This window comes from Pseudopodoces humilis, chromosome 1 (assembly GCF_049639895.1).
Source record: "Pseudopodoces humilis isolate 2021_Gansu_Grassland_sample_001 chromosome 1, ASM4963989v1, whole genome shotgun sequence".
Classification (NCBI taxonomy): Eukaryota; Metazoa; Chordata; class Aves; order Passeriformes; family Paridae; genus Pseudopodoces; species Pseudopodoces humilis.
Genome location: NC_142200.1, coordinates 116,517,244 through 116,651,727, shown reverse-complemented (window position 1 = coordinate 116,651,727; position 134,484 = coordinate 116,517,244). Strand labels below are relative to the sequence as shown.

Below are 134,484 nucleotides of genomic sequence, written 5' to 3'. Positions count from 1 at the left end.
GAAAAAAGAACTTTGTCATACAGGCAGCATTTTAGTCTTTAGGACATTGAAAGTACTTTAACTTGATGTCTCTTGCTGCTTCATTAGTCTTGCCTTGATTGTAAGATAAAGGCTTATGCAAGTGGCTGTAGAACCTAAAAGGCTGTTAATTGTTTGAAATATCAACTGAAGCAGCTTTCTTTTAGAGTGTGGTCTATTTTAGCATTATAAATTCATTTTGGATGGGAGCTCCTCTATTAGAGAAGTGGTTTGGGTTTTTTTCAATCTCTGCCTTTCTATGAAGAAAAAACCCAAGCATTTAAATGACTTCTGGGCAGTAGCTATTTATCTCACAAGACAGTATTTCAGGACATCTTTATTTTCTTTGAGAAACTCTGCAAAAATACAGTATAATGTCATTTATTGCTGGATGTGCATGCAGAGCAATATTGTTCTGTTGCCTGGTAACCAGCAAGAGGGAGGCACTTTGGAAACACTGATTGAAAAAGAGAAAGAGAAAGCTCAACTGCACACACTCGAGTAGAAGACTTATAAAACTGGTATTTGTTCCAGGTAGATTTGAAGAAGAGTTTGGGTCAAGGTTCTCATGGGGTTTTGTAAATTTTTTTCACATCAAAAAGCCCAGAAGGATATTTTCTTGTTTTGGAATTTAATGACCAGGCTTGTTTTTTCAAGCCTTGTTTACGATTTGCATGTTTACAGTACTTCAGAAAGAGAAATGTTCCTTTTTCCTTCACATGCATTCTTGAATACTTTCTGAAGGTGTGTTCTCCTTAGAATAGCTCACTGATAGCGTTGTAACAAAACAAATATGCAGAAGTGTTTTGAACTGATATTCTTATGAACTGTGAACGATCATGAACATATTTTCAAAACCAAAATGCTCTGACAGTTTCTGAATTAGCAAACTCCTAGGTGTCACAATATAAACAACTAACAAACAGTAGGTTTGCTGAGTCAAACAAGAAATCACAAAACAAACCCAGAAAATATCTTCATCTGGCCATTGCTTCCTGTTTTACAAGCAATAGCAAGTCAGCATAAAATCAAGGCAGAAGAGATGAGCTTACAGGAGCCAGTTTAACCTTTGGCCAAGCTCAGACAAAGTGCTGGTGAGGGTTTCAAGAGTCTGGGTTATTGTGTTGTTCTCTGGTGGCTCCCTGGCTTCCTGCTTCTGACCAGTGTCAGGGGCAGGCGATCTTTGCGCGGCCTTTCCTCTCTGCAGAGCGAGCAGGAAGTGCTGAGCGCCTCCGAGGCCTTTTATTGATGCAAGATTTACAACAGAGTTTTGAGAAGTGAAAAGGGTTGTGTAGCCCAAGTGCGACGAGATAGTTTTCAAATGTCAAGGTGTTCATTTGAATAGAGCTGAATGTAACTTTTATTTTTTTTCTGGCAGGTAATTAAACTGAGAAGCTTTGTAAACCTTGTCGGCTTTACCTGTGGAGTAGTGTTTTACTTCATGTGAACATCAGAATTCTAAGATGTAGGAGCTGCACACATCTGGATGTTCATCACCTCGCTGATTACTGGAAAAATTAAAGTCAGAGATTTATTTCTCTATTATAACCTTCTGTGGCATTTAGCTGGTGGCAGAGAGCTCATGGACAGTATGAAGAAAGCATAAAGAAGAAGATACCCTTTGTATTGGTGTGAATGTTTTTCACATTTCCTCTTCTAGAACAATTTGAAGATCATAAAAATACAAGTAGACAATTATTAATTAGAATATTATTAATTAGGATCTAACCAATTAATATTTCCTGTTTATTTTTATAGGTATTTTATACACATACGTACCAAGAAGAAATTTAGCTCTAACAGAAAGCCTTGGAATTTTTTCTTAAATCATTAATCTGAGTTATTTGACAGAAGTCTAGAGGAAGCTAGAAGATAAACCCTGTTTTTCTGACTCTGTGATCATGACCCTTTAAAAAGAATATTTCCTCCTAGTAGAGTGGTCCACTGAGATCTCAAAGCCTTGCTTTCAGTATGTCACAGCAGAAACCATTTAGATTCCTCCCTATTTTGGAGAGGTCTGTAAGTGCCACACAGAGCTGAACTTCCCCGTGAAACATCATGAAAGGTACATTCTCTTTCTTTTCCATGCTTGGTACCTCCAAGAAAGAACCTGTAAGTCATGACAAAAACTCATATTTTGTGAATTTCTGTTAATGATGCTACTTAGGAAATATACATCAGTAATGAGGGCAGACAGCCATTCAGTCTCTACAGAATAAAAATGAAGCCTGAGTTATGTCTCATGTCATTAAAAAATGGATTTGGTGGATTATAGGGCAAAAAGCAACATTCAGCTTCCATGCTGAAATGCTAGTTTATGACTAGAGAGGCAACATAATGCCAAGGTATCTTGATGATATTTTCCCTTCAAAAATACTGGCAACTTTGGGGTCTGGTTATTTGTCCTGTTTTACAAAACCCACTCCTTCACAGAGATGCAGGAACCACCCTTGCTGCAAGTGTTTGCCAGAGAGCAAATGAGGGGTGACAGAGACTTAGCCATGCTCTGTGGGGCAGGTTTGGAGTCACACTCAGATCCTAGTGTGACCTATCCTTGCAATCACAACACACGAACACACTGCAGAAAAACACAACATCAATTAGAAACACCTTATATTTACTGGAAATAATTGTGTACCTTTTACATGGGGTTGGATTGAAATTTGATACATTAATTATTCACTGAATATAAACTTGCATATTTCAAATAATCTAGAAGACAATTACTATCACATAAAATATTTGTGTAATAACACTAATTGCATATGATCTCGCAAAGGATTCAATCATTCAAAGTGTTGAATAGTCTGTATCCATCGAACAAAATATTTCAGGACAGGTTTAGCTTTAAACAAGTAAGTAGTCCAATTGACCTCACTAAGGCCACTCATCTACTTAAATGTCAATATGTATCTAAGTGCTTTCCTGGATTAGGGCCAGAACATTTTGTCTTTTGTAAGACGAAGTCCTGAGAAGACCTGTTGCAAATGGCTGTAATCTACAGAGTCCCAGAAACGCAAAGCAAAATAAAAAAGGACAGTATCACATTATAATTTAGCTGTTCATTTATTTAAGGAATGTAGTTTATCATTAATGATTCGCTTTATTGCAGGTGAGATTATTGCTATTTAAAGGCAGTAATAGTAGGAAATGGGATCAGGTATCTGAAACTCAGAATAGGTCTGAAGAGCAAAGGGACTGTGACAGAGATAGTGATTATCTTATCAGTGACTCAGAGTTATGACGTTCTCTGGAAATCATTTTGCACTAGGGGACTATTTTGTGCATTACTGATTCTGGAGTCCCAGCAATGGAGCATCAAAACCAGCTTGGACAGAGGATGGAGTACACTCCCTCTGGATCCTTTTCTCAGGAGAGTCCAAAATCTGTGAACTGCTGTCCACAAAGATCCATTGCAGAGGATTGCTTTAATCCCATTAAAAAATGAAAAAATTTAAATATCAATGATTGTCCCTTCCTTGGTGAAAGTTAATATAAGGTAAGCCCAAGCATGTCACTGTGAATGAAGTAGAATTCCTTTCAGGGTAGCTCATGTAGCTGTGGTTGTGCAGGTCACACTCCCAGTTGGTATGGCCAACCTAAATTCATGCTCACATTAATAACTGAGAGTGTGACAAGTTTCCAAACTGCTGCCTTTGTACATGAAAAAAAATTAAAATGTCCTGTATATAATTCTTATTTTCAAAGCAAAATACAGATGTTCAGATAATCTTGGTAGTTTTAATTAAGTCACAGGTCACAAGATACAAAATATGTAATGTCAAGCTGCTGCCCAGCACTTTTTGCTTCTCTGGGAGTAACTGTCCTGTTTGTATTATAACAGCTTTTTGATAGTGTGAGAACCCAAAAATGAGTATATTGGCTATACCTAACTATACTCACTTCCACACACAGCTATCATGACTCTTTATGCTCAGGTAGAACAGAGAGGAAGCTTTAGCTAATTATAGTCTACATTTGAAAGGAAAGCAGCTCTGTATGTAGAATGGTATGTTTTAATAATTGGTGGATTTGTAATGGTCAAACTGTTGTTCTGAAGTGTGCAACCAAGATGGAAGCTTTGCTTTCCCTGCCATGTATTTCAAGGAAATTTGTGCTAGTGAACTGAAAGGTCAGTCTTTAGCTACAAGGAAAAGGAATAATTACTATGAAGTATATCTCTATATCTTACACTAGCCCTATCTAAATTAAAAAATATACCAGACAATTTCAGGAAAACTAGTTCACAAATAATGAAACAATTGTAATGCCTTAGGGCAAAGATTTGTCTTCCACTGAATTAATTTTGGACTCCCACTGGGTTTATCAGACATTCACATATCAAAATCTTAAGCTGATTTCAAAACCCAGAAATTCAAATAAAGTACCTATTTAAAGTGCTCACTGTTTTTCTGTCCAATTTTTCTCTTTTCCTTGGACAACTCATGTTTACATTTACAGCTAGTATTCGTGAGGAGTTTTCCATACTTGGTACTGGGGAACAGTGCAGTACATTGTTCTTTAGCTTCATTTGCTCCCTTCAAATAGTTTGTCTTCCAGGAAACATCTACCACATCTGCTTCATGAAACTTCACCTATTTTTTTTTTTTCCCAGAGAACAACTTCATATTTTATTGGGAAAACCAAGGTTACTCAGAATGTGAAAACAAAGAAAATAATTGTGAACGTGTGTGTGTGTGTGTGTGTGTGTGTGCATAGTCATAGTCCAGAAATCATGCTGATAAACAATGTGAAACAAAGCATTATTGATAATTCCAGGAGCTAGGCAGGAGGAAAAAAAAGTCAAAGAAACTGTTTTTTTTCTCCCAGATGGACAATATTTAAGGAACTTAAGTGGCGCCTCTTCTCAGTCTTCTCAGTCAGAAGACATTACTGATATCAGCAGAATTGAGAGTTCTGAAATAATTGGTCAGAAAAATAGCAGAAATTTGTTTTGAGGAGTTGGGTTAAACACATCTGCACTTCTAAATGCCCAGGGAACCCTTGTGAGGCTTTAAAAGATAGGAAATTAAGTAAATCAGTCTCTGAATTTCATTGCCTATCTTATGTTAAAAGATTAATCAAGATAATTTTCCTTTTGCTGACACTATCACCCTTTGCACCCTTATCATAGTGCCTTTTATTTGAGACTTCAAATAAGATTTAAGTGTATGAGGTATCTTAAAATAATTGAAACAATAAAAAAAAATAAAAATGCAGACTGGTAGAAATCAGTGGACCCAGTGACTATACACTGGCAAATCTTTTTGGCATACACAGTGCCTCAGACCTTCATGGCTCTTTATCCTAAATTCCGTCTAGCTACCCATATATGACCCAGAAAACATTTTCCTAGAAAAAGATGACCAAGTGCTCAGGAAGACGGTCAGAAATTTTAGAGGTCCTAAATTTCTAAAATGACTGGATTTCTGAATTACCCAGAGAATGTCTGTGTGGCCTTTTGGGAGCAGATGCAAGACGACACTGTTTGGGTTCCAAACTGGATGGCTAGGTGCCAATTCTGAACTGGATCCATATGTTTATATGGTGTCAACAGCAGTAAGCAGCAAGCCAATGTTGACTGGGGCTTTTAAGCTTCTCTGTAACACAGATACAAATAAAATCCATTTAAAAAAATATTAAAATCAGTAATTTGATCTTATTCTTTATTGACAGGCAAATTCATTTCTTGATCCTTGCTTAGGAAGAACTTAGGAACTTAAGGGAAAAAAAGAAAGAATTTTAAATAGAACAAAAACGCAGCATCTCTTTCCACAGGAAATTACTTTATTAAGTACTGAAATGAGCAATGTCAAATAGTCAAGTAAATGCATTTAGGCCTCAGCTGCTTCTGCTGGACAAAACACATATGGAACATATCAGTGCTGGCAATGTATTCTGCAAGAGAAGAACCCTTATTCCGCTTGTGTCTGTTACTTCCTCATTACATCTGAATGTGAGGAGCTCTTGCATTCATAATCATTCCATGTGATCAGTCTAGTTTCCTTCTTCCCCTGTACAGTCATAACCCTTGGCAGCTAAGTTATTTGAATTTTATTTAAATATTATATTTTAAGACTTTCTTTGCAACAATATATTTTTCTTCCATTTTATCAATCTTATTTAATTTCCTTCTGTCTTCTTCTGTCTTCATATTTGCTTTTTAATTCTAATGACTAACAGTTTTTATTATTTTTCTGCTACCATGGTTCCTTGGCTTTATCTCCCTCTTTAATTTTGACTTGCTTTTTCACTCAGTGTTCACTCTTTTCTTTTTTCCTGTCTCTATGTTAGTGCTATGGAATATGACAACAGTAATCCTGAAACTCATTATAAGTAAAGGTTAATGTTTTTACCATTACATCCTATTGTCTTTCTCTGTTGTCCCTTTTCATAAATTTTCTTCATTCATGCTCTTCCCCTACTATTTTTCTAACTTTTTCGGAGTTTCTTCTGTCCTTGAGCAGTGACTTAGGAAAGCTCAGAGGATCAAACTTCATTGCAGCTTCTTACCTTAGATGGAGGAGGAAAAAGCAATTTGTACACTGAATTCAAGAAAAATTTAGAGATCCCTAAAGAAAGGGGAAGCCAGATAAGAAAAGGAAGGATGGAAGGGCTTTTTCTGTGCAAAAAAGATTTAGAGGAGTGCCAGCTGCAATAACTTTATTTTCACAGCCTCCTGATACATGAAGTCAAAATGTGAAAAAACTAGATAATCTTCAAATATTGCTTAGTTTTACTGTTATCCCAATAGAGATTCTCCCTCCTGGTGACTCTTCTTCCTAGACTAGGTTGCCATAGCAAAGAACAGAACAGAAGCTGGGAATTTCCTTCTGGTTTTTGGCAGAAGAAAAGTGGTACTTTCCCTTTACTTCAGCTGCTGTTTACTCAGAAAGTGAGTATAATAACTGTATTTAGGCTGTATATTAACAGAGAGATTTTGTACATAAATATATTTTTCTGAAAATCCAGAGAGCACAGGAAGAGTTATATTAGTGGTCAGGACCCTTTATATCTTGTCTGGTTTATACAAAATATAAATGTTTCAGAGAAATTAAGAAGACTGTTACCTGTCTACTGACTTCTGTCAGTTTGTGATAGTTGTACAACAGATGTTTTGTTAAGGTCTTCTGACCTGAAATTTCAACCATAAACCTATTTCTAGTAAAGGAGTTTTGAATATGCATGTGAAACCATCTATAAATATGGTAAATTTTTTTAGCATTTTTAGAACTAAAAATAAAGAAAACAAACATGACTGTTGACTTCTGCTCCCGAAGTTGGAATACTGTGTCACGGTTGCAGCTAGCCTGTAGCCACCAGATAAATTTGGCTACATCAGACCCCCAAAGTCAACCAGCCTAGAAGTAAAACAAGTCCCTGGATTGGGCAGGGATGGGTTGGATTCAATCCCAAGCAGGGATCTCAGCCAATCATGTTCAATCCAGAAAGCAGACATATCACTTGTCAAAGAGCTGGCGGTGCTAAAACCTCGACCAATCAGTTGTCTACACCTGAGTTTTGAACGCGCTGTATAAGAAGGTCCTGAACAACAAAACATGAAGTTTGCTGAGGACCCTCCGTGAGTTTCTGCCATTTCCAACCAACGACTCATAATGCAATAATACTGGATAAAAAATTAAATGGTGGAATTAATTTCTGTTAAGAACTGTGCTGGTTAGTGCAACATACCCAAATCTACCATCCCTAAGGGACAGTAACTGATGTTAATTGCTAATGTGAGCAATACAAAAATTAATGGGATTAAGGAACTCCATTACAAGCTTTAGGACAGGATGCAATCTCACTCGCTGTCTACCAGTCTTGCAGTCTACCAGTATCCATGTCAAGCATCAAGAAAAACTATGTTCCCCATGTGTTACCAAACAGTTTTAAACCTGCTTCAAATAATTTGTGCTGTGTGATTTTTTTTCTCATGTGACTGAAATGTGTTTATGTCTTGGAGTATTACAAGTTTAATCAACTCCTCTCAATCCCTGTTGTGGGCATATACTAAGATGTGATTTCTTGTAATTCAGAAAAGTTGCTAGGCTAAAGTAAATTATGTGGATTTTGACTGCCATTCAATAAAAGAACTTCATTCCTCTTTTATGCATATGTATTCCTCTTTCTGTGGTAATGTGTTGCAAGATTTCTAACAAGACAAGCTGACACCAGCATACAGTTAATTGTTTATCAGCAGAAGTGTGCATGTGTTAACTCTCCCATTAAACCCTCAAAGGCAAAGACATAACACACTGCAACTCCCACTTAGCACATGTAGACCCAGTGTTTACCCTCATGGACATGATAAAATGAAGACAATTATAGAAGGAACTCAGGCTGTCAAAAAAATTCAACTGATTTTATTTATTTACTCACCTATAATAGAAAAGATGCAGTTTTCCTCAAAGGAGTGGAAGTGTTTAATATTCTGCTATGATGAGAATTCACAAAGCATGAAATGCTGAAATGACAAATTAAAAGTTTTATGTCATTTTGTTTGTGCAAATTTAATGAAAGCTTTTGATTATTATTAACATGTTTGTTAGTTTAAAAAAGTTTGGGTTTGAAGAAGTTATAAAAGCTCATTGTGGGCTATTTTATTGACATGCTCCTGTAATAATAGAGTCAGATGCTTCAAATGACAAAAAGAGATGGCTTATGAAATGTCTTACACCTCACAAGTCAAACACTTCTGTATATACCCAGTACTTGCTAACAAATGTAAGGAGGGAAAAATTGAAATCCAATCCTTTGCAAAATCCTGGCTTTGGTCTGGTTTTTGTAACTCTGTAACTTCTCCGTAGAGGGCAGAGTACAGCGCAGAAGATGAGAAACACTGTATGTTCTTTTTAACGATGCTCAGAAACGCTTCAAGAACAGGTTTGTTGTCCTGGTCTCTCTAATAAAACATATGTGCCTCTGCTGAAATGGGCATGATGCAAGTCTTTTCCAGGGTGCCTGCCTTTCCTATAGTAGAAGAAAATGGAAATTTTACTCCACTGAAACTTTATCCAAAAATACCTCAAATAGTATTGCTACAAAATAAGTTTTCCAAATGGTGATATTAAAGACAAACAAAGATTTGATTTTCAGCTTTTTCAAGAATGGCAAACTAACAACATGCTACTGGAATACGATAAACTGTAATTTCCTGTTAAGATAACTCCAGAGTTACTCAGATTTAGTGCCTAGGTCAAGACTTTTTAAAAAGACTTAATTTCTAATTTGCAAACTGAGGCCTTAAGGGAGGCCTCTGTTATCCAGAAAGTCCTTCCTGTCTGCTCTTTTTCCCTTAAAGTCTTCTCTTTTAATGGGCAGGAAGGGAGTACTCTCAGTTTTTAAAAACCTTGACCTTTTTAAAGACATATATACAAAGAGTCTCATTTTCATAGCAGTGTGATTTAAAGCTGTGTTGCAACCAACCAACCACCACAGCATGATAGTCTTAAGAACAGACAGTTCAGAGAAGAGCTGTTGAATGATGTTGATTTAGAAAAGCACTCCTTCTGGATTCAAGAGTCTGTAGGGGATGAGTAGATTTACTGTTAAGCTCTTGTTAATTCGCAACCATCACATTGAGTAGGCTGGTAGCCAAACTAAAAGGCATTATAGGTAGGATAGAGAGCAAACATTCCTTAAGCTGTATTTAATAGGCTAAAATGGTTGAGCTGCTTGATTAAAAAAAAAGAATCCTCATACTTAGTGTTATAGAATCTATGGTGTAGAATAACATACCCTAAGTTGGAAAAGGGCAATAATGATGATCAGAGTCCAAACTCCTGGTTTACTCCTATAGTCACTGCTAGTATAATCAACTCTCCAAAATTTTTAAAAAAATAAATTTTCATGTACACAAGGTTAATAAATGCTCTGCAGTAGACAAATCTGTCAATTTATATTTTTCTACCTCTTTTTGCCATCTATAGAGTACATTGTACCTTCTGCACCTTTTATGTGCATAAAAACACCTGCACTTTACAGATGTTGTATACAATAATGCATTATTTATAGATAAACTTTGCTTTGGATTAATTATGAATCAGATTCCAACTGTAATGGGACTGCTCAAACATGTATACTTAATTATAAACAAGTATAACAAACAAATATGTGCTAGACTGTGACCTGAACAATCAAGTAAAGCAATTTAAATTATCACCAGAACTGTAGAGATACTTACAATAATGAAAAAACATATTGCAGAGGTGTCAGAAAAGCAACATTTAAACAAGATAATTGCTAACTAAAGTTTTTCATGTTTGGAATAAAAAAGTATTTTGTGTGTTAACAATAATCTGGTATTTGGCTTCTTTAAACACTGGTCATTTAGTCACTGGTTAGGGGTTTTGTTTCTTGGCATGTTTTACTGCCACACTATTTGAGTTAGAAAAGTTCAATGGGTAATGTTAGCTTAGCTGTAGAACTCTTGATATTTAATAGGATTTTATGAAAATAGCTAATATGTGCACATGACAGCAAGTTCTCACAGTTAAATATTGTCATAGAAGGCTCTTTTGATTCCATTATAATCCTTATTTCATTTAACAATTAAACAAATAGAGCCTGCTGAGGCCACTATTGAATAATGATAATGAAAAAAGTTTCTTCACCCCTTGATCTTCCAAAAGTTCTGGCAAAGAAAGTATACAGTTCACATTAGTATCACATGCTACTTTGGAAACCTGAGCTCACAGGGATAAACAAGATCTCTGTGGAGTTGCTCAGTCTTGGTGACCATTTCTGGGATTTGGTTTATCAGAAATGCCTCTTTTTGTATATGGAAATATTTTTCAACTTTAAGCATTCAAAATGCATCTGAATAAACACCCTGCTAATTTAAAGAAGTCCTGTAAAACAGAGTGGGACAAAAAGAAAAATCAGTGATGGTCATCAGAAGAAATCTTAGATTTGGAGAATTAATTATTTGCTACCCCCATCTTGCTAGCACAACCTTTCTAGTTTAGTGTCTGATACAATGTTTTTATCAGTAATTAAATTTTAATATTAGAATAAGCGTAATACAGATACTATTACATTGATTTGTGTGCACGTATCCTTAAGACTAGATTCAGAAGTTTTACTATTTCCTTTTTATTGAATCATCACCTTCACAGCCAAAAGTCTGGCAATGTCTGCAGGTCTTGATATCATTCATTACAGAACTGCCAAGGCTAAAGTTAAATGATTTCTTTTTTAGCACTGTTATCTTGTTTCTATACAAGTTGGACAGATAAGCGGAGTTGAAAAGGGTTTTTTTAATCCTTACTTTCTTGAAGACAGGACTGATCAAATTTTGCTAAAGCCTCAAAACTGGTATTCTACTGTGTGCATCTTAAGCAGTAAGATGACAGAAAGCACACATCTTCCTCACCAGTTTACTGGCGACGCTCTGTGACAAATGATTCTAATAACATTTTGTACCTGTTGCATATAAATTTCATCCTTCAGAAGAAACAGTGATGCTGCTAATGACAAAGAGTCTCCTGCAGGGATGGTTTGTGTTGTCCACATCTGTAGATACAATACTGGATAATATTTAATATTCAAGGCTGACTTTTTCTAGTTAAATGGCAAGGCAAGATGTTCAGGCAAGAGATGTTCACATAAGGGCAAATGGCAAAATCACTGTATTACCAGCTAATGAAAAACACAAACTTTGGCAGTTTCAGGTCTTAAGTTTAATATTAGTGTACCTAGAGTTTACATTCTAAATCCTGCAAATGTGCAGGTTTTCATTTAACCTTAAGCTTTGTTAACAGTTTGATTAAATTGGGACCATATATGAGTCATACAGCAGTGTCAGGATCTGAACTTCCTTGACCCACTAGAAATGATACTGAATAAGTAATATTCTCCAAAGAGCTTCATGCTTTCCTCCAATCTGCATCACACCTTATGGTTCCTTTTCTGTTGCAGTGACAAGCACCATTGTCCAGATTGCAGACAGAATATTGAAGATAACGCTCTCACCAGCACCAGTCTGTAAGTGTTGGTGGCTGTTTAATGACCGTGGGGACACAGATGTGAATCTCTCCAGGAAGAGGAGATTGAAATGAGGGCTTTCATGCTCCAAGTGATCTAAACAGTGGCTCTGTTTTTCAGAGGGATGAGCTGTCCCTTGGTGCTCTGAAGGAGAAAATGGAGGTGCCTTCCTTTTGGAGGCAGCTTAGGACAGTGGGCCACAAAGGTATGGTGGCACTGCTCTGCAGTCCACAATAAAGCCTTGGAGCTGGGGGACAGGACTGAAAATGCACTCTTCAATCCATGCTGCCTTATTCAATCTATCTAGGTATCTGATCCCTGTGCCAGCGGCTCCAGGCACAGTCAATGATCTCCTGAGGGCAACTGGGGGAACCTAAATTAAAAGTGTAATGCTTTCACTTGACTATAATCTGAGTCAAGCTCCTGCATTATGCACTTCAGCCAAATGCTGAGGGTCAGATGGTATAGGGCTGTCTTAGGTGTCTCTTTGCTCAGTGTGACTTTGCACTCTTATTTCTGTGATTTCCAAATTTGCTCGTTCTCAATTTATTGTCTCCTCAACTGACTCAATTTCTGAATTTCAAGCAAAGGGCCAAGTGCCTCAACTATGGCATTTCATTTCCCTTTATTCAACTCAGTCGTGAAATATCAAGCTCTTGCAACGTGCAGCTGTGTTAAGAAGTAAAAATAAATACGTGGCTCTCTGAGATACTGCTCTTCCACCAAGTCCCTCCTGTCTGTCTCACAGCAAACCTAAGCGAGTGTGTACGGGGTATGTGAGGGCACTCCAGACGAGCATGCTGTGTTGTGGACACGCTTGAGGGCAACCATCAAGTTGCAGTTTCCGTTAAGCTTTTAATATTCCAGCACTCCATCACATTCGTTCCTTTGTTAATTAAAGGCTCTAATTGGACTAATTGGGCTCTCATTGGGCTGTCAGCGCCCGGTAGGGCTCGGGAACAGCCGCTCCACGGCCGCCCCCGACCCTTCCTGCTCGCCCAGGCGGCCGCAGCCCCTCGGATGGGCAGGGCGGGTGAAGGGCCCGGGGCCCCGACGGGAGGAGCGGAGGGGAGCGGGTAGGGGAGAGGAGGATGCGGCCGGGCTCGGGGCCCGGGGAGCGGGCTCTTTTGTGTCAGCGCGGAGCCCGGCCGAGAGGCGCGGGGCGGGAGCGTGCGGAGGAATCCCCCGGTGAGCGCGGGCCGCGGGAAGGGGCGGGCGCGGTCCTGCCCTCCGGCGGAGCGCCCCCGAGCTGCCGGAGCGGGCTGCTGGCGGCGGGGCCGCCAATCCGCGCGGGGCCGGCCCTGTGACTGGCGGCGGGAGGGGGGGGCGAGCCCGGATCGCTCGCTCAGCCTTCCCCGGAGAGTTTCCTCGCGGGGGCGGCCGGGGCTGCCTCTCCCCTCGGCGCTGCCGGCGCTTTCCCCCGCCGGACTGGTGCCGAGCATTGGGCCGGGGAAGGCGGCGGCGACAGCAGCAGCAGCAGAGAGCGAGGGAAGCAGCCACATGAATCAGTTTCTCTCTGTATCCGGCTCCGGGCAGAGGCGGCGACCATAGCGGGGAGGAGAGGAGAGGGGAAAAAGCGGCTCCTGCAGCAGCGGCAGCCGGGGGCTCCCCTCGCCGCCGAGGTGGGTAGCGGGGCCGCAGCGTGCGGGCGGGGGGCGGCTGCGGGCGGGGGGGCCGGGGTGCCGCTGCCCCGGCCGGGCTGTCTCCGCTCTGGGGCGGCTGGATGTCGGCAGGCAGCGGGAAGGGAGAAAAGTTGCCGAGGGCGCCCGGGGGCTGCCCTGCGGGGCGGCGGCAGCGGCGACCCCGCTCGCGTTTCGCCGCTTCTCTCCGCCGCCCGTGGCCGGAGAGGGGCTGCGGCGGATCGTCCCCGCCGTGCGTGGGACGGGCTTTCCCCCGGGCCGGAGGCTTTGGGGCGCGTTGTTCTTCAAGTTCTCTTTTCGCTCCCGCTTCGTTGCTTCAGCGATTGTGGGTGTCGCTGTGTCAGGGTGAAATACCGCCATCAACGCCTCTCGTTTTTCCCGGCTGAGCAGCCCCAAAAGCGCAGTTCCTCCGGTCCCCTCCAGCCTCCCCCGCCCCGCGGCGGCCGGGGCGGGCCGGTCCCCGTCCCCGCGGCGGGGCTGCGCTCTGCCCGCTCGGTGCCCCCGGCGGGTCGCGGGGAGCCCGGGCAGTCCCTCTCCTCCCACGCGTGTCCGATTGTGCGCGCAGGGCAGCGCGCCGCGATGCGACGCTCCCCCGCCTCGTGTGAGGACCGGTTGTCACGTTTCGTCTCCTTTTCCCTCCCCAGGTGCTGCGGGACTGGTGCTCGCCGAGCCGCCACCGACACGTTTCGTCCGTCCCCCCTCCCCTCTTGGAGCTACGCGGCCTCGGCTGCCAAATGCGCGGAGGGGAGAGACTTTGGCTCAAAATCCCCCGATCGTAAATAGAGAGAAAGCGGAAGGAGAGCCACCGCCGAGCGGCCGCGGGAGGAGGGGAGGGGGGCAGCGGTGCTGCTTCTGCCGTAGCCAGGGAGGCTGATGGCGGAGTTTGGCAGCGGCGGCGGCACCGGCGGCGGGGGGCTGCCCTCCTCCCCTGGGCCGGTCCAAGGGAAGGTGGCGTTCAAGGCAGGAGATGGGGAAGGAGGAGGAGGCGGCGGCGGGAGATCCCGCTTTGACAGTGTGGGCAGCCGGGTCTCCAACGGGGACTGTGCCCAGCCGGGAGCCGGTGAGGAGCTGGGATCAGCTCCTCCTGCAAGCCCGGAGAGCAGCAGCAAAGAAAAAGGATTTTCCACCAGTCAACAACGAGAAGGCAAACCCGGCATCCCCCGGAGGAGCAGCATAATTAAGGTAAGAGCTCTTGCTCCTCCCCATCGGGGTCTTTTTCTCTGTGACAGAGGCAGGGAGATGCGGGTGATACATTGGGTTCACAGAACCTTGGCTCTAGATGAAAGGACAGGCAGCTCTTTCCTTTCTCTTTTTTTCCACCCCCCTGTGGTGAGGGGACTTGATTTTTTCCTTTGTCAGAAGTGGACAACAGTGAGAGGATGGCTTTGTGTACATCCATGCTTGGGGGTAACAGGGTGTCGCGTTTTGAGGTTTATTAAAGTAGAAGGCTCTAACTCCTGTTAGGGAAGGTGAGAGAAACTAGCTGGCTTGTGACAAGACAATATGGGCACCAGACTGGCAAGGAAAGACATGAATTGCACAGTATGCTTGTTATTTGGGATGCACCTGTGCAGAGCAGTTTTGTGGCTCCATTGGCTTGTGTGTGTGACAGGCACACAGCAGGTGATGAGAGATTCAGGATCTCATTGGGCTGGGGGTGGCAGAAGGTATAATAGGGAACATTCTTCTTGTTAAAAATGACAGCTCGTTTAGCAGTAGGCTGAGTTGTACTTCACCTATAGAAACATCTTTATACTTAGCTCTGCATATTCTGGGCACTTATGTTTTAGTTTGAAAAGTGGGGGGAGCATCAGTGGTAGAATGTAGCTTGGACAAAAAGGAATGGGATTTTATGATTTTTTTTTTTTTAATACAATTATTTCCATAAATACACTTGGTCTGGTTTCTTAAATCCATGGTTGCTTCCCCAGCTCCTCTGAAAAGGTTGAGAACATAGAGAAATTGCTCGAATGGTATAAGAGCTGTGAAATTAGGCATAACTTCAAATATTTAAGATCTGAGTTTAATCAAGATCAGCTAAATCTAAATTAAGCTAGATGTGTTGTCTTCTTAGATATTTATGTGCTTCCAAAATCAACTCTGGTGGGCTGACCTTGGCTGGATTCCAGACACCCACCAAAGCCACTCTGTCACTCCCTCATCAGCTGGACAGGGAAGAGAAGATAGAATCAAAGGCTGAAAGGCTCATGGGTTGAGATAAGAACAGGGAGATATCTCTTAGAAATTACTGTCATGGACAAAACAGGACAGTAATTTGTTAATTACACTTAATTTGGGGAAATTAATTTATTACTAATCAAATCAGTATAGAATAATAAGAAATAAAACCAAATCTTAAAAACACCTTCCCTCCATTCTGCCGCTCTCTTCTGGTGCAGGGTGATGTGGAATGGGGGTTGTGGTCAGTTCATCATATATTTCTGCTGTTCCTTCCTCCTCAGGAGGAGTACTCCTCACACTTTTACCCTGCTTCATCATTGGGTCTCCTCCTGTGGGAGGAACCATGAAATTCCATGAACTTTTCCAGCCTGAGTCTTACCCACAGGGTGCAGTTCTTCATGAACTGCTCCAGTGTGGTTCCCACATGGGGTCCCAAATCCTTCCAGGAGCCTTCTCCAGTGTGGGTTTCCCACAGAGTTGCAGCCTTTTTCAGGCATCCACCTCCTCTGCCGTGGTGCTAGGGAACAGCCTGTCTCACCATGGTCATCTCTGTGGGCTGCAGGGAAATCTCAGCTCTGGCACCTGGATCACCTCCTCCCCTTCACTGACCTTGGTGTCTGCAGTGTTGTGTCACTTGCCTATTGTCCCCCTCCTTTCTTTGTCTGCAATTGCTTCTGATCAGTTTTTTCCCTACCCTGTTAAGTCTGTTATCCCAGGGGCAGTACCGCAGTCACTGGTGGGGATGGCTTGGCCACCTTGAAGCCGGCTGGCATTGGCTATGTTGGTCATAGGTGAAAGTACTGGCAGCTTCTCACAGAAGCCATCCTTGTAGCCCCCTCTGCTACCAAAGTCTTGTGCAAACCCAAGAGGCATTCCACCCCTTATCATTAAAATCCGCATCCATCCTACAATCTTCACTCATTTTAGTCACTTCAACAAAAGAGACTTCCCCATGCCGAATTAAAAAACAACACCATCACAACACCAAACAAAACACACAGAGTTCACCACAGTTAGAACATAAATTTCACACAATCAGTCCGTGTTTTGCCCATTACCTTTGTTGTTCTGTTGATTGGATGATAGAAGAACATGTACAATATCAAGACTAGTAGTGTATTGAAAGTTGTGTTACTGTCTCCCGGGCCTTGCTGTAAAAACCAAGGGGAGAGCAAGGGCAGTGAGCGGTGGAACACATTTGGCAGGCTGTACCCACCCTTCCTGTTTGAGCAGTGATGCTGGGTGTGTACGTGTGTGTGTGTGTGTGTGTGTGTGCTAAAGAAATCACAACAACGGACAGGGGGCAGCTGAGCTTGGTAGTGGAATACATATTTGCTGGATTTGCTAGTGATTTTGTTTTTTTATAGGTCTGATACTTCTTAACAGTTTCTTGTTTCTCCTGTGGTAGCCCAAGAAAGACAGTAGTGTTGTTTGCACTGTATACCATGCTGCTATACTACTTTGTAGTGTGTGATTTAATAATACAGCAACCTTCTGCCTCTCTGGGGACCAAGCAAGGTCACAGTACCTAGGGATTTGTGATATATTAAGATCGAGAAGCATGAGATAAGGAAATAGGTTTTGAATTACATTTCATGGATACTTGAGTCAAGGTTCTTAGTTTCTACAGCAATGCTAGCACTTTGGAATACAAAATCATTCAACTTTCTGCTATTATTGCTGCTGAATACCATTTTGCAGATGTGACCAGTAATCTGCAGCAACCAAGAACTGATTACTAAAGCTTTGTTATTATTTGAATAATTATCTCGAGTGGAAAAATGTGACAGCACTGCATTTAAAGTTATGTGGTCCATATTTATTTTAGATATGACTGTTTTAATGCTGCTGGGAAAAATCACCTGTCTAAATATATTCTGAATATGATTCTGCCTGCTTAGTTCAGCAGTTCAGGTGGTTTGAGTCCAGGTGTGTTGATGCCTGGTTTTTCCCTATGAAACCTTCTGGAACATCTGGCATGGGTAGTAAACCTTAAGATGCTTCTTGTTTGCTCTTGCAGAGCAAAAGTCTGTAAAGAGTGGAAAAAAGTAAGATGTAATATGCTTTTGGAAAGTCTTCTTGGAGTTTTAATAGCTAATTTCACTAAAACTGCTCTTAAGGAAGATACAAAGTAACCTCAAGGAACAGGTCTCTTCCATGCAGATGTAGATTTCATACATTCATGGAAAACATGACTTTGTAGTTGATCTGTAAAATGCACCTTTAAGGAATAGCTAATACTTAAATGTTGTGTCTGCCAATTACTGCGTAGGTGTTTGGGTCACAAATGGAAAATTGACATTTGAGTAATAGTTCTAGTTCAGATTAAATCCTTTAGAACCACGTATTTGTGCATGAAAATCAGGAGCACAGATCCGTGTTTTATTTTGGTTTCAGTCTGTGCTTCCATTGGCTGTCTATTTTCATAACTCTGAGAAGAGCAGTTGCTGCCTTTTTCCCTTTCCTTTCTTGCAGTCTCTATTCCCTTTCCCCAGTAGCTCCATATTTTTTCTGTCTTATTTATTTTGTGCACCTGCTAATTTAGACTTTTTCTTTCTTGTTTGGTGTAAGATGATGTCCTCTTCGAGGCTGAGGTGTCACCTAGGATGATGACAGGTGGTACAGCCGCTATTACTGGAAAAAGTAACACAGTCTTTATACATAGTAGTTTACTTGGCCTTTCAGTCTCGTGTGTCAGCTGTGTTTAGGCTAAAAGGATTAAAGATTGTACTCTTCGTTTGTAGCAATTTCTATGGAATAGCCTATGTTATTGCTTGCTTTTGTTGAACCACATTTGAGGGCCTGGGAGACTACATACATGTATTTATAGAGACTTTTTCACTTTCTTATTCTCTGTATTTATGAGATTCTGATTTTTCAAGAGGCAATAGTGATGATATGTTGTGCATCCATGGGATTAAGGTTCTTGGATACCTGATTTGTGAACTAATTTATATTCCACTCATTTGTATTTAGTGGGTTTTGGGGTGACTGTTTTGCTTTTCCATAATATTTTCCTTGGTGCAGCTAGCTGTGGTTTCCTATTATGTAATTTCCTACAGCATTTCCTATAATATTCTGTGAAACAAATTTACATCTTGCAGTTCAAAGTGGGTTTAAGCATCCTGTGAACTTTTCTTAGCTGCTCTGACAGTTGGCAGTGAGGTTGCTTTATTTTTGTGTGAGGTTCCTCCACGCCTTTCTTGCAGAGACTTTGAGGTGGTAGGCGTTTGAGAATCTTTAAGGCAGCAAGTGACTTGTGGTGTATGGGTACGTTTCCTCAGAGCTGCTTGCTTCCAGGGGTGTCCAAGAAACGCTTACAGAACCTCATGGTTTTCCAAAGCTATAGACCTAGACAGAAAGAGATCCATGGGGATAAATACGTCTTTATTAGGAGACAGGTTGCAGTAATAAAATGAGAAGGGATACACTTAGGAGAGACTGCTGTTATTTAGGGAAGGCAGCAGTGAGAAACACATGGTGGCTTTAGCATTCTGTGAGCAGGAGTGTTTTTATCAACATGTTTGTGGAAGCAAAGTCCAGGGTGTATTTTTTTGCATGTACCAATACTGATCTCAGTGCCAATAAATTTATTAGCTGATAACTTAAACAAATTTGTATCTTTTTTTCTTACGGGTCTAAACTTAAGCTTTCTTTCTGTAAAATCGTGTACTTGCTGAGCATTGCAAACTCCTAACTTTCAAAGCCTGTAAGAAGAGAGGAACCAAATTTAGCAGGTAGATACTCTAGGGTATAATTTTCAGCAGAGCTTTGCTTTTGAAACTAAACATATCTGTGTCTTTCTGTGACAGGGGATTTAGACAGCATATACATCAAGATCTTCTTTCTTGTTAGAATGCCAGTATATGTTGCAAACTTGTTCAGTCTTCTGTGATCTCTAGTTCATACTGTAAACCCGTTTGTATCAGGTATAAAAAATATGAAGTACTGGAAATGTTGGACAGTGTTTTCTGCAACTATTATTGTTTTAAAGGCTTTAATATAAACCCTTTTGCGTTCATAGTGAGCTCTAATGTAGCATTTTTAGTGGACTTAGGTTCTCTGCAGTCTTAAATTATCTTGGCCACAATGTTTGCAAGCCTTCATGGAGGCCCAGGAATAGATCATACATACTTGGCTTCCATCTGAAATAATATCAAGGAATTAGGTTGCTGGACTCAGTTTAAAGTATATGAAATTACTGATTTTCAATCATTTTTCATATTGCAAAGAAACCCGTGTAGCGATGCAAGTAAAATTCATCAAGCAGTCTTTGGCCCAAAGATGCTAAGGTTCCTTAAGATCAAGGAAAACAGCTATGGAGAGGAAAGAAGGAGAAAATTAACATGTTTGGTTTACTCGTGCCCTTCCCCTTGGAAACAAAATGCGACAGTATCAGCTGTATTCCTTCTGGTTACAGAAGATCTTTGGAAGAAGGACGTGCATCTCCCATCAGTAAAAGATATTTTGCCTAGAGCACATGTGCTAATTGACACCAAAACTGACAGCACAAGAAAGGATATATTTAGGAAAGAAGGCTGTGATAGTTGAGCTCCCCCTGCATCTTACCCTGGACAGCCATTCAACTATGCAGCCAAAGTGTAGTTTTTTCTGAGAGGCTGTTTCTGGGTTTGTGTTTGTTTTTCTTTGTTTCTAAGTTTTTTCTTTTTGTTTTATTGCAGATCTGTCTTATCTCTCTGGCTTGTCAGTATGAGAGACCTGAATAGCTAATTGCAGCTCCATGAATCCTGGAGCTTTCTTTTAGAGGATGCTGTCCCTGTGATGTGTTGGACTCTCAGCTAGATTATAGAAGGTTGCCAGCACCTATCCATATTTGTATTCCTTCTCCGTCCTCTACCACTGACTGTGTACTGGCTTCCTAATTTTTAAAAAATAGAATATTTTTAAAGGAATATTTAAGACCATAAAGATCATATCCTCTGTGATACAAAGGCTGTATACCTTGAGTATTTGCATAGAGTATCATATATATATATATACATTAGACCTGTCTATCAGGCAGTTTACTACTTGTTAACTGTGACACTGTATGTCACAGCCCGACTGAGTGGGTATGTTGTGCCTTGCATTTGGTGTGTATTTCATGTGCCTGAGTAATTTCTGTAGACCATAGTAATCAAAATTTTCTTTGAAGGTATGCAACACACCAAGAAAAGTTGTTTGTAGAAATGTATACATGAGGATACTGCCTTTATGTGATTCAGTTAGCCTATGTACTATAGCCCACGAAGAGATGTACTTCTTCAAAAAGCTGGCTTGGAGCTGGAGCTTAATTTGGAGGAATTTAGCTTCTCCGACTTCTCTTCTGGAAGAGCTTATCTGTTTATTTCTCTTGACTCAGTAAATAGCTTGGCTAGTGTGAATAATAACAACTCCTTCACCCCCTCTGCCCATAAAACTTTAGACTATCCACAAAACATATTCAGTCTGTTCAGTGTTGAAAAATTAATGACATTAAAAATAATTATGAATACCTGATGAGGTTTTTAACTTCTGCCTATTATCAGGCTTGATCAGTGACATGACTAGTTTAGCCTATTTTTAAACTAGGAATTAGAGGAGTGGTGTCCTGCCCGTGGCTCACAAATACACTGTGCTCCCACAATTTGATTGCATTTGAGGAAGATTAAAAGAATTTAAGCAGAGGCTGACAGTACAAGTTAATTGTGTAGTTTCCCAGCCTTCGCTGGTCCATGGGTGATATTACCATCAATCCTTGTATTATTTGTGCTGACTCTATAAGGAAAAACCCTTTTATGAAATTCACCAATTGTCAATCTCTGAGGGCCAGATTAAGTTGGAACACATATTATGATATTGGTACATGGATTCTAAATTATTTGTCTTTTCACACAAATATAGGATTGTCTTCAAAATTTACAAGTCTAAATATAAACAGACTAGCAGGTAGATTTTGGGGGAAGAAAGGTATATAATAATTTATATGTAATATACCTGGAGAAGAGGAAGTTATAAAAATGTGATAAAAATCAGCAATGTATGTGTATTGAAGAATGTTTAAAAATAGGGCTGGAAGAGACCTCAAGAGGTCAGTCTACTCTGCTCCACTGCTCTGCTACAGGATCAACTGTTAATAAATTTCAGTATGACGCTTTTGTCTTTTAATCACCTTTTGTTTGTGATCCTTCTATGCAGGCTGCTGCCAGATTGTTCCTCTTTGTAATGGGCAAAAGCAATCATCTGCAAAAAGCTTGTACTTGTCCTAGTAACTGCATTCTAATTATTTCAGATGATACCCTCAATTTGTCAGGTTCTTTCTGATTTTAACATACCTTCTAACATGCATGCAGTTCTTCCACCTTCAAGTAAGCATCCTGTTTTAACTGTGCTCTCCTTTTATCATACGGGGTATGTGACTTGTATTCTTTGCCACCTGTAAATGAGCAATATGGTGTTGCAGAATCTAGTTCAAAAATACTGTTCATGAGAAAATATTTTTCCTTCTAAATATATTAAAATAATAGTTGATAAGTACAAGCTGATATTATTATTATTACTGGATTGCAGCACTGGCACAAAAAGGGCCCTTTGGAAGGCGCTGGTTTGTTTGTCTTTAAGGAGAGTAAGTACCAAGTGGCCTCTTTCGTGTTTTGCAGCTGTGTTTAGGAAGACTATTGTTACTGTTTTACAGTCAATCTTCACATCTGGCATGCCTTTTAAACATGGGGCAGTGCCATTACTGCACTTACTTTTCCCTGTTGAAGGCTGTGCATGAAGCAGTCCTTTGAAAGGACTGTTGCCCAACCTCTCAATTGCAGTACATCTCTTAATATCTGCTTAAATCACTTCTTTTCCAGAGCTGTGCATAGACTCATCTGTCCCTTGTTTCTGAGGAGGAACATCCCTGAGTTCACTCACCTGTTCCTTCCTAGACTGTGACCTCACAAAACATGAATGTTCAAAACAGTGAAGTGTGCACTATAGTGAGTGGCTGGAAATTGGCAGCACCGAGGCTCACAGTGGGAAAGCAATATAGCTGTGATTCATTTCCTGCCTCTCTTGGGATTCCTTTTAATGTCATTTGGCCTTTTGGAGTAAGTAATAAAATATCCCTGAATACTTCAGATTGTATACCGTGTTCAGGGATCTCTTCAGATACCAAATATTCACATTCTGGAAATAAGCGCAGGCAGACAGGAAGTATCCTTGAACAAACCAACCAACTCCTATTCAGAATAGCAACTGACAGTTTTATAAAATGAACAGTAAAAATTAGAAAGATATTAATCTGGATTTCAAAATTACCTGTAAAAATCTTTAACAAAAGAAACTTGCTTAGGTGATTTATTTTGGTATAAGAAATGGGCACCTTACAAGTATATAGCAGATAATTGATATTATACCTATAAGTGTAATGACTGTTCTAATGCCTTTGCTAGAATTGATTAAAATGGTTTGATATTTCCTTTAAATTATGAGATAACCAGTACTGCAGAAGAAAAAGAACTACTGCTTTTTTTGGTAAAAAAAAATCCACAGAATTTTCAAGATCTCTTTATGGTTCAGTTTCTGTGATTATAACTTTCCCCCCCATTTTCTTATATTTAGTTTTTTATTCTTACCAGCATTATTATTTGGCTTACACTAAAAAAGGCAGAGCATTATACAGTTCTCTGTGTGCTTTGATGTTTCAGAATCTGTGAACATATCCCCATCCTTTACTGCACTTTTTAGTGTAGGATAGGAGAGGAGGAATGATTGTGAAATTCTGCAGCAGGATAATGGTATGCATGGGTTTTGTTTAGTCAAGTACCTCTTATGATGGAAAATCCAGGATGCTTTATATATTTCATTACTTAGTTCCATGTGATAAGTGTTTGACATTATCAAGTGTTTTCTTTAGCTGTTTTCCTTAAAAGAAAATGTAAATGTGTTTATTTAAAATGTGCTTATTTAAAAAAATATAATTTCAGTGCTTTGTATTACCGAAGTGTAATTTGGACTAAAAGGACAGGAATTCATCTTTTGTTGAATCTTTTGTTAAGAATGCTTTCTTTCCTGTTCTTGGGGGTTTTAGGATAGGCAGTTATTTATTAAGTAATTCCTGTGAACAGTACAGGAACACACACACAAAAAAAAGGTAAGACAGTGACTTTGTATACTCTACCATGCTTTTTTGTTTAGTAAATTTAAAGCAGAATGAATCTCTTTCATGAATGTATTGCAGCAAATATTAGTTTTTGAGTTGCTGAAATAATATTTACATTGTTACAATATTCACATGTTTATAATGTAAATACATTTATTTTTGCTACATAAGGCAGAAAAAACTCAGTAATAGCTGCAAATAAATCACTGCAGGAAATGGTTTGAATCAACTGAAATGTATTTTGTTGTTTACAGAGAATGGTCCCTAATTTTTTTTTTTCTTTTGAGATGTGTTGATAGCAGTTTGTTACAAAAAGCCAGTGTAAATTCTAGAGTTCAAGACTAATATTTATGTGAAATGAGAATGTATTTAGTCATGGCACATTACTACCACATAGTGGAGAAAGCTAGATCAGACATGAGTAATTTGAGTCTCTGTAGTATTAGGGATTTTGGATTGGGATTTTGGAATTTTTGTGATTTTGGATTAGGGTTTTGAAGAATCCCCTAAGAACTTCAAATGGCTTATTGGATGTATTTCATTTGTTAAACCCAAGTGTCCTCTAATTTCTCGTTCTTCCCAGCTGTAGTAGTTTCAGAGTTGTGTTTCACAAGAATTGTTTGAGGTTCACACTTTTCAGCTAAAATAACGTGTTCCTTGTGCCTCATGCTCAGTCCTTCAGTGGGTGGCCAGCCTGGTCTGGAATCTGCTCTGAGAGAGATGGTGTAGTGTGAAGGCACCGAATGCTTTCATTGTGAGTTGTGAGAATTTTGTGGTATTTTGTAGATGTAGAAAGATGCTGTGGACTTGCTAGTGTTGGTCTTTCACTAGCCTGCTCGGCCTGGTTGAGGTTTGTGTCTGTCACCTCATCTGTTGTGTCACCCTGCCTGCCTGTCCCTCCCTTTCTTGGGTCTCTGTGTTCCTCACACAGCTTGGCCTTCCTGCTTCAGCTGCAACAGCCTGGCCCCACTCTGCTTTTTGTCTGGAACAGCTGGTGGAGAACCTTTTATTCCCAGCAAAGGGCTGGAGCAGAGCAGAACTCTGTGTGCTCTGTGCAGCACTTTGTGTCTGCTTGTGGATCCCCAGAAAAGGAGTCATGAAAAGCTGGTGCAGATTCCAGTGCAAGGCGCTCAACCTTCACAGTGGGTTGAAGTCCTGCAGGCTTTTAGGGCTGTGATGAAGGCTGACTGCACAGCTTGGGGTAGATGCATCTCTTTCCTCCAGTCTTCAAAAGCTCCCAGCTCTTAAGAATTTGAAGGATGGCTGCAGGGGCCAGGCTGAAAAGTCCATTTGGCTCATGGTGCTGCCTCCAACAGGAAGAATAGAAAAAGCCTCCGTTCCTGACATCTGCTTCCAGCCTTAAATGATCTGGAGCTAAGATGCATGTAATCCTTATGTGGGGGTGGAACCCCCCCCCCCCATTTATTTAAAAGGCCAGTTTGACTTCTGGAAGCTTTTAACATCCTGTGACAGTTTCTTAACTAAGTGCTGTGTGAAGAAGTCCTTTTTTTTTTAATTTCTTTCTCTGTCTCTTTTTTTTTTTCTTTGCATGGTTTTACCAGACAGTTATTTACTTGTTTACCTGGTATTCCTCCAGTTCTTATGTTAGAACAGCACTTTCTCTCTTCTACAAATGAGCTGAAAGGTGTTCCTCACATTTGCTTTATGTAATTTTTTTTTTTTTTTCTGGGCTAAAAAATCTTGATGTTTTTAGTTGTTCCACCTATTGAAGCTTTTCTATACTTTTTTTAATTCTGGTGCTTTTTTATATATTTTTTTTCCTTTCCTTTTATTAATTTTTTGCAGTGCAGGACTAAAATGGTACTCCAAATGTGTGCCAGTCAAATTTGTAAATCCACTATAATGTAATGAAGGTTTAGCAATATTCTGATGCTAAATTGGACTGTAATTTATTTATTTTTAGTGTTGTCATGATCAAATATTTAAATGGTATCACTGCTGCTAATTGGCAGTGGGAGAGTGCTGTTAAAACCTTTTGCTAAATATTTAAAACCTTTTTAAAGAACTGTGCAAGGAGGGCAATGCTGATGATACTTGCTGATGTTGGAAGTGGCTGCTATTAACATCTTTGCAGGAGATAGTTGTTCTGTTAGAATACTTCTGTTAGAAATCTTTTACAAAGTCTTTTCATGATGCAGATGACACCATTGCTGATTAGCACATTGAGCTTCTAGCTGTGGTTGACTTTTAAGGTTCTTGTCCAGCACTCATGTTAATGGATTATTTTATTCAATCTTTTATTTCTTTTGCTTTATAGTGTCTGAAGCTCTTCAGAATGCCTGTGTCATAATCCAGAAGAGTCAAGAAGACATTTTTATTCTTTAGAAAACTCACACTAAGTTTAACAATGGGATCAGATAGCTTCCTGAAAATAGAACATCTAAAGTTTCACTTCAGAGAATTATTCAACTAAGGATTAAAAAGATTATTAAATACAGTAAGCAATGAAGGTCAAAGATAACTAGAAGTTTCTGTGTCCTACAAGATTGATACAACATTATCTTGGAAAGAAATCCCAACAGTGTTGCTTGTCTGTCTTTCTCTGTTGAAGAGGAAAACCAGTTTTTCCTTCTTCAGTATTTTCTCATTACTGCGAAAGAAAGTAATCCTTATTAGCCTATTCCTGCTCAGTTGGGCTGCTCTGTTGAGACATACCTTGGTTATTACTGAATTCCTGAGGATTTTTGAATCCTTATGCTTTTGTGTGCCCATTTTGTGATGAGAGGCCAGTGGCTGACTCATAATTTCTGAGCATCACTGTCAGCAACATTATCTATATGCAGTTAAGTCTCAAAGCTTCAGGTAATTCTCATGCTTGTTCTAAAATGTCTGATTAGGTTTCATTTTTCTTCTGTGTTTAAGTGACGTACACTCAGTTGGAGTAGCAAGAATAGAACATGACATGGGTTTTCATTGTTTTACATGTGGAAATTAATATTTCTGTCTGTAAGTATTGAACTTAACCTCCAAAAATAGTAGTTTAGGAGTTCTTGCCTTGCTGGGAGAAAATTCACCATTGTTTGTCCTGATAATTGCTGATGAATTTTTATGTTAGTTAGAAATCATAGCTCAAGTATATGCTTTCTGTGGGTCCAACTGCGGAAAATACTCTTTTTTTTTTGTCTTCTACATCTAATCCCAAATTCAACTCAGTCCTTAGTGGATAAATAAAATTTACTGTAATCATTTGAGTGCCTTGTGATTAAAGCTTTGGCCACTAATAATGATTTACAAGATTAACCACTTCCCAAATATCTAATAATCATGAATTAATTTTATTTTAAAAAGAAAGAGATTCTAATGTTTAAATTTATAATGCAGTCTGCAAACCATTCCTACATGTATTGGAAGTATTCTGAAGTTATTGTCATAATATAAGTAATTTCAGGTCTTTCCCACTTTTTTGGGTGAATTTAAGAAAGTTACATGATGGGGTACCATCAGCTAAATGTATCTTTTGCTGAGAAAAACCGGTCACCTGGTGATTTAACCTAGGGCCTGATTATCCACCATCACCTAGGCTTTATGTAAATCTCCTCAGTGTACTTTATCCAACGGTACTTTTGGCTGAGGTGATGGAGAAATAAGATTTTTCTGATGTGTTTTGCTAAAATACAGCATAGCTGTTAAATATTTAAGAAGTTTTGTGTAAAATAAATCCAAATAAAATCTTTTAGTATAAAAGACAAATGCAGAGCAGGTTTTTTCTGTTTGGTTGAGAACCTTACCCCTAGCTGCCATGTCACTGAATTTTGCAAGAGTCAAAATGAATCATGGTGAAAGCTACTCCCTCCTTTTTTTTCCTTACTATTTAAAATGTTTAGAATACAGTTCTGTATTCTAGAAATACACACCTTATAACCCTTTCTTGTTTTAAACATCTCATCTGCACTGCTTACAATGGTTGATGGAAATAAGTCATGAGCTTCTGCTGAAAACTTCTGTTGGCTGCTTTCCTTGCAGAACAATGCAAACTATTGGTCTTGCACTGATCAGGTGATTATGCAGTTAAAGATTCGTAAAATGCTGTTGTTGACAGACAAAACTTTAGAAGAGCAAGGCCTCAATTCAAAGCTCTCAATTTGTTATACTAGAAAGAATGAAAAAAAGTTCTGTATTATTTCAGGCCAACAACTTGGCAGGAATTTAAATCTGAGTCCAAGGTTCCTGAAACCAGAGGCATGAGAATGCAAGCAGGTTGCAGGGGAAATAAAATTTCACAGACAGCTGAGATATAAATCATAGTCACAATGTTTAAAGGAGTTATTTGGAAAACGTAGTATTCCATATGATTACAAACAGAAAAAGGTATGTTAGGTGTGGAATATGTTCCTTGTTGCTAAGTAGTAGGGCAGTTTTTGAAAGCTGGTGAAAAAAAGAATGGATTTTTGGTCATAGGTCAGGATGAGTTTTATGCAAAGAATAACATGACTGAAGGAGGCAAAATATTTTTGAATCCTTTTCCTACAACTTTGATAGCTCATAGTTTTCACAGATTTCAGCACAGTACAGCATTGTGGAAAACTTACATTTACTAGTATTTTGCAATTTTTAAATATTTTTTCCCCTGTGTGGAATATCAGTTAATTTCATGCTGGAAAGTGTCTTGGAAGATCTTGCTGTGAAAGGTATTGTTGAGCAGGAGCAAAATCCCTCTGTGGCTTGTCAAATCATCTTGCAACACTACAGTGTATGAAATGGATGTGACATTTCTTAACCCTCTTTCTGGAAATATGGTTCTTTTAATGATGGCTCTTAGTTTATAAGATTTCTTTTTTTAATATAGACAGAATAAAATTTGTGTCTAATATTTTTGTTTTGTTACTACCCTGATTTTAGTAAAAGTTACGGTCATCTCAGGGAGCAAGCTTCTTCCAGTGGGAAAACAAAACAGGAATGCCATTCTTGCACGTGCTGTGTTGAGGAAAGGGAGAGAGGCAACAGATTAGAGAAAATAAAAAATGTTTTAACTTGTGTCTTGCATTATACTACTGCTAAGAAATGCTCTCATCCAGCTGTGTTCAGATGATACAGGAGAACTCTCTTCACTATGCCTGTGGTCATTCTGTGCCTTACATTAGCTGCAGTTCTGTGAGGCAGAAATTGTGCTGCTTGAAACTTCATTTCCATCTCTGTTGTCTTTGTAGCTTGCCAAACTCATTACTTGTTTTAAATAAGCAATGAAAAGCCATTTCTTCTTGCCTCCAGGAAATCTTTGTTTTAATGTAATTTGTTACTCTAAAACACAATAAGAAATGTACTAAAACTCTAGGAGACTTTGAACCAAACTGTCACTGAAAAATATACTTATTTCACATTATACTTCTTTCAATATTCACAATAGATGACTGGGAGAAGATGACGCCTGGTAGAATTTTATAACACTGTTTTGCTTACATGTAAAAGTCTAGAGCCACTCCCTTCCTCCTCCCCACCAAATAAAACCAAACCCTACGTTTTAAACTGTAACTTGAAAGATTTCAGTTTACAGGCACCTTTTCTCCAATTCCTTGCCCAAAATTATTTTGGGATTCTTTACTGAAGATACTTATTATAGTTACCTGTCATAACCTGTTTTCTTACAGTTATTGCAAACCAAATACAAGGAACAAAGGTCTGAGACACTTGTATTTGACTTGTATATGATAGAGAAACAAAATCTCAGAAATCTACGTAAGGGGCAGAATTGTCTTTAAGAAAACCTTTCATAACAAATGCTTTGGAAAGAAATGTGGCAGTTTTCCAAACAGGAAATAAGCAAATGATGCAGAAAGCTGACTTTTAAATATATACTAGTGTATGTGACTGGGAGGTCTCTTGTCTGGCCTGAGTGTTATGTGAGTTCTAGTAGTTGAGCTGTGTTGGTACCTAAGAACAACAAAAAGAATAGAGTAATTATATTTTTCTCTACTACAGCATTATTGTATTGTATGTGGTTCTTGATTTGTAGCATATATATTTACTGTATATCACTCCATGTTTTTGGAACATTTTCTTTTTTCTTTAAAGGTAGCATAAGGTGGTGTTATTTTCTTGGGTCAAACTTGTAAACTTATTCTACTTAGTTTGATGTGCAGGATTAATTAAATAGACTAGTTTTAGTTTGGTGCATATATATTTATATATAAAAGGGAAGATTGATTTACCAGGAAGGGAAAATACTCAATTTAATGTGAGTGAATCAGAATTATAGTTTTCATTATATTTGTTTTTGATTCATAGGAATGTTCCTAATTCATAGGGTTAATTGGAAGAGCCAGATGTGGGAATAAAACAGAATTCCATTTGCATTTAAAATTGTCAATTTAAAGTTAAAAGCAGAGATATTTAAACTATTCCTTATTTAATTTGAGACTCATTAAAAATAGTTACTTTTGGGGTTTACTTCATGGCTTGGAGACTATTAAATACATGGGAAGACCATAGTTTGTTGCTGTGGTGTTCCTAATGGGCCAAGCAGCATCTGGTCCATTGTGATACCAATTTGCTCTTCCAATAAGTTTGTATTGTTAAAAAACCATGCAACAAAGCAGGTCACTGCCTTAAAGGGAGAGTGCTTATTTAAAAGAAAGAGAGAATGTTACAGAGTACTGGGATTACACATCTTTTGTGCTCAGGTTCTTTAACATTTCATTTTCCTTTACACTTTCAAATAGCCAAGGATAAACAAAATGGAAAATATATCTGCCCTTGAGCTACAAGGGGAGGGGAATTGTTTTAAACTAAAAGAGAAGCAATATATGTTAGATGCTAGGAAGAAATTCTTTATTCTGAGGGTCGTGAGGCACTGGAATGGGTTACCCAGAGAAGTTGTGGATGCCCCATCCCCAGAAGTGTTCAGGGCCAGTCTGGATGGGTGTTTGAGCAACCGGGTCTATGGCATCCCTGCCCATAATGGGGGGAGGGAGGATTGGAACTAGATGATCTTTAAAGTCCCTTCCATTGTAAGCCGTTCACTGATTATGTGTTCCTCTTGGGGCCATCCACAAAGGTAGTAGTAGGATTGTTACCATGACTTGCTGCAAAAGCTTTCTATGCAAGTTTCTCAGTAAAACTCTTCCATCTTGCCTGCAAGGCAGGCAGAGCTGAAGGTTGTCTAGGCAAAGGATGAGCAAGAAGACAGAATGAACTGATGTGTGTGTCCACTGAACAGATACTAGATGGGGAAACTGTTCAGAAGAGTACTGGGAATGCAGTTGCATGGTTTGGTAAAGGCTGAAATCCTAATAACTGAGGACGATATTATGTATTGAATATCCAGGCTTCACTGCCCCCGATCCACAGGCACTGGCTGGATTCTAGCGCTGGGAAGGACAAAACAAAGTATCACACTGGAGCCCCTCTGGCAACCCAGGTGCTTCCCAATGGGGTCACCTGGAGGATATGGTCACTCTGGGACCAGTGCAGCCATCACTGCTGCCTTTGCCTCCTGGGCTGCTTGGTCCTGGAGCTGTTGACTGCAGCCAAGCTGCCAGGATAGGGTTGCTGGGTGAGAGCTGCACCAGGCAGCCAAGCATCCAGCTGTGCAGCCTCATCACCTGTGCAGAGGATGAGAGGCCTCAGGGAGGTGCCCAGGTGCTGCAACAGCCTCTCAGGCTCAGCCGTGCATGGAAGAAAGGACAGCAGCCCCTGCAGGCTCAGAAGCCTCAGTGTGCACAAAGGAGGAGACAGGCAGTGAAGTGCTTTGAGTTTTCATTGCTAAAGTTCATTGCTTCCCCCTGCCCTGTTTTTTGCAGGGGGAAGGGAAATGATGAACTAACCTGTATCATTATCCCTCCATATTGATCTGGTAGTTTAGAGTAACCTATTGCTCAAGGGTTCTCGGAGTCAGCGGTGATATTCTCATATTTAGTATCTACATTTAAAGGATAGGTTTTGCTCCCATTATTTTTTCCCAAGTTTCTTTTTGAACCCTGTACAGTTTGACATCTGTAGCACAACTTGTGGTGCAGAGTTTTGTATCTTGGATGTGCTGGTGAGGAAAAGCTGTCCATTCTTCTTTATTTTGAATCTGACACCTGCTAATTTAATTTGATGTGTCTTTATTCTGTTTATAGAGCGAGATGGTGAGAAATCATTCCTTATTGTTCTTCGTTTTACTTTGCATTCTGATGTCATGTTTGCTCTCCTATAAAGTAGTCAGGTATGATGTATTAGATTAAAAGATTTAAGACTTTGGCATCTTATTTTAACCATAACAGTTGTCCCATCTACTTGGAAAGAATTGAAGTATTTTATGAATAATGTGCTGTGTTCCTCAGCCTCTTTTTCCTCAATGTTTGAAAGTAGACTGGTTACACTTGAAATCTCAATGCGTAGGGATCTTGTGATATGTTTTGACAGAGTTAGTTTATCTGATTTAACTGTAAGATACCTTTCATGGATAACAGAACCCTCTACACTAACAACTTATTTTGACTTGATGAACTTTTGTGCTGGCAATAATTTCCTAGTGATAGTCTTCATTACCTGGAGTTTCTGAAACATCTGTTCCATCAACACCCTCATTTAAGGTTTGGCATTCCTGTTTCTCCATCTTGTTTGTCTGCATTATTTAAATGTCTCTGTTCTGTTTTATCCTCTGTCTCTATTGAAGTGTAGTCACTTTCTATCCTCTCTCTTATTCAAGTGTATAGTGTTAGTGTGGTTATTCCACAAAGGTTCATAAACTGTGAGCTGTTGAATCCTTCACAGCTTTTCTCAGGTACTAAAATTCAAAAGGTCACAGGAAAGTATTGAATTAAGTCAAATCACTGACACTTTTTTTTTTTATGGTTTAGAGAAAGCCTTCTTCTAGAATGTGCTCATTCTGGTTTTTCAAATTTCAGCAAATCTACTTGGAATTTTACTTCCCAGAATTAGCCCCTCTCAGGAGATAGTACATTACTTATTCTCCTCCCCTTCCATTCACCTCTTTCACCCATGTAAGAAAAAAGCCCTTCTTAGCTCTGAAAATGATTGGAACAGTTTGATGACTTCTGCGTGTGGGAGAAAGGAATGTTATTTTCTTCATTCTTGATGCCTTTCTCTTTTTGAGGAGTTCAAGTTGGCCTTTTGTTCACAAAAATTGCTTGCTGCTTGAATCCATTAACAAAGTTCTTGCATTGAGCTTAAGATACCTGTGGCAATCTCATGGTGGGTACTGAAATTATTCCTTCACATTCAGCAGAAGCAGGCAATGCGGTGTGGTGTGTACAAGAGAGGAAAATGAGCAGAAAATGCTTTGGTGGTTGTCCATAGTGTTTTTTATATATTGATGGGAATTGATAAAGTCCAGTTGATCTGAAGGGTCCTTAGCAGGTAAATCTGAATTATTTGGAACTGAAGAATATTCTGCAGAAGTGACAGTTCTCAGTGTTCATCCCTAAAAACCAAGGCTGCAAGAGAAGTTTTCTTCCACAGCTCCCGATAAGGATTCAGACTTTATTGCTGCCATGTATTTATTATTGGTTGAACAATAGAAGAGATAAAAACTATTTGTAGTGTTTTTGTGCTTTTCTAAAACCAGTATTTTTAATTCTTAATTGTAAATCTAAGTTAAAAATATAGAATTAAACACAAACCCCAGAATTGTAAGGAAGATGACCTTGTAAATCTGGTTGCTTATAATGACAGTGTCTGCCTGGAGGATTCTTAAAAGTTATAGTTTCATTTTCAAGTGAGAATTTTTTGTTACTTTTGATACTGGTTGGGTGCTTTGAACTACAGTCTGTGTCAAGATCCCTCCTTTTCTCCCAAGGGAAATACAGAGAATGGATAGTACCTCAGAAGATTTTTGGGCATGTTTTCTGTCTAGAGTACTAGAAACCAGAGATAATTTGGAAGTAGGATCTAGAAAAAGCAATCTGGACTGTGGCTGGTTAGATTAAACAAATGGTAGTTTCTGTGATACTGAGAAAAAAAATGGAAATGCTTTGGCAACACAGCTGTTGAATGATGTGGTAAAATGACTCCTCCTAACTTTAGGATCTAAAATTATTTCCCTGACTTCTAGAAGTGTATAAAGGTTTAGTTTCAAAGTAATGAGAAGAAATTGAAGAAATTGAGTAGGTAAGTTTTCTTAGACACTGACCCATTTTGTTATTTCTCTGTAGAATTTTTCTTGGCTTTTTTTTCTCCATGTTTTTTTTTCCTCTATATGTTGGTATTTTAAATACAAGGGGAGAGTGTTAATAATCCCAAGAAGATGTCAGTTATGATCCTTTTAAAAGAAGACAGGGTTGGAAAAGATCTTAAGTAAACACCTGTAGTGGGTTGGATGACCTTGGAGGGCAGCCAAGCACCCACGCAGTTACTCACTTTTCTGTCCCTCCCATGGCTACAGGAGAGAGTAAGAGCGACAGAAGCAAAAGAAACCCGTGCTGGTTTAAGATAAAGACAATGTAATAAGTGAAGAAAAGAGGAAAGAAAAACAAGTGATGTAAAGGAAATGACTTTCTACCTCCCATAGGCATATTGGTGGCTCCCAGCAGTCAGACCCTTCCGTTCTGCTGCCTGAGTTTTGTGGCTGAGCATGAGGTTGTACAATGTGTAATATCGCTTTGACCAGCTCAGGTCGTTTCTTCTGGCTCTTTTCCCTCCCAACTTCTTGTCTGCCCCTAGCCTATTTGCTGGAATGGGGCCAGAGTGAGGGGGTGAAAAAGGAGCCCTAACACTGTGTAAGCACTATCCAGCAGCAGCCAAAACACTGGTCTTATCCACACCCTTTTAAACACAAGTTCAAAACACAGCTCCATGCAGGCTGCAGAAGAAAATTAACTCTGTCAGCCAGACCGTGGGTTTTCCATGTGCCAGGGAGGAATCATTAGAGTAAAACAAGTCTCTGAAATAAATACATGATTGTATGGTCTGGAGTTTCTCTGCGTATTTCAATTTGGTACGCTGATGTCTTCTAAATAAATCTCTTCTGGTGGTTTGATATTGATGGATGTATGATAGGAGTATGATAGATTTGTGATCAGAAACCTTTGTATGGCTACTGTGGCTTTGAAAAGTGATTGCATTTAGATGTTCCACAGCTCCTCTGGGTGCTTAATTTTTTAAGTATTATGTACATTAAATTAAAAATTTTGACTCAATCTGTCATAGAGATTGAATCATTGCAAAGCTGGCGCTGTCTGCAGGTCATCAAGCCTGGCTTTATAACTGCTCTGTCTTCAAACTTCCCTGGCTGCTGCTAATACCATTTTCTGTCTCTTCTACAATCATAGATGCATCTTCCTGTCATTTTGCCAGTTGAGGAGAGTGGCATTCATAAAAAAAATCTCGAGTCTGTCATGTCTTTTCAGCCTTAACAAGAAAAAAAAAAAGACAAATGTTGGTCATTTGGAAAGGGGTACAGTTTCACTCCTTTCAGTGCCAGAGAGCTAAAGTCTTCATAGATTTTCAAAGTCCTAATTTTAATAATAGTAACAAGGGAAGACTTTGATCAATTCTACATTTCATTTCACAGTCTACCCAGTGCATCAAACTTCCTTATAACTTCAGAAGTCATATGTCAGTTTTTAGGAATGTAGGTCAAAAAGTCTGTTAAGATAATCTTTTAATAACATTGTAAAACAATTGCTTCTGAACGATAAAAATTTGTCTTGAATTCAAAGAGGAAGTGCTATGGCTTGTAATCTAAAGTACTTACATTTGGGAAAAGTAAGCTTATCTTTTACATAAAAACTATTACACAGAAGCTGTAGAGAAATGATCATAGTTTTTGTTCCATTGTTCAGGCTGATTTATATCCTCTATTATTATTATGCAGCTTAGAAGGAGTTAGAGAAATAGATCCTGGATTTTGTATCTCCTATTCTTCTTTTTCTGTGTGTAGATATATACAACAGAACCTTAAATTGACTGGTACTGAATGCCCTTGTGAATTTTAGTTTGCATAAAAGTTTGGTTTAGATGGCTGACTTAATATAACCTATAGTTAAAACTGAAACTTACTATCTTTGTGTAAAAACAACTAATGATTTCTGCTTTTCTTAGTTATTCTTCAGCCTGTATAGGTTTTTATAGAAGTATTATATGCTTAGAGAAAATGCAAAGCTTGACTTGAAGTCTTTTTCTGTAACTTAACTGGCACAAATAGGTGCAATTTTATACACGAATGGTTTTGAATTAAATGAGAGATACACCAATGCTAAATTAGCATTAATTGAATTGGCATACATCTATTACTACTTTCTGTAGCCATCAGAATATTTCCAGCTAAAGTGCTCTTTAGGTTGACATGTGTGAATGCATATTGTACACTCTCTGCTTAATTTCTTTGAATATTTTATAAAACAAGGCAGTGCTAATTTTGCCCCTATTTTATTACAGAGCTCAGTATGTGACTGCCCTTAGCATCTCAGGCTCTTCTTGTGGTTTTGTGCAGCACAGATGGAGGAATGGGAAAGCCCTTTTGCCTGAACTTGCCCTTTGGTTTGCTGTGCAGTGCTCTGGCTTTGCTGAATGGGTGAGAAAACAGGTCATCAGAAGGCATGAGAAACAGACAGCCGGGAAGGCAGCCACACACCGAACTGCTACCGATGGAAAAGTACATTCCTGAGCTTGGTGTCTGAGCCTGTCACAGCCCAAAATATCTCTGAATGGTCCGTCTGAAGCATTAGGGAGGAAAGGTCAAAAAGAAGCACAGTAATAGTACTAGAAGCAGGAGAAAGCAGTGCCAAGACAGTGTTGGATTTATCCTCAGGCCAGTTTTCTTTCTCACTGCAGTAGTGGTAGAAGGACAGAGTGTAAGATGCAGACTGTGCTTCATTCACAGCATACAGAAGCTGCAGAGATAGGAGTGCTGAGCCATCAAACAAGTTTTGATCAACTGTTGCTAAAATGACAGGTAGTTGGTTTTCTCGTTTGTGCATTGTTAGGAAAAGTTCATTAGTCCTAAGGCATGTTGGTTCTATTAGGCTTGGTATCTTCAAACTGGAATGAGAAACTGCTCTTGTTTTAAGATTTGGGAACAGAACAGTATTGTTAGTGCTGGAACCAAGGATGTTATACTGTTAAAAACAATAGTTTGAAGTTGGTATTTTTATCGTGTATTTCCTTGGTGTTTTTACACTCACTCCTTAGTTGTTGTAATTTAACATATAAAACTTGCCAAAGTTAATGAGAATGTGGGAAAAGTGTGGTTCTTAATTAGCATCCATTTAGAAGTTAGGGAACAGTGGTGGTGGTGGGGAATCTAGTATTTCTTCTGGATTCTAATACTTACGTGTGTTACTATGCTCTTAGTTTTTGAAACACAAAATAGTGTTGGGGTTTTTTTAAATGCTTGGAAGCTTAAAGATAGAAAAAGATAACATTTAATAGATGAAGGTAGAAAGGATTTGTGAGATGATGTTGCATATTACACAGCCAGCTGCATTTTTTTTGGTGGAGCACTAAAATGAAGACAAACCTTGCTTATATTGCACTTTGCACTCACTAAAGCAAAAGTAAGCAGCTGTTATATGGCTCAGTGTTAAACACATTAGTGCAAGGGTCATACCAGTAAAAGCAAAAAATTAACTTCTGGTGTTATGTATGAGAATTTTTGCTCCTACTGTTCTCAAAATAATATTTGACCTGAAAGGTAGTGTTCACTAATTTTAAACGATGAGATAATCATCACACTTTTCTGCATTGTCTCCAAAGGTATTACTGTGAGTAGCTGGCTCCCCTCCCCACTAAATTAAGCTTGCCTGTGGAAGGAAACTTCTCTGGATTGAGGTCAGCTGAATAGCACTGCTTTTTTGACTTGTAGAAAGAAACAATAAGAAAATTGCAGATAAGCTTTAGTACTTCGTTTTAAAAAAAATTGCAGGAGCAAAACCATTTCTCTAAATTGCAAGAGTATATGGTCTGAAGACACCTGAAATTAAAAATACAACTTTTCCTTTTCTTTTCAAATTTTATCAGACTGCTTGTAGTATTTAGACAAAAAGCAGTATGTTGAAACACAGTAAAATAATAGCAAAATCATGCAAGCTTGAAAATAGATAGGTAATTCTTAGGTTGCTTGGATATAATTAGTAAAAACAAGACTGCAGAAATACACAAATGGAATGACCACTTTCAGAATATTTTTGTATAAAGATCTGTACTCCTGCTGAGACAGGAGCAGGCCACAGCAGTCTAATTTGGTCTGCCTATTATCTGCTCTTGGTCACAGTATAAATATACCTTTTGAAAGGAGTAAGAAAGGAATCTTTAGTTGGAGACTTACTCAGTTGAGATGCAGATATTTAAAACTACTGATTATTAATGATAATGTTTTCTAATGCTATTAATAATAATTAATACCCTTATTCCAAGGAGTAAGAATGAAGATAGTTCTGTATTGTCATGTGTAAATGTGCCTGCACAGCGCTGTTCTAAGGCTAGTGCCTTTACCTTGCAAGGGACTTGTGTGCTGGGGAAGGAGTGTTATCTCTGTTCTGTGGACATAGTTTCTTGGGACTGAGTTTCATCCCACTGCTGCAATGTTTTTCAGTGAAAAGTGGCCCAAAGGTGATAGGTTACCATGTGGAATGTTGCTCACAAGTCACCACTTCCTTTCTTCCTTACTCTCTTTTCCTTGTGAGGCTTCTCCAGGCTGCCTTTGCCTTTTCCTTGAGTTTCCATGATCTTGCAAGTCAAGCAGAACATTCCAGTCTTCATCAAGTGGTACAAAATCCAGTCTTAATTTCTTAACATCAAACAAACAAAAACCATACAGAGGTGATGTGGCTTTTGCCTTCTTCTTCACCAGTGCTGATTGTTTTCCTCCCGTTGCCCTCATTATGCTACTTTCTGTAGTGATACAATACCTTGTTGTTTTCCTCGCTTCTCTATGCATCATTTTCCTTTTATTTGTGCTTTCCTTAGGTTCTACCTGGTTTTATCCTAGTTCCCTAGGTTCTATCCCAGTGGGATGCCCTCAAGGACTCTTACCTTGCTGATTGTAAACGCTGTCTTATTCTCTCTGTCCTGTTCATTCTGCATGCTCTGTCAGCAGTGAAAGGCAATATACCTGTGCATGATTTAATACTGAAGGATCTGGTAGCTGAGTGTATGAAGGAGTTCTTGATCTTTTAATGACACATTCAGTCTTGTTGTTTATCAGTTTATAGATTGTGGAGCAAAACCTATGGACTCTTGACTTACTTCTGTAAACTCTGAACTGGCAGTGTCTAATAACTATATTCAGGTGCCCCTGTGGCTCTGGGCACTATCACAACATACTGTAATAATTGTTTAACTGGCATAGTTTGCATCCACTTCTGTTCAAACTTTGGAGGTCATTGTAGAGGTTATGTCTCTTTCTACTGTTGGCCTTCAGGAATTAGCAAAATGTGTGCAAACATTTGTAATCTCTCACCTAAGAGCAGAATAAATTTCCTGGTGTAATTCTGTGGTTAGTATGCTTGCAGTAGCTGTTAGTGTTTGCTTAGAATTTATAGCACGGCAGCTAAAAATGTGAGTATGTAACTAACAGAAATTAGTTAATTACAAAGCAGCAGCTTTTACCAGTTGTAAATAATGATAGGTGTAAAGTGCAACACTGACATTAGCAGCCTGTTTTTGTGACATGTACACATAAGTACACTATACAGATTTCATAATTTAGTAAAGCTTAAAAATACTTATGTTGGCCCTACTGACATCAGTTTATTTCAGTGTATATGTGGCTTAATCAGAAGTTCAAGTGAGATAATGGATAAGGCAGTGTTTTGAAAGCTACTCCTGCTATTCATATAGAATGTCCTCTTTTGCTGAGGACTTTGTGTGTAGAGAATGCTAGTGTTATAGATCACAAAGTAATAGTTAATAAGAGCTTGAGTTTGGCAAGGTTATATACAGTGTGATGACAGCAAAATAGGTAAGATATTGACTTTCAAGTTTCCAGGTATAATGAACAAATGTAAATCAGTGTTGCCCATTGTTATTAAGGCCTGTGATAGTAAAATAAATCAATCAAATCAATACAGGTGTTTAAATAGCTTCATTAGAAATCACAGCTTGGAAATTATTTTGTGACCGTTGTTGATATTTTACAGTGTACTGGGGTACATCTAACCATTTATATCATGTTGTGACATATACTTAGTAAATGCAGAGTTGACATTCCTCACTGCTTTATTGAGAAGCAGGAGGGTTTTTTTTTTGGTGTTTGATTGTCAGTGATCACAGTAAGTGATTCCTTCCCTTCCCAGCCAAAGCAATTCCATGTTTGGTGTTGAAAGTTGCCTGAATTGCCCCAATATCTTGGGGCAAAGACAAGTCAAAAGACTTGTATAACCTTTGATACAGAACAATTTTTTGTTAATCAGATCATTATGATCTATGTCATTAGAAAAACCATGTAGTTGTTTTCATGCATTGCTTGTATCTGCAACCCTTGTGCCAGAATAAATAGGAGATGTAATACTGAAAGTGAAGTGTGTGAAGTACTGATTGCTTAATAAACATTATTACTTCAATTGCTTATATTTATTTGGGTACTTGGCTGTGCTGCTGATGCAATCAGAACTTTCATAATGGCTAAATCTGTTGACATTCTGCATAGACAAATATGTGTTGGGAGAAGAGATCTCTGAGAAACATGATATAAATTAATTGCTAATGCAGATGTTATTAAAATTACTATAAAAATGTGTGGAAGTTAAAGGTTTCATATTAGTGTTCACTTGGTTCTTAAGTCTTTCAGAGATATTCTGAAGTATTTCACATGATGGTCCTGGTAGGGATTACATTCTGCTGCAACATTCAAATATTTTTGGACTGGATTGTCTGAGGAATTTTTTGTTGTGCAAGTATAAACATCTACCAAAAGATAAGTCTGCATTTTTTTTTTTTTTTTCATTTCAAGTAATAAGGTTCCTGGGCAACAAGAAATCTTGATGCTGATGTGGTTCTTAATTGGTAAACTTTTATAACCTCTTGTAAGAGTACATAAAGTTTCATTTTGACCATACAGTCAAGGAAAACCCAGAACATGCAACTTGTTGCCAGAAGAGGTAACAACAACTGTTGACTTTGTCACATTCAGGAAGTAATCAAAAATAACTACTTTGCTACGTTTTCAGAAATGATGTTCTCATTGGCTAATAATTTTTAAAGGGAAGAAATAAATATTACTTTCTGATTTTTGGAAAGTAAAGTTGAAAGAGCATTTCAAAGTGGTGTGATGAAAGTTTTGGTTCAGGTTCTATTTTTTAGAAGCACTGGATATGTATAACATTTCTTTACATTTATATGTGCGTGGGAGGAGATAGAAATTAATAGAAAACATGTAAAAGTTGTAGTCAGTGTAATGACTGTTGTTATGTTTGGAGTCAGCTTATACCCACCCTCTACTCCCTATTTCCCTGACTGAGATTAAGGTCTGGATTCTTTAAGGGACTCATGCTGAATTGTTCTTAAAGATGTCTTGTTTTTAATGTATCTCATTACCTGTCAACAGTGATCAAACCTCAGATGTACCATTTTCTGCTTTGAATAAGTGGCACTAGCTTTTAAAAGCACAGAGCTAATTTATTCTGAAACCAAATCAGGTCATCAGTTTTCATTACTTTTATTCTTAGCTGACTGCAATTCTGTAAAACTCAAAATATGGCCATAATGGCAGTAGTAAGACAAAAGATGCTTTAAAAACTGCATTTGTAAATCGAGAAATTCTAGTGTAAAATTGCAACAGCATAAGCTGCAAATGAATCAGACATTTTTCTAAACTGCATTAATTTTGTCATAAAAATACTTCACTCCAAAAATATGAGATGTAAGCCTTGGCAGCATGGTATCTTTCTGAGCATTCTATAATCTAGAGAAACTTCCGATGTTCCATAATCAGTTCTACAGCCTGGGGGAAAGGGGTATGCTTTATTTATAGGACCATGAGGGTATTCTGGGGCTGATGAGAGATTTCTGATTACCATCTGCTGCAGCTACTCAAGTTTCAGAGTGGATTAACTGTGTGTACCAAGACCTTAAGATCTTAAATCCAGCTGTAGGCTGTTTATCAGTAGTGGTAGACTACGTAAGATCTCCTTGAGTAGAGTCTGAGCCTTTGTCTACACCAAAAGAAACTTGGCTATTGGAAGTCAGTGTTAATGAAACAGTTTTTCAGTCAAAACACAGGTTTTTATTTCTTGAAGGCCACTTTTCCATTTTGGAGAAGATTAAACTGGAAATGTAACCACTTGGGTCTAAAGGTGAGACTCTGGCCAAAATGACATTGTAGGAGTTTGCCAAATCAGCGGCTACAGTTTTGCTGTCTAAAGAAGCTGAAGATTAGTGCAGGATGTGCTTTTGTTTGAAATTCTGAGTCCAAGACATCTGGTTCAGTGCAGATCTTGAGATTCTTGAGCACTTGTGCATCTTTCTGTTTAGGAACACAAGATGTTTACGGTTAGTTGAAGAAACAAAGCTTTACAAAAATAATTGTAAAGTTCAATAGATGTCTTCAGGAAACCAAGAACTTTACAAACATAATGTCAAAGTTCTCATGTTAAGCCCCGTTCTTGAAGAGGCAGCTGTACAGGTTAGCCATAGGTTGGCCAGTTGGGTTTTCATGAGCATCTTAATTTTGCCCACTGTTTTTTCTCTCTCTTTCCCACACCAACTTTTAGGAAAACCACTGCAATAAAATAATGTTAAGATATTGATTTCCTTTTTCATATTTCTTTAGAAGCTAATACATTTAAAAGCTCTAAGCGGGGGGACTAGAAGAGGAGAAAACTGACAGCTAGGTGAACATTTAAAGTATTTACTGATCTTCTGTATGTTCCTAGAGAAAGTTAGTTTAAAATATAGACTTACCTGTGAAGGAAGAAACTCAATTTTATCTATAAGGATAAAAACCCCCTTTCTTTGGAAGAGTGCCAAGACCTTATGTGACTTCTCTTGTGCTTCAGTTGTCAGTCTGTCATAAATTTCCTGCCTGGCAATCTCTGTAGGAATTGGCTTTCTGTTTTGGGGAGTTTTTTGCTATTGATATGTGATTGTGATGTAATTCTGGTACTACTCATGCTATATAATTTTTTCACGTATGGTAGTTTGTAACTGTAGCCTGACTGAAGAAGCTTCCTAGTTGAATACATTTTGCATTCCTTCAATCTGCTACATTCCCTCTAACTCCTGATGCCAGCTTACTCTGTCATTTGAATTCCCCATCTTGAGAGGGTGGCAGGGAAGCTATTTAATTATTATTAAAACAGCTGCAACAGGAAAGAGAATAAACTGTACTTAAACTCTTTTTGGCCTGGTGCTTTACTGAGCTAATTTTAGAAAACATGTTTTGTAAAGCCTATAAAATTAAAACACATCTTCCAAGAGGGATTTTTTTTTGTTTGTTTGTTTGTTTTGTTGTGTTTTTTTTGGTTTTTTTTTTTTTGGGGGGGGGGTTTCCCCTCTGTGTGTGTGTTGATTTTTTCTTTTTATTGCAGTGGTTGATTAATTAATGTTTGTGGTACAGTCATTGGCCTTATGAGTGGTAGTTAGAGGATCTTGTGGTTGAGGACTTGGCAAATAATTCTAAATGAAAAACACTTGCTAGTTTTTGTAAAATGGGTGTTAAACTTTCTGGCAATCTGAAGTAGCATTATCAGATGAAAAAAAACCACACTTTTGCTGTTAACTAAAGAATTTGCTTTCTAACTTTGTTATCACTGTATTAAAACAAAATTGGTTTCACTCTTTCTTGTCTTTCTAGCTGCCTAGGAGCAATTGGTTTACAATACTGAAAAGTACAGAATTGTAGAATTGTAGAATTTCACAAAACACAGTACCCTTTTTAGGAAATGATGAGTAATTTTGACTTTCTCTATTGTGATTATTGTTGTTGGAATCCATGCTGTGAACATTTTTGTAGTGTCTGCAAGGGAAAAAAACCCACACATGAACTAAAAGTTGAACATACCAGCATAAATTTCCTACAAAGTTATATAAGGAAGACCATGGAGACTATGAACAATAGGATCACCAGTTATGTTCTAAAAATGTCAGAACAAGCTAGTTCTAGTGTAATTTTGAGGCTGTTCAGTCAAATTCCTAGTGCTTAGTTGCACTGCACTGCAAAACCAGAATACTTGATTTTAACATTTGGTTTAAAAGCAGGTTAATAAGGGAAGATCTGATTGCTATTCTGCAGGGAATAGTTACAGAGTACCTGACCTGAGAAAGTTTCTCTTGGGGAAATTAGAGACAGGGTCATCAATTTTGGAACTGAAAATTCTTATTAAAATAGCATTACAATTTTTTTTTTCTCTTGTTTTTTAATTTCTATTTAATTTTTTCAGTCTTTGTCTGGAATTTTTTTATAACGTTGTTTCCTGTGTTTTCAGTATCTCCTAGAAGACCTCAGGCACAGTTTCCTTTTGCAAATTGCTAGCACTTAAGAAATTCAGTTGAAGTCAAATAATACATGTAGTAAGAAGTGGGGAAGAGACCGTTGTATGATTCATATTAAAAAATGTGGTAGTATATTTGATTAGAAGTGCAACCTTTATTTTTTGCCTTGTAAGAGGTAATTTTTTTCACTTAGTCATTCTTACAAAAGGAGATATTTCTTACTCCACTGTAGTTTCTGCTTATTTGTGGTTGTAGACTTTATGGGTTTAGAATCAGTTGCAAGGATGGGTTGCAGAGAAGATATGGTCTTTATTCATTGGCACAGTCTGCTTTGTCTGAACTTACTTTTAAACTTATTTTTAGTAATCTCTAAGTTTTCAGTTTTGCCTGTTTTTACACACAGAGTTCTTTCAGGTTAAACCTATGGAGTCATGTGTTACCTGAGCAGACATAAAGCATTCAAAAATTACCTGTATCACAGAAGTTCCAGGTCAGTCCTTTATGTATGTGTTTGTGTATATCCTATGGCTTTCTAAATGCTGGTATTTCTAGAGGAGATTAGAAAACAACTGTGATTCAGAAGTATGTGGATCAAAATACTCTTCCTTCTTTCCAGTCAGAATATGTAGCTAATACCCTTCAAAATGTTTGTTTGGAAAGTACAGGACATTCCTTTGGGAGTAATTTGCTACTCACTTGATAGTAATTGAATATGTCTTAAAATATTTGCATTGAAATGCAATGGGCTAGCACTCTTGGGGGATTTTCAAGAATGTTCAATTTTAGAATTTAGAAAAATGGGAATTTTAGAGAATGTTGAGAATGTCACTTTATGCAACAACAAAGGAGCTTCTGCTTCCAATCTATAGGTATGATCACTTGACTGTGTATTTAGAAGTAAGGAAATGCCTGAAAAAGTTTTCTGATTCCTATTCTTGAGAACAATATTACATATTGTTATTGTTCTAAAATGTAGAGAATATACTGTACAGATGTAAAGATGTAGAGAGTATGTTTGGGTAATAGTTTGAGACCAATCTAAATAAACATTTATAATTCTGTTTTCATTTACATTCCTTTTTGGTAGATTTCACTGAGCTTTCAGAATGAATACCAGCTATTGTTTTCTCTTTCCCACTCATATAGTGCATGCAATATTTTATGCATCGTTTGTGCCTCAGATGTTGTGGGTGAACCTTGTAATTCAAATAACATTTTTCATTGGAAGGAAAACATATTGTTTCTAGAAACTCTTGTAAACAGTTTCTTCCAGTGCTTATCTGTATAATTTATTGAATGAACTCCCCCATAATTTATGGATCTGGATAATTCTTGGTAATTGTAAAGCACTGAAAAATCAGGTTGAAATATGTTGTTTGATTAATTTTTGAAGGCCTGTTGCTCTGAAGTTGGGGCACTTGTGCATATGACATGGTATAGAAACATTCTGATTCAATCAAAGCACATAAGACAGAAGATGTGTAATGCAGGTAGCAAAATTTTGTGGGATGCAGGGCCTTGTGCTTCTTTTCAAAGCAGTAACTGTATGAGATTGAAAGATGGCAATTTCCCCACCCTGTTTGACTTTTTGTGTTTACATGAATTTGTGTACACACCCAGTATCCCCTAAATTTCTCTCTCCTCCCAGACAGAGTCACTGCTGTTTCATTACACTTGTTCATTCATTTATTAGAGCACCTGATGTGCAATGCTTAGGAGTCATGGCTTGGTTCCACCAAAAAAACAGGTTGTTTATCAGAAATTTGAACCTTTACTGTGAAGTGTTTTTAACTCAAGAAAATAAGGTGTATATAAGACATTATTATAATATTGAAAATAAAATGTATAAGAAAGCCGAAGTATAAATAAATAAAAATTAAATATAAATAAAATATATATATGTCCTTTTTTTGACTTTTAAATAGAACATTGCTTTTTCTTTTTGGAATGAATGGAAAAGTTCTGAGAATCTTCAAAACTTTTATATCAGTTTTTAATTATTAGTATATTGTGGAGTTTGTGGTTTATTTTGGGTTTTTTTCCCCTTAATATCAGTTTTGGAGAGTGTGATAATCAGTTCTTCCTCTGTTACCACTGTGCTGAAGAGGAATAGGGCCAACTATTTTGCAAGTGGTTCAGAGGTGTGCTTTATTCTGTCTGGAGTCCTGAGCTTGGAGGATGATGCCAAAACTCTTCCTGATCATCTGAATGTGTTTTGTTGAAAGAATCTATAGATAAAAGAAGTCCACTGACTTTTTTACTGACTGACAGAATCTTCTACAAATGAGCGCTTTTTTTTTTTTTTTTTTTTTTTATAGTAGAAGCTGGTTTGTCTAGTCTTCCAAAACCAGGACATAATAAAAGAGCAGATACTCTTCTATGTTGCTGATTTAAAATTGTAGCAAAAGGTTTATAAACTAGACTAAACAGAAAGCTGTGATTCTTTCAGAGAACAGTGCAAATTAGTTTCAAATGTAAGAGTGGCTATAGTAAAGTAAGCAAATTAGAAAATTCTGTGGCAGCATGACTTACTTTATGTGAATGGAAACATTTTTGATAAATGAGAAAACAACCAGGTTTTACTATGTTTTCTCCAAGTCTGTAGTATTTTCAATAAAAGATATCTCTTTTTTGTAACGCCAGCAGGAGACAGATCTTTTGTATGTGCTTCCTTCTGAAGTGCTCAGAAAATATGTTTGCTGTATAATGTGTTTTCCCTTTAATGATCCCGAAATCCAGACAGATCTCCTTACTTAGCTGGGGAAAAAAAAAAAAAGCCAAAAGAGGCAGTGTTCATTTTTCATGGCAATAACTTGGGGGAAGTGTTGTCACTACCTGTTCTTTCAGCACTGACTCAACTGAGCAGGTGCCAGGTCTGCCTTGCCAGGCCTTCCAGCAGAGGTGTTGCTCCAAATGAGCTGCAACAGGTGCTGTCTCTTGGCTGTCCTGCAAGCCATGCAAACAAAGGAGAGCATCAGGATTTGCATGAGCTAAGTTAGGAGCATTGCTGGAGTTGGGAGGGAACTTTAAAAGACGGGAAGAGGTTAGTGAAGAGGAGTGAGCATGCTTGGGAGAGTCAGGAATGTGATCAAACCTGAGGCTTACTGTGACATGAGACCACTGTGGAATCTGGTGATGTGAGAAGAAATGGCTTCAGGCAGTGGTCAGGTGTGTTGAGGCTTAGAGTTACTATTTTGCTCCTCATGGTTCCCCTCTGTCACTTTTGTTGACAGGAATTCTCCCTGAAGCACCCTTTTGGACTTGGGCTGTCTTGCAGGGCGGCAGCAGCTGCATGGGTTTGATGCAGTGCAGTGGGTTGCAGTCATGCATGGTACATGAAAATTTAACGTAAATTGGAGTCTCTTGAAAATTCTGTAATTTGCAGTAGCTCGTGTGACCTCAGAGGTTGCCCTGGTAACTGGTGTCCCAGGAGCCTCTGGAAATATACTTGAAAAGTGTCTCAAAGTCTGCATGCCAATGTAATGTCTAAAAATATTGAGTAATTATGTTTATATTTAAAACTGGTTATCGAGGCGTCTTTGGTAGCAGAATTCCCCAAATATAAAGATTGCATGCACTTTGAAATTATGTGGCTTAAAAATTCCAAAAATGGCATCATGAGCATTCTCTCAAATTATGAACCATTATTTGATGATACCTTCTACTTTAATAATATAACTAAAAAAATTAAATTAATATTGTATTGAAATCATTAGAAGAATGACTTCTGCCTTCATATGACATAAAAGGCAGAGGTGTGAATTAAAGTGCTTTAATACTGTTGGTCTCTAAAAGAAGGAAGCCAAGAGGATACAATATTTTAACTGGGAGACAAAAGTAGGGCTGCCTTAAGCACTTCTTATATAAAAGCTTCAGTAGAAAACAGGCAATGGTGGAATATTCAACCTCTTTTCCATTTTAAGGAAAAATTAAGGAAATTATTAACAAATAATTCTCATAATTTTAAACATTTGTTCCCTTTCTTTACCTCCCACTCTGTTAGTTGTGGACCTGGAGCACCGACTGACTTAGCGGTGTTGGCACCTTGCACTTGTTTATGCAGTTCAGAGGAAGCGTGAGATGCGTTAGTACCAGCTTTTAGTTGGAAGGTGCACAGTATTGCTTAAGTCATAGAATGCCTGCTCTCTCATAGTTACCTTGGCTTCTAAAATGCTTTTTTTTTTTTTGTGGTTTTTCATGAGCAGCTATAAATAAAAATTGTAGAAAGAAGCCTGGTTTGTTCCATGTAAGAAAAAGTGGGACTTCTGAATCCTTACTTAAATCTTGACATGTGGTGAGGATTTAAATTTAGTTGCTGTACAGCTTGGTTTCAAAACATACCTCAATGGAATTTCCTTAGTAAAACAGGAATTTAGACTAGTTCTACTGTAATCTCAATAAAATAAGAAAACCAGAAAAGTATACACCACGATTATTGAATGGCAAATAAAAGAATTGAACAACAATGTTAAATATCAAAGGGTGTAACAGTGTATGCAACTGATGTGCTTTTGCATTTTTAGTGAAGTGAGAGTGGTCCACTCCTGAAGGAATGATTTATTTTTTAAAGGGAATCTAAGTGATATTCTTTAAACCAGTTTGTGGTTACAGAAGTAATTTATCTAAATACTGTCTTTAAATAAATATAAGAGATTACCAGGTGAATGTTATGACTGTATCAAACAAGCTTCAGAAGGTTACTGATTCTGTAAATACTGGCCTGCTGGGACAACATGGAAATAAACCAAAGAAAAGCATACACAAAAGAACTGTTCATATCTGTTGCTATATATTAGGGAGATTACTGGGAGGTAAAGAATATATGATCAAACCCCTTGTCTTTCATGTTCCTGAATCTTTGTCTTACCTATGTATTTTTCATCTTTGTCATTCTTCATCTGATGGCAACAAGTGGGCCTGTCCATTTTCCTCATACTTTGGCTACATTTATAACTTTTAAAGTTAGTTAAAACAAGTGAATCTTACACAGTGAGGCAGAGTTGCAGTCTGAATTTGGAACATTTTCCTGAGGCTGGTTAAAGTCTTAGGATGAGAAGAATCCAAAAGATTTGCTGTTGTTTAGCCTTCAGGTTCAGCTGTTCCGTTTGTTTCTGGAACCAGCCAACGGATGTGTGTGCAGTCTCACCATCAGCACTTGTTGCCTTCCAGTCACACATTTTTATGAGTTTTCCACACACTGCTGGATCCAGAGCTGTGACAAGTCTGCCAGTTTTTCTTGAGGAGTCTTGCATTGCTAATGTGTATATTGTTCAGTTATGTCCATGACAAAATGATATGTATGAACATAAAGTTATGTTTATACCTGGAGTGTGGTTTTGGATACACTAATTTACTTCTAATCTCAGGCAGAACTGCAGTCCTATTACCATACAACATGGAATTTTAGGAAGGTTGCCTGTGTAAGCATTTCTTATTAGCCACCAGTGTCTTATAAATCAGTGAATAATAAAGTTGCATACGTCCATAAAATATATCTAATTTCTCTGCATAACATTTGTTCAATCTGGCATATGGGAACAAACTAGAATTATAATTCTGTAGCTGCGATACATTCACACAAAGTGCAATCAACAGCTAAATGGAGGAGAAAATTTTTGGATATGTTTTCGTGCATCTTGAAATATAATAATGTTAGTATGACGTTACTTCACCAACTATTAATTAGGAACTAAAAAAAGATTACAGTCCTGTAAGATTTGCTTGGAGTTGAACATGTATTAACAAGGAACTGATGGTGGTGTTGGACTGTTCACTTTGGGGCTCAGCACTTCCTTAAAAGAGTGACTGATTATTGCTAGGGGTCAGGAAAATGGATCACTTAAAAATGTTCTCTGGAAGAGCTGAAAGTTGAACTCCAAAAAAAAATAGCTGTTCCAGAAAGTTTGGGTCTCTTTTATAACACCTAATAACATTTTGGAACTTGCTCACGGTTTTTTAAGTGCATTTTAGTCTTATCTAGTTTATAGACATCCAGAGTTACCTAGTAGCATTATACTAGGGAAAGTTTTTGACATCGTGCTTGCTTTGAATTGTGTTTTCTGTATTGCTTAGAGATTAACCAGGAACTCTGGGAAAAGCATAGACAGTAATTCATAAGTCTTGAGGAGTACAGAAGATACTCTCTTGAGGTTTTCAGAATGTTTATAATCATTACCAAGCTAATCAGTAGACTGTGGTATGTGTAATACAGCTTTTAAGGATTTTTCAGCACTGTGTCTTTTGGTGTTTTTTCATTAATCATTGGGTAGGCTGTGTGCTCAAATGGTATCCTTTCTCTCTTATATACAGAGCATAGACAAATGTGTGAGTTAACTGATTACTGGACAGCTCTGAAGGGTGGTTATAAATGGAATTATATTCATCTGGTGGCTGGTCTCAAGTGGCATTGTCCAGGGCTGAGTATTGCCCTGTTGAATATCTTTATCTGTAATCTGGATGAGAGGGGATGGGAGTGCACCCTCAGAAAGTTTGCAGGTGATACCAAGCTGGGCAGGAGTGTTGACCTGCTGGAGGGCAGGAAGGCTCTGCACAGGGATCTGGACAAGCTGGGTTGATGGACTGAGGTCCAACAAGGCCAAGTGTTGGCTCCTTACACTTGGGTCACATCAACCCCAGGCAGTGCTACAGACTGGGGCAGAGTGCCTGGAAAGCTGCCCAGCAGAAAAAGCCCTGGGGGTGCTGGTGAACAGCAGCTGAACATGAACCAGGAGTGAGCCCAGGTGGCCAAAATGAAGGCCAATGGCAGCCTTGCTTGGATCAGCAGTAGTCATGGCCAGATCATGGCCAGCAGGACCATGGCAGCGATTTTTCCCCCCGCACTCAGCACTGCTGAGGCTGATAATGATTAAAGGAACAAGTTATTAAATAATAAGCAAAGGGGTTCCTAACAATGGATAAAGAAACCGTGGCCAGCATTGGCGCTTTGTTGAGGACACAAGCAACTGCTAAATTATAGTGAAATTATAATAGGTTGCAACCAATATGAACCCTCTGCATAATGGATTTTCATTCAGTTTGTGTTACTGAGCACACTATCTTTAGGACCAGACCTCATAAAATGGACCATGCTTAAAACAAATTACACAGAAATGGTTCTAGATTGTGATAAAAATTACCAATAGTACATATATCACTAGTGTGTTAACTTTTCTTTTTCCTATTGACAGTCCTTTAGCCATTTTTAAGACCTAACAATGAAAATTGTTTATAATTTGTAGAGGAGGACCTTAGGGCCCTGGTGGATGACAGTCTGTCACTTGGTCAGCAATTCATCTTTGCAGCAAAGAGAGCCAACAGTATCCTGTATGTGTTGGGTAGAGTGCTGTCAGCAGGTTGAGGGAGATGTCAGCTTAATTTTTCGACTACTAAGTGTTCTTGGTATATTTCAGTTAAAATTACACAGGATTATCTATCCACAAATTCTCCAGTTACTGTTATCCTTTGAACAGATGCGCACTAAATTGTTTTAATGATCAATTATCAGTAAATGTGATTCTGAGTATCCTGAGGTTACTGAGCTGCGTGTGGGAAGCTCAAAGTCTGCTGTCCCTGAGGAGAAATGTCTGCAGAAGACTGTTCCAATCACCCCTGTACAAAGCTCTGACATCCCTGAAGAAAATAAATAATTTGAGATTAGGGTAATCTGAGAAGTCATTTCTGAAACCTTATGGTTTAACTCAGGTGTTCCAACACAGATGAAAGCGCGTTCATGCAAGGAAGTTTCATGACTTTCTTGTCTGTATCTGTCACCTATCAGTATCTGCTAAGGGCACTGGGGTGGCTGGTTTTGTTCAGATACAGTTTGCAGCTGTCTTGGTAGAAAAAGGTGAGTAGTACAGTGCTGGTCTCAAGCACTTCAGACACTTGAATTTCCTGCATTGAAGAAAATGTTGTTTACTACAGTGGGGCTTTTGACACAGGTTAAGATCTCTTCTGAAACCTTTCCTGTTCTTTTCCAAGATTGCTGGGAACTTCTGTGGGAAGACAGAAGGTCGTGCTCTGATGAGATAAACCTCTCTGGTGTCTTGCCTAGAAGAGATAAGGAATCTCAGTCTGTCTTTGAAGAGGCAGGTACTCTGCACCTGCCCTTCTTGGAGCAGGGTTTGATTGATAATGTTAAACAGCAAGCTTTTGTTTTTCTTATGGAGCCCCTGGGAGTTCTCAGCTGTGCTGTAATGTCTGCTGAGGAAATCTCAGTGAGAGGCAGTAAAGAGTTCAGATGTTTAGATCTCAGCATTGTATATCTGTTCCATTTAAGTGAAGCCAGAATGAAAAAAATGGAAGGAAAAAAATCATTCTTCGGGCTAAAATTTTACATTGTGGAAGGTTACACACCAGCTCCAGTGGGGTTGTGTCTTCCTGGTTGACTTGAGGATTGAAGGAGGTGTGAATTCTTGATCTGTGCTTTTTTATAATGTGAATTTTACTGATTCAATTTTTCTTCCCAACTATTTGGTTTTGGAAAGTCTATGGAACGTGTCATCTTTAGATCTCCTCTTTTATCAGATTTATTTGAAATCAAGAAATAAATTTTAAAGTTAGGAGAATGTGTGCCTCTTATGCATTCTTAGATGATGTGATCCCTAGGATTATTTTCCTAGGAAACCATCTAAAACATAATATATGGTTCATTGGTAGCCCTGGAAACAGCCTGCTTCTGTCTCAATCACTTTTATCATCACAAAGCTTACTCTACCATGATTTCCTTCCTTCTCATAAATCTTTTAAGAAATAGTTTTTATTGTAACTCAATGCCATTGTGAGACGTGTGCAAGTACTGTGGTGGGGAAAAGGTTCTATATAAACTGGGACATTTCTGCTGTATTTGGGAGCAGATCATTTAACAGAGATATCTAAAGGTTCAGTTCCTTAATGTTGTGGGAACAGTAATGTGCTGGATGAGACTGGCAGAAGATGATGAGTATTTAAAAGAAGGATATTTATAATAAATTACTCAGACCAAATTTTATTCTTTATTATGTAATATGTGCAACTAGAACTGTTCTTAAAAAATGTTAAATAATCTAGTGCAACAGACTGGGACCGAATTATTGTTGATAATCCAACTTTGCAAAATTTGTGTCTTCTTTCTACAAGTCTAAATAGCTAATTTACACTTGGTTGGAGGATTGAGATAGAGTTGCAGTATAAAACAAGTTGCTGCAATAAGCATTCAACATATATCAAATGAGAAGTTATCAAATGTCAGTGTGAAATAGTTATACCACTTATTGTTTGTTCCTTTCTACTGAGCTATACTGACAGTTAAAATCCAGTGATAAGGAAAAATTGGCCAGAAACGAGTTGCTGAAAATAAGAATAGACACTACTGTTAATATTGCCAGAATAATTTTGCTGTGTTCAGTTAACTGTGTGTCTCAGAGAATTGGTTGATTAATAGCATTTTTAATTATAATGTGACTATTTTTAGCTCAGGATTCAAATAGATACTGAATTCTATATTCACATTTGTCTATGTGTACAAAAACCAGTATTCAAATAAATTAGTATTTCTGTTAACTTTTCAATTAGCCTTTGCATCAAGTTAGTTCAGCAAATTATTTTCCTTCGTTGTATTCTTTGTTCTGTCTTAGTTCAGAAACCTAAGTCTTCTAAAGCAGCATTCCTTTAATAGCACATCTGCTTCCTCTCGGTTCTTATGCTTCTCTTTAACCCCTCTGTCATTTCAAACTTAAGTTCTGTTGAGTTCTTGGGCAGGTCATGTTGCAGTATGAATCCACAGAAATGTGTGGAAATCTGGGTAAAGCTGGTTGAAGATGTGCTTTTAAAATATTTTACATGCAATCTCTTTCTAAAGAAAAAAATTAGACCCTAGAAGTTTTGAATTTTAATGCCAGTGCTTTTCATTGCTTTTGTTTTTTCTTTTTAATCTAATAATCTCTCTGGTTTTGTAAGAAGTTAAGGATTTACTATTTTAATCTTTGCATCAGTTAAACTATTCTGAGAGTTCTTAAATATATAAAATGTTGTTCCTTCATTATGGCATTTGAGTACTTGCCTTTATTTTGCCTTTATTTTCAGGGTTCAAGTGTAAGTATTAATACCAAAGGCTTGTCTGCTTTCCACTAGGTTTATTGGTGTAGGTGACATGAGGGCCAGCTCCATTTTTAGGGACCACACAAATTCTGACAGCAGGCTTTTTTTCCTGGCATAATTCAGCTACTGGGAGGAGTAAGCTGGGTAACCAAAAGACACATTTGCAAGTATAACTGTGTCCATTCTAGTACTTTTCCTGGTACACTAGTGTAATTTACAGCTGGGATTTTTTTTATAGTACTGTCCACTGTACAGGCAAACTTTCGAGTACAATCTAAATATACTCTAAACCGCATCTCAATTAAACTATGTGCATGCTTTAGGTACAAAAGTGGCTCCTGTGACACATTTTCAGTTCTGACTAACAGTTCTAGGAAAAGAAAGCATTTTTTTCACAAAGGGTCCCATGTTGAAGATGAATGTTCAAATCATTTTAGAACAAGAAAATATGAACTAATAAAATAATATGTTTGGAAAGTTTTGTTAACCTGTAGTTAGAGCAAAAGAGAAAATATAGTTGGAAGTAGTAAGCTGGGAGAGTGAGGGTGTTGGCTGTAAGGGAACAGTTCTAGTTTCTGTCTCTCTGTTGCATGGAACAAGAATAAAACTTCTCCCCATGAAATCATTTAATCACTGTGAATTTTCATGGTGGGTGGCTATAATGCTGAGATAAGGAAAATTAATATAGTTTCTAAGAATTATCTAAACTTTTCTTCTTCAGCCTTTTCTTGCCCATCCCAGGCATGCACATTTTTTTCCTGTTGGTTTGGCAGGGAGGCCTTCATGTTGGGACCCTGAGCTGATTTCAAAGGACAGGGATAGCAGAATCAGTGGAGGCCTTTGGTTTCAGAGTGAGCAGAAAGTAATTCAGTTTGAAGAAAACAGATGAGAGAATTGTTTTGCTTCTGTGATTTGTTTTAGTTTTGGATATCATGTGAGTTAATTTTTGTGACTTTTAAGTATTTGTGATGTGTAAGAAATTTAGAAAGCTGCATACAGGGTATTGAGATATGGTACATGAACATAGTAATTAAAGATTAATGATATTTCCCTTGTATGATTTAGTGGTTTAAAAAAGGAGTCTTGTTTTCCTGGTAATTATTTCTTTCCTCTGTAGAACACAATTATGGTATTAGCATATTTTCATTATTGCCTGTACCAAGTATTAAAACACTGTGAGTTGTGAAAATTAAAAATTTGAATTTTTTTATCTGCCCTATTATATTGAAGTTTGTGTGCACTATATCCTTAGCCTTCCTCCACAACTAGAAGGGTTATAAACTGTATTTGATAATATTTTTAAGTTCTTTCATACTTTCTTACCACCCCAAGTGCTATAATTTTAATTTATATTGAGAATTTCTTAGCAGCTACTTGCTAAGATGCTGCTGTCGTAGATGAGAATTTAAAAATTGTCTTCGGTGTATTTGCTCTTGACTCTTGCATCCTTTAATATCTTGAAACTGTGATGTCCTGTAGTGATACTTCTTCAGCATGCCTCACCAGGCAAACTTGTAGCAAGCAATCAAAACAGATCCCTTTAAAATACTAAAAGTCTGAAGAAAACTGGTGTACCTGCCAATTTTTATTTTTTTGGTTGTAATTATTCGGTAAAGCATACTGATGACTTAATAGGTTTGCTTTGTCAAAGCTATGAACACTTATATAAAGATCACCTGCCTTGCTTTTTATTTTACTTGGGATAAACAAATACTTTATTTGATTTTTGTAGTCTCTCTCATGTCTTTCTGTTACAGGCATCTTGTATTAAATATTTATAATTCACTGTTCTTTCCTAAGTGCCTGTAACTGTTATGAATAATTAAAGAACTGAGTTAAGGGGGGGAGAAGGGCATTGATGTAGCATTCACCATGAGAATTTCCTGTAATTTTTTGACAACTCTAAATTACATACACCTGAAAATCAACAAGAAAAACAAGTCAGAAACAGCCTTGCGTGGTTAGCAAAGGTACTTGGGTACTCATGTCTGGCCGTGTGATAACCTAGTATTTTTGATGTGTATCATAAGAATTGTTCTTAAAAATCAACAGCTAGATATCGCTGTTTCTTTGTCATTGCCATCTAAGTAATAAGGCTGAAGTAGCAACTCAAGAATTTGCAAGATAATATTTGTTTAGCAAGCTGTAAATTTCTAAAAGTTCCAACTTTTGTATTTGATTTAAAACTGGATTATTTGAGTGAACTCTGTGGCATAGAAAAGTTAATATTGTTAATAGTCACTCTCCTAATAGACAAAAAGGAACTTATCTGAAATCACACAAAGGAGAACAATTCAGTCTGCAAAGTTCCATTTCTTTCTTTAAAGTGATCTTGTGAAATTTGCTGGTCCAATTACAATTAGTCCAGAAGCAAATCTGAAGACACTATTCATCAGTCACTAGAGGGAAGAAAATCAGTTGATGAATTGAAAGCTGCAGGGCAGTGGTAATGATAGTTTTCAGAATGAAAAAAATTGCACACTTTATTACTCTGTAGCCTGAATGTCTGACTTGGAAAAAATAACCAATGAGTGATAATTTTACTTCTGTAAAACTAAAGACTTCCTTGTTCCCTGGAAAACACTCAGCAACAGGAAAGAACACAAAAACACCAGGAGCTTTCCAAGAGAACAGATGACATTTGGATTGAAATTTGGACAAAATACACAAACTGACAGCACAGGTGGAAGTGAACATTTTGCCATGTCAGGGAAAATAAAAATGCATGATTTAATCATAACATTGTGCTGATAGGTTGGGTGGGATGACCTGTAAGGATGTGTGAAAAAGCCATTCCTATAAATTAGGTAACACATTTGTGGTCAATCTGCTCTTTAATTTTTGTGAGCAAGAGATGTTAACAGTTAAGGGAATATCATGTAGATTTCCTCTTAGAGTAAAGGAGAGAGACAAGGTACTTTACTGCTTTCTGACTAAATTAGTCAATCATAACAAACACAATTATTTTCATTTGTTGGCTGCATATGCAACATTGAAAATAAGAATCTTGTCTGCATGGAGTAAGGTGTCATTTTCCATATTAGTGTTTTTTTTAGTATTTAAATTTATGTAATTTCATGGAGTATGAACCTGTAATGGCATCCTGAGATGCACACTCTACAAGTGTATTTTTGTTAGTTGGTTTGTCCTATTTTGTTTCGAATCAGATAGGGTAATGTCTGGGCCTGCTATGCAGGAAAGTTGGTAATAAACCAAACCCAACAGTATGTCTGTCTGTGGGAAAATCTGGAAAAGCTGCTGGGAAGGCTTTCCCAAGAGTGGAAAACGGTTGGGAGTCTTGAGCCAGTGCTCGGTCTCACTTCTTGCTGGTGATGCTGTTGGCTTCTCTTCCTCTATGATGCTGAAGGGCAGCAGCAGAGGAAGAGGTAAAGCAGCTTTCTGTAGAGCCTGCATCTGAAATTACAGAAATCTTAAACATAGTTATTCTGCTATATTTCAAAGTCACCCACATACTTTACTTTTGCTTTAAAGGCTGACAGCTGTGCTACGTATTTTACCAATTCGGTGAAATTGCTGTTTAAGAGCGAAACAAGAAATGGAAAAATGCCACGCTTCTACCAGTGGAGCTAACATGCAGCTATGAATGCTTGAAGGGAATCTGATGTTCAGCTTCAGACTGCTGCTTATTAAATCTTGTTGATAAGTCTTGATTAGAATGCTCCTGAAAGTGTTGCTTAGCTATAATGTTTGGGAATTTAAAATGTTATTGGAGACCTGAAAATGAAAATGCTCAGAGATTAAATATGTGCATGTAGGCAGAAAGAGCTTCTGCTGGTTTTACAGATAGCAGTGAAGACTCAGAGCCTTCTTCCCTCCTGAGCCATGCTGAAACCTGTTGAACCTTTTTGCTGAGCCAATTTCAAATCCTTTAGTACCTCTACATGCAGCATCAGCTTTGTCACCCTCCGTTATTATTCAAGATAAAATCATCTGTAGCTTCTATTACTTTTTCTGGTATTTAAGGTGAGAAAAAAAGTAAATGGTTATAATAAGCATAAGTTTCTCTGTACTATTAAAATGACCTGTTTGTCATAGTTTAGACATAATTTCTTAATACGTGAGAAATTAGGAATCTAAAAAACTCTCTACTTACTTGCCTAGGGTTAAAACTCTTCATGCCATCAAGCAATTTTTAACAGCTTTCTGTGCACTTTCCTCAGTTTTAGACTCAGTACTTAGTAACTGCTGTTTTTATAAGTAACTATTGCAGTTTATAGGGATTTGGTTAAGATGTTGGTTGTTTGGATCTGAAATATGCATATTTTGCTTTTATTGAGTTTGTGAAAATGGGATACCTCTTTTGCTCCATTGGAAATGCTCCCCAGAAGGCTGAACTGTGACCGACTCAGTAACACTAAGAACTGAGACATTCATGCCAAGCATAACTCAGGCTTTGGCTCTCTGTGCTCACAGCAGTCTGGGTAGTTTCCTTAAATGCTTCTTATTTATTTTCTTTTCAGATCAGACTTTTTTCCCCCATTTCCCCTGCTAATCTGTGTTGTAAATTAACCCCTGAAACCAAATGACCCTTCATTTTAATTTCATAAATCTGCAGATAAACTCGCACAAGAAAGAATGCCTTGATGGTGTTTGAATTTTGGTTTTGCTACTGTGTTTTAATATTCAGATATAATATTATATATTAACAATATATTAAAATATTTAGAATTATGTCATAAATAATATAATAATAAAAATATGTTATAAAATGGCAGAATCCTAGAATGCTGTATCCTAGTAATTGCTGCTAGAATGCAAACATACGTGGCAGCATGAAACTGCAGAATGTGGAAGTCTTAGTTGCCACAGACTTTTTAAAATTTAGGTCAAAATCAAACACAGTAAAAGTGGCTTCAGGTCCTTTATTTTCAGCGCAATAGGCAATATCAGACTGTTTACTTTTTCTTCGAAAGAATATGGAGTGGAGTTATGTTAGAGCCGAGTGAGAAGCAAGCAAGCAGCATTGTGCCTGTGGATGTCTTCAGCGTCTTTGTGGAAGATGTGTCTTCCTTGGACTTGATGATCCTTGTGGGTCTCTTCCAACTCAGAATATTCTGTGAGTCTGTGCCATGAAGCACAGGGAAGGCTCCCCTGTGACATCCTGCGAGAGCATTTGAATAAGGGAAAACCTGAGAATACTGGAGACAGCAACATAAAAAACATATTAAAAGATGGTTTCTTTACTCTTGGTGAGCTGATCAAATGACTAAATAAGCTCTTCTGTAGGAAGTTTTGCAGAGAAAGCCTTTAGTCTAGACTCTATTTGCAAAACCATATCCTGTTATTTCCTGGCTTGTCGCAGTCTTTTGAGTTAAATTGCTGCTATAACAGCAACAAGGTCAACACAGGCTACTGTTTTTCTCTGCTCTTTCTAATAGGTAGTGTGAAAGTGATCTCTTTCATGTCATAGATTCATAAATTTTCTGGTGTCCTGTTTTCTTGAAATGAGGCAGAACAAATGAGCCAAAGAGCCTGAGAACCTAAATTCTGTTATTTTATGATGTTGGCAGTTTTTTCTTATAGCTTGCCTTTATGTTTTATGTTTGTAAAATTGCTGCTGTACTCTGTGAGTGGGCCAAGATGTGAGATTTTGTTTTCTGTAATAGAATTGTTTAGGTTGGAAAAGACCTTTAAGATGATCAAGTCCACCACAAAACCTAATGACATAAAAATCTAGTGTCAGTTCATGCAGGATTGGATTTCAACAGAACAGTTTCAACTACATTGATTTTAATGGTATGAATTTCTTGATAAAAGTGAGTGATTCTGTTCTTTCATCCCATTTTTAATTGGTTCTTTGCTTCCAGAGGTTATTTTGAACCAGCTCTGATACTTAGCTGGTCACATGGAAAATTGTTCCAGCTCACTGAAATTGCAGAAAACTAATTTGGAAGAAAATAAATTTTTTTTGTTTCCTGAGGTAGTGAGGTAAGTTAACTTACTGTGTGTCAGACAGGCTGCTAATGAGGGTCTGAGGAGCTGAAGTGGGGAGAAGGGAGATGCAACTAGGGCAGGAGGAGGAAGAGACAGGACAGAAAATTACTATTTTGAAGAGGGGTTGAAGAGAGAATTGGTTTAATTGTATCATGAACCATGCAGTTTGCTCATCTGAAATAGTATAGGTCATTTTTGTTTGAATATTGAGCTCCATATTCATTTAATCACATAATTCCTTGAATAAAAACAGAAACAAACAAAACCAACAGCAACAACAAAAAAACCCCACAAAACCCCAAAAACCACCAAAAAAAATCCAACCCAGAATTGTTACTTAATCAACTAATCGTATTTTCATTCCTTCTCATTGTTATTTGTAACATTGTGTAACTGGGTCTGGCTGGGTCAACCCACCAGCTTTTAGAAAAATATTCCTTTAAAAAGTTTTCTGCAAACAACAGATAGGTCATGAGTACGAGTTTTTGGGGAAATATTTAAATGCCGAGCACAAATACAGTGAATCACAACAAGTGGGAGGACTTGTGTTTTCCAAATAGCTGATGTTTTGTCTTTCCTCAGATAGTTATTTCAGTCGAGGACTCTACTTTGTTTTACGTACAACTGCTCAGAGCTGTGTGCAGTTCAACAGTGGCAACAGAAACTCTTGGACACAGTCTGATTTAACACATGCCATTTCTGAAGTGTTTGGCATCCTGTCAGCTGAACTGCTGATTACTTGGAGAGTTTTTTCTTGCTTTTCAGCATGCTCTGGAAGCTTTGGGCAGCTGTGTTACAGCATTAAAAAGTACGTGCCTTTTAGTGAATCCGGGTCACTGTGTTAGTAACAATCTCCGGTAATGGCAAATTAGAAGGTGCTGAGTAGGAAGAGAGGATGCTTGGTTGGAAAAGGGGCTGAGTGGTGGCTGTCAGCAGATTCTTCTGCTGAGTTGTTGATTCCAGGAGAGTTAGGCTGAGAGAGGGTGCATCGAGGATAAGGATATAGAGCTCCTGCCTCAGGCATGTGGCTCCTGATGGTGAAGTGCCTTTTCTGCACCACCACCTCTCCTTCTTCCTCCCAGCTCTTTTCTCCCTTTTTCCCCACACTCTTCCAATGAAGACTCTCACTCTACCTTTAGCTGCATGTAACTTTTGAAATCGGTGCTAAATTTTGTGTATCAAAGATGAAACATTGCTGATTTGAGCTACCTGGTATTTTCCTTTCTTTTTTCCTACTGCCTTTTTTACACAAAAACTCTTAGCTTCTTTTATACTGCTGCATTCTATGTTGTAGAATGAGTTGGCAGCTGTGCATAGGTAAACTATACGTGATGATTTGTTTTTTTCATATGTGTTTGCAAAAACAGGTGGTCCTATTCATAATTGCTGTTTCAGTTACAGGTGTTTTTTAAAAGAAAGCACTAAATATTTTTGAGCTAAAAATATTTATAGAGATAAAGATGATATGACATTGCATTTGTAGCTCATTTGCTCATCTACACTAGCATTTGTATCTCTAAAACCACAGGTGGAACTTTGGAAAAGAGCAAGTTACTGGTATTATATTTTTAACAAAATACATTAAAAATTAATATTTTAATTTAAATTTTAATTTAACTAACTTAAAGATGTGTCATTTTTCCTTTGAGTATACTTATGTATAGACATGCTGCCTTGAATATTAAGAAAATCTATAAATTTCAAGTTTCTTTGTTTTGAAGAAAAATGGTTAAGAATCTTAATTAAATAAACAAAGCATCAATTGTATTTTTTTTAACTTACCACTTCCTGAAATAGACTTGTTCTACGTCATGTCTTCAAGTTAGGTGATTTCACAATTATTGCTGAATTGCATCTGATGAAAACAGATCTTGTGCTCGAATTGGCTATGTAAGTATCACATGTACTCTAAAAAACAAGTCATCAGTGAGTTGTATACTGTCAGAAGAGTAGTTCACTCTGTGTTCATGATGAAGATCATCAGGCTGCCTGTTCTTACCATAAAGTAATGAATTTTACTGAAACTGTTGGCTACAGATGTACATTAAATTACATCTAAAACAGCTTTCATGCTATATTGCATGAAATATTAGTGTAATTTGATAAAAATTAAAATTACCAAACTTAGGTCTGGCCTTCTCACCTACTCACCTGTAATTGCTCAGAGTATAGGTACACCACTAGCCTTCAGGTTCACAAGGCTGCTTAATTCAGAACTTATATGCAAAAAGAAAAAAAAAAAATATATTTGAAAGCTCTTGTATGTGATTGCAGTCTTACTGCTGTACCTCTGTACAGACCTTGCTAGGCTGAATGGCTCACATTTATCTTGTTTCTAAGCCTGTTTGGGATGAACTAAGTAGGCATTCTTGGGACTGTAGCTCCTACAGACTGTGTACCATCATTGCCTCAAGGTGTGTGAGTTTTCTCAGAGGCTGTCAAAGCTCAGTCCTTGACAATCAAACAGCCAAGGTGAGGTGCTGCACTTCAAGGGGATGTGTTTTGAATTCTTGTTTCTCATGTAATGTCTTGGTGGGCTGAGCACTCACCTACTCATGGAGTGCTTGGGCTCTGGTCACTCTGCCTGGGCATCTTGGAGTGCTCAGCCATGTGCCCTTAAGATGAGCATGGAGCTGCCTTCCACGCTTTGATGAACCTCTGGTATGGATGGAAATGAATGGAAATTCTTTATGGTTAGAGTATAAACAAGTAGCAGCAGGACCTGCGGAGGTGGGTATTGAGAGGACAAAATTCTGTGTTCAGGTCCTTGCTCCATGGACTAAATTTTGCATTCAGGGTCACCAAGTGGAATGTTTATGTTTTATGACATCAGGGACTTTCACTTCCCAGACGAGTGCTCTAGAAATCTGTCATCATGCCACTTCCTCTTGTTACCATTGTCTTTTCTGTTTGAAGTCCTCTGTTCTAGAAAGAGCACCTTAGTGGCATAAATCCAGATAGAGGTCTGGATTTTCCAGTCTAGGAACGACCACCTCAAAGCTGCAGATGTCTTTAGTCACAGAGAGAGGCAGGATCACAGGCACCCATCTCCAAAGTTTACATGGGCCAGTGTGAGGACCGCTGTGTATTGGCAGGTGGAAGGAGTGTCCTGACTGTGCTCTGGCTGCAGCCCCACACTTAGCACTTTAAGGGGGTTGGCAAGCTTCTGCCTTGGGCTAAAATCATTAATTTCACTGGACCAAGCGGTACATAAACATCTTGGCAGCTCAGTGTTTACATATTTTTTAAGTACTGCTCCTGGGGCATGATTCACTCCTTGGGTCGTAAAGTTCACTCTCTGCTTCCTTTCCTTTAGGAGATGTTTACAAATTTTACACAATTCATCCTTGCCTCTGTCATCCTGATCTATTACATTATCAAATCTCTGTTTGATTTCTACTGCTGTCCCTGTCAGTACCAATGATTATTGGAACTGCCTTTTAAGTAATTTTATCTTGAAGTTGCATAAATTAGAAGCACTGCAGTTCAGGAATGATGTGGATCTTTCTCAATGTCTGATTGAAGATTCTCTATTGTCTCCAGAATTCTATTTTGTAGAGAGTGCTGTCTTCGTCATGCAGTTATTTCTTTGTTGGTACCTTGAGACAAATAAAAAAAATGTTATCATGGATATATTCTCTTTCCTTGTGCTTTTAATCCATTTTCTCCAGCTGTGTCTGTCTCTTAAGTGCCACAGGTGACAGCTGGGATTATTTCTGTTTCTTAAACTGCTAGATGCTTTGCTTTCTGTCGCTAGGAAATGCTGGATAAACTAAACTCTTTGTGTAGTTGCTTGTAGTGTTTATGAGCAATGTTTCAAAACAGTTTTATCTGTGGTCTAGTCTGTTCCTCAAAATGTCTTGCAGGTGACCTTGGCTGGGGCACGAATAGTATTAGGAAATGTATTGATGAGGTGGCTGTTCTGGTTTCAGTGATTAAGTCTTACGAAGCACAGACAGTCTTCAGGGGAAGTCCTGTAATGTTGACAGGACATGTTATAAATGGGATACTGACATGGTCTTCATTGTGTGAGAGATCCTAGAATGACTGAAAGTTGGTTCAGCACAAAAATTGTAGCTGCTGCCTTGGACTGAATTATGCATCTGCACTATAGAGTCAGTGTGGCTTTGAGCATGTTGAGCAGCAAGAACCCTGTAAGTCCCATGAAGGCCAAGAAGTCACTCCTGTATTTGTTCAGATACATGCAGTTTTCTGATATGCCATTCTTTCTGATTCAAGGTAGGCCTAAGTCCATGAGAGACTTGATGCAGTTCATGAATGCCACCTCACTTTCAGGGTGAAATCCTCCACATCTTATAGCAGAATAAATCTGTCTCCTCCATGCCAGACTATATTGTCAAGGCTCATAAATGAGTTTCACACAGTTTGTGCATGCTCTATGCAATTGCATTCTCAGCTTGTGGAGTGAGAGTTTCTTTTCTGTGCCTTTTCATACAGGTGAATTCTTCTCAGTAGTGCTTTTGGTGAAATATCCTTGAAGTTACTCTAATCACACAGATTGATCATGACTGCTATGTTGCTGTCAGGATCGGACTTGCACAGGCAATCTGGTAGTTCAGGATTATTGATCTCTGGAGAAGCAAAAACTTATGACAGGTGTCCTGGAGCTCAGAATATTTTCACAGTAATTCACACTGTGGTGCTGGCTTTATATAAATAATCTGAGTGGCTAGACTCCTTTACCCTGCAAAAATGAAGAGTATTGCTGAACTGGCTGTGAATTCATCTGGCAGGCAGGCAAAATAATCTTGCAGGTGATATATTGAATTGCTCCTCTGATCCATGTGCGTGATCTCCAGTTCAAGCTTTCAGTAAGCAGATGGCAATGGAACTGCCTTGAGATGGGCTTGTTTGCATCAGATGGCATCAAGAAATGGAAGATATATTTTTTTTCCTTTGTGGTTCAGTGACTTGGATCAGATACAATCCTGATCATAGAGAAAGGTGCAGACCTTTCTTCTGGTCACGGTCAGGCAAGGTAATACTTGATGGGCCTTGATGGTTCTGGTGTCAGGAGGTTATCTATCAGCTGTCTCTCACTCAACAGTTAGAGAAATGTATTTCTCTCCCAGGTTTGTGACTGAGAAATCTGGAGCATCAAGGAGTTTCAAAATGCTTAATTCTAAGCCCTGAAGTACCAGACAGGAATATCATTGCTCATTTATATGGGACTGTCCTTTGCCGTTTTTTCATTAGGAGATAAAAATAGGTAGACAAACAAGCTAGGCTTTAAATACAACAAAAAACACTGTAATCAAAAAATCACATTTGATTTTTTTTTTTTTTTAAGTTAAGGAAATTTGCTTTTGTTTGAAAACAATCCTTATGCCTAAAGTACATGTAATGAGATTCTGAGAATCAACCCTGTGCAGTATCCATTGCAGGTGTTTGATCTGCAGTTGGAAATAGCAGTCCTCTGCAGGGTTATTCGCTTTTACTGGTCTCTTGAGAGCTTGAACAAAGCAAATTCTGCTGTCATTAAAGGTGCAAGAATAGTATGGTTGATTAATTTTCTTAAACATGGAACAACAAATATTAAAGCCGCTCACTTTACTAATGATTGTTTTCAATGAAAGACTTTTCAGATGTTTATAAATTAAATTGCAAAACCAGGACTCTGCATTTTTAATTTAATGAAATTAAACATACAGCACATGTGCACTGAGCTGGAAATGCATTTTGTAATGGATGGTTTTTATTTGAACATCTGTTCAGCATAGCAGTCGTTAAAAGTTTTCTTTCACTTTCCTTTATGCCATTTAAACAATGCTGATTTGCACTGGAACATACTTCAAATGGAAAACTGTTTCAGGGAATATAAATTTTTTTTTTTTTTAAATAAAGCTGGAAAAGTAATTTTTTTCACTGTACTGGTTTATAAGAAGAACATGTCTAATTAACACGTCATCTAATATAAAAATATTTTTAATGCAAGTGTTAATCAGACCGAAAGTTAGCTCCTCAAGATATGTTGCTTTCAGAAAAAAAATCCCTAGCATTTTTCATCCTCAGAAAATGCAGAAAATGAAAGCACACAAGTTTCTTAAATTCAGTTCTTATGCAATTGATGGCACTTAAGTCATGTGTTGATGATTTATTTGCACTTGTTTTAACTAATACAAATAGGTACAATAAAGGTAGTTAAGTTAATTTTCCCCCCTTTTTTATGCTTTTCAATCCTTATATACTTAAGCTTTCTCTAGTAAAGCAAGACCTCTGGGTTATCTCACTGCTTTAAGAGCAATGGTGAGTCACTTTTGCTTCCCTTCCTGACCAGGTCTTCTATTCAAGTTCTTTCTAATGACATGAAGGTTCTTTGGAAACAGTCACACCATCTCAAAAGTTCCATTCTGAGTCACTGCTGTATTTTCTGAAACTCAAAAGTTGCAGAGCTACATCTGCTCCAGTCCAGTTCCTTGTGTTTCAGCTTCTTTAGACTGTCATGGGTATTTTCCTGCCAAGGGGAGGGATGTGAGAGTGCTGTGGTCAGTCAGTGGGAAGAACATGGATGGGTGCACTGCTGAAGGAAGCTTTGCATAAGGAAGTGCTGTTAATGTCTTGTATGCTTAGATTAGGACCATGTCCTATGGATTTTTTGGAGTTAATTGTGTATTATTGTTTCTCTGGTGTTCACAAGGACCCTGTCAGCATGGTATTAAAGCATTATATTCTGTGCTGACAAGTTTGACAAGTCTCTGTAGGACTGTATAAGGACTCAGAGAAAAGCTTGCTTCCTACTGCCTTCACTTTAGAACCTGTTCTCTCTCTGAGTAGGGTACAACTCATAAAATAAAATGCACACACATATATGCAATACCACAGCATTATTATTTTGTTAGCATTCAAAACTAATTTTTTTAATTTTGTGTCCATCAAAAGTACTAAAAATAAACTCTGGAAGATTACTCATAGACGCAAGAGCAAATATTAAGGCATTATTAGTATTATTGAGCTACTTGATGAACTTTAAGTTCAATAAGTTGAAACCCATTTCAGTATTGAGTAAAATCATACTGATAAATTATTTTTTCTCCTCCCCACTCCCTTGTTTACCAGGATGGTACGAAACAGAAGCGAGAAAGGAAGAAGACTGTGTCTTTCAGCAGCATGCCCACAGAGAAGAAGATCAGCAGTGCAAGCGACTGCATCAACGCCATGGTGGAAGGCTCTGAGCTCAAAAAGGTCCGATCCAACTCCAGGGTGTATCACCGATACTTTCTTTTGGATGCTGATATGCAGTCTCTCCGTTGGGAACCTTCAAAGAAGGATTCTGAAAAAGCAAAGATTGATATCAAGTCAATCAAAGAAGTAAGAACAGGAAAAAATACAGATATCTTTCGCAGCAATGGAATATATGACCAGATATCAGAAGATTGTGCGTTTTCAATTATATATGGAGAAAATTATGAGTCACTAGATTTGGTTGCTAACTCAGCAGACGTTGCAAATATTTGGGTTACTGGCTTAAGATACCTGATTTCTTATGGAAAACATACTCTGGATATGCTAGGAACTACTCAAGATAATATGCGGACTTCGTGGCTTTCACAAATGTTCAGTCAATCAGATGTAGATAATCTGGGACATATACCCCTATGTAATGCTGTACAGTTTATAAAAGACTTAAACCCTGGTTTAAAAACTAATAAAATTGAATTAAAATTCAAGGAGTTACATAGATCCAGGGAAAAAACTGGTACTGAAGTAACAAAAGAAGAATTTATCGAAGTTTTTCATGAGCTTTGTACCAGACCTGAAATCTATTTCTTGTTAGTTCAATTTTCAAGCAATAAAGAATTTCTAGATACTAAGGACCTCATGATGTTTTTGGAAGCAGAACAGGGTATGGCACAGGTCACAGAAGAAATAAGCCTTGAAATTATTCAGAAATATGAGCCAGCCAAAGAGGGCCAGGAGAAAGGTTGTCTTTCTATAGATGGGTTTACAAATTACCTTACTTCACCAGACTGCCATATATTTGACCCAGAACATAAAAAAGTTTGTCAAGATATGAAACAACCTTTATCTCATTATTTTATAAATTCATCTCATAATACATACTTGATAGAGGATCAGTTTCGAGGGCCTTCTGACATCACGGGTTACATTCGTGCTCTAAAAATGGGTTGTCGAAGTGTTGAACTGGATGTTTGGGATGGTCCAGATAATGAGCCTGTGATTTACACAGGGCATACAATGACATCACAAATTGTCTTCCGTAGTGTGATTGACATTATTAACAAGTACGCCTTTTTCGCTTCAGAATACCCTCTTATTTTGTGTTTAGAAAATCATTGTTCTATTAAACAGCAGAAGGTGATGGTACAACACATGAAGAAAATTTTGGGGGACAAACTGCATACGCAGTCTCCAAACATTGAGGAGTCTTATCTTCCATCACCAGAATCACTTAAAGGGAAAATACTAATTAAAGCAAAGAAGCTTTCTGCTAATTGTTCTGGACTAGAGGGAGATGTTACAGATGAAGACGAAGGAGCGGAAATGTCACAGAGAGTGGCAAAAGAGGGGGTAGAACAGCAAAACTCAATGACAGGGAAACGATTCCAGCTCTGCAAAGATCTCTCTGAGTTGGTAAGCATATGTAAATCAGTTCAGTTCAAAGAGTTTCAAGTTTCATTTCAGCTCCAGAAGTATTGGGAAGTGTGCTCTTTTAATGAAGTGCTTGCTAGCAAATATGCCAATGAAAACCCAGGAGACTTTGTGAACTATAACAAACGTTTTCTCGCGAGGGTTTTCCCCAGTCCTATGAGGATTGACTCTAGTAATATGAATCCCCAGGACTTTTGGAAATGTGGTTGTCAGATAGTAGCAATGAACTTTCAGACACCTGGCTTAATGATGGACCTTAACATTGGTTGGTTTCGACAAAATGGAAACTGTGGCTATGTCCTTCGTCCCGCTATCATGAGAGAAGAAGTTTCCTTCTTTAGCGCAAATACAAAAGACACCGTGCCTGGAGTTTCGCCTCAGCTGCTTCATATTAAAATCATTAGTGGGCAAAACTTCCCTAAACCCAAAGGATCAGGTGCCAAAGGTGATGTTGTGGACCCTTATGTCTATGTTGAAATACATGGAATCCCTGCTGACTGTGCTGAGCAAAGGACGAAAACTATGCACCAGAACGGGGATAATCCGATTTTTGATGAAAGCTTTGAATTTCAAATAAATTTACCAGAGCTAGCTATGGTGCGTTTTGTAGTACTGGATGATGATTACATTGGGGACGAGTTTATCGGGCAATACACTATTCCCTTTGAGTGTCTCCAGACTGGTTATCGGCACGTTCCTCTGCAGTCATTGACTGGTGAAAGTTTAGCTCATGCCTCCTTGTTTGTGCATGTGGCCATTACTAATCGAAGGGGTGGTGGGAAACCTCATAAGAGGGGCCTCTCTGTGAGGAAGGGCAAGAAATCAAGGGAATATGCTTCAATGAGAACATTATGGATTAAAGCAATAGACGAAGTATTCAAGAATGCCCTCCAACCTATTCGGGATGCTACGGATTTGAGAGAAAATATGCAGGTACAGTTTTATAATCAATCTATTGGTTCATATGTGTACCTTTGTATTATGATACATATTGAATACTTGCTTTTTTAAGTGTCTTGTATGTTGAACTATTTGAGTCTAATTCTGAACAGCTCTAAGAATGGATCATGTCAGAGGAGTCTTTCAGGTGAACTGTCTACCGATGCAACTTCGAAGGCACGCATGTATTTTGTTGAATGTGAACTGGAAATATGACTCCAGTGTTAAAAATCAGCCCTGTCGACTCATCCTATGTCTTTGAAGGAACTTTAGAACTACACTAAAAGAAAGTATGGCAATATTTTAGTTTCAAAAAAATAATTAGAAATGTGGGAAGAATATACAACAGGTAGAGGAGACTTTAATGCTTAGCAGAGACCTTACTTGTCCGTCTAAGAATATTTAGCATAGTTTCACCAAAGTTATGTTTTTTCTTTAGTACCAAGTAGAAGGTTTTCCATTGTTCTTCCTTGCTATGTTAGAAATACATGGCATTAGCACTAAGGAATTAGAAGGCATCTTCTAGAAGAATTTGTCCTACTTTAAATGTCATGTCAGTAAACACATTGAATTTAGGGAAAAATTTAGGGAAAAAAAAGTCTGAGGTGCTTTGTTTTGTGGAAGCCAAGAGATCTCACTTAAAAAAATGTGTTACTTGGAGATTCCAGGTAAATAACCTCTTTTAAAAATGTATTAAAATTGAGTTGTAAAGTTACATTCCATTTAATAAAACTTCTAATTATTTATGAACTTCTAATGGAAAAATAGCAGTTATCAACAAAATTAAGAACCGTCATTTCATATGGACAGACCTCTCAAATCCTCTTGGTGCTAAGAGGAAAAAGAGATTAAAGGAAATGTCTGAGACGTGATTCTAGATTCAAAGGCACAATGGTGTATATAAATTTCCTTTGTGAATAATTTTATATTAAAGAGATTCTAATAGTAATACAATTTTAAAGCTACTTTTATATGAAAGAAGAAATTAGTACATCATTATGCGTCTCTGTCATTCCACTTGGTATATAAATTTGCTCTTTTAATTTAAAAAAATGCAGGGATGATACTTTGACTCATAAATGCTTCAAATTACGGGCTACATGTAAAGTGAACTTTACCTATAGTTAACCTACTAAAGACTGGAATTCTGTCATATGAAGAATTCTCTATTTTAAGATACTTTTCAAGGACGAACTGAGTTGAGGAAGCAGTGAAAACATAGAATTTTGTGTAGCTACATTAAGCTCTTGAATGTGCATGCTGAAGTATGCACAGTATAATGATATAATTGAGAACAGACTCTACAGTGGGGTTTCTTTGAACATGCAATATTAAAAGGTGTTTTATGTATTTTATTTTGTCAGTTCGAAAGATGTGCTATCAACTAAATTTATCATCTCAAGATGCTATCGAGAAGATATTTTAGGCACATGAGGGAAGATGAGTTTTTCTTAACTTTGCTAACAGATTGTGTAATGTGTGCTGTTTAAACTCTGTGTAACTAAGTTTTTACAGCTAATAAAAACAAATAAACCACTCAAAATAAGAATTTATGTCAGGGAATGTGAGATTTGTTTAACTTCTATATTACAGAAATTTTGTGTTATAAATTGCAATGGTTTTTATGACCATTATATCCTCAGAAGCCAGATTATAAAGGGCAAAGGTTAGTTTAGTTTTTTTAATATAAGATGAAATAAGAGGAAAAAAGAAAACGTGCAGCAGCAAGTTTAATGGTTTGTCTAAATCTGTATAAGAATAGCCTTTTTTGTTTCTTTTGTTCCTATATTACCATGGAAAAAGCTGATGTCATAACTTTTTATGTATTAATCACTGATAAAAGTATAATATGGGTGATTGAACTGGATGTGATGTTTCATGTTTAAGTTACTTAACAGTATGAGGAATAGTCTCTGCATATAGTGTTGGAAGTCCAAATTCAAGAGTTACAATAGTAGTACATGTTAGTCCTGTCCTGCCTGTCATTAATAGATATATACAATCCCTGGGTTCTCGTTAACCTCTCTGTAAAATGGTTGTTTATAATGGCTTATCCATGGTACTTACCTCAAACAAAATCTGTTTGAATGGACTTCCCAATGTCTGTCGCTTGAGCTGTGTAATTATTGTATCATTGAAGTGTGCATCAATTGATAAAATAAGATTTTGTTTCCTGGACGTTTACTAAAAGTACACTCTATGTGACTGGGTAGGTGCAACTTAGTGTTCACATAATTTTGCATGAATATGCTGTACATACATATTTGGAAGTCTGCTTTGGTATTTTGTCTGATAAAGGGGCAGCAAAGTATTTCATGTTTGATTCCTGTTTGAGTTAAGGTTGGCATTATATCTTTCTAGGAGACATGTCCACAAATGAGTCTTACCATGCCAGCAAGATGGAAAGTGCTTTGGATTAAAATGAAAATTTGTACCAGATCTTCTGCCTGGGCATGATATGAGAGAAAGGAGCACTGAGCACATTTGTAACTTAAATATACCATATTTTTGTTTTTATTTCCTACAGGAACACAAACTCCAGACCTGCCATAGATCACTAGTTCCCAACTGATACAAAAATACTAAATTCTGTACAGTGCTGACAGTATTCCCATCGTGCAATGTCAGTGGCTACTTGGAGTCACGCTGTATTTCCAATGCTGTAAACTTTCTTCAAGTTTAAACTTATGGCTTTATAGTCTACCATACTGGATATAAAATATGACTGTAAGAATTCTTAGAGAAAGGTACAGAATCAGTGTTTAAGTTAAAGTACCTTAAAAAATTCACTTAAGTGTGACTCTATGATAGCAATACATCAATAGTGGAGTGCTGGGTTTGTGAATTACACCAAACAGGAGCCCGCAGATCCATAACACATCTGGACTGTAGTTCAGGTATGTTTAAAGCTACAAATGTGCTGAATTCCTCCTACTACTTCAGTTTGCTTAATTGGGACATTCAGCATCTAATATTTTTTTCTCTTGGTGGCATTTAAAAAATGTCTTAAATTTTTTCAAAATACATAATCAGTATGTTTTAGAATCTGTTTATTTCCATAATTAATTTTAGCCATGATAGAGAGGAGATATACTTGTTCTAAATGTTTTTTTCTGTGGCATGTACTGCGTTCCTTGATTTTTTAACATTTTTGTAAGATGTACGTGTAATATTGGTTGGTTTCGAAAATGCAAGTTCTTCAGGGAAAAACTGTGGTAATTGTAGCTCAACGTTGTAGCTCAAGTATGACAGTAAAGTATTTTATCCTGAAATAACAAGACTTTAAATTTCATATTTAACTGTAAAGGAAACTCTTTCTTTCCTTTTTGCAGAATGCAGTAGTTTCATTCAAAGAATTATGTGGCCTCTCTCCTGTAGCAAATCTTATGCAGTGCATTTTGGCAGTGTCCATGCACTTGGTTGGGCCTGATAATACACCCCTGGTAGTAGTGAATCTCAGTGATCAGTATCCAACAATGGAGCTCCAAGGGATTGTTCCAGAGGTCTTGAAAAAGATTGTAACAGCATATGAAATGGTGAGTAGTTTTTTGTGGTTGTTTTATATTGTCTGAAAGACTTTTTAAAATATATATGTAATATACTGTACCATGCCTGTTTTAAAAGTAATTTTAACCTGTGACTTCCTATTTTGTTCTTCATTACTTGTGTTTGAAAGTTACTTCCATGAATGTACAGCAATTCGTAGTGTTTTTATACAGAGTAAAACATAGACATTTTTAATATACTGCATGCAAACACGTGTTTGTACACTTCAGAAGGTAAAGTGGTTATAATCAAGAGGATTTAACATGAAGTGGAGGATGTATTGATTTACCTGTTTTTCAGTTGTTTGAAACTTACTGTATATCTGTAAACCTCTTCACTACTTTACATTTTCCACTTTGTGCACCTTGGTTTATTTTGTTTTGACTCAACATAGAATACAAGAACGTCAGGCACTGCTTTTAGGTATTGTAGTTACATAAGCACCTTGGCATGTAAAATTCTACACACACACTTTTATTTTCCCTTTCTCTGTCTTTCTTACAGATGTCATTTGATTAGCCATTTTTACTTATGTAAGCAGTTGTAATGTTAACTTCAGACATGTTTCAGTAAATACAAAAATTGTGTCTTTAGAGATTGGAAATTAAACATGTTGCAAGAAAAAGGGAAGGAAGAACTGCTACATCAATCAATGCTGATTTACTTCTGCTTTGCATTAATTTGAAGTGTGGAAAAAAGATCCAGAAGAGTGTGATTTGAAATGTCCTCCTGACTTCCACTGGAGTAATCTGGCAGAGTGTAATTGATTATTTATTTAGTTATTAATAATTTATTTATTTGTTAGTGTAATGATTATTCATTTATTTAATGTTTTCTTTCACATGATGATAATTTCACAATAATTTTGTGTGCCAAAATGAGAAACCTCACCTGGCAGCATCAAGTCACTTGCCAGAAAAAAAAATGGAGAACAGTGAACCAGTAGCCCAGTTTCATATGTATCTTGTAAACTGCTTTCTAAAGAAAAAGTAGCTTTGGCACTATGGTATGCCAAAGTCAAAAAAACACTCATTGATAATAAGCAATTTAGGCAGAGTTTATGTAGTTCAGTGGTGCTGTAAATATGACAAAATCTGGTTGGAATGATAGCAGAGCTACAAGAAGATAGTGTATATCCTCTTAGAGGTGGCTTGCAGGGTATCGCTATAATTAGGATGTAAGCAAGCTTGACTGTCGAGATTACGGCTGCAACATGTAAAGACGTTCTGTTTTCTTGATGGAGATGTCTCTACCTGCAGTTTGTTCTGATGTGGTGATGCTGCTTGTTAGTTATTAAGCTATTCTAGGTACTTAAAATCTTAGTTCTAAATCTGGAATAATTTTTTTGTTTGAATATCACTTAGACAATGGTGACTTGTGCCTCCAGAAATCTTTACAATCTAAGTTTAGTTTGCTCTTTGTCTCTCATATGTTTTTTACCACACACATCTTATACTCAATACATGATTTGAATATTTCTGTACTTCAGAAATCTACACTTATACATGTAAAAGTAGTAGAACATTTTTTTACTGGCAAAAAAAATCTTCCATCTTCTTGTCCCTAAAATAGAAATACTCAATTTCAAACAAAGAGTATGATAGTGCTTCTAGGTCTAAATGATATTGAAGATAAATAAATTTAAGGTTATTTTAATCAAATAAATGTTATAAGTTAAAATAATGAGATGCATTTCAATTTGTGGCATTTGGGTTTTGCCAATACTCTGTTCAGTTTGACAAAAGATTTTAGGCAATTAAAATCTGTAGGGCATGCTGGAAAATGAAGTTGGCCATGGGAGACATATTCCCATGCTCTTATTTCTGTGAAAGCACATTGTGAAACAGTGGGAGACATCTGTATCATCCTTTCCTCAAAGAGAGAAGAAATGTGACTCTGTTTAGTTCATATGTTGGTATTTGCTATAATGGCAGATGTTTAGAGTCTGACAGTTTTATAGATTGTGGGGAGGTTGTATGGTTTTGGTGTATATTAATATAATGAGCCCTCAAAAGGACAAATCTTACCTCATTAGTTTTGACTCGGGGATATTTTTGTCACGATTAATTAATATGTGGGTGTAAAATTCTGCTTAATAATGAGAGTTCTTTATGCCAAATTGAGAAAGGGTAGATGTACTGTCAGAGTAATGATTACTTACTTGTCTTACTTTCTGCTGGCTTAGGCCTCAATATAGGTCAGAATTATGTAACTGTGTACTTCCAGTGTGTCAAGTACTGTATGAAATCATGTGGATAACAAAGATAAAGTTCAATGTTTACGAAACAAACCTTGATTGGTATCATAAATGCATGGATAGGCTGTCTCGCAATGTGGCACATGTGATGGCACTCTCAAAGTGTGATTGTTTCAGCTTTATGATATTTTTAGCTAATGAGGGGATTCTTATGTGTCAAAAATACTCTTTTCTCTAAAATGATAATAAACATAGAAAGTAACATTCAAGATTTTAATTATTCAGAATTTGTTTTCACTGGGAGTGCTTGAAGGACTCCTTGTTACTCTGTCAAGTGAAAAAGAATGCAAGACCTTAGCAGCAGGACAGTCAGTCCACCTTGAAATAATTGCAAATAAGTGCAATACTGCAGGGGCACATGGAAAGGAAAGAGTATTTTCAATGTAAAATGTTTTTTTTTAAAGAAACAATGAGGTAAATGATAGTAAAATAATGTATCAATAGATACTTGCGGTTTTTACCTTTAAACAAATAGCACATAGTGCTTTCTTAAATTGTCTGCATTTACTGTTCAATTAATGGAGGAGCTGTTAAGTGATCAAGGGTAGTACTAGTCATAGGTTGAAAAACCCTCCTACCCTTGTTACAGGAACTGGAGTGTTTTTTCAGGATAATAAAAATCAAATATAGCTAGGAATATTTGAGAAAGGCAAAAGTTTAAGGTGAATATTTTTTCTTTAGCTTCTCCATGCTCCTGAGTATTTTTCACCCTACCATCTTTTCACTGTTTAACAATGTTTTATTTTTCCCTCTTGTTCATGAACTTCAGCTTCCTTTATGTGATACTTCAGCATGCACTCTGTTGGTGTCATCACACCCATCACTGATCAGTGCTGCAGACTGAAGCTTGGAGTTAAGGCAAGTGCCTCTTCCACACCATTGCATGTTTTTTTTTAATGTCTTATAATCTTTAAGATAAACAGTAAGTAAACCTTAAAAGTTATACTATGGCAAGAGAAAAAAATAAATTATCTCACCCTGAGTCTGCAGCATTATTCAGTGATGAGTATAATAACACTGCAAAGATATGCTAGAGGACCATACAAATAAAGCCAGATACCATTGAGAACTTGACGGTCTCTGTTTGCCCTTAGTGGAGGATGAAGTGTCCTATCTGCTGAGGATAAGGTTTACTGAACTTTGCAAGCAGGCATTTACTTCTAAGAGAAAAACAAACATAGAACAGGCAGATAACTGTACCTGTGTGAAAAAGAAGTGGTGCTTCTGCAGTAATTGGGACTACATGTTATTAAATCCTAATTAGATAATGCTGCTAGTTCCATTTTTTTCAGTTTCTGGGCATGGTTTTTAATTTTTTTTTAAAAAATTATGAGCTGATTTTGTGATTCAGAATGTCTACAGAATGCAGTATAGGTCTGTACTTGATTTAAATGAAATAAATCAAGATGAATAGCTTTTTGTATATACACCTTAGGGGTGGACTTGAAAGCAGGTCTGTGTTTATTGGTGGTGGGGGTTGTGAGATAATGCAAATGAGAGGTATTAAAATAGAGTGATGCTATTAAATTGGAAAACACCATATCATTGGGGATGAGCAGTGCTGTAGTAAGCTTAAATCCAGTTACCTTAATTTTGGCTGTTTCCAGCTACTGACTCAATACAGCAGATTGCAGGTGCAATCATGCAGAAATTAACTTCATGTTACAGAGTTGGAAATTTCAGCAATGACATGAACGAAATAAGATAGCCTGTATTTTGAACTTGAACATGTCTCTGCCATTGGAAAGCAGATAGTTTGACACTATACCTTGCAGAGTTGCAAACTGGACCGATACTAATAGGGCTTATTAAAAGCCTATCTGAAAAGGACTGATTGTCAAGGTTTTAGTAAAAAGTTAGTCTTCCTCTCATACTTCAGCTACTGCTCAAAATATTAAATATTGTTTGCTTTTAAAGCTCATCTTGATATTAATATAGATTAATTCAGTGGAGCACTTCTTTATTTGGCATGTTGGATTGAACCTCATATCCATTGCCTCTTTCACACGGCCTAAGAAAGAGTGATTAGGAGATCTGCTTTGAGCTACACTTAGCTCATAAAATCTGTATTAGTTACCTGTTGTTAATGTAGGTCCTTGGTTATGGTTACAGTGCAAATACAGTAAGGAAGATAACAATCATTATACTGTAATTATAGATTTGTATCTTGAGAGAACAAGTAGAGAAAGACTTTTCTACTTCAACTCAGCCTACTAATGTGTCAGAGTTGTTCAGCTGAGAAGCCTTCTTTCCCTTTGAGGTTGCAAACTTCTGGGGCAACCAAAAAATATTGGATCCAGTGCTGGTAATTCTCTCTTAAAACTGAGTGAATATGCTGCTTCAGCTTGTGCACAGGCCTAAATATTCAGTTTCTGATTGTGTCAGAGGAGGCTGAGTTCAGTGTCACCAATCTCCTGTAGCAGAACTCAATCTTTGGATATCACATGATTTAAAATCACACGATAACATCTGCTCACCACTTGCATTGTGCACGTGAAGAAAATTCCTATTTGTCCGTATAGTGACTTTCCTGAGGAATATGTGACTGGCATAGACCATGATAGCTGTGTTCTCACACAGTGAGCTCAGTTGGTTCAGAATGTTGTTCTTGAGCCCACGACTTTGAAGTCTAGCTCCATGGCTGTTCCATACAATTTACCTCTTAGCATTATCTGGCTTATGAAGAAGAGAACTTAATGCTTCACACAGAAGATTGAAAAGCTATTATTCCTTGCTTTTATACTTGAGAGCATAACTACATAAAACAAAACAAAAAGATAAAAGAAGTAGTCAAAAGAACAGACATCACAGACACTAAAGATACCGCCTGGGGAGTTTGAAATAAATATGTACGACTTATCAAAAAACTCTTGAGGAGGATGTGGAAAATGGAGTAGGTTCTGATGAAAAGAAGGTGTCTTCCAAATAGCTGAAGTCACGTGCAAATGGGGAAGTCAGGATCCATATTTAACTCTGCCATAGTTAAATAAGAAATAAAATAAAACTGACAGTGAAAAATTTCAAAAATGATCTGCACAGACTTAAAAACAACAGTAACCTCTTTTTTGAAAAAGCAGAAACAGAAGTCAGTCAAAGATTATGTAAGATCACTAGTTGATCAATGTTTAAAAGAAAGCCCCAGCTAAAGAGGCAAAGCTGCAATAGTTAGTCAGTTTTTTCATCCATATAGCTGTACAGATTAAGGTTTCACATGAAACTATTCTTTATGAAAGACTAATTGGAGAATTCATCTGTAAGTAAAATGCTGACAGAAGATATTACACAGGAGAGGCAAAAGACTGGGAAAATAATACACCAGAAAGAGGAGATACTCATTTAAGAGTTCTGAAAGATCCCAAGAGTTGATGTATCAAAACTGTTAATTGTTGTGTGTATTCTCTCACTTGAAAATGACTATCAAAGTTGTTAGTGTGGTACCAGTGTTTTAAGAGATTTCCAGGGAAGATGATGAAATTACAGATCAGACAGGCTGACATCTGTACTGTGAAAATGGGTAGGAACTGTTTTGAGGAAGAAAATTAGAGGAAACATGGAGAAATGTGTCATGTTGGGGAAGAGTCAATACAGCTTTTATAAAATGATGGGCTCATTAATCCCTTGGAGTTCTTTGATGTCAAAAAAACATGTAGACACAGCAGATCAATCTGCTTGGATTTTCCAAAGCATTTGACAAAGTTTCCTTTCAAATGCTTATATTAAAATAAAGTAACCACTAAATTTTTAGACTTTTAAAGTCATTAGATCTTTTCTGGTAGCTAAAGTGAATGTTGGACTTAACCTGGTGCTCCAGCAGGAAAAGAACTGTTAAAGACAATTGCTTTTGTTGAGTTTTGCATTAAGGGTGGGTTTTTCCAGTAAAAGTGGATTAGAGGTAGTAGGTATAGCTCCTGCAACTTTGATCTAGCTAAAGTAGCTAAGCACTCTGGAAGCTGTATGAATTAATGCTGCCCCCAGATTTGCAAAGATCATCGAGGTGTGAGGTATGTAGCTGCTTAGACTTTCAACAGCTTTCTCAGTCTTAGTGGTAGATTGTTATAATGTGTGTTAAAACAGCAAATTTCAGAGTTGGCAATACAAATGCAGTATTTAAATTGCGATAACACCCAGTGTCTCATTGTTTCCATTATTGTCTCTGGCTTTCTGCAGTATCGCTTACTTTCATTATAAGTCTCTGCAGAAAAGAACTGTCTTTATTTAAGTAATAAATGGATATAGTTTGGTGGTGAAGAGATCTAAGAGAAAACATACATCTTTCATTGCAATTTAATATTGCAAATAGCCCAGGTAATGGCTTTTGCCATGTTTAATAAATTATAGTAATTGTAGATCCTGGTTTTTGAGATGAATTGAAATAGTTACTGATTGTGTAGCTGTTAGTCTGTTGCAAAAACTGAAAACAAAGCATTCAAGGAAAATATAGTGAATAGCTTGGACAGTTTCTTCAGAAAGAGTTGTGCTGCTTATTATTAGATTTTATTTTCCTGTTTTATAACAGCATGAAGGTTGCAATTACGCTTCCAAAAACAGAGCTGCAGATGATAACCTTAGTTTATGCTGGGCTTTTTCAGTCCACAAAACAAATGTCTAATTTTGGATACTCAAGGCTAGTGCCAAATGTTGTAAAGTATGAGCTGTTTTGCATTGATTGAAAAGCTCTGATAATGACAATTTAATGCTTCTCTGAAGTCAAGATTTCTGTGTTTCTTGTTGAGAGCATGAACGATGAAGCTTTTTGTATCCTCTCACTAATCCCATTATGTTTAATGGCTGACTCACAGTACTCATAAGAGCATAAAATAATACGGCTACTTAGGAAGAGGAGCTCGTGTAGCTTTCTGTCCTATTTTAATGTAGTCCAATGAAATGTTTATGGGAGAGCACAAAAATAGGTCAAATGCATAGCACCTTCTCATATGTATTCCATATTTCCAATAGGAGTTCTCTTTCTTGATAAATTTTAAATTTAGTATTTGTCTTTTTGATTCCATCTGTGTGAAAAAAAACTGTGGCTATTAGAACTATTACTGATAGTTCTCATTTCAGAAATAACCTATTAACTCCCTATTAATTTTTTCACACACGATAGATTTTTGCTTCTTATACACATAGAGGATATTTTCATTTCATATACATGTCCTTACTTACTGTGCACTTTTCACATAGTTTTTCATCCTATCATCTTTAGTTTTAAAATTATGAAAATCATTTTGCTACAAAAACCAGATTATCTGGGAAGTGAAAAGAAGTGACTGTTGGATTTAAAAGACTTTATTATCCCTGGGTGCATAGTTTGGAAGAGAGCTGCTGATTGTTTTATTTACTCTGTCTTCAACCTAGTCTTTTTCATATACTTGACTCATGAGGAACTAAGAACAAATAGAAGACTCTTTAATGGAGAATTTGTGGACCATTTGTTTCTTTGGTCAGTTTTCTTAAACTGGGGGAAATGAATTAATTTTGGGATACTGCAGAATTATGAACAGATTATGTCCTATATTTTCTCAGGCCTACTAGAATTAGTTTTATTAAGTGTTTTTTTTTATCTTTTGATCCTGAAATGTATTATGGCATAATCTTGTCTTGCTTCTTTCTGAAGAAAAAGCCTGTTTTCCATGTATGTGTTTTCTAGACTATAAAATATTTCAAAAAGAGGTGGGAGAGGAAAGGTAGGCTGAAAAAGTTAAACTATGAGTCTCTTCCTATGTTTTTCCCACTTAAATGGATAAACTGCCACTGTCAGGTACAGCATTACATTTTTGTCATACTATGCCAGTGAATTCAGTAATGGAAAAGTTCATCTGCTTTTTTTTTGGATGAGGACAGTGGTTTAAAGTCTAAGGAGAAACATAATACTTGATTAACATGATTATATCATAAGTTGTGCTTGAGGAGGTGATCCTTCCCGTCTGTTCAGTGCTGCTGAGGCCACACCTGCAGTGCTGTGTCTGGTCCCGGCTCAAGGGAGGCCTGGATGTGCTGAAGACTCAAACAAAGGGCCACTAAGGTGATGGAACATCTCTCCTACATGGAAAGGCTGGGAGAACTGGAACTGTTTAGTCTGAAGAAAAGAAGGCTGAGGGGGATCTCATCAATGTATATAGATGCCTGAGGAGAAGGATGCAAAGAGGCCAGAGATGGGCTGTTCTCATTGATGCCCAGTGACAGGAGAAAAGGCATGAAAGGAAAAACAGGAGGCCCTATCAGAACATCAGGTAACACTTTTTGACTGTAAGGGTGACTGAACACAGGAACAGGTTGCCCAGAGAGACTGTGGAGTCTCCAGCTTTGGAGACACTCAAAAGCCATCTGGACATGGCCCTGGGCAGCCAGCCATGGTAAGTGGCCCTGCATGATCAAGGCAATTTGGGCCAGATGACCACCTGAGGTCGCTTCTAACTTCAATGACTGTGCTTCTGTGTTAAACTTATTTTGTTGCATAGTTGAAGAAATATTTTCTAATTTAGACAATACATTTGCTAAAAACCTTACTGCTTTGAAGGAAATTTGGTTTGATGTGATGAGTCCTTTGTTTGTAGAGAAGTAGCAGCTAGAAGCTTAATTTTCTTACCTTGATGCTTTGGACTGTATTTGGATAGGAGAAAGATCAGCTTTTGTTTATAGACTTTTGAACTTCCTGTGCAAAACGACACCTAATTTTTATTTATAATGAAGTTATTATTGATTGTTGTCTTGAGCGAGACAGCTCAGTTCTTTTGACTGGAGATGTTAACTTCACTAAAATTCTTTTTTATATGGAGTCATTTAGGTTGGAAGGCACCTCTGGAGATCATCTAACCTCAACCCCTTGCTCAAAGCAGGATCAGACCGAACAGGTTGCCCAGGACTGTGTCTAGTTTGTTGAATATCACCAAGGGTGGAGACTCCACAGTCAATCTGGGAAACCTCTTCTAGTGTTTGACCACCCAAGATTCCCCCTAAACCTTCTCTGCTCCAGGCTGACCAGTCCCAGCCCTCTCAGCCTCCCCTCATACAAAGGATGCTCCAGTTCCTTAAATCTCAGTGGCTTTGTGCTGGACAGTAGTCCATCTATTTCTTGTACTGAAAAACCCCAAACTGGGATGAATGCTTCAGCTGTGGCCTCGCAAGAAAGAGACTGGAAAAACTCAGCATGGGTTTACAAAAGGGAAAAATCTGTAGCCTTCTACAATGAGGTGACAGTCTTGGCAGAGCAGAGGAAACCTGTTTTTTTCTTGGTAGAAGTCGATTTCTGTTTATGGTGGTCCTGTTAGAAGTTGGATGTTTCAGAATTCTTTCAGTGTGGTGTCCACAGTGTTAGAACAATTCATTTGAGTTGTATGGGTTTGCAATCTCATTTTACAGTAATTTCCTTTCTTATTTGCTGTAACACCATTCTTCTCCAGCAGAAAATAAAAGGTAGCACATATAGTTTAAAACAACTTATGCAGCTGTAGAGCAAACTGACCATGGCAGTTGTCACTGGAAGGACTAAGAATAGTTCTTCTGCTTGTTCCAGTGCCACAACAAAGATGCCTTCTGGTGCATTGACAGTGAATACTGGACTGCTTGGATACAATTTATACAGACATTCAATTAGAACTGACCATATTTTGTTTGACTTCCCGTTACCTATAATGGTTCTTGAGGGCAAAGAGTTTATAATTAGAGTGCCTACCAGAGTTCCTTTCCTTGCTGTTACTCCTTGGGGCAGTGGTAGCAGCTTCTGATTCTCACTGTGTAACACATCAGTTGAAGTGGTGCAGATGCTATTAGCAGTTTGGGATGCCCTTTATTTGGTTTTCCTATTTTTGTGAAGTGTTGTTTGCTATTGGTGCTATTTGTACCAACTTGGGTTTAATGAAATGTCTGGAAAGTGCAAGTTACATGTTTATTACTGTCGTTAAGAGCTCCAGTTTGGCTTCTGAATACTGAAAACACATATATTTATTAGAAATGATATAGTTTGTGATTTCAGAAATATATCTAATATGCAGAGGTTTGAATGAAAGTAGAATGTGAGCACCATTTTAATGAAGATTTGATTTACACCTACTGTAAGTATGGTTTCAGTTTTGCTGTTGGAGTGTAGGTCTAACAGTATTGGCAACACATTTACAGATTTCGAAATCTAAATGTGTGGTATGCTTTTCTTGCTAAAAATAGCATTCATCCTTGGTGTTGCAATTCTGTCAGTGAAGGTGTTTTCTCTCACTGAGTTTCATCAGCCAGACACAGTTTATCATTAGTTGATTTTCCATTTTAAAATGTAGCTGATGTCTCCTTGTGTGCTGTCAACCAGTTTCACATGCAGAGGATTGGATAAATCCTGGGGTTTTTGTAAGATTTCTTTCCCAAGGCCTATATTGAATGGGATATTTAAAATATTTACAGTTGAGTTCGGTTACATATTTTCCCCAAGTTGGGGGCATAAACAGAATGTTTTATCTTCTACCAGAAGACCTGTCTGTGTGAGCCTAATAGAAATAGATTTTGTTCAAATTCAGCTGAAATTAAATAAATGGTTTCAAATACATGCATGTGTGTGTACATGTGAGCACTTGCATTGATCTACATAGTGTTAACTCATAGCACTTACAAATCAGACAACAAACTTTGAACATTAAAAAATCATCCTAAAGGGTAGTCTAGACATGTATATATTTAATTTTAAGTAACCATCTTAATGAGAGGGCTCTGTTTTGCTGAGAAGGACGATAGATTTTTTTTTTAGTATATGAGTTTTTAGTTTGGTTTCTGAGGACAGCATCACATAAGTGATGGACTGTTAACAGTGCAGTTCCATCAGTTTGAAGCAACAATTGGGATTTCTAACCATCATTGTTGGCTTTTTAAGGTAGGAACAATATCTATAATAATACAGGTCTCCATCCTTATTGAGAATTCTGGACTAATCATTTACTGTTTATTTCTGAACCCCCTTCATAATAATTTAATTAAAAAAATATCTTTCTTGACATCTGTCCATTTGTTAGAGTAACTAGGTATAATGCTTGCATGATTTAACAAATAGAATTTGAAAAATATAACAAATAGATCAAACTGTCAACTCAACCTCTGCAAAAATGTGATGATTTCAAGGCACATAAAGCATACCATTTTACATTTCCTATTTTCCATTGACCAACAAAAAAATGTAAGATGGTCCAGTCTGTAATGAGTGCCTGAGAAGTTCTCTGGTCGTGCTAAGATTGGGTTATAGTTGTGGGGGTGGGAGTTGAAGGGAGAGTTGGAGCAATTTCAGCATTATATCTTTTAAGTTCTATATTTAAAATACATTTTTGGATATTTTGAATCTTTGCTTCTAGAAAAAAGGCAACATAGGTTAGGAATGTGAATTGGTATTGTGAAAGGCTTACTAGAAAACATAGCTTACTAAACTTATGTAACGTGTTCTTTTCTTGAATACACATGTGTTATTTGCAATACATTTTTAATGATCAGGTGGTAACTGGTTGTTCCCTAATACATTTGTTTGAATTTCTCTTTCCAGATTTGCCACTGATAATATTCTAGAAGTGTAGAGCACATTCTAGTGTAGAGCACATTCTACCTGGTCTTTCTCCTCAGTTTCCACCTCTAATTTCCCTTGAGATTTCAATGTCTTACTCTGCTGCAGATATAGTGTTTTTCATACTGAAGCTCCTGTTTGCTCATCATTTTCTATTTCACTTTTATATCAATCACACATATACATACCAGTATAATTTGGATTAGGCTAATTTTCTGTTTAAATATAGCCATTTATACATAGTTGTTCCATATGCTGTGTCTACCAAAAGTCTTTCAGTCTCTGTGAATGTCTACATGAGTGTTTTCATGAGGTTATAATTTTGGCTTGAACACTAGAAAGAATTCATATGTTCAAACACCCCATAGAGAAATTTAACAAATAGCTGGATACATACTAAAAGGTGATTGTGTGGTGAAGAGCAATGTAAAAATAAAATTAGAATGAACTAATACTATTGCTTTATTAATCAAGCACAATTAGAAGGTGACACCTACTTGTGCACACAGCATACTACTCCATTGTTTTCTTAGGGAAGGACATTTGAAAATTGGGGTGTTCCATAGTACTGATGGAATGGTAGTGGCAGTCAATTCCTGAATTATTGCTAGCTCAGCCAGTTTTGCTCTGCAGGGCTGTTAATCTTAAATACAACTTTGTATGTATTTTAGAAACCAAAGATAATGAGAGTAACTGTTACTGGTATTGATAATATAAAAGTGGATATTAGAATAATTTCTGCCACATGAAATGCGTTGCCATTTTTCTTCAGAATTTGCAGAGGGCATTCCCTTTGATCTGAGGGTATTTAGCAGCTTTCCATGCTGGAGCTGTGAAATATGAAATTGGCATGTTATTATAAATTCTTCAGTGTTAGCCTGACCATGATGAAAGAACATTAATACAGCGATTAGTTTCGTTTCCTTTCCTCTGCAGAACTAGTAAAACTTTGTTTTGTCAATACAGAAAGTAATCAAAAAAGCAGTAATATAAGTATTTTTATTCATCTTAGAATTCTCTTATTTCTGAAAATCAGTGTAGTGTCTCAGAGTAAGCTTTCCAATCAACTAAGACTTGTTCTTCACTGCTTCTAAATTATGTGATGTTCATGTAGGGCATATGAAGGAAGCAGAGCAGATAGATATGTTCTGTGTCTGGAATAGGACCTAACTGAGATGATTTAGAAATTACATTATACACATGGGGTTAGGGAAACAGAGTAGGGCAGTTGTAATATTTGTTACAATTGCTTCAAAACAAATACCTTGAACAGTTGTCCTCTTTTTTTATGAACTCCACTCAAAAGAGTGCTCAAGTGAAAGGACTCATATTGATGGACAATCCCTCTCTAGTCCTTATTATGGTGTATTAGCATCCCAGAAAAGTCCAAGAGTCATACATGCTCAGCAGTTCATGTTTCAAGGTGATTTTGAATTCTGAAAAGCCTGCTTTACAGTTTCCTTTCAGCTAGTTAGCAAAATAACATCGGCTATTGGAAGTATACAGCTGACATCAGCTGTATTTTGGTTCTCTCAGTTTTAAGTTCCTTGCAAAAACAAATATGTTACGTGACATACATATTGAAACAGGTAAATCCTTGTCTGTCAAGCAAATTTATAGTGATCTTATTTCAATTTGTGAGCTCTGTTTTAGAGAGTGAATAGTAATGAAACACAGTGGAACAGGGCTTTCTCCTTGGCTGATAAGGAATAGTCAGTTTGCAGCATTCCCTATGTGGGTGAAATATAGTATTCTCTTATTTAAATTGTCTTCAATTTGTTACACTTAAATAGTAATCACCATAATGCTATTTATAGGTAGTTTTTGCTTGAGTGAAAGTTGATATTTATATTCAAAGAACATTCCAGTTAAAAATGAGATAAGCTGAAGTTTTTCACTTGCAGCTTAGCAACCTGATCAGGTTTTTACTTCATATATTATAATTTACATTTATTTAAAACAAACCTGACAACTGACATAATATAAATCAGGTTAAGTAGATAGTTTAAACAGAGATTAATTGGGATATGAGGATTAAATTAAATTATCCAATAGGATCATCTCCACATACGCTAAAGTTTCTTATTCACATGCTGTTTGTGTGTAGCATGAGCTAAAAATTTCAGGGTTTGCATCATTTTCTTTATTGGTTCAAGCTGAAATAATAGAAATAGAACTGGAATTATTTTTAAGTGCTTTGTCATTTGTTTAAACCAGGTTTTTGTGCAGCTGACAGTTATAGAAGCCTGTAGAGTAGTTTGTCTGTGCAGGTGTTTTTTCTCCTCACTTGCTTGCACACTTATCATGATCAAAAATCTGAGATTTGCTTGCCTGCTTCTCAAAATTGATTTATGCCTTACTTGGAGCAATGTTCAGAAAAACAGCCGCAATGTCATTCAGCTGGAGAAGGCTTCTTCTAATATGTGTGTAGAAGTCATGCCTCTTACAGTAATTCTTCTCTGAGGAAGAGTGTTAGAGAGGTTTGGGCTTTTTTTCCCTCTAACATGGAATGTTCCTCCTCATAAAAGCGAATTGTGGTCTCCTAAGGAAAAGCAAGTTCCACATGAACACCCACATAAGTAACATGTCAAAAATTTAGTCACTGTTTTAGTGGAGAGAAGATTGTCTGCTTGAGTGGATACCAGAGATGTCAGTGGGTAAGGTGTGAAGCAGAGTTGTTACTTGTCAGTACATACCCTAGGCTGAAAATTCTGCGCAGTTCCATCTTAGTAACTGGAATTCAGCTGGGCTTCCCTGAAAGGCTTTTTGTTTAGAAAGATCAGCTAAAGGAATAATTTATTTTCCTTATCCTCCACTACCAGCCTCAAGTGATTTGTTTTCCTCTGTAAAGCATTGTCTCATACATATGTGCAGGTCAAGCCACAAAAGGGAAAATGTAGAGGAAAAAATCTGGAAAAGCAATGGAATGATGCCTAGGAAAAAAGGATGCACTGGGTCATGAGTGACCATCATTCTGAATGTTGGCGTGAATGAGGAAGAGGAAAATTGCATCCATGTTATCTCACCCAAGCCACCAAAAGTGAATTGCCTGGTTTTATGATTTCCAGTTGCTTTGATAGGCAGTGAGCTATGGAGTAGACGTTTTGCTTCAGCGTTCACAGATCCCAGCCTAAAATATTTGTATTTTTTTGCCTTTATGCTATGTTTAGGGCACTTCTCTGCCTCATTATGACCAGGAAAATAAGTGTATTCATTATGTTAATGATAAATATTAGTTTATCAATTTGAGTTCAGTTTTAAGCAGCATTTGCAGATGAAAAATGTTAAGCAAAAATTTAATTCTACTGATATTCTGTATATTTTAATTTATTTTCTCTACAGATGATTCACACCATCAGGACTCTGGTTGAAAATACAGATAACTTATATGAGAAGATAGTACAGTGTCAGAAAGCAGGTAAGTAGAAGCTACTTTAAAAAAAGATACAGAACTTAATGCGTTTTTTTTTTTATTTATTTTCCAAAACTTATAATCAATATTCAACTGCAGCCAAAAAAAGATGCCCAAAACCCAAAATCAAACAACTAAACAACAAAAAAACCTCATACAAAAATGAGATAACTGTAAATTAGGCAGATCCAGTAAGAGTGAAAAGACATTTCTAATCATAGAAATCAAAGATTCATAGAATTGCATCTTGAATTTGGAAATTGCAAGTATTTTACACATGGACAGTAGCTGGTCAGTATAGTAATTTCCACAAATGAAAACACAAAATTACAGGAAACAAAGAGAATGATCTTTCTTCACACTGAGATTTTTTAACCATTTCCTCCTCTTTCTCTCTGTGAGAACTTTCCTTTTTTTTGTTGTAGTAGCCCAATATCTTGAAGAGCCTTGGTGAAGCTTGAATTTTCTGAACATTGCCTTCTGATAATTATGTGACAGTAGTTCAGATGTCTGGTTCCTGTATTTCTCTAGATCTGTTGGGTGGATGCCCTCTGGTTCTGTGTTGTTCCCACAAGTTCTCTGAAAGGTTTCCTGGGTCTGATATGTAGTTGAAATAGATGGTCTAACTGCTTCTTGATCCCTTCACAAACAGACCCTTTTTTACATGATGTTTTGTAACAGTTTTCTCATTTGGAAGCAACTGAGTTTTGAAGGTTTCCTGCTTGTTTTGATAGCATGTCTGACCTTGTTTAAATATGCTTGTTTTCTTTTGACTTTTCAACTGTTTTATAAATAATGTTACAAATTTGCTCAAAGTGATGCATCACATTTTGCATCAGAAACAGGAATGCTGCCAAATAGTCAGCCAAAGCATTTACAGCCATGTTTTGCATGGCTTAATTGGAACAAAAGCTTTTTATATACAAATACATTTTTATCTACCTGATATTCAGCATCCTGCAGCTCCCATTGTCTTCCATGATTTTCTTCCATTCTTTGATTTGCTTCTCTGCTCTCCTACAAATTCCAGTCTCTTTGTTTTGTTCTTTTTCCCCAAAAAGAAAAAAGTTATAGTCTTACACCCTCAGCCTTCCTTTACAAACTCTCTTCTATTAACAGTGGCTTCCATCTCAGATCAGCAGCAAGGAATGCTTACCCAGTCAGAATTTCTAGATCACCCCTTGATTCACAACATACACTTCTCAGACATTGTGAACTTTAGTCAAACCATAGAACTGACAAAATACCTGAAAATTTTAAGTTGCCCTATTTACTTGAAGTTGTCAAACATAAATACCAAACATAAATTACTAAACATAAATACCATGAGTGACAAAATATTTCACATATCTTATTGATAGATGCAAAGATTCACCTAAAATACTGTGGTGGTTTTGGCTGGGATAGTTATTTTTCTTCCTAGTAGCAGGTATGGGACTATGTTATAGAGTTCTGCTTTAAAATGGGGCTGATAATGCAGAGACGTTTTTGTTACTGCTGAGCAGTGCTTACACAGGATGATGTTTTGCTTTGCTTGTGTGCATGGCTTTTGCTTTACCCAATAAACTGTCTTTATCTCAACCCACAAGTTTTCTCACTTTTACTCTTCCGATTCTCTCCCCCATCCCACCCAGGCGGAGTAAGAAAATGTGCAGTACTCAGTTGCTGGCTGGGGTTAAACCACAGCAGTAAAAATAAAAAAAAACATATATAATATAAAAATTTTATAGAAATTTTATAAATTTTATAAAAAATAAAACAAAATATATCGTGCTGTCGTAAGGCCATTGCCTGGTAAACGTGCGTGCTTGTTTCTTAAACCATCTCCCATTTATGTGGTGATAGTGAGCCTTTATTTTTTAGTGTCACCACTAAACTGTCTTAAGCAGTTTAGATTCTTGGTTTTGCCCAAATTTTTGTGTTTTAGAATTGTTGCTGTTCAGTAAAGATTCCTTTCTACTAGCTTATATGGCTTCCTGTAAACTTCTATATATGTCTGACTTTCTTGAGTCCTACTTCCTTATTTTACAATGGGGACAGTTGGGTCCAGAAATTCTTTGTTTAAGAATGCTAAAGACTAAAAGCCTGTACTAAATAGTGGAGATTTTGATCTCCTTCAAATGAGAACCCTCCAGCACGGTGACATAAGCCTAAGTATGGATTATGTAATAGATCCTGCTATTTAGGGCAGCTTTAGCCCTGCAGGGTCAAGGCATTTTTTAAGATAAATGAGCTGAACTGAATTACCTTTTAGTATCAATGGGTTTTGAAGATTATCTTATGACTGATTGATCTCATGATCTCAGTAGATGCTACTCTAATTATGAGTGAAAGATTATACGTTTTCCTATGTATTTTCTTGATAAGGAAAAAGCAAAATCATGCCTTTGTCTGGGCTTTTTTGTTCTGTGGCTCAACAAGTGAAAAATCTGCTAAGAAAAGAAGTACACAAGCTGCCAATAAATAATAGATTTTTATTGTCATAACCAGGCTTAAGAGAGAATATTGTTAAATAGGCAAAGTGGATTCATTCTATTGACTGTTTTCTATCTCAAGTTTAATAATAAGACTTTTGGCCTCCTATAGAATTCAGACCTAATTTGAAAATAAATGCAGTATTATTTCCTTGGTTGATAGCCTTTTGGATATGCAAAGATGCAATTACTGATGTGGCTGTTTTCAGAATTCAGGTTCTTTGCTATTAATATTCTCTGAGAGCATTTAACTATGAACATTTCTCCTCATTTTGTTTCTTTAAAATTAAACCCTATGTTTTCTTCATATCAGCATATTAATTTCAGCTCAACACATTCAGTTCTTAGTTAAATAGTTATTGAAAGTATTTTAGATACATGAATATTGAAAAGATACAGAAACATGATACTGCTTTTCTTCCCACTGTACTTTTCTTCCTTTCAGAATTAAAAAAAAAGTTATTAAAAATAACTTGAAGATGACTGCAGTGCCATTTATTTTGTTGCTATTAAGTCAGTTAAAGATGCTGCAAGAAAATAGAATCTAGTTGCTAAAGGGAATTTGAATATAATCTGGTCCATTCCCTGAATCCCTTAGAGTCCTAAAATGCTCCTGTATTTTTGCTAAAGAATTTGAATGTCCAGGTCACCTTACCCCATTTACTCCTTTGTACTCAAATCACATAATTCCTGAACTCCTCTTTTGAATCTTCCATTGAATTTTTTTGCTTTATAATTCGAACACTGCCTGAGCTCATCCTTGGTTAAAAGAGAGAACCATGATTTAGGAATTCATTTTGGTGTTCAGCAGTGGAAGCTCAGAAGAATATTCCAAATATTCATTAAGTTATGAGGAGCGATAATTACCAAACACAGCTTGCTGGTGATAAAGAACTACTGAACTTAATCAAATGTAGATATGACAGTAGGATTTTAGAGCAACCTAGAGTGGTGGAAGGTGTTCCTGCACATAGCAGAGGGTTTGGATCTAGATGATCTTTAAGGTCCCTTCGACCCCCAAGCCATTCTAAGATTTTATAATCCTGGGAAATATAAAATCATTAAGGGTTAATTTATAAGTTTAGGGGAAAAGATAGCCTTGACAATACCTGCAAGGAATGGTCTCTGAGGTTTCTATTTTAATTCAGAAAATTAAGTTATTGTATAGAGTTCTAGCAGTGTAAGTTTAGTGTTAATATGATGCATAAATGTGTATTTCAGCACTGTTTGCTGAAACTAAGAATGAATTAATTTTTAAGAATTCAGATTCATAAAAAGCACACATATTTCTTTCCATATGATTTTAGAGGCATAGCCATCCCATGGCATCTGTGCAGCCAGAATTCTTGTTCAGATTCTTGTTTTCTGGGATCTCAGCTACGCTGTCCTTTCTCTGCATTTGGCCATCATAGTTTTTCCTTATGCACGTCATTTTCCTGGCTGTCGTTTTGATGATGTCTGTCCCTGGATGGATTTTTATGCTTTTTTCCTATTGTGCGTCAGGACTTAGCTGCTTTCACTTTTCTTGTGTTTGCTCATTTGGTAGCAAGAATTTCCAGTGCCTGATGGATTTTCAGCCCTTGTCATGCTTTCTATCATGTTGTCCCACAGGCTCTCTGTAAACATCCACCAGGCTACTTCCTTTGAATTTGTTTTTAAAATTATCTGACAAATATAGCTAGATTGACACATGTCCTCCTACCACCTTAACCAATATAGTTTTCATTGCTTCCTTGTACTCCCCACTCTTCCTTTATCCATCTGTTCTCTTTCTTCCTCATACTTTGATTCTAAGTTGTTGGAGCAGAGTCTGTCTTATTTATCCCATCTATACAGTGACTGACTTTATTTAATAATGCAAGTAATGAATGACATAGAAGGAGTATATTTTCTAACATGAACTTCAAAGCAGCCCTTCAGCAGTGAGAGTAACAGGATATGGTTTCAAGAAAGAAAATATCGAGCCATTCTGGATGCCATTAAAGATGAACACAGTACGCAGTATATGTTGGAAAAAAGTTGATCTGATCTGCATGCAGAAAAATGCTAAAGTGATGACCATACAAATACTTGAAATACTTCTGGTAGTTGAAAATTAAAGGAATGAAATCAATTTTGTTGGTATAGTTGTAACTCTTACTGTTGATTTTTTTTTTTTTTTTTTTACTATTTGTTCAGGTTATTTGTATTCTAAGTTGGTTTTTGACTCAGGTTCGCCAAAATAAAACATAAGAAAATGTAATATTCTGGCAGATTAGATAATCCACTAACAGAGCAAAAGAAATTTATATACTTAACTGTTGAGGAGCTCTTTTGACTTGGTATACAGGTAGGCAATTTGGGTTTTATTTGAACTATGAAAGGCAATGACTAGGTTCCCAATATTTCTGCAGTTATGCCTGACTTGAAAATGAATTCATGGTTTTCATGGTTTGGGTACTGTGGAGTTCAGCAGAACTTGATAATCCATGTCTTCTGAAATACTGCCTGTCATCAGCAGGTCCTGACTCTTGGTTAGAAGAAGCCATTGCATTTAAACTACTGTTTTGTAAATAGGGAGTGAAGGAATGCCTCTCTCTCTGTTATCATTGGACATTTTGCACCTGAGCATATTTAATTTTTTTGACTGCCATGAATAGGACATGCTGATCTTCAAGTTACATCTTAGAATTGGATTCATTGCTATATTTTCCATGAGGTTCACTGTCAATCTATTTCTTTTCTAAAGAAAGTAATGTATAATATTTATCACTACCACATAAACTCCAATGTCACCTGCTGTGGCTAAAACAGTACCGGAGACCCCTCTCAGCCATTCTGCATGCTTTTGAAATACCTGCTCTTCCTTGTTTTCTCTGTGCTCTCACTTTTTGATAAGCCAGTTTTCAAATTGTTTTAACTCTTCTCTCCACACTTGTCACAACCTAATTTTCAATGTTTATTAGCATAACAGGCTTTTGCTTATAGTTAAGGAAAAAAAGGGCACATTCAAGTTATTCCCTTTATTTATATTTCTAAATTTTCTGTATTCTGTCCATCATTTTTATCTTGTTTTCTTGTTTGCTCTTTGTCCTGTCTACTCCTTTTTTTCTGTATTTTTTCTTCCTATTTGTCCTTCCTCCTCAAATAACTCCACTAAGCCTCTCCAGGTGCAGCTCCACAGCAGCTGAGATTATACTGTCATTGCATGTACTCCCTGGCTCTGTAAACCTGTTTCTCTCCTGTGCCTTGAATATTCTTGAAGCATTCTACTGGGGAGGAGGAGAAGCAAAGAACTGCACTTAGATCAACTTAAACAGTATTAGTGAATAGCTGATGAATCATTTTTCTTTATGCTCAAATCTTTTTCACCATAGTTATTCAGGCATATGCCACATTTTTCTTTTATTGCTTCTCATACATAGCTCCCTGTAATATGTTGGATGGTATTGGTTTTTTTGTGAATCTGATATATTTTGCAAATGGGTGGATGATTTCTAGGAGGCATCTCACATACTTCTTAATGATCTCACTCACTGGTGCTAGGGCAAATACTTGACCAGCACAGACTTTTGCATTACTCTCTTGAGTTTGCCTCTTCACATGAAGCCTTTTTTCCTCCCTCCTGTTAATGTAATGCTAGCAAAGAAAGAAGATAGATTTCCGTGGAAGTGTAAGAGATTCATTACTATTGCCAGTGAACAATGTGGGCTCAGCCAGATCTGAACACTGGGAGAAGTTACAATGAACCATAAATCAATATATTTATTAAGTCTGCATTCTAACATTCACTAAAATCAGAAACTTTTCCATAAAATCTCTTTGGTCTCTCTTGAGTATCAAGTCTGCTAAATGGAAACAGCAGTCTGTGGAAAAAAATCCTCTCCTTTGTACCTCTGTGTATGCCCTTTATTGACAGTCTTAACTCATTCTCATACATGTAGAGGCTGAACTTGACCCCTGTTCAGAAATATAGTCTGTCTTCACAGAGGAGTGTCTTTGTGAAATAAAGTTTTCTGTACACTGGGGGTGGAATACCATGAGTCAGTTTTCCAGATCAACTGTTTTAATATGTGAAGGTCTGGTTCTCTGTGCTTTTTGTAGAAGTGTTGTTTTGGAGGAACAGAAAAAGTTTTGGTGTGGATTTTATGAGTTTTGTCAGTTGATATTCTTTTTGTTGACTTTGGTATTTAGGCAGAATTGTTCTTGAAGGTATTTGGAAGGGTGGAGCTGGGTACTTAACCCTTGGAAGTAACAAAGTTGTAGCATAGATGTTACATGTGTCCTCTTTTCAGCTTCACACTGAAATAAGCTTGGTACTGCAACTACTTTGGATCTCTTCTGATGGTGTTTCTTGAAGAATTTAGTGAGCATCTTAAGTCCTCAGTGGCTCCCTGGCATTAAAGAAAGTCTCTTACATGGAAAACTGAGTAACAGTGATTGCATATGGGACTGTGTGAGTTTGGATTGGAAGACTAAATACTAATATAAAGGAAGGGATGCAGAAAGGATAGTGTTAGCAGGCTGTGATGCCACTGTTGTTTGGGATGTTGGAATTAAAAGGTTCTCTTAAGTAAGCAATTTGTCTTTACTATTTTTCAAGACTAATAGGGCACCAGGCACCAAAATAATTGTTAACTACCTAAGCAGAGGCAGTACATACTTGTCTGTCTGTGTCTGAGGGACATTTCCACTTACTACAGAGATAGTGCACAGTGCCAAAGAAGTTGAAGTAATTAAAAAATACTAAACAACTAATTAAGGTACTGTATTCTTTTGTCCAGTAATTATCTGAATATACTGAATGCAAATAATTCTTGCCTTCAGCATCTTAAATCTGCAGCAAAATATTCTTTGAATATGCCAAGAAATTGTGATTTTCTAGTTATGGTGTAATATTTTTTCAGTGGAAAATGTTAGGAAGTGCTTCAGCATCTAATCTTTGTTCCTGCAAAGACTCTGTTTTTGCAGTTAGTAGTGATTTTTAGAAAATACAGAGGTATGCTAAGCATTAGTTTAATAAGGTTCATTTTAAATCTTTGTGTGAAGAGTGTTTTGTAAGCAAAATATATGAGAATTTACAAGTATAGTGACTTCTACTGCTTCTCTAACACGATGGATTTGATTTATTGTTGATATGGTCTGATAGCCAGACTCTTTTCCCAATCTTTTTTTCTGATAAAATTAGTTTTAAGAGGAAATTGTTGGGAGGCTGAAGTAGCTGACTGTTTAGGGAATATAATATAAAATAAAAATATTAAGAAACATATTTAATGCTGTAAAAAATTAAAGCTGTTGCCTTCAAAGATTTGGCCAAGAGTAGCAGCTGTATAAGCAAATTAAATATTTATATGTGGAAATGAATAGTTACATCCTAAATACTTTACCTAGGATTTTTCGTTTCCTTTATTACCATTTAACCTACACCATGGAGGAAGAAATATTTGAATTATAATATAAACTTATTTCTTGGATTTTTTTTCTTGTAAAGAACAAATCTGTGTATGCAAATCATTTACAGCATCTTTGTAAGTGTTTTGAGTTGAGTCTATGTAGGAGTATACCTGCAAGGTATGGTAACCTTATCAAATGCCATGCAGTATTTTCCTTACATTTAAGAATTTTTAATGTTATTTATAAGTCTTTTGAAAAGTGTTTCATTTGTTTTTAAATCAAAGAGCTCTACCAGAAATGAAATAAACGATATTTGGCTTGACTGAATTGAAGTGCTTCATACTTGGAGTATTACCAGTGTGTATTTAATATAGACATAGTCAAATTTTGTTTTTTACTCATTTTACATTACTCATTTTACATTAGGCCTAAATATAAAAGTATATGCTTTTATTGCCAGATTTTCATCACTGTGCTATTTCACTGATAAAGTTCTTTGTTAAGAGGAAAAACATAGCAGGAGGAGCCCACCTGCTGTGTAGTCATGTCTCAGCTAGGTTGTAAATCATCTCTTGGCAAGAAAGCTTTCATCAAAGAAAACAAATGAGCATGTCAAGGAGAGATTTGGCTTTAGAGGTACAGCTAAGCAAGTGTTGTGCTGTCTGTTTTGCTAAAGATTCCTTGAAAAATTCGTATCTTGGTTCGCAGTTAAAGAAAAGGTGTGATTTTTTTGCTATAAGCTGAGATTGTATGCCATGACTTTGTGATAGGAACTCTTACAAAAGAAAACAAATCTCAGAGTTCCAAATGTTTCTGAACTTGTATCATACAGGTATGTACCCTAGTTTTCCATGTTTCAGTTTCTTTTCACATCTTTATTTTAATAAATGTGTAATTATCATCAGAGAGTTCAAACAAAGATACCTATATTGTATGTAAAATCATAATTACATGCAGTTCAGTGATCTAAGGCTACTTTCCTTTTTAATATATGCTTCTTAACTAGTTTAAAAATAGCAGAATCACTTATGCTGCTTTATATATCACATTTTAATTAAAATCATAAGTATGGTACTTTGTAACTATAGTGAGAGCCCAGTAGTGGGAGGAATTGCTAACCAACTTCCAACAGGTGTCATTTCTAGTTAGTAATTAAGGATAATGAATTTCATATGAAGTAGCTTCATTTTAAAGAAAGGAGGAAACTGTTTTTTCAAGCTAAATACAGTTGAAGATGAGTGTCTTTTAATAGTATCAAAAATGTTGCTTTTGAGTTACATTACCAAATAGTATTTGTTTGATGAAGATACAATGTTGGGACTACAACAATATGCAGGGCATCTTTGTTCTAGCATTTCAAGCATCAGTAGAACAATAACATATTTTAAGATCATATGAATGTTGTAAATTCTGAATAGTTTTGTATCTACTGAACATTTTTGTGAAAAATTAAACACTAAGAATCCAGGACAAAGCTAATGTTCCAGTTTGGAAGCTATTCTGACAGGGGATGACTCAAAATTATCATCCTGTCAAGACAATTATATTGCCTTGCATGTTTTATTTAGGAAAACTTTTTGTTATTAAAGTGCCTCATAGCAATAAGACACCTTTCTCTCTATACTGTCATTTAGTCCTTGTTGAGTCTGTAGATGTATACATTCCATCAGAAGATGTTAAGCATAAATTAATACAGGTTTGGCATCCTATACATCTAATGCTGTAGGTCATCCTGCAGCTGGTTGAGGGAACACAGGACTGGAGGGTCCTTAAGTCTGCTTCCTAGTACAGCTTGTGAAAATTGATCATTATTGAACTTTATTTTAAAATAAATATGAGTTTTTGATCAAAGTAATTTTCTCATTTTAAAGCTGATCACAGAACCACATCTACAATGCTAATAAATTTTACTTAAGTTCTGATTTTGCTGGTGGACATCCATCCTTACATTGTCACTTAGCTGCAATGATCCTTTGAGGTCAGAGGTCTTACCTGACTGGTCTAGAGTATCCAGAGAGCAATTGCTCCTCAATTTGTTTTCTTTTTGCAAGACTAACCAAGCAAATTTTTGTTAGTCTACTCAATGATACATGGTTCCTACTGCATTGAGTAGCCTTACAGTATTTCTCTTTTCCTCGTGCCGTTTGAAGTTATTGAAAATGGGAGAATTGTGCGTTAAATTTCAGAGTAGCATCTTGAATGGTAAGGTATTCCTGGGGGAATGGAGAAGTGTTAAAGGCATCTAATGGATTCCAGAGCTGTGGGAAAGGGTCTGAGAGAGAGGGAAAAGCTGAGACAATCATGAAATTCAAACTAACCAGCATTCACCAGGGAACCAGAAAGAGATTCAGCAGTGATGGGGAAAATACTGTTTAGAAATACTTAAGGATTGCTTATGAGATTGCTGTAGAATAAACAAGATTACCACAGAGGAGAAGAATATGCTGTGAAATCAGTGGTTATGATTAGGAAAATTTGTTGGCAGTATTTTGTTCACTGTACAAACCTGCTGTTGAATCACGCTCTTGCTTTTTTGTTACATATATTACAGTGTATTTACATGACTTGCAATAGTTGGGGGGAATGTTTAACTGTAGAACTGGTCTTTTTAATGTGGAAGACTTGAATCACTTTTCATTTTGCAAATGCTTAGGAAATGGTATGGCTTCTGTCAGCTCACCCTTATGCAGTGATGGCCAGACTTCTTACTGCAAGTTATGCAAACCAAGTGCCCTTAGTACCCCCAAGCAGAAACTCAGAAAGGGACCAAGTGTCTTTTTAGATCTGAGCTTTCTGGCTCAAGGCACCAATCAATAATAATTTAATTGTAGATAAATAAATTTGTGCAGTGGGCAAAAATTAAAACATAGAAAATACCTTCCAAAGAGAAGAAACACACATCCTGTATATTCTTTGTGGTCACTCAGAAAGTTGTGAATTATATCTTTCTTAACATCTGCCACAATAAATGGAAAATATGACTAACTTGTGCTTTCTTTGATTGAGGTGGTATATGCAAAAATATTGTGAGTGATACATCAGGTTAATAGTATGCCTGTTATCATTCAAGAGCTCTCAGGCAGTTCAAAATTACTAATTGACTAATAAATCTAGAAGTAATTAAGCCTCATAAAAGTGACTTGTTTACTATATCTTAATGAGAGCGAGAGCTGAATTTTTACTTGCAAGGAGGCAGAGAGTTGTGTATATAAAAAAGTAATTTAACATTGAGTTTTCTTTGTAAGCATATCCTAAAGGCATATTTACATGGGTTTATATGGACATATAATTTATTTTATTAATTTAGCTGTAAATGAAAATGTCTTTCCTCTTTTTTTCCTTTTTCTGTTATCTTGTAGTAAGTTTAATTTTGAAATTTAACATTTGTGTTATTCCTTTTGTCATAGTTATTGCATGAAATAATTCCAAGGCAAAGTGCAAGAAAACCAAGTGGGAACATACAAGAACACCAACATAGTCAAGAGTTAAATGTTGTGCTGCATTCATGCTCTAAAATTTAATTGTGCCCTTATTGTGTAGCAAATACAATTCATTCCTTTCAGCAGATGGAAACACTGAGACAAAGAGATGAAATAATTCATTTCAGTTAATCAGGCAAGAGCTAGTAATGGAAGCACAAATAAAATTCAAATCTACTTGTCCCTGTTTGTATGTTTAGGCTCAGAGTAGGATAGGTTCAGTGTAGCATGATGATGAGGAGTTGGTCAGTCTGTGAGAGATGTTGAGATAGGGGAGTGATCAGTGCTGTTTGAGCAGGAGGCACCTGTTTAGCTGAGGGTTTACATGTCTGTACCCTGGTAGCATGATCTGACTTGTTTTCTGAATAAGGGTGATGAGATGGTCCTGCCAACTTCCAAGTGTACTTAGCTGAGGTGGAATGGCTTTGGCAGGACAGAAATGTATCATAGCAGTGTAGACTGGGAAGACCATCACCACAGAAGGTTGTCGGTGAACATAAGGGAACCTTTCTGGCTGGCAGAATACATGGTCACCATTGTGTCCATATCTGATATCAGGAACTTTGTATATGTCAAAATAATCTGAAATCTATAAAGCACCAATTCCACATTTAACATGCAGGCACTCAGCTTTATTCTTAATATCTTTCTGAGTGGCTTTAGTTCAAGTTATTATCAATTGCTGGTGTCCACCAACTTAAAAAGCAATAATTCTTAAGATGGAAACAAGGTACGGAACTTCAAAAGTTTACCAGTATGTCTCAGAATTCATTGTACAGGTCAGCAAATCCTTACTGTCGTGATGGCTCTAGAAGTGTAGTATTGTAAATATGGATCTGTGTATAATCTTTCCGTAATCATATTGGGAGTTTATTATTTTGGTTGATATGAACGGGAAATGATGGGTTACAGCATTGTTACAACAATGATGGGTTAATGAACTTTAATTTCTCTCCTGTTTAGAAATCTGTTTTGGGGAAACATAACATGAACATTATATTAGAGACTGCAGAGGCAGAGCTATAGAGAAGTGATTGAAATAAAAATGATACAGTATGTTAATTCAGGGAAAATATTTGCCATTTATTTTTCTTGTAGCAAAATTTAAAATAGTAAGAAAAGGTAGAAAGAACAATTTTGCCTTTCAGATGAATCTATGAATACTTTTTGAAATGTGTGTGTGTATATGTGGGAGTAAGGTAAGGGAGTGTACAGTGAAAACATTCAGTCATCTCTCTCTTTTAATGAGACATGAGTGTGGGATAGAGAGATTATGAAGAAGAGATAATGTCCTTAAAAGTCAGTCTTCTCTCAGATTGACAGCCAACCCAAGTTTATATGCTTATTCATGGTAATTAAGTACATGTAAATTTTGAAGTACATACACTCACTGGGCAAATAAAAGATTGCAACCAACATATTTAAAATTATAATTTGTGCTTTAACTATTACATTCATAGGTGTATGTCCCAACCACTTGCCAGTGTTTAACCTCAAAATACCCCATATGTTGTTAGAGATGGAGGTCCTGAGAGCACAGCTGAACTATGACTTTCATAGCAGAGTAACTGTAGTCCATGTTGGGTTGCTCTGTGTACCCATGGAAGGACATTTGACTTCTCCTGTGTGAAAGAAAACTTTAAAGCTTATTTGTATATGGCTTGTAACAGCAGCATGGAAAGCAAATGGTGTTTCTACTATCTGTGCAGCATAAAAACAAACTTTTGTTACCCGCTCAGTGTTAGTCCGCACAGTGCTTAGATCAAGCTAATCTGAATTTTACAAAAAATTTTTTATTTAGAATTTGTCAGATACAGGTTTTGTGGACACAGTAGTTTACATGGTGTGGTAGAATGTTCTTGGCATTCCTTGGCAAGTTCATTTGGTATTCCTCCTTCAGTTACTCCTTTATTCTCGGGGATAAGGTAAAGTGTTTGTTTTCTGGGTAGACTCAACCATATGAGCTTTAAGCTAGACAACTGTGATGTAAATCCATAGAAGAGCAAGGCACAAAATAAATTTATTGGGCTAGAGTAGTTAATGAAATTACTCTTTCCATCCTATAGCAACTACAAAAAGTTTTTTACATTCGATTCAGTTGTGCTTAAAGATTGTATTTCTATATGAAATAGTTGCTGGGCTCCATCTTTGTATAGCAATGACCTAACAGGTGCTTCAGTGCATTTTGGCTTAGAGAGATTTGTATATGTTGGCATGTTGTATAACATTGCATCTTACCACATCAGATAGATTTGTGCTCGAAGAATAAAATTTCTGAAGCTTTTTCACTGTCTTTTTGCAGTATTAGTTTCAAGTTGCTGTCTCTATGATCACAAAAACTCACCAAAATAGATATTATATTCGTCCCTCTTTTATTCTCCACAGCAATGGAGTTCCATGAAAACCTGCACAATATAGGAGCAAGAGAAGGCCTGAAAGAAAGAAAACTGCAAAAATCAGTAGAAAGTTTTACGTGGAACATTACAATTTTAAAGGTAATATGTCTTCCTTTGGTTAGTTGCTGTATTTTTCTGTTCAAAACTGTAATTCTAATATTGTTACTGATCATTACTCTGTGTCACAGTTCAACTGGTTTTATTAACTTCTCTAATCATAGTCAGTTTGGCTTATATAACCTGAAATACAGCAGAGTCTTAATGTGACATGTTATTCTCATGTAGTGTTATGGAAGCTTATTTCATTTAGTTTGTCTGACATTTTCTTCTTGCAATCTTTTAACATTGGCAGAATCCTTGGTAATCTTTAATACCTGGCTGAAACAATGAGTCTTGACTTCTGCAAAGTGGCTCAGGCTGGAAGGAAACTATGCCATTGTTTAAACCCTGTTTTGTGATTTGAAAGGGAATAAGTTTTAAGGTTAATGCAGTTACTGAAAAACAAAAGGAAAGCTGTTACTACTGCAGTCAGTGATGAATGGTGATTAATGGTAGAAGCAAATTATATTCATAATCCAGGCTGGAATAAATTGAATATATGAGTTGGAGACTCTCTTTTCTTTTTGTCAAGCACATTTGCTTACATTTTGATGAAAGAGTAAATGGTGATGTATAAGAAAAGCTTTCAGCCAGGGACTCCTAGGAAACTAGAATGTGGAACAGTTCAGGTTTCCTTTCGGTGGTCTTTCATCTCAGCAGAGTATATCAAAATTTGTAGAGATAGCAAAACTGCCTCCCTTAATTTATTCCCTTGACACTATTCTTCTAGCTCAAATTATTCAAGTTTTGTGTTTACATCCTCTAATGAGTTCTTCTCTCCCACTCAATCAAATACTTTTTCACTACATTAAACTATAAAGTCTGTTTTAATTATAAAGAAAATTATTTTCACCCACCTAGTTTTTATTTTTAGTTCTTCTTGAAAATACTGTTCCATACCGCCTCTTCTTACAGTGAACTATGACAGAAGAGCAGTAATGCTGTGTTTCTCCAGCTTTCCATGTTGGTTTGAACTGCTAAGCTTTTCATTATGTTGGATGGTGCTCCAATCCCTCTTGTGTTATACTGCACAAATCCAATACCAAGGAGAATCAAAAAGTAGTGAAATTTGCTGCAGCATGTACAGTTAATACATTCTAAAAATATGCATGCAGGTTCTGCTTATAGGTAAAGGACCAGAATACCACATTTCCTCTATCAGAACAGAGTTTTCTGAAGACACTATATGGGATATGTCATGTATCAGTCCTGTGCTTCCAAGGGGATAGAAGAGTCAGTTCAGTGGCTTTGGGTAAATGTCAAAGAAATAAATTCTTATCCCTTCTTTTCTGTCAAAGGTGTCAGATACCAGCTTGGATAGGCAAATCTATTTTAATGCTTCCTGAAACAGCAGTACCTTTGCTTCATCTCTGCTTTACATTCTGAACATAAGGGTTGGTGGGGGGGAGGTTTGCAGTTGGTGAGTGACTGAAATATGAAGTCGTGATTTCTGCGTTAGCCAGGAGTTGGAGAAGCCACATGAGGCTCTCTGAGGAGCACTGAAGGGCTCCTGTACATGTCCTTAGGATTATGGTAATTATGAAGATAGAAGGCCTTCCTTTTGTAGAGATTATTGACAAAATCTCTTCAACATTGACTTGATGGTATTTTTCTACTCAGAGATTAAGATCCTTTCTTTAGGGAGGTACAATTTGTCCCATAATTAATACTTTAGTTAAAAAAAAATTGTTGAGATTTTAATTAGCATGTTGTAGAAACTTTAACAGGAGGCACTACAGAAAGTTCTGGTATGTTGTTACATCTTTAAAGTTATTTACAGGTACTACAGTTCAGATAGGCATCGGCTAAGTGCTGTTGCTCATGTTTAGATTTACAGAAATTTAAAGGCTGAGATTTGTTTGAAGTGACACACTGAGGTTTTTCACTCCAAACTCTTTAACTATGGGCTGTAACCATACTCTTGTGTCATATAATTAAGCAGAAGTTTAGCAGTTTCTAAGACACTACTCTTACTGTCTGGAGAAGGAGATCTGCAACCATGATTTTGATCTAACTGTCTTTCCCTTGCCATGTTCCCAATTCTCAAAAAACTATGGGAGAACAGGGATGAAAAGTGAACGTCCACATATTTTGAGCAGAAATTGAGCAGAAGAGCAACAGTCAGAACCACTTGAAAATTTTATGTTGAATTCCCTGCCTTCTTCAAAATGACTTCCTTCTCAAGTAGTACAAAAACCCACATGAAAATACACAATAAATACGTGGACTCTTGGCTATGACATAGAAATTATTGTGTGGCTCTGAACAGCCTTAATAAATAATCCTGCATGAGTGCCATCCTCAGCTCCTGAGTAGAGGACTCACGGAATGCTCACATGGTGTGACTAATGTATTTTCCAAACTGATCAAGCTGCATTTTACCCTCAAGATACATATTGATCATTCTGTTTCAATTGGGACATTTTGACTGCAGTTGATGCAATGGAAAGTTTGATAAAATAACAAAATTGACAGCTTAATTGTAGGGAAACTTTGTTTTTAACATCTGATGCAGTTATTAAGTTTCTCTATGTGTTTTGCATGTACGTGCATTACAGTTACTGTTTTAAAGGATTTAATTTTTCTTAATTTGAAGCCATGTGGCCAAATTTATTATTAGTATAGTATGTTTGAATTCAGCTGAAGTACTTCCATCCAATCTGTGTATGTGTATATGCACACATGCCCATTTTTATTCACCCCATATATGTACACAGAGCTATTTAACTTCACAACATCACTTAAGAGTAAATTTGGTCTGTTGCCTGATTTAGAGATTGTAAACTGCTTCATCTCTTTCAAATAGACAGTTATTTGCTAGTAATTTATTTTTTGTTACCACTCAGGCTGATAGAATTCATATTTTCTAAGCATAGGTAATCACAATTTTTTCCAGAAGTACATAGTTGAAGAAGGAAAATCACTCTAAAGTGCTGTTGCAGCAGACTCCTACAACCTATTGTAAAAATTTATGGACTTGTCTGGCATAGGAAAACTTTGAGAAAAACCCTCTATAAGGCTCAGAATTTGAGATGCCCTTAGGAAGAACAGAACAGCATCTGTAAATTAGTCTTGGCAATGAAGAGCTTTTCTAAACACAAGGGGAGAGGTCAATGGAAGTATTTGGAATGAAGGTGGGACTCCTAACTTCAGCATTTGCTAGGTGTTTCTTGTTGGCTATGAGCTTTTAGACATGTCACATTACATGATGTGAATTACTTTCTCTTGCAAGGCATGCAGTCCATGGCATCTGCTATCTCTGTAATAGCATTGGTTCTGCACCTACAGTATTTTTAAAAATGTATTTATAAATGGAACATTTAAGGCGCTTACAGGACATCAGCTTCTTACTTTTTTAAAAATAATTGGAACTTTTTCCACCGAATCTCCAAGTGAATTCCAGCAGCCATGGAGCATTCATAAATCCTCTGATAGTTACTGCCTGGTCCTGTAGGTCCTCAGAAGGCATCCCAGTTAAATTTAAATATCTGAAGCTACTAGTCTCTTGATGTTGCTGGACTGATGGGATTTTGGCTCCTAATTAATCCCTTAATTAGAAGTTAAGGCATTTATGTCCTGATACCAAAACTGTACTCAGAGCACATCAGCTGGGCTTGGAACATTGTAGTGTGTCACAGAATAATAAAATGGCTGGGGTTGGAAAGAGCCTTAAAGATCATCAGTTTCAACCCCTCTGCCATTGGCAGGGACACCTCCACTCGACCAGGCTGCTCAAAGCAATGTTCCATTGTACCCTGAGGAGCTCTCTGAGAAAGGGATAGTGGCTTCTTACATTTCCTAATAGGAGCTTTGGGTTCCAGATCCTGAGTTAAAGACCAATCATTAATGATAGAGTTTCTTGGGATATTTTGGGGAAAGGGTGCTCATGCAGTTACTTCAAATGTCATCTGTGCAATTCTACTTTCAGGTTCACACACCTAGTGAAGAACCAGTTAATCAAAAATCATGAGTGAATATATAGCAGCTTATGAAGGTAGCTGTCCTGAGACATTCTAGTGGATTCTATATCCAGCTGACTCTGAAATGGTACCTCATTTTGGATGTACAAGGATTGATAGGAACCATTTTGGGTTTGTTTTCAGTTACTTTTAAGGAGCTACGATATAAAAATGCTGCCTCTTAGCCAAAAGTTCCAAAACAAACAGAATGTTTTTAACAATGATTTTAAGAAAAACCAGACTAGATGACATGGGCAATTTGGGCTAGAGAGGTTTAAAGAGTACTGAATTTGGCTTCCAAATTAATCCATATTCTTTATTGCTGCTGTTTACTGAAAGCTTTTGAATGAATATCATTTTGTTCTTGATCTTCTTTAAGGTCTTTTTTAACGTCTGCCTAGAAAACAACTTTTTCTGCAGCTTGTAAACATGAAATATTCAAGTTACATAGTGCTCAGTTCTGAAAGTGAATTTTAGCCATGGTGATAGAAAGGGAGCAGTGGTTGCCGTGTGCTGCTGTGAGGAGAGCACTCTCCCAGTGCTCTGCAAGGCCTAGATCCATTCTGCTCCCAGCTGGGAATTACCACAAGCTGCCTGTTAACCACAGTGCTGGAAGTAAATTCAAGTTTTTTTGGTTTGCTTGCCAGGCAATACTAAGGACTAAATTAATTTACATTTTGACTTAGTCTGAGATGAAATCCTGGTGAAGACAGCCCTTCCACATGGCAAGAAACACACTGGTTTGCTTCTGCAACTGCTTCAGATCCCAGCATCGAGTTCTCTGGGTGAACCAGCTTTGTTTCTTGGAATGTAGGTTTTTCAGTACTCCCTTAAGATTAATCTGTTTGCCTAAAGTTTGAGCTCTTCGTAAGTCTCTTGTACTGACTTTACAATATGCATGTTATCAGAGGAAGTTGCTACAGTCATTTGGGTCTGCTAAGAAGGTGAAGGACCCCTGAGTAGTCCACAGACCCCATGTAGTAGTCACAGAGAGATTCCCATGTTCCGGCTTGCAGTCAACTGACTTTGTTATTAAGGCAACAGCACCTACGGTGAAAATACGGATGTATAAAATATAAAGAATTGAAACTGAATCTTGAGAGCCCTAGGAGAAGAGACATTTGATACCTAACTAGAAGGAAAGTCATTGAGATTGTTTAATTGAGTGTGTGATGGCTGCTTTTTTCCAGATCTGGATGACTTCAAAATTTCTGCCTTTCCAATGCATTGTATTACTTTTCCTTGGTGTTCACTGTGATTACAGGTTGAATTTTCGAGGTGAATGCTCTTGCATTTCCCCAGCATGTCTCTTCATGATAGTATATCAACAGAACTAGGCACTTCACACGAATTGTGCAGAGCTCTCTCACTTGAGCTCATGGCATTTTTGGTAGTGGTGGTTGTCTCATTTTATCTCAAGGTCAAGGCATACCAGCAGATAATGGCAATGCAGCTGGTTTCATAAACATTTTTCTGAGTTCAATGGCATTCAGAAATAAATTCTGAGCATTGAAGAGAGTAATGAGCCCTGATACATTTTTCTACTTCACCCTGGTCTGAACATACTTGGTCAACTGTGTTTAGCCTGAACACCTTGTGTACAATAATCCCTTATCCTAGATCCTCTTTTGTCTTCAAAGTTAATCTTCCCTGATTGGAATAGTCCACACACTCACAGATCACTGCTGAAAACCAGCCATTCCTGCTAACCCCTGATTCCTTCTTCCCTACTTCCCTACATTCACTATTCTGTTCCCACTTGGTGCCTAATTTCTTCTTCCTTCTTGCCGCCTCTAGAGATCCTTCTCAATGATTGTTAATTTTCATTTTCTTATCACCTTACCCAATTTAATGTGTCCAGCAGCCTTCTCCCTGCTCAGTGTTTTTGTTTTTCTTTCTCACCAGCTTTTATTCTCATTACCAATCTCTCACTCTTTTTGAGTTGTTAGTCCTTCTCCTTGTATATAATTTTCAGGCTACTTTCAATGTGGTGAATTTTGTCGATCCGTTTTCTTTCTGTATTCCAATCCCAAATGTTGCCTCAGTCTTTCCCTTTCTCTGCTCACCTGTCAGATCCAAATTGAGCGTTGTCTCACTGTGTTTGTGTTTCACAAGCTCCTCTTGCAGTAAGATCTAGCATCTGCCCTGTAAAATGCAGTCCGTCTTCCCTTTCTGCAGCCCTAGGCTTCTTGCCAGGTCAGTCCCAGAGATCGCTCTTGCACCCTCCTTTTCCCCATCCATCTCTTCTCCAGAGTCTGTCTCAGGCTCTTCCTCCCTCCTCACCAGTCTGGCTTTTGGACTGCCTGCACTGGCAACCCAGTGTTGGTGGCTTGGAGAAGCTGTCCAGGAAAAAAACCCAACTTTTTTCCTAATGCACATTCATTATTGTGCGGCAATGAAATACACATTGTCTTGCCACATTGCTGGAGCTGTCAAGAGATGAAGGATGATCAAGAGTGGAATCCTGAATGATTGTACTAACCACATTCAAAATCTGATTTTTGTTTATTAAAAGCTCATAACTTGGATCTACTGCTCTGTAGTCATTTGAATTACAAGTCCCTACCCCAAGTGAAAGTAGGGAAGGAAGTATAGAAGATTGTTAACGAACTTCTGGATGGCATTTCCCCAATTTTATTCTCAGAACTGAATGAACCATACGGATGAAGTTAAAGAATAATATTAAACAGAAATAATAATCAAATCTGCCAATGGCAAGAATCCTGCATAGAAAGTATCAGCTTAAGTAGTTAAAGTTTGGCAAGCATATAAGTAACTGAAAGCAGCGGTGTTTTTTTAACTGAGAAGTTTTGGACAACCTTATTAATAGACTGTTTGCTAGCAGCTCTGCCTATAATAAACAACTTGATTAAAATTCCAGAACTATATTCTACTAATCCATGTAAATCAGAATTTGGGCTAGAAACAGATGCACTCCAGATATGACTCATTTAATGTGCTGGAGTGTTTTAAATTAGCTTTTAGTTGTTTGTTAGTTTGGAAAAAAGTATGTGATTTTTAAAAAAAGTAGCCCTGGTTTTCTTTAGAAGAAAATATTGCTGGAGCTTGTGCTGTGATTGATGACATTCTAGATTTTTTCCTCTCTGGTGATCAGGAAAAAAAGACTTTGTCTATTATGGTCTTGGGTAAGGGGAGGGGGGGACCTTACTTCTTTGAAGAAAGTAATACTTGTTTTCAATTTATATGTCTCAAATACATAAGTGTGCTCACTTCATTGGGATAGTATTTATATTTTGAGTTGCTAAAGAAGCATCAGAAGTATCACACCATGAGTGCACACATGTTTTTGTCTGACTCCTGACTGGTATTCTATCTCTACTATATTTTTAAAATCAAGAGGTAAAGATGCATTTCAACCTTATTTGGCAGAGGAGAGGCAAAATATTATATTTGGAAGAGATACTAGCATGTCTTCAAGAGAAGTGTCAGGAGGCAGAATTTACCCAGGATGGATAGACATGACAGGAGAAGGTGCAGTCAGTGTTTATACCGTCTTGGACACTGGTACTGACAGTCTCAAGGAACTACAGTAGCTGGACTTTTTGTGTGTGTGTGTATTTGTCCCCTTCAGGTATGAATTTCTCTCCTTCAGGTGTTCTCCTGTGAGCTGTGTAGCAGTCCTCCCTCAGGAGCGCGGGCACAGCACAATCGCTTTGGCCGCTGCAGACTTGCTGCTCTTGTTTTTGAGCTTTTCTGTGCCCACCAGTAAGACAGACATGCTCAGCCTGTGCCACAGCCTCACTCATTCGCTGCAAGTGGGCAGGGTAGGCAGGTACCAGCTGCAGGGAAGGCTGTCCACAGTCTGCCAGTGAGAGCTGTTGCTGTTAGAGGGCCTTAATCAGTATGAAGAGATGGATGACTGTAGAACAAGAGCCAAATCACCTAAGCCTGGCACAACTTCTTACAGCTTTGCTTAAAACTTAATTGCTATGAGGAGGAAGAGTGATTTGTCCCTTAAAGACGTGGTTCAGTGGTGGGCTTGGCAGTGTTAGGTTAATGGTTGGACTTGGTGGTCTTAGAGGGCTTTTTCAACTTAAACGATTCTGTAATTCTGAAGAGGGATAGTGACAGTGCTGAACTGCAGACAGCCCTGTGAAGTCTTTGTCATCACTGTCCTTTTTATGTGTTGCTCGTCAGTCTGTGTTTTCATATTTCATGCATTGATAAGCATTGGTCCTTTACCATCCTACTACTGTGTGAATCACATTGCTAAGGAAAAAAAATAAATCCCTAGGAACCAAAAAAACCAGGAAAGCTTTAAATGGCTCCCTGAGGTATTAAAATCAATCGTCACAATTTTCGTTATGCAGAAACTTTTATAGTCCCCATGGATTAAAAATACAGCACGGATTACTTTCTTGAAAACTCTTAGGCAAAAATTACTCATACCCCATTGCAGATGCCACCAATCAGCTTCAGAGTAGGCACAGAGCTTGATTCTTTCTAAAAGCAAATAATCTATATTTGAGTTTTGTTTTGGTTTTTGAGGAGTTTTTTGTTTGTTTCATTGGTTTTGGTTTTGGGTTTTGGTCTTTCTTTTGGTTTTTTTAGATTTTTTTTTTTTTTTGTAGCAGGATAACTGTACTTTTAATCCGAAACAAGCAGAAGGGTAAAAGAGAATGTTGTTATCAGATGCATAGTCTAACTGCATTTTTTTCCTTACAGGGACAAGCTGATCTTCTCAAATATGCTAAAAATGAAGCACTGGAGAATCTGAAGCAAATCCATTATGCCACTCTTTCATGTGGACTTAATAAGCCAGGCACTGAAAATGCAGAAATCTCAAAGCCTCGTCGAAGTCTGGAGGTCATACCTGAAAAAGCAGGTGATGAAAACGGAGAATGAGAGAAGTTTCTCCTCGTAATTTTGGAGTTTATAACTCTGTGACAAATTGTAGCTGCATAGGACATTTGCTTTGCACTTACTGTTGGAAAATATTCGGAATTTTTAAAGCACAACTGGAGAAGCTAATTACAATCTATTGAAACTGTGAATGTATGTAGCAACTCTGCTTGTGAAGGCAATGATTTTGTGTAACATGGAAATTACATTATTGGCCTAAATATAGCATATATATGTAAAAGATACTGTAATTCAGTAATCGCGTGCTGAAAAGTTCATTGTAGTGCCATGAGGAAACGAATATTTTTAAATGAGATGTAAGTAGCAGGAAATCAGTTGACAGAATTTGGCAAGATGCCTTGATTTTCAAACCAATTTGATGCAAAGGTTGTTTCTTTCTTTGCACAGTTTGTTAATTGTGCTAGTGAGATATATTATTCTTTTGAAAATCAGGTCTAAAAAAGTGGAATCCACATGTTTCACACTATATGTAATTCAGCCGCTTGGATATTTGGGTTTGAAGTGGTATTGATTTTATTGTTGAGCCATAAATTAAAATGAGAATGTAATTAGACAGTGATCACTGACTTCAGTGCACTATAGGAGAGCCATTACGTAAAAGGAAAATGTGCAATGAATCTGATAGCCTATGTCAGAAGAAGATACATACCTATTTTGCCTAAGATCTTCTGCAAATGTGTGTAGATAATGTGACCAAACCGCAAGCAAAATGATGTAAATAGTTTTTCATTTTGTGAAGTGAAGTGCTCATATTAAAAAGAGTTTTATGAGATTGCTCCCAAACAAGTAAAGCTTTTAACTAAATTTTAACTTTTTTATTTTTTGAGTATTTTCTTCCTTACTGAATAGGTGATATCTCAATAAGCAGGTTTGTCAAAAAATAAATCAATTGCTGTTCTGATTCTGTTTTGGTTTTCTGACAACATTAGGTAAAGGTATTGTAGCTGATATGCTCATTGTAAAATGACTATACCAACCTAGAGTGTTCTCTTACTGTTTCTGATTTAACAATAAAATGGACTATATAATTACAGAAGCTAATAAATTTGAAGAAAAACAAGTGAAATCCTACAAAGATCAAAATGCACTTTTTATTCAGTTGTGGGGGAAAAGGGAATGTGGTGATGGTTGTTGAAAAGCATTTTTTTAAGTTTTAAGACATGCATTCTGCCTGAATTTTTGTTTAAACCAGTTCAAGATGCTCTTTCTGCACTGTGAGTGTAATGAAATCTACGTATGTGTAACATCCAGTAAAAGTCAACAGAGCTGTGAACAAGAACATTGTTACACTTGCTCTTCATTGGATTATTAGGGACTTAATTTATTTTCTAGTCATTATAAAATTAAAGTGGTGATGGTGGGGGGGGATGAAAACAGTTTGCATAGTAAATGTCACATCTTGAGCCTGCACTTTTAAATGCCAAACTATATGGGTTAGGAGCACTTTTAGAAGGTGCTAAGCTCCTTCAGTGTCTAGTTACAGACTGTGTGCCTTAATGTTAGGATCGGGCCAGGAGTGAGTTCTATTCTGTGTACTACAAAATTAAGCATTTAACCTGTGGTAAACACCTGCTAGTGTTGCTTTTTAGGCAGTCCTTTTCTGTGTTGGCAGCTGAAAGTCTTCTGATGGAACCTGAAGTTGATGGGAAGCAACTTGAAATTCACGTTGTTAACTGTATTCTGAGCCACTGTGAAATTAGTCTTCCAAGGCCAAATCTATCACATCTAAATCTGATTTAGATTTAAATTTATCTACAGCAAAACAACTATGTTAGATCAAGATCCATCTGCACCATACATATGCAGGGTCAGTTTCACTTTATCAGAAATCCCAAACCCTAGTCTGTTGGAATTTTATTTCTGACTTTTAGTCCTAATTGAAAGATGTAGGCTGTGGGAAAATGTCATTGCTGTTTGCATTATGCCTCAGAGAGACCTAAAAACCAATAAGGTTCCTTTTGCAGTCCTGCCCCAGCACTGTTTTCATGGCATTTACAGAACCACATAATTTATATCACAAATGAAGTGTTTCTGTAGTCTCTTCCTCCAACCAGGTTATCAGAACTGATGTTTTCGGCATTCTTGGCATTTATGTATTTCTGCTGAGCACATTACAACCTGAACAGAGGTGAGGGAACACTGAAAGGGTTCGACACAGTTTGATGGTTTTTCCTGTGTTTTAAGGCAAAAAATAGTAAGTGAAAAATTATTATTACATAGACAAGGGCTGAGAGATTTTGCATGTTTAACTCTTACAATGTTTGTAATTGGTGATTACAGAACTGATCCTGTTCTACCTTGTTAAAAAGGAAGATAATATTTTTTCGGTAATATAGACACCGAACACATCTTTTAAAAAAATTAAAGTACATACATTTAGCTAACTGACTCTTTGAATATGTTAGGTTCCTATTTTAGTGCTGATTCCTTAAAATGGAGGTCACTTTGGTGCATTATTCATGCTTGGTCCAAATCTGTATGTACCATAAAGTCTTAAAATGAGCTGAGTCAAGTAGATACTCTGAAAGATGATGTGTAGCTAGAAGTGCTTCAGGGAATTTACATGTTGCATGTTTAAAGAGTTCAGGATAAACACTTGCAGCAAAGTATCTGGCTCTATTTTTAGCCCAGTGATGATGACTTCAACACCAAACGTATTAGTATATTTTTTTTTTAGTTGTATTTTCTTAAGGCATTATTTGCTTCCTTATTATTAGCCCATTTTTTTTTACATTGTTTATTTTAGATTCTATAGAATGATGCAAGCAAGACCCAGTGAAATATTCTAAATAAAATTAACCACAGGTTGACTTTGCACTTTTCTGGGGCCTTTATTTTCTTAAATGTGCTGTAATGCAGTTGAACTGTTTGCATAGTTTTTAACTGTGGAAGATGGACCCAAAAAATGAGTGATTTTCTGCCTTTTTAGCTTTTTTTTTGGCTCCAATAATCATTGAATGAGTACAGGTATATGTCAGTATATTGCTCAATTTAAAATTAAAGGGTAATTGGGAAAGGAAAAGTTCACATACAGATTAACCATATAGACACTATATATATATAAATGTAAGTATATATATAGTGTCCTGTGCATGGCGTAATAATCTTTGAATAAGCTTTAGCCTACCTAGGTTTGTATTTGTGTTAATTGAAGGTTAAAAATTAATACAAAGTGTGATATTTGCAAGAAGGGTAATCATACAGCCTTAATCATGGCACAGTGTGCCCTTGCAAAGGCATGTTCTTCACTGTGAAATCATTTTATGCTTATATAGCTAAGAGTTGGAATGCTGCTGCTGAAGGATGATGAGCCCATGGGGTTTTGATACCATGAGCAGAATTCTGAAACTGGTGGTGTCCCCAGATAGCTTCTTTTGACTGTAGTGGGTGTAGGACTTTACCACGTTTTTTGTTTGTTTTTTTTTTCTCTATTCACACCCACTCAATCTGACCAATTAGACCTTCTAAATGGAGTATTTAACAACTTGGTTTAAAGATTAATAGATCTACATGTATCCTATAAGGACCTTCAGTCTTTTGATCCCCTGTAAACACTTCAATCAAACCCTCCACCATTCTCAACACGCCCTGATTCCTGTTGCTCTCAGTATTATGAAAGCAGCAGTGTGACAGATCAGACTGATAATTTTCAAAACTAACCTGTGTTATGTCATTTAGTCATTACAACTTGTTTGTTCTCAATAAGAAAAAGGCAGTAAACTGCCTAAGTAAAACTCCTGAGGTTTTCTAGTTGCTTCTGTTTTAGGACCCTATTAAACTTCCCCTTTCTGACTCATCACCTCTGTTCTGTGGGTGGCTCTGGAAACACAGGGTAGAAAAAAGGAGCACAGCAGAAAGGTTAGAAATAGGACTTTGTATACAATAGAACAACAAGTCCTCACAGGCTTGGGGGAGCATGCTGAAAAGCACTTAAGGACTAAAAGGCAGCATTGAGGAAAAGAAAGACAAGCAGAATTGGATGTTAAAAAAAAAACACATTAGCTCAGAAGTGTGGGTAACCAGAGGATGGCATGGTCCCAGTGCCATCCTGGTGGATCCTTAATGCTTCCCAGTGGTTACTGGTACTTTGAGACAGAAGATAGTGTTTCTTCCCTTTGCAATACAATCTGGTGTGGTAAGGAGAGCAGTGATGCTGGGACAGTGGTCAGGTACAAACACCAAACTGTTAATTTCTCTTTTTGGGCCTAGACACATGCAGGGCTTTGAGGTTCATACTTTTTCCACTTGAGCTTATAGGACTTCCCACTGAGTGCAACTTTGGCACAGCAGAGTTGAGAGGAAGGAGGGGGTGTGTGTGTCTGTGATCAGGAGGAGAATGTTCAAGAGGCGGCGTGGGAGGGTGGTATGAAAGGAGGCAGCTTGAGCTGTAGTGGGAGTAGCACAACCAAATAGTGATTCAGCTGACATGAACCTCTCCTGTTTGTCAAGAGCAATCCAGCCTCGTTAAGCTATCTGCAGTCTGTAGAAGAGCTTTCTGAATAAGCTTGGGTGTTTAATTAGTTACCTCTTTTCCATGGAGATAAATGTGGGGGAGCAGAGGCTCTTCTTGGCTGGCTGCGGCGTTGGGGACTGTGGGAGAGGGAAGCAGCACGGCCAGGAAACAGTGCAGGAACTCAAAGACCTGCACTTTGTTCTCTGGCCCTCTGCTTCCTCCATCAATAAATTGGAGGAAATGACATTACCACTTTTTAAAGTAGCAGGAGGAACATACTGTGTAATGGCAGAAAAAAAATAACGCCCTCAGAAGGTGGTTAGGAGCGAAATGAACTGACATATAAATAAGTGCTTTGTGAGAAGGCAGCACTCTGCGTTTGAATGCCGTGTACATTAGGTTTCACTAGACACTGGTTTACAGAGTGCACTAATGCCTACATAGCTGTTCCCTGGCAGGTACTTAGCAGGCATTCTTAAACGTGCTACTGATTGGTGAAGAGGGTTTTTAAATACAAATCCTATCAGTTGATTACAAACTAAGCGTGTCTGTGTGGGGTCCCAGGTCCTGGAGAGTTTCAGTATATTTCCTGTCTAGTAAGAGAGTGAAGAAGAATTTGTTACGCTCTTACAATACAGACTTTCTGCTGTGGCTCACGGCATGAGCACTTCTTTTATTCTCAGATGTGTTGTTCTCTGGACAAAAAAACCAAAACCTCACAAAAATCTTAGAAAAAGCCTTAGGATTCAGCTGTCTCTGTTCTGAATTCCAGAACTGATGATAACTGCTGTGATTTGGGTATGTCCTTAGCCAAATAATGATAAAATTTTTCAACCATTAATATTAAACAAAATCTTCAAATTTTCTTTTTATATAATGTACCAATGCTGCCACTTGTGCCAGGATTACTGAAAAAAAGCAATTTTGTTGGATGGAGAAATAAAGATCTCATCTTAGACCAGGAGTCTGTAATTGTGGAGGTGAGTAGTGAATTTCCCAGGAGAGTGATGGCTGCTGCTGCATTTCAGAGCCCCATGCCTCTGGCAGGGAGCAGTCAGCAAGCAGGACTGGAAACAGCATTTCAGGAACATCATTCTTTAGAGTACAATATTTTGTGCTTACATTTATTGGCACACAGTTGTACAGAAGCATACACGTCACTTTTTTTTTATTTTATTTCTTTTTTAATTTTTTTTGGCCTTGATTTGTAACCAGTAGTCAAAAGTTTATTTGCTTGGAGAATGTTTGATTGATTTGCTAACTGGGTATTTTTACACCACTATTTCCATGATGCTTGTAACAGCTAATAGCTGACAAATAGTAAGAGCCAGAGTGCATGAAGAGCACTGGTGATGTCAACACTGTGACAACACATAGTTCTAGACTGAAAATCTGGTCACTATAATGTGATCACAGCCTAATTCTCAGGGAGGCTGCGCTGGAGATAGTATTAACTGAGGAGACCTGTTGGCCCATGAAGGGGAGGTGGCAGCTTTTGGGAGATTAAGGACAGAACTGGGTATGAGAGATAGGATATGTTCAGTCCTGGAAGAGGAATCAGCTACTAAATTCAGCTCCTTCCACTACCCCGTGTCACAGCCAGGACTTCTCAGACACGACAGTTCAAGATAAAAACTCAATTTTGTATTGGAGATAATTCTTTGTAAGTGATGATCTGTCACATGTGATGGAGCACTCTGACAGCATTTCCCCAGAAGAATTCTAGCAAAAGAAAAATGGCATTTCTACCTACATAAAATATCTGCCATAGCTCAAAGCCCTGAGATAGTTACAAGGACAATGATTAAATATGAACAGAGTGCTTCAAGCTAATCAGTGATGTACTTTGCCTACCATAGCTACATTACCAAAAGTAGAATGACCCAAGAGTAGGACCCTGAAAAGACAACTTGCACCTATAATGGTGGAGATGCACATGAGAGGTGGGAGCACTATATGCTCTAAAATCAATCACCTCCACAGTTTTCATAATCCACACAGAAAAAGCCAACTTCAACCCAGTTTCCAGCTATATTTGCCATATACTTACTTCCTTGTACAGACACAAGCTAGAAAACAGTTAATAAATAACACTGTAATAAGAAAGCTGGAATTGCAGCTTTTGTAAATTGCCTAAGTATATAACATGCAAATGACGTTGATGCAATTCCCCCAAGTGCTGAATCTCTGAAAATTGGACCCTCACATTTAAGATTCTATTCACAGACTATTCATTAGGGGAGCCAGGTTAAAATCATCTTATGATCTGAGCTGCAAGTAATAGTATCTATAACGCTGTAAGAATTGCTGTATTTGATATTCAGTATTGCTGCTTCATAGGTTCTACTGAGTTGTTTCAGATACAGATAAAGTAAGTAAATGGTGAAACATATTAATGAAATAAAAGGCTGCAAAACACTGAAATCCATAAAGGATTTCTCTGTAGTAGCTAGTAGTCACAAGCCACAGGATTTCATTGAAGCGTAGCAAGCTCAACAAGGATAGTACGTAATTTATACAGAGTAACAGTTAGAGTGTTGCACTAAATAAAGAATGATTAGATGTCATGCACCAGGGCCTTAAATAATCTCTATTTCATCATATTTGAGAGAACTTTAGGCTATCTACTGGAACAACTGGTACAAGTCAATGGCCAATGCCAGACAGATCTCCTGCTGCAGGAGATCTGTTTTCTGTCGATATTGCTGTGTTACATTTAGTGCACATAACTTGCAGTTAGTGTTATTGTACCATAAACATGTTGAAAACAAGCCTCCCTCCTCCAGCATTAGTGGCAGTAGGCGGGACTTCCACAGATTTCAGGTTTTTTCAGAGGCACATGATGGCACTTAGTCCCACGAGCCCCGCCTGTACACTGGAATTTGGAGACCAGGTTGCGAATCTAAATGAGTTTCCCAGTGATGTAGCAAAGTATTCATGAAACAAATGACATAAAGAGATGTCTTTAGCAGGGCTGCTGATGGCTGCTGTGTGCTTTACAGACTCTTCTCAGAGAGCTCAGAAACACGATTTGGTCACATTCTTTTTTTTCCCAATGCCAACAGCTTCCAAACGTGCTGTTTACACTGTGGTTACCATTCTTTTCTCCAACAACTACCACTGACCTGGTGTGGGCTGCAGCAGGGTTCAAAACACACTGCAGGACAGTTCTGAGGCAGGGTAGAGCAGTTTTGGACTTGCAGAGATGAACTACAGTTTTCATGAGCTGCTGCTGAACTGCAGGGTCCAGCAACTACAGCTTTATCCCAAGGTCCTGGAGGCAAGAGAGAGTCTGGAGAAAGGGAGACTTTTCCTTGGCTGAGGAGGATTGGGTTAGAGATCATTTAGGCAACCTTGATCCCACAAATCCACGGGGCCCTGATGGGATGCACACATGAGTGCTGAGGAAGCTAGATGTTATTGTTGAACCACTGTCCGTCACCTTTGAGGAGTCATGGAGAACTGGAGAAATGCCTAGGGCTGGAGGAAAAGCAGTGTCAGCCCAGTCTTCAAGAAGGGTAAGAAGAAACTACAGGAAACTACAGGCCAGCTGCCTCACTTCAATCACTGGAAAGGTGATGGAACCACTCATCCTGAATGTCATGTCTTTTCAGTGGTTCCTCTGATGGGATAAGGTGGTGGACACAAACAGCAGCACAGGGAGCTCTACTTGAACATAAGGAAGAATTTCTTTCCTGTGAAGGTGACAGTGCAGTGGGACAGATTGCCAGTAGAGGCTGTGGAATGTCCTTCTCTGGAGATATTCAAAAGCCATCTCAACATGATCCTGTCCAAGGTGCTCTAGGAGAACCTGCTTAAGCAGGGGTGTTGGACTAGATGACTTCCAGAGGTTCCATTCAGCCCCAACCATTCTGTGATTCTGTGATCAGCTGCTGGATGAACTGTTCCACAAGACCTGTGACAGAAAGGGGCTGGGGTCTAACAGTGAATGCACTTCTGAAACAGGAGAGAGGGAACCCCTCAGTTTTAGGGAGCAGAGGATCACAGAGAGAGGCATGTGAAATCTAGTGCTCTTCAGATGCTCTTCTGAACCTTTCTTTTCAGTGTCAGTCAGTATGTATCAAATAGCTTGTAATATCTTTGATTAATCTGGAGGGAAGAGTAATAATTTATGACTAATCAGTCCAGAAGAAAAACTAGTGACGTTTGGTAATCAAAAAACAAGATAAAAATACTTTTATATATAGTAATATTTATATTTATGATGCTTCTATAAGGATATAATTTAAAAAACAGAAGGGGATGAGAGCGATCCTGATCATACATTTGCAGTATGATGTGGCACATTCATAGCTTGCGCTTAACTATGGTTTAGGGAGAGACAGACCCTACACAGGACTTTATCACATTTTGTCTTCCCAGGCAAAATCAACAGCTAGAAACAGATAAGTGTATTTTGTCGAAATCAGGCAACAACTTTGGCCTGGGTCATTTCTAGCTGTTTTAGATTGAGCATGGAGAAAAAAACTAATCTTTTTGCAGTAATTGGTTCTGCTACTGTACTTATCCCCAATTTTCTGAACTGTCAAGCCTCATTTCTTCTATTATGTAGATTGACAGTCCTCTCCATAGTAATTCTCATTATGGTTTGAAGGACACCGTGGCCTACTTTTCTGGGATAAGCACTGACCAAGGGAAATGTAGCCTGCCATTACATTGTCCATGGTGTTCTGTAGTGCTAGTAGTGATATTTGGTTCCTTCTCATAAGCTGGCAGTTTGCTAGACGGGACGATTCACAGAGCTGTAATTCATCAGCCACAGGCTTGGGTGTAATAGACTATGACAAGGTGACAAGTGTCCCAGTGCAGATGATTTGAGCTGAAAAAACCAGTGGGATTTCAAAGGTGCAGCTGCTGTTCTCATGTATTTTGATGCAGCCACTGTGAATAATAATTCACTCAGGATTACAAAGGGAGAGGATGGGCTGCTGAAGAGAGAGGAGGAGTTTCCACTAAACCATGTGGTGGGAGGCAGGGTTTTCTCTGTGCTTGTCAGTCCTCCTCTGAAATAATATCCTTCATAGGGTTCTGTGAATTTACTGCCAATTCAATATGAAAAAGGTTATGTTTCCAGCAAGCCTTTTATTCTTTAATTAGATTTTTCTTATTGATGCTTTCATAATAAAGGTTATATTTGAATGGAATTTATACACTTACATGACATTTAAAACTGCATAGAAACAGCGTGTGAAGTCATTTCATGCAAAAGTACTATTAACTGCGTGTCAGCATCCAATACATTCTCTGCACCTTTAATCCTTTTTTAAGATCTTGAAGTTTATCTGATGTAGTGACATTTTATGGCATTTAAATGTCTCATCAGTAGGACTTTGTTCTTCTCCTCATGCACACAGCTCTTCTAGGACTGAAAGAGCTCTAACATTGCAGACGAAGCAGGCAAGATGACAAAATAGGATGGATTGCCAACTGTTTCTCAAGTAAATTGTTGTAGTCAGCTGAACTGCAAACATAAGCTGAAAGCTCAGGCTTCTCTAGGGGTTTGAAGCATGCTGAGGTGTTCTGGAGTTGGAAGGATGCTTACGCTGAAAACAAAGTTAAATTTACATTCAGCTGGAAGGCCTAAAGAGCAGAAATACAAAACACTAGACTTGGTACCATAAAACCATATTACCACATACTGCATGATCCATTGTGAAACTGTTCTCAAAAGCTTCAAACTGCCAACTGGTTTCAGACACAACATGAATGGTTTGTGAAATGAAACCTGCCACATGTGAAAAGAGTTTAAATGACTGAAAAACGGAGTGAACTTATTTTATTATCTGTTTTCCCTGAACTGTTTCAAACTCTAATGTCACAGCAGTGGGCAGGTGAGCAAAGAGTCCAAACCCCAGCACAGCAGCAGCCTCTGCATCCAGCACACTCACGAAGCAAGTGCAAGACTCTCAAGCAAGGCAGGAGAGTGGTCTTGTCTTCCCCCTTTGGTAACACAGGGAATGGGATTGGGCACTTTGCAAGTCACTGTTCTCTCACTGGCTCCACACATGTGGTGTGAGCACACCCCACCAACAGCACAGATTTTGGCTTAGTGTTGTCAGCAGCTCACACATGGGTGGCCTGACTTCCACCAGGCCTCCTACGCTCTTGGGTAGGAGGGCCCACCCCCTCCATCCTGTGCTGCACCTCGACCTTGCAGCCATACAGAGAGGACTCAGTAAAGGAGGAGATGTTAATAGAAGGTGCAATGAATTCAAAAGATTCACAGGACTGGTTATCTTTTTTCTTGGGTGCTTTCCTTGGGTTTGCTTTACCGAGCTGGATGCTGGCACGCAGCACTGATGAAGGATGGATGTTGAGACTTGCTGGAGCATCAGAGAGGCCTGCCCCTAATTAAAGGAGCTTCTAATATATAAATCTCTGCAAATACATAAGAACATGAGATGGGTATGAGCAGACCTTGTGCATGGGTCTTGCACATATCATGTGCATCAGAGATATTTTGAGATGAAACCCACTATGGACTCTTCCCAGTTTCTGTGCCTGTCAGCTCATTGCAGAGCTGTCTGTCTCCAGAGACCTTCAAATGCTTGCACTGGTTTACTGCTTGTCCTGCTACTGAGCCAGGAAAACTCTGAAATCAAATGGCTTTGTCTCACAAAGAGTGGCCAACACCCTTCTAAGAAACAGAATTTCATCTTTTTCCGAGTAGCATAAATTTTGTGCTTGCCGAACTCAGCCTCCAAATTGCTTCCCTGAGGAAGCCGATTGCGCGTAGAGAAAGAGTTGTTTAGTGCCTGTAATTGAGAGGAGAAATGAGATCTCAGGGGTGATTGGAGACTGAGCTGAGACTGGTCTGGACTGGAGTATTTTGAAAAATAAATATGTTTTTGCAGACCTCAAACCATACTGTGTTGTTGAGCCCAGCTGAACGCATGACTGAGTGTCTGTGGGACTGAATATAGGTGTCCTGGGACATGCTGGCATCCTGGGATGTGGCAGGAAGGCTCTGTATGGTTTATGTGTAACATGTTACTTGGGGTACACCACAATCTATTTATGGCTACCCTGTGGCAGAGCTGTGGATTTTTTCCCTGAGAATATTTAACAAAACTAAATGGCTTCCACACTCACTGAGAGATCTCATGTGCTATTTAGAAGGAACTCAGCTCTAGGTGAGCAAAAGCTGGGCCAGATGGATGTCATCACTGCTGCTGGCAATGACTATACATAGACCAAAATTCTCAAAATGGAAAATCAGAGTTTGTGGAGCTACACTTCTGGGACCCCATCTTTGAAATTGTCAAGTTGTGATGCAAATTGCCATCAGATGTCTTCCCTGGGGTGCTTTACTCATGTAAAACATCCTGACTTTAGCCACTGACAGCTATCTATATTCCAATTTTGCCACACATTTTGTGTAAATATTAGTCTGTGGTCCAGGCTGAGGTTGTTTCTAACTTTATCTCAGTTGGTTTGCCTGCCCCTATTTATAACACTTTTGCCTCCTTTCCTGAAAGTTGCCACACAGCTAAATTTATGATCTGACCAGACACTGTTTACTCTGCACCTCTACAGAAAAAGAAAGAAAACATCACAGCTTCATCTCCTCAGCATGAGGGATGCCACTGTGCAGGCTTAAGTTTGGCTCAGACACACTTTACTGAAAATTTCTGGCAAATATCCTTTCAATACATGACAAAAAGAGGTATTCAGAAATTTAGGTTGAAACACGTCTGGTAATTAGTCTGCCTAACACCCCATATAAACAATTCACCTAGTTCTCCTATCTAGATTCTTCACCTGCAGCAGTTTTTAAAATCTACATCCCTTCCTTCCTTAGAGATCAGAAATGATGAAAATTAAAAATGAAACAATTTTTGTCATTTCAAAGGCTAGTTTTTCTCATGGTTAAACTTGCACTTTGAGTCTGAGTTTGTCTGCCTTGAGCTTTCACTCATCCACCAAGATCACAGTTCCCTCTATAATCCAAAATCTTTCCTGTACATATATTTTGTATCAGATTGAAGTATCTCACTGAAATGCATTGTCAATGCCTCAAGTCATTCTTTTGCTTTCATTATTAATCCTTTTTGATCTCTCAGCATAAATTTTGGTGTTGATACCATGAAAATGTTTTCAGGAATGACAGAGACATGATCCCTGCTAGTGATGTATCACGCAAGCTTCCATAGTCATAACATTTTTTCTTTCCTAAATGTATTTAATGATGTCATGTAGTCAAGTGATGCAAATCCACCTGTACAAATGATTTCACCTCACTTTCATTTACACTTATTTACACAGTTATATGTGTTCTCTTTAAATTGGATATTTAATTGTATTGTTTTTCAGATCAGTATAAAGAAACTGAAGGCAACCATCAGGCGCTACATGGCACTCATCCAGAAACACTCCTGGGTGGTGTCTACCTATTTGAAGTTAATTACATATTAGTATCATTAAACAAATTTCAGATAGTTTGAATTATTTTAAAATTGAAGATATCAGGGATGGCATGGAGCATAGTATGAAATTACCAAGTTATAATCATATCAAAGAAGAAGGTAAGCTTACTTGACATTTTTCTTGGTAAAATAATGGTAATTGAAATTTATTAAATCACTCTTTGATTGCTCCTCTCTCCCCTTACCTAGCTGCCAAACATAAATAACACATTATATTTTTTTCCATGGTGGCTTATAATGATAATGAAAAATTTCTATATTTACTTTTTTTTTTTTTTCTATATTTACTTCTTTGGGGTACTACAGGTCTCCTGGCTTTTCTGTCCTGGAAACTTTCTCATCTTACCACACTTAGTCAGAAGCAAAGTCAAATGTTCAGAAAGTTTCTGAACAATTCCTTTAATATTTTCTGTATGAAAAAAGGATCCAAATCCATCCTTCTTACTTAAAGGTTACTCCTTTAGTGATAAATCCTTGGTTAAAGTAATGTTGTACGACTCTGAAACATCGATTGGCACATTAAGAGCAGATGGCATCTTCAGTGTGAGACAGGAGTTTATGCTCAGTAAACAAAGCACAGACCAGGGCTTGGGTTTTGCTGCTGAACATCATGTGAGTGTTGATGCTCCCCAGCAGGAAATAGGAAACATAACATTGACTCACTTCGGTGTGTACTGCAAACCCACAAAACATTGTTCTTTGAGCCTTACACATCTCAGGCTTGGCAAAGACCACCAATATATGCACTTCTTTCATTTTTTTGAAGTGTTTTTTTTCTGAAGAAATTGGTAAAGCTTGTGCTTGCACAGGCCTATGATGCTGAGAAACCTGTCAGAGCCACCTCATTGCCCTGTGCCACCTCCTGCGTGTTTAAGGATGGAGTCATTGTTCTGAAACACTATCCTTTGGAAGGACAGCAGCAAGCAATCGTAAGTTGTATTCCTAGCAAGTATCCATCAAAAAAGGAGATGTTTTTAAAGCTTATTTTTCAGATTTCAGAATAGACATAAAAACAGATTTTCAATGATCAAACTACAGCAGTTACCAGTTAGTATTTAATGAGTGATAGGTTTCATTCAGACAAATGTACACACTTTTTTTTTTGCCTTTTTTTCCTCCTTACTTTCTGGCACTGAAATATAGAGCCAGACTTTTTATGATAACTCTATTTTGCTAATTAATCTAATTAAGTGGTGTATGTAATTTTGCAGAGTACAGCAAGCTATTCAAGATTGTCATCATTAGGTTAAAGAGCTAACAATTGATGGAGATAATTTTTTCTTAACAGTCTGTAACCTTTCTGCAGGCAACCCCCACCCCCAGGGGAGTTCTTCAATTAAATCAATAATGCTTCTGGGGAGAAAGAAGAACTTTGCTTTTTAAAAATCATGTAAACAGATCTTCAGCAGCTTCATGTTGCTTTGCTCAAGAAGAAAAGCAGCAGCTGTTTAATAATACCCTCTGTACTTTGACAAGCTTGCCTTTAAGAATAGCAGCTACTGTCTAGGTACGGTGCAAGTTGAGAAGTAAAGGTTTTGAATGTGTTGTGTGGGGTCTGGAGAAACCTTGGCAAAATAAAACAGTTTCTGGATCGGGTAAATGTCAGCACTTGGAGTGGTTCCTAGGCAGGCTGGGGAAATGAGTTTTAAACTGCTGGCATATTTGTTATTTGGATACAAGAAGGCCTGACAAGAAGATAAATGTAACTGGAGGAAGATGTGGGGAAAGCTCATCGTGATGACTTTTTCCAGCCTTAAGGCTTTAATAAGCAGGATGTGGTTGAGGCTTTTTTGTTTTTTTTTTAACACAATTCCCAAATGGCATTGTTTTGCCTGTAGAATACTCAGTGGGCTCAGACGTCCTGGAGGACTGAGTGTTCCTATGTCCCTACAGGAAGGAGCCCCTCAGTCCTCAGTAGTGACCAAATGCTGATGTCCCTGGTCTAAGCAAGCTGTGGGCAAGTTCAGTGGTGACTTCATGCAGCCAGGACAGAGCTGTGCCCATGGAGTGACCAAACCTACGTGTGTCCTTCTCATGGCTCTGGGGGCCTCTGTGAATGGAGGTTTCTGCAGCAGCCAGTGGGAGATTTTCCTACACTTAATCTAGTTCAGATGCCCGGTTATCTTCTCTGAAGAAAGGGTGTGTAGCAACTTGTGGCTGGGTTTCACCTCTTTTCCTTGCTCATCTCCTTTCCTCTGCTGGCTCAGGGTGTCCTGAGGATGTGGCCAAAGAGATGCTTCTGTCTCCCTCACTGGTAAAAAGCTCATCTCCGTTAGCTCCTGCTTTTGTGTGAAATATCCCCTTGCTTGTAGCAAAGATAGATATTTTCTCTCTTTTACCTCCCAGCCTGACCCTTTAACCACGGCAGTTCTCGGGCTGTCAGGCACTGGAGCAGTGTCCGCTGCAGAGCCCGTTCTCCTCGGTGGATGGGTGCCAGCTGTGTTGCACAAGGATTTCACCAGTTTGGAGAAGTACACAGGAAACAAAATTCATGTGAGGTAATGCGTAACAACAAAACTTAGGCTACAACAAGAGGCAAGACTGAAATATCACAGGAGCTTTGGGTTTTGGGTTCATTAAAAATTCATCAATATGACATGGGGTACACCATGCTCTATAAAAGGTCTCTGAGTATGGGCTGCCAATACTGAAATCAGAAAGTTAAATGAAAGTCCAGGTCACTGCTAAACTCTCACCACCATTTTATCAGTGAGGTGAGGGATCCCATTGGGCAGGGAATATTTGTACAAAATTAATTTTCACTATGAATTCAGAGACTGTTTTCATTTTAATCCTTGTACCTGGATCTATTGAACTAATTTCTAGCGAGTGCCTTGACTCAAAAGATTGGGCTTTTATTTTTTGGTATGTCTGCAACCCTGAACAGTACAATAAGTAATATACCAAAGCATACCATTGTTTCTTGTTCACTTGTTAAATGGGAATTTCACACTGTTAAGGACATGAGAAGTATTCCATTCCCTGTATCATATAATTACAGTGGTTTTTATTTAATTTGGTTTCTGTCCTTGGCTGTTAGAGCTAGAAAGTTACTTTATGTAATAAGGAAAGAGAATTACAGTTTTATTGAAATGAGAAACCAGCTTTATAGGGGTTTTGATGGTTTTATTCAAGTCCTTACTTTCATCACCTTTGCAGTATTCAGCTAAATTTCTCCTACAGATGCACACAGCAGATATCTCATAGAGGTGGTGTCCCAGCAGAGCTGACTGCCAAGAGAGGCAATGGCACAATGTGACTTTTATGTGACTTCTATTCTATGGCCCCAACTGAAAGCTTTCTGTTTGCATCAAAAAGAAAGTCTGGTCACAAAAATTAGGGAAAAAACCCCACCCACTTACTTTTCTGTTGCTGTTGTGTGTTTAGTGTGGTTTTAGTGACACAAGAACTATTGACAAGACTCAGAAGTGATGTCACAAGAGATTCTTCATGTAGGAAATGTGGTATTCCACAACCATTTGCCAAAAGATTCATACTGAAGCCTAAAGTTTTTGGGACTGAAAAATGGGACTGCAAGTTGTGCACTGGACACTATTTCTCAGATGGGACATTCCCCATAACTACAACTGTAATTATGCTCAGCATTACCTTCTTCTGAGGGACTGAATCATGTGCTTGTTAGGGCACAAGTGCTGCTGCAAGGCTATTTATGTAGCTCCTTGTCTGTGACTGCTGCACCAAAGGAAAGGGGCTGCTTTGATCTCAGGCAGTGGGAGCAGAGTGGTGCACACACAAGACCTGAGCTCTCTTCCTGGCATTGTCATTCAGCACATCAAATTACACCGGGCAAATCAGCTTCCTTAGCTCTCTGCCTCAGAAGTGAAACAGATGGGTTGCATCAGCTTCCTCCCTCTGTTACATGAGGATTAAGTACAATCTGATGAAAACTCACCCTGGCAGATAACTTGGAGAGCTACAGGCCCTAAGGAGCACAAAAGGGTTAACCTTATAGAAGGGTGACTTTTTTCTATGTTCTGGTTTTAGGGAGAAGGGATGCTTATTTTTAATAATTTTCCATTTAGATATTGACCTAGATTAGTTTTTGAGGGTGGATCTACATTAATAGAATGTTTATCATGCTCACTGCTCATGGCCACACAGACAATTTTGCCTTTAGGAGGAGGCAGCACATAAATGGTGGCATACACTGGACATTTCTTCTGCTGTATTGGTGTTACAAAAGTGAAAACAACCCAAAAGAGGATTTAAGGGGAACTAGATGGACATCAGTTTTTTAAGTCCAGCACTTTGTAAAACATAATTTTTATGTTGGATAAAGAGTAAGAAAATAACATCTGATACACAGCCAGAAACCAATTCAAGTCAGAATTAATCTAGAGATCATAGATCTCTATTACATAGTGATCTTCAAATGGACAAAGCAGCAGTGTAGATTTATACCTTCATATGTCTTGCTTAACACTGTTTACTTCCTCTAATGACTTCAGTTTACTCAATCAATTTTCCTCCAGCATGGCTTATGGCTGGAGGGTATTTTGGACTTATTCAAGCATCTCGGAATACTTTACAAATAAAACAGAGGCAACTGACCGTAAATGACATGATATTACCAGTAGTGCTATTAACATTTTCTCAGCAAAAGTGATGGAGGAGAGAAAAGCCCACTCCCTCTTTGGGGAGTGAGAGCTACATCTTGGGTGGGAGGATCTAAGAAGGAAACTGGACTTGTAAATAATTGCCCTGCATCTTCATTACATCGACATTGTTTCTCAAGCCAGGACTGTGATTTAGTAAAGTTGCTGCAAGACCAGCATGAGCCTTCTCTGCATTCCCTGGAAGCCATGCAGGGATTAGATGTGTATGTTTTTTGTGATCACCTTGTCCACAGTGTTGTGCTAAGGGTGACCCAAAGAAGCTGCTTGCAGTGGGAACAGGATGGATTTCCTGTGCAGATAAATCTAGGACAGGGAATAGCTCTATTCAATTTTGAACTGGCAAGGCAAAATAAGGAAAACAAAAAAAGGCAAACGCACTACATGAACGAAAGAGGGAACTTATTCAAAGCAAGAACTAAGATTGCTGGAATCTTGTCTGTTTTTAAAAATAAATTCTCTGTTAGAGTAAGGGGAAAGAGTATATTTAGAGCCTGAGAAACAACTTGGCTTTCCTGGCTCTATATATGCACAGTTTTGCCAGGCTCCAGCTGAAACCACCCAGTTTTTCCCCGCAGAAACAAATAACCCTGTTTGCTCCCAAAACTCAGAGAAAGCTTAATTTGCTTTAAGCTGCTAAAAAACCTTCCTGCATCTTGGGTTAGCATTGTGTGCCAGGCTTCAGCATGCTGACAAATGAAAAAGTGCTTTGTAATGGAAAAGCTACCTCACTCCTCACTATGTGGTTCCACGGCAATAAAAAAGAAGGTTGCAAACCTTTCGTTCTTAAAGAGACCAGAAGGAGCAGGGGATTAATTTTAAAAGTTCAGACTCAAGATCACTGTGATCAAAACTGTAGTTTCTGGCCATTCTCAGCCTCAGAGAATGCTGGTTTTCTTGGATATTAGGTAATTCAATGCATTGCATGATAGAAAAAGCAAGCTGCACAAAGCTATGCACTGTTCTGGAGTGGGAGGTTAATGAAGTTCATTTAACAGACCAGTGGTGCAAACCTGTTATCAGATGGCTTGTGCAGATCCCAGATGGCTTAAGTAAAGCTGAGAGCTTGAAACGAGTATTTCACATTTTGTCTTTGGAATACTAAAGCATCAAGATACAGCTCTTCTGCAGCAAGGTTAATGAATTCCCATAATTATGTGTTTTCTCTAAGAAAGAACACATTTCAGCAGCTCCAAGTCATATTTTTTGTCAGATAATTGAATTATTTTTTCTCGTGGCAGAACAGTACTGGAAAACCTCAGGTCCTGTCCTCAACTGCTACTTTGTGCATGAAGCAGGCATCATGCTGAACATGAGCTACTCTTCCTCCTTCCCTGCCAGCTGAGGAGCCACATCTGGCCACTGGAAGGAGACAACAAGAAGTCCCCCACTTCATTGCTGGCTGTGGTAACTGCAGAGCTGGACAGGACAAAATACTCCACCCTAGCAGGGTAGTGTGTAAGAAGCAGAACTAGCTCAGTTTCCAGAAGTCTCTTTGTGTCTGTGACTAAATTCCTCAGACTGTCATATATCACTAATGCCCTGCCAGCTCACTCTCTGCACCACCTAATGCTTGTAACACCAGCCTTCATACTTGTATATATGTCATTAATTTATACTATTGTTTTTGTGTGAAGCAAACTGTATTAATTAAATCTGCCATTGGTCAATTTGCCACATCATTCAGGTAAACCAGCAACTCTTCTTGAGAATCTTGGATCCCCTCATTACAGCAGATATGCAGTGAGCTACCATCACCACACAGCTTTTGCCATTTTCCTCTCCAGATCTGTAGGCAGTGTTTTGATAATGCAGCTCCTCTAAGCACTGAAAGGAAGGAAATCCAATGTTTTGTTGCCCTTTTAGAAAAAAATGCAAGGCAAGGTCTTGCAAGAGCAGGTGTGGTTCTAGGTTCAGGCACTGTGTTTGCTGTGAGACTGGGAAAAGTTTGGTGGGGTGTAGACTAGACTGTGTGTATATATCTACACACATGAATATATATCATCTTCATGGCTATCCTCTTCATTCCCAGGGCCAGGTTTACTGTAAACAGCTACAAAGACCTGTTGGCTCCATGTTTTACACCCAGCACCTGAATGCTTTGCTGCTTCAGGGCTGAGCACCCTGAACCACTACATCTGCACATATGCTGCTTGATGAGATGCATGTTTGTGCAGGGCTGTGGGGAGCTGTCCCAGGAGCGACCTTCAGGTGGGACACCTACCTCCAGCTCCTTCGACCACCCAGCAAGAGCTCTCCTGCACAGACCCTACACTTACCTGGACATACTCCCTGAAACTGTGGCCAGCACTGCTGCAGAGGAGACTGGGTTGTGAAGGCAAGGGCCCTGTGACAACAGTGCTTTCCCTGCATCTCTTTGCAGATTTTCTTGGCAGCCATTGGAGGACAGAATGGCAGGCACTCTGCCTGCTGTGTCTCTGCAGTTTCATTCAGTGTTAGCAGATGTCTCTCTTCTTCCACACTCACCCCAGCAGGCTATGGTCACATCTTCCCTCTGGCCAGAGTAAGGCTCTGTGTCTGCCTCTCCCTGGGTATCTTAGACTCACCCTTAAGGTGAGACATTTACACCCCTAAGGACAGAGGTGCAGGCACTGGAGTGAGAACAGGAAGGTTGCCAGTGCCCAGTCCCTTCTTCAGGGCATCAAACAGCAAGATCTGATTTCTGGAGACATCAAGAAACATTCCCTCTGAGCCCAACCCAAGAGCAAAGCACACATGGGGGTCTAAGCAGCACCCTGTCCTGGCTCTAGACCTGCAGCTTCTGGGTGTGAGAGCAGCCCTGGGCACAGCCAGGAAGACAGGGAGGGTAATAAAATCACATAACATATTACGTAATAAATACAGGTAACAGTAGCATTAACTTCAATAATCTATTGCTTTCATGGGCCAAAACACAGCATTTTAGTTAAAATGACATTGCATTTCACTTGCATCTGGTGTTTACACAAGCCAGTGATTCAATGCCAGACAAATTGTGTATAATCTGTTTGGTAAAGAGCTGTTGAAGTAGTTGCCCACAGCATTTATTCTCCGTCATCTCACTAGAGGCAGTGCCTGGTTCTGTGGGCAATAAAAAGCCAATGACAGTTCCAGCTTAATCAGTTCATTCACACTTTCAGGAGAAATGCCCAAAAACCAGAAACAATTTTATGCATCTCCAAAACTGGATGACTCTGTAAAGTCACGTCTTCAAGGTGGCTCTCTAATCAGCTCTCTTTTATGCGTATCAAGAATGACAACATATGGCATCTATGAAAGAGGAGATTTAAAGCTATGAAAGTTAGCTTTAATCTTCTAGAAGAGTATAAAAGGATACCTCAGCAAAGCTTTGTGGAGGTCACTCAAAGGACTTCTGCCAATGTTGCTTAAATAGGAGTAAACTCAGTTATTCATTCATTTTTTAGTCCCTATTTGCTTCAATTTCCCTGTCAAAGATACCTTGATCTTTCTTCTTTTCTCTGTGTCTCATGGCTGAGCAAAAATTAGTAATTTGGGGTTTGGGGATGTGGTGGGAGAAGCTATGTTACGAAAGCAGCTTCAGACTGCATTTCTATGGATCCCTTTCTTTTTCCTTTTCAGAAGAAGTATATTCCATGAAGAGACAGCCAGTTTGACTAGGAGCATCCCTGATGAAAATAAAAACGTTCAAAAAACATGTTTCAATAAAAATATGACAATAAAGGGAAGAAACAAAGACTCAAAATGAATTCCCATGCACTCATTCACTAATCCTCCTGGAAGTAAAGTCCTGTTTGGAGATAAAACTACTCTTTCTGGACCAATTTGTAAATGTAACTCAGCAACCTTTGCTGACACACCCAAAGTTAGCTATTCAAGTGGAGCAAACAGTGTTGGTGTAGACAAGACTGGTGAATTAGGGTTAATACAGCCAACCATGTAAGAAAATTACTTAATATAAACCATCATATGTATCCAAAGATAATTCCTGAGTAGAATGCAGGTGTTCAGCAGAGGCACTCTCAAGGATAAGCTGCCACCTTACTGCATTCTGGTGCAGGACCCACAATATACTGAGGGTCCTGAACAGCACAGCCAAGAACATGGTTTAAATTGCCCCTTGTCACTGCACATCTGCTAGGAGGGTGCTGCTTCCTGTCTCTCAGCTGGCAGTCTCGGGGATATTCCTGGCAGAGAGGAGAAGCTAGCCTTGGTAAACACCATGTCAACATTAGCCCACTGCTTCCAGACGTGGACACGATCTGTTTGGTGCAAGACTGGAAGGTCTCTGCGCTGTCTTGTCCAGATGCACCCTCACCTCACGGCTTGAGTGGAAGCTCAAGAAATAAAATGATCACTTATGGACAATCAACTCAGGCAGGGCAAAAGGGAAAGCTAAAGCAACCGTGAGCTTATCATGAGTAAACCTGCCTGGTTTCATGTGGAAAGGCTTCTGTGCAGAAAAGGCATAAAAACGTGATTTAGCTGGTCATGACAACAATTGTTGTAGATGATTGAAGGAGAAAGATACAATGTCCTTGCTTTCCCCACAGATGCCACAAAGGACTGGGAACAGCCCTCTTCTGCCTCATCTGACTAGCAGGGCATCTGAGCTGTGCTTTTCCTTCTTAGGGTAAAGATCTGTACCAGCCTTTTTCCAGTGGACTCCAAAGGGCATCCTTTGGTAGAGACAAAGGATGTCTTTTGTCCTCTCTCTGCCGAAATGGGAAGTACTAACCAAGCTCCTCGCTTCTCTGTTCTAGCCATAACTATTTGGAAAGCAGCTCCTGAATTCTCTGTGGGATCCGTCCCAGACTCTCTAGCAGTGCAGATGATGTGAACCACGACACAGTAACTCCTGTTAGTAACACCTTTATAGATTGCCATACATGAGATCAAAATTAAATACCCCGAAGAGGCACATCTTGCAGAGCTTTCTCAGCAAGCAGCACTATTCAGAAGCATCAATATACAGGAGATAAAAACCCTTTAAAGGATCATGGTGAAACAACGTCGTAGAATAAAAGATCAGGGGAAGAAAATGCCTCTCTACAGCTTCACATTAACCTGCCCCCGACTGCCTTCATCATGTTAATTTTGTATTTTATGTGTGTTAGATCGACAGGAAGCACAGGTGGCTGCACTCACGTGTGAGACTGCAGCCACCCCCTGAGGCACCGGCAGCACCTCTGTCACTTCCCTGTAGTGTGGGGAGGGGGGCTCCTGCCAGCCAAGCAACAGGAGTAGGTCACTGAAGGTTAACAAGAGCAGTCAGCACATAATTATCACTCCCCTGTTAGCTTCAGCCTCTCAGGAATAAATTATGGGAACAAAGCAAGGGGGAGCAGTGAGGACATCAGAGTGGGCTGCACTGCTTCATGCTACAGGAGGGAGGGCCACCATCCTGGAGGTGGTACCGATTCACAGGGGTATTTTAGAGGCAGCTCCATCTATCTGAGGGGAATTACTAGCATTTGAACTTTTTAGGTAGCTTAATTAATTTTCTTTAAACATTTAATAGCTTTAAATATAAATCCAGAGAAAGCAAGTTTTCTTTCCTCTTTAATCCAGTGGCCATAGGCATGTCTGTCAAATGCATTGTTTTCACACATCTCTCCCCCAGTTCCTTAATCAATCTACATTACTCTGGGCTTGCAGTAAAAAGGACACTT

The 134,484-nt window shown here is 37.9% G+C and overlaps 1 protein-coding gene and 1 long non-coding RNA gene across 2 annotated transcripts; both read left to right on the top strand.

Moving 5' to 3' along the window:
* The first annotated feature begins 13,280 nt into the window (after positions 1-13,280).
* Positions 13,281-112,585, top strand: PLCL2 (phospholipase C like 2). The gene is made up of 7 exons (XM_005518933.3): positions 13,281-13,628; positions 14,291-14,828; positions 67,399-69,885; positions 73,224-73,427; positions 88,566-88,641; positions 102,347-102,456; positions 111,102-112,585. Exons 2-7 carry the CDS (start codon positions 14,520-14,522, stop codon positions 111,279-111,281), a joined length of 3,366 nt encoding a protein of 1,121 aa, XP_005518990.2. The 5' UTR covers positions 13,281-13,628; positions 14,291-14,519; the 3' UTR covers positions 111,282-112,585.
* Positions 112,586-124,918: 12,333 nt separating this feature from the next.
* On the top strand, positions 124,919-132,483 carry LOC106628014 (uncharacterized). The gene is made up of 4 exons (XR_001331201.2): positions 124,919-125,128; positions 126,546-126,697; positions 130,075-130,284; positions 132,434-132,483. It is a non-coding gene; the product is annotated as an uncharacterized LOC106628014 (long non-coding RNA).
* Positions 132,484-134,484: the final 2,001 nt, after the last annotated feature.

Coding starts and splice junctions, on each gene's coding strand:
- PLCL2 (XM_005518933.3), top strand. CDS start 14,520: ATGGCGGAGTTTGGCAGCGGCGGCGGCACCGGCGGCGGGGGGCTGCCC. Junction 88,642..102,346: donor AGTACAGTGTCAGAAAGCAG/GTAAGTAGAAGC, acceptor TATTCTCCACAG/CAATGGAGTTCCATGAAAAC. Junction 102,457..111,101: donor GGAACATTACAATTTTAAAG/GTAATATGTCTT, acceptor TTTTCCTTACAG/GGACAAGCTGATCTTCTCAA.